This window comes from Hordeum vulgare, chromosome 4H, assembly GCF_904849725.1.
Source record: "Hordeum vulgare subsp. vulgare chromosome 4H, MorexV3_pseudomolecules_assembly, whole genome shotgun sequence".
Taxonomy (NCBI): domain Eukaryota; kingdom Viridiplantae; phylum Streptophyta; class Magnoliopsida; order Poales; family Poaceae; genus Hordeum; species Hordeum vulgare.
This window is the reverse complement of record NC_058521.1, coordinates 175,388,664-175,532,842: the sequence shown is the minus strand read 5'-3', so window position 1 is coordinate 175,532,842 and position 144,179 is coordinate 175,388,664.

Here is a 144,179-nt window from a genome sequence, read left to right as displayed (position 1 = left end):
GCTAAGTTCTCTCCTAAATGACATAATATGGCTTACGTAGCTGCAAGATGACCTATTCCCCCGAACTTAGGTATTAAATGGCCTATAATTAACCTAGCTAGATCCAAAATGGCTTTTTATGCATAGTTTGCTCCGGAATGACCTATTTTACCCAAGTTAGCTCCGAAACGATCTATAGTTAGCTAGGGTTCCACCCAAATGACATAATTAGCTTAGTTAGCTCCTAAATGGTCTATTTAATAAAACATGACCTATACTTAGCTAATTATCCTCGAAATGACATAATTAGCTCCAAAAAGGCATTCTTAGCCAATTTAGCCCGAAGAGGGGACAAGAGGAGAAGAAAGAGGAAAAATGAAAGGAAGGAAGAAGAAGAAGAAGAGAAGAAGATGAAGGAGAAGGAGGAGGATAAGGAGAAGGAGAAGAAGGAGGAGAAGAAGGAGAAGGAGCTCCTCCTTCTCCTTCTTCTTCCTCCTTCATCCTCCTTATCCTTCTCCTTCTTCTTTTCTTCTTCTTCTCCTCTTCCTTCTCCTTCTCCTCCCCCTCCTCCTTCTTTTACTTCTTCTTCTCTTTATCTTCTTCTTCGTAGCTTAGACTCATCCAAGAAAGGCTAAATTGGATAATTATCCTACGAAAATGACATAATTACTTAGTTAGCTCCAAAATGACCTATTTATTAAAAAATGACCTATAGTTAGCTGAGTTCTCTCCTAAATGACATAATAAGGCTTACGTAGCTGCAAGATGACCTATTCCCCGTAACTTAGGTATTAAATGGCCTATAATTAGCCTAGCTAGATCCGAAATGGCTTAATAAGCATAGTTTGCTCCGGAATGACCTATTTTACCCAAGTTAGCTCCGAAACGACCTATAGTTAGCTAGGGTTCCACCTAAATGACATAATTAGCTTAGTTAGCTCCTAAATGGCCTATACTTAGCTAATTTCTCTCCAAAATAACCTATATACATTTCTTCATCTAGTATTATTCTTCTAACTTTCTTATTTGTCATTTTGCAGATTACATTCACTTCACGGGAAGCTTGGATTATATTGATGGAATGCTTGAAGATGATTTCTTGTACCATGGCTTGTATTTAAAGTTGTAGTATATGGATATATATGAAACTTTGTATGCCTTTGGATGAAACTGGGGTAATATATGGTTTGGTACGGATGCAACTTGCATAATATGTATGCACTATGGATGAGAGTTATTTGAATATGGTTATGAGTATGGAAAGAAATTTATTTATGTCAAATATATATATATATATATATTGTGATTATTGTTAAAAATGCTGGATATAATAAAAAATAAATTAAAAAGGGGCTGGTGCCCCCCTTTGCCGCCTGCCCCCACATGGCAAAGGTGGGATGGCACACGACAAAGAGGGGAGAGAGAGGGGGCTGGTTCCCCCCTTTGCCGTCTGCCACCACATGGAAAAGGGGGGAATCAGCCCCCTCTCTCTCCCCTCTTTGTCGGCTGCCCCCACATGGCAAAGGGGTGATGGCAGACGGCAAAGAGGGGAGAGAGAGGGGGCTGGTCCCCCCCTTTGCCGTCAGCCCCCACATCGCAAAGGGGGGGGGGTGGCAGACGGCAAAGAGAGGAGGCCTGCCGTTAACACTTAACGGGGTCGTTGCAGTCTGTGCCGTCCCATTCAATTTGCCATATGCCCCCTCATGGCAAAGATTCCTTGCCGTCCGTTTTGAAAAAGCAGATGGCAAAGAACCTCTTAACCGGATTTTTTTTAACGTCTACTTTGCCGTCTGCTAACCGACGGCAAAGCCTTTGCCGTCCGTGGTTCCCCCCTTTGCCGTCTGCCATGGCAGACGGCAAATTTTTGAATTTCAGTAGTGTCACTTGAGGAAAACACAAATGTTACTAATGAAAATGCAGGGCTGGAGGAATTGTATGTTACAGGCATATATAAAAGTCTCAAAGGACATCAAACCCTTTGTGATGTGCTCAAAAAGCAAATCTTGAACAGGAACCTGAGGAAAGAAGGAATTTCCTTTGAGAGGAAATTAAATGTTGATGGATCTTATTGGAAAACTAAGCAGTATCCCAAAACCTCATGGGTTGCTGCTACTGGGCCTCCTTTTGATCCATCCAATCTAACTGGCTTTTCATGTGAATTATCCTATTCCTCAGATGAGTCATTTGACTCCAACTATAAACTGTTCAAAAATCAATCTGGTGAAGTATTTGCTCGATATGTTGGAACTAACTGCACGAATGGCCCTCCTTTGAGGAAAATCTGGGTTCCCAAAAGTTGTCTTGAAAATCTTCAGGTGAATTTCCTCATGACACCACCAATGAAGAATCTGAAGCCCAGATCAAATTCCTCAAGAGGACAAAAGTCTTCAAGAGGATCAAAATCCTCAACTGGTCAAAATTATGCTCGTTCTCGTGCTAATACTTCTAACATGCAGGGAAACTACAAGGAATATGAATATGAGTGTTACTCTTCAAATCATTATGTTCATAAATCCTCAGACTAGTTCTCTGCATATTCATATGAGTACTTTAACCCCCCTACTGTTAAGAGAAGTGCATTAGCTTCAATGCCACCTTTCTCATGTGGTGCCCGCAGGATGATGAATGCTTTACCACCCCTTCAGATGTGGGTGGTGAAGAAATCGAACTAATCACTTCTGCAGGTCAGGTCTCGAGATGAAAATCATCATCTGAAGAATTTGCTGGAGACCTGAGGAAATGCTTGATAGGACGCAAGCTAATATTGATGAAATAGAAATATTTCACACGTCCTTATAATTCTGTTGTGATGAAATTCTTATTTGATGAAATTGAAATCATATTCTTCAAAACTGAAGCATATGAGATGGTAAGCTGTACTAATTCATATGCAGGATGACAAACCCAAGAATACTGAGTGGGTTCTTCATACTGGATGCACACATCACATGACTGGTGATAAAAGCTTGCTGATGAATATGAAACTAACTCCATCACCTCTGAAGCAAATCACATATGCTGACAAAGGTAAAAGCAAGGTATTGGGACTTGTTGAATCCCTTGGTTTTAACCTCATGTCAGTCTCGATGCTTTGTGATCTTGATATGATTTTTATCTTTGGTAGATATAGATGTGTTGTCATCATGGAATCTGACAGATCCAAAGTCTTCGAAGGTGTAAGAAGAGGGGATTTGTACATTGTTGATTTCTCTACAGGTCCTCAACCAGCCACTTTCTTACTAGCAAAAACCTCAGAAGGATGGCTGTGGCACCGAAGACTAGGTCATGCAGGCATGAGGAATTTGCACACTCTCGTGAAGAAGAAGCATGTCATCGGCACCGAATCAGTCAAATTCCTCAAGGATCATCTCTGCGGTGCATGTAAATGTGGGAAAATGACCAGATCCAAGCATCCCTCAAAGACTATCTTGACCACTACTCATCCCTTCGAATTGCTTCATATGGATCTATTGGGACCTACTCACTATGCCACACTAACCAATGCAGCATCTTTATATGGCTTCGTCATAGTTGATGATTATTCCAGATATACATGGGTGCATATCATCGTATATAAAACTGAAGTGCAGGAATCTTCAAACGATTTTCTTCAAGGGCCTAGACGAACTTCGCCATCAAGATCAAACATATCAGGAGTGATAATGGAACAGAGTTCAAAAACACTGGTCTTGATGATTATCTTGATGAACTTGGTATTACTCACGAATTATCTGCTCCTTATACTCCTCAGCAGAACGGTGTCGTCGAAAGGAAGAACGGGACTCTAGTTGAGATGGCAAGAACTATGCTTGAAGAATATCAGACTCGTCGTTGCTTTTGGCCTGAAGCAATCAACACTGCATGCCATATCATCAACAGGTTATATCTTCACAAATTCCTCAAGAAAACCTCATATGAACTCCTCACTGATAAGAAACCCAATGTAAGTTATTTCAAAGTCTTCGGTGCAAAATGTTGGATTAGAGATCCTCACCATAGCTCAAAATTTGCACCTAAGGCACATGAGGGTTTTATGCTCGGTTATGGAAACGACTCGCACACCTACAGAGTCTTCAGCAACTATCACAAAAAAGTTGTTGAAACTGTAGATGTGCGGTTCGATGAAACTAATGGCTCACAAAGAGAGCAATTGCCTTCTGATCCAGATAAGTTGTCTCCTGAGGAAGCAACAAAGCTCAAACCTACTGAAGACATTGTTCCCACTGAGGAAATTGATGAAGAAACCATCCCCATCACTGATGAAAATCAAGAAGGTGCTCTTGAGGAAATTGCTCCAGAACCACTTCCTCAGCCCAGACGAAATCCTCAACCAGCTCATCCGAGGATTGCAAATGAAGTAGAACTTAACAAAATCCTCAATGACATCAACGCGCCAGGTCCTCTCACTCGCTCAAAAGCTTCACACTTAGTTAACTTTTGTGGGCATTTTTCCTTTGTATCTATCACAGAACCCTCAAAAGTTTCTGAGGCTTTCTTGGAACCGGAGTGGATCCAAGCTATGCAAGACGAACTTCTTCAATTCTAGTTGAATGACGTACGGGAGTTAGTCAAACGACCAGATCCTCGCAAGCACAATATTATCGGAACCAAGTGGATTTTCCGAAACAAGCAAGATGAGGATGGTCAAGTGGTGATGAATAAGGCACGACTTGTAGCCCAAGGCTACACCCAGGTTGAAGGAATAGATTTCAATGAAACTTTTGCACCTGTTGCTAGACTTGAAGCTATTCGAATACTACTTGCTTATGCTAATCATCATAACATCATATTATATCAAATGGATGTGAAAAGTGCATTCCTCAATGGTAAGCTTGAGGAAGAAGTATATGTTGCTCAGCCCCCAGGTTTTGAGGATCCAAAGAATCCAAACAAAGTCTTCAGACTCAAAAAGGCGCTCTATGGTCTCAAGCAAGCCCCTCGGGCATGGTATGATACATTGAAGGAATTCCTCATGAAGAAAGGCTTCAAACCTGGTTCACTCGATCCAACTCTTTTCACTAAATCCTATGATAATGAGCTATTTGTGTGCCACATATATGTCGATGACATTATATTTGGCTGTACTGACAAACGATACAGTGATGAATTTGCTTACATCATGAGTGAAGAATATTAGATGTCTATGATGGGGGAGCTGAAATTCTTATTAGGTCTTCAAATTCGTCAACAACACAATGGAATCTTCATATCACAGGAGAAATACCTCAAGGATGTTTTGAGGAAATTCGACATGCATGAATGCAAAGGTGCCAAGACTCCAATGCCTACCAACGGCCACCTTGGCACTGATGAAAATGGTAAAGAATTCAATCAGCAGGTATGTCGCTCTATGATTGGTTCTTTATTGTATCTATGCGCATCTAGGCCAGATATAGTGCTTAGTGTTTGCATGTGTGCACGTTTTCAAGCAAAACCGAAGGAATCACACCGTAAGGCTGTGAAGCATATTCTTCGATACTTAGCTCACACACCAACACTAGGATTATGGTATCCCAAGGGCTCAAATCTTCATCTGGTAGGGTATTCTGATTCTGACTATGCTGGTGACTGTATGGATCGCAAGTCAACATCTCGCACATGCCATTTCCTCAGAAGATCACTAGTTTGCTGGTCCTCAAAGAAGCAGAACTGCGTATCATTCTCCACTGCCGAAGCTGAGTACATTGCTGCTGGTTCATGCTGTGCTCAATTACTATGGATGAAGCAAACCCTCAAGGACTACGGCATCAACATGAAGAATGTGCCTCTCTAATGCGACAATGAGAGTGCAATCAAGATTGCATACAACCCAGTACAACACTCGAAGACTAAGCACATCCAGATTCGTCATCATTTTCTTCGGGACCATGTCCTCAAGGGCAATATCCTCATCGACCATGTGAAGACTGATGATCAACTGGTAGATATCTTCACTAAGCCCTTGGATGAGAAAAGGCTTTGCAAGTTGCGGTGTGAGCTAGATTTCTTAGAATCTTCAAATGTTTTGTAAAAACATGCACCACACCCTAACACTTATGCAAAATTGATGACTTAGATGTGCAACACATGATGAATCGATTTTCTTCAACTGATGAAGAATATCACTCTGAATGTGAAGAAATCAACGAAGAAATTGATTCTCAGGGACCTAATTGTACGCGGCGTCTGTAATCGACATTCTTATATGGTGAGTCACGCCACCGCCCAACGTGAAATTCCTCAAGTTGATTTTCTTCAAAGTTCCATTTCCTCAAAATTTGTTTTTCTTCAAAACAGTTGTTCTTCATTGTGATGATTTATCACAAAATCCTCAAGTTAGTCAAATATTCAAAAACACTTGATGACTTTCGTTTACGTAGATAGACTGTGATTTCAAGTCCTCAACAACATTCACTTATAGCTATTTATTCAAGTTGATATTTCATCTAAGTGAATGTGATTGGACCCTACTTTCCCTCTATGCTATTCTCATCCAGTCTATTCAATTCTTCATATGCGTTCTACTTGAAACTTTGTTCAAAATCCTCACTGCATCCTTGTCAGTTGATTATTTCATAACAAAATCCTCAAATATTCAAAAATGTTTCTTTAATGCACAGTAACTGAACCCCACTTCCCTCGTTTGGATAACCACGATCTCCACGATCTCCACCACTTTGCTCGGGAGCTACACGTGTCCTACGGAGACGTAGAGGCCGGGGCTATTTGGTCCGATTTCTTCGCGCCGACAGTAACTCCATGGCTATAAATATGTCCTTATCCCCCTCGGCAAACACTTCTTCGCTCCATCGCTCTCCTGCTACAGCAAAAGCCCCGAACCCTAGCGCCACCGCTGGAAGTCTCGTCGCCGGCGAAGAAGAGCTTCACTGCCTCAACTTTTCCGTCGCCGAAACCACGCCGGAGTCGGACCATCTTCATCCGCCGCCACTGTAGACGTCCTCTGCTGCCGGGTTAGGGCGCATTGGACATGCACCGAAGAGCTTCTCCCTGCAACTCTTCTCTGTTCCTTGTCCGTGCCATCTAGGGTAAATGAAAACCCTATTTTTACAGCAAGTCAGATCTACTATTTTACATCTGAGATGTGAAATCTGTTTTCTTCAAGAATCCATATGCATTTGAATCCTCAAACACTGCCTATCACCACACTATTGATGAACTTCACTAAGCATCTAAGATTTTCACGACATTCCTCAATTGTGCGAATTTTCGGATCTGTACAACTATGGAACCCAAGAACAGTATGCTTAGGCAAATTCCTCAACCACTGGTTAAATTCCTCAACTGTCAAACTTTTTCATTTTCTTCAAATCTGAGAACGCATATGACCTCTCCAAATTCCTCGCAACTATACTCTGTTCACAGGTACACACATGTCAGCTGATGAATCTCTCGGTTCTCATCACATTAACTCATTTGCAGTGTTTCTCGAAGAAAATCTTCATGTCTCATCAGAATCTTCAAGAGTTCAATCTCATCAGCAAAATCCTCAGCTGAAGAAAATGGAGGATGACAGAAAGCAGAAAGGAGGCCAGAAACTTGAGCAGAATACAGCTTTGGACATCCCTAAGGATATATACTTGGACTACTGCACACCTGATGAAAATGAAACAATGGCCAAGAGAAAGATTCGGCTTCAGAATATAGAACGCGGATGGGCTAAGGAGTGGAAGGAATATAGATTTGTCACTCCCAAGTATGTGAAGAGATTCGCTCTGAAGCCTCCTCGCAAATGGGCTCCACTTGAGGATCATCAAGTAGCACATCCCTCAAGCCTCAAGACCCTTGATGACTATCCCTCAAGAAGCAGGCAGATGCTGCTGTGAGGAAATTCAATGAATCATCTGTTGCTGCTTCAACTGCAGCTACTTCCTCTACTGCTGAGACCTCTGGTTCAGCAATTCCTCAGCAAAAGTCTGTGCCATCAAAACAAAGGCTTCAAAGCCTCAAGAGAAACCAGCTCTGGCATCAACTACAAAACCATCAGCGCCAAAATACTCAGCGCCACCACAGGTTTCAAAACCAGAACAGAAGCAGGTCATGAAGCCACGGCCCGCTACCTCCAGCTCCTCACTCCCAACTGCAAGCAGCTCGGAGACAAAGTCTTCACCACCCCTATGAAGACTAAGGTGTCTGCTGGAAGAGGAACAAGACCAATCCCTAGCAAAATCATCACGGTCTCTTCTGCATTAGAGGGTAGTGATGAATATGATGATGAAACCTTGCAAGCTATGATCGGAAACAAGCAGGAGAGGGTAGCTCAAGCTTCTGGTAGCGCCATTCCTCTAGCCATGGACCCCAAAGTCCTCCTAGCCTACATAAATATCTGGTATGAGGACCCCAACAGTCCGCTTGATGATTTGAAACTTCCCCCTGGCATGAGCCACATGGTGTCCACATTCATCAACGATGCCAAGTGGAAGGAGAAGCAAGCCAAACAGGCCAAGGTTACTAAGCTCAAGAAGGATAAATTCCTCAGGCAGAATCTCCTCAACCTGATGCCTGATGCACTAGTGTCAACACAGGCTGAGTTGAAGACTTTGACAGATAAGTACTCCAAGCTATCTAATCGTCAAAGTCTCAAAAGAAATTTCATCAAACTTGCGACTGAAGTTGTTGACAACTACAACAAGAAGGCTGCCCCTCCTGTACCAACTCCTCAGCCTCTGATTGAAGAACCAGCTGATGAAACTCCTCAGGCTGATGAAACTCCTCAAGCTGAGGAAATACCTCAAGAAAGCCGTGTGGATGTACCGGCAATTGAAGAAATCACCACAGAAAATCCAGCTGATGAATCTGCTACAGTTGGTGAGACTGCCCCTGATCCAACTGCTGCTTCAAAGCCAGCTGATGACTCTGTTCCAGCTGGTTCCTCAAAGCCAGCTGATGAATCTGCTGAGAAAACACCTTCACCAAAAGCTTCAAAGGTGAAGAAGATGACTCCGTCTGCATCAGACGTGAAGAAGACAAGGGCTGCTGAGAAGGAAGCCAAAAAGAGAAAGGCCTCCTCAGCAGAAGAAAACACTGAGGCCAAGCGCCTCAAAGCGCTTGAAGAAAATGCTCCACTGGACCCTGTGCCCCTCAACGTCGCTCCATCTTATGAAATGGTCACCTTTGAAGACCAGGAGAAAGGGCCAGATGAGGAAATCAAGGATGCTGCATCTGAGGAACACACTGACGAAGAAATTCACATTGACGACAGTCCTCAGCCCTCCATTCCTCAGGTAGAAACCGCACAAGGATCAGCTGCACCAGCTGATGATTCTGGCTCTATCACCAAGCAAATTGAGGAAGAGGAAAGTGAAAATCCTCAAGCTGATGAAATTCAGAGTCCTGAGGAAAATCCTCAAGTTGAGGATCAAAGCTGACCCAACTCCTGCTCCTGAGCAAGATCTTCACACTGAGGCTCAGAATGAACCTATTCCTCCTCCGGAGCAGAACCCTCAACAGGATGCTCCAGTTGATGACATTCCTCACCCTGAGGCCCAGCCAGATCCTGTTCCTCAACCTGAAGCACAACACAAGCATGCTCCTCCGCCTGACGCCCAAGCTAATGAAATTCCTCACCCTAAGGACAATGCTGAGGAAAATGCACCAGACCAAGACAATGCTTTCGTCGTGCTCAACCCAGAGACTGTAATTGTTGTCTCTCCTCCTGTTCCACAAAAAAATCTTCATCCAATGCAGCGTCAGCCATTCTTAAAGCCACCACAGCTTCAAAAGGAGAACTTCTTTGAAGAACGCATGTACTTCATTGGAGAAAATCCCTATGACAAGCCTCAAATCAGACATCTGAAGTTTTGGACGCGGACACAGCTGAATTACTATGCCTCTGTGCTGTGTGGAAGAAATAAGATATCCCAGCAGAGGCATATTCCTCATGTTGAACTTGAAGCAATACCCTGCCTGGCTCCAGTCCTCAACGTCCTTCATTAAGCTGGACTGCTACCAATGTGCTCAGATATCTCTGATTGGAACAGTGAGCTCATTCTTCAATTTTATGCCACTCTTCACATATCTGGTGATCCTGAAGATATTAACACCTAGGTGTTTGACTGGATGACGCAAAACACTCACTACAAGGATCCTGCTACTGAGCTACTGCGTGAATTGTCAGTATCAATTCCCTCAGAGGAGGCCGTGAAGCTTTATGGTGAGCGTGAGCTGCCCAACGGGATGATGGAAGTCCTCATGAAGCCTTTGGCTAAAGGGCAACCACCGAGAAAAACCTTCCCCGTCCACGAGCTCAAATATGCACCAAGGTCTGTTTACAGAATCCTGTGCAGTGTTCTTGCGCCGATAAAAGGCCATGATGATGAAGAAGATGTCGTAGGCATCATGAAGAATATCCTCTTCCATAGCATCCATGGTATTCCTATCAACATACATGATTTCTTCTTGAGGACTTTGGCCCACAATGCCATGTGTCCCTTTGACCACAAGATATATGCCCCATGGATCATGAGATTCATGAGGACAAGGACATGCATCAACTTCCATGCTGATTTCAACAACCATGGTGGTTATCTGCCTCCTATCAGGGTCAACAAGAAGACTTCCGAGCCAGTTGAAGGGAAAGGCAATTCAGTTATTGATGAAGGCCATAGGCCCCTTCATGGCCAGTTCAGAGAGCCGGAAGCATATTCTTCATGGGATGATACTGAGACTCACCTTCCAAGCCCTGTTGCTCCTCGTGTGATGAATACCAGAGATCTCCTCCTCAGTCTTCATCAGAAGGTGGATCGGAATCACAAGTGGGTCAAACGCCAGTTCGGCGCCATTGTGAAAACCCTCACTGAAATGCAGAATTCGGTGAAGCTTAACCATCACTATCTTCATGAGGTTTTTGATCGCACCTGGGCTACACTTGCTCATCTGAAGACTCGAACAGAACTTGAAGAATTGGAGTTCGAGCAAGACTTTGACTGGTCGTGGCCACCCAAGAAGAAGTTTAGGCCAATTCCAGTTCCAGACCTTGAAGACAGTTCCTTTTCTTCATTCCGCACTGCTGAGTCTGATGAAGAACAACTCGACACTGCCACCGGTCCAAGGAAGAAGACTACCCCCAAGAGACCTCATGCATCTTCATCAACCGCCAAGAAGTGAAGTGTTCACGGGCGTTAGTCCTCAGTTTGTCCCTTTTTGTCACTTGATGACAAAGGGGGAGAAACTTGAGATTTAGTCTTCAAGCGGGATATTTTGGGGCTTATGAAGTATATTTAAGTTACAAACTCTTGGCTCTTGTGAAGTGTTTATGTAATGAGTTGTAACTTAAGCCCAATGGTACTCTGACGCTTTTGAACGTTTTTCTTCGCATGCTTATCCCTCAAGTTTTTAAATCACGCATGATGGAATTCGTCAGATACCATTTGTCATCATGAATCTTCAATTTCTTCATACTATATGTTATATGTATGCATGATTTACAAGACTCAGGGGAGATCTCCATGATATAAATCATCAATGTGCATTTGCTGTGAAAAGAAAAATCCTCAAGATATGCACATCTTCAGGGGGAGTCTCTCTGAATCTTGATTTCAAATTCCTCAAATGAGTATTTACACTTCATAATTTTATCCCTGTTGAAGACTTAACCTAATTGTCATCAACCACCAAAAAGGGGGAGATTGTAAGTGCATCTAGTGCCCCTTAGTGATTTCGGTGGTTTGAAGACTTATAGGTTAAGTATCTAATGTGTTTATGAGTGTACGCAGGATCTATAAGTCACTGAGGAGTTTGAAATATTTCATGAATATCGACCCCTAAAAATGTATTTCTTCGGTTGAAGAAATTGGTTTGAAGCTAAAGAATTGAATCACAAAGAATCTGCGATGAAATTGATATTCCTCATGACGATATTGAATTCGAGAAATTCGGTGTGTCCTGAAGAAAATCACTCTGAAGACTTTGACGCATGAAGATTTACTCCTTCTGTTTTGTTTTCTTCACACTTGAGTAATAGGAACACCGTACTGTTAAAGGGGGTCGAAGTTACACTTTGGAATGAATTTCCTCATGATGCTCAACCCAAGCCTAATCCTACCAAAAGCCTCAAGTGAGGAATACGAGTGACATGAGGACTCTCACAATTGAGGGTTCCGACCGTTTCGATAGCCATGCCACATCATTGGTCTTATCCACACCAACGGTCATATTATTTAAGGGCATTAGTGTCAAATCATGTCGGGATGCTCCCAGGCTATAAATAGATGCCCCCACAACCATTAGCTGGTAGGTTGCTCCGTTAGAAACCGACACTTGTCATAAGAGCAACCCAATTCCTCAAGAGTCTTCGAGAGTAATTCATCAGTGAGGAAATAACACAAACACCAAACCACGAACCTAGAACCAAGTGATTGATCATCACTGAAGAAGTTGTTCCTGTGTGGGACTAAAGCCTGTTACCTTTGAGGACTGTGCATCCTCCAGACGGTTAGGCGTCATGGTTTAGAGCAATCCAGTAGTCAATTGTGGATCGCCGGGTGACCAAGTCTGTGAGGGTTTGGAAGTCTGCCCTGAAGACTTACCACGAGTGTTGGGCGAGGACTGTGTGTTCTTAGCCCAAGGAGAATATGGTAGGTACTGTGTGTCCCGGGACTGTGTGTCTTTTCGTTTCAATACCAAGCCGCTCCAAACCAGATGTAGAACTATCACAACAGTTGGAACTGGGTCATCAACTACTGTCTTCGGTGTGAAACATGTTCTAATTCCTCAACTCTTTACATTCCTCAGATTATGTGTTGATGATTTTCACTGTCACTGTTTGAAGAATTTTTTGAAGACTTTCTCTGAAATTCCTCAACCCCAAGTTCCTCACGCAAGTTAATCCTCATCTATTTTCTGCGTGCCTGCTCACTGTGCAATCTGTTTTCACATGCCTCACACTGAAAAAACTGCTGGTGTGAAACTTTGCACTCCTGATCATTTACTGTTTCCGCTGTAAGTTAGTCATCAGTGAGGAATTTCCTCAGTGATGAAATTCTAAAAATCTCCTATTCACCCCCTCTAGTCGATATAACGCACTTTCAACCAGCAAAAGAAGAAATTCTTCTCTGATTTGAGACACTACTTTTGGGATGATCCTCACCTTTATAAGGAAGGAGTAGATGGTGTTATTAGATGTTGTGTGCCTGAACATGAACAGGGACAGATCCTGCAGAAGTGTCATTCCGAAGCCTACGGAGGACACCATGCTGGAGATAGAACTGCTCATAAGGTATTACAATCAGGTTTCTATTAGCCCACTCTCTTCAAGGATACCCGTAAGTTTGTCTTGTCTTGTGACGAATGCCAAAGAATAGGGAACATCAGTAAGCGTCAGGAAATGCCTATGAACTACTCACTTGTCATTGAACCATTTGATGTCTGGGGCTTTGATTATATGGGACCCTTCCCGAGTTCCAATGGGTATACTCACATCTTAGTTGCTGCGGATTACGTCACTAAGTGGGTAGAAGCTATCCCCACTAAAAATGTTGATCATCACACCTCTATTAAGATGCTTAAAGAAGTCATTTTCCCAAGATTTGGAGTCCCTAGATATCTGATGACTGATGGCGGTTCACATTTCATTCATGGTGTTTTCCGCAAGATGCTTGCTAAGAATGATGTCAACCATAGAGTTGCATCCCCTTATCATCCTCAGTCTAGTGGTCAAGTGGAGTTGAGTAATAGGGAGATCAAATTGATCTTACAAAAGACTGTCAATAGATCTCGGAAGAATTGGTCTAGCAAACTTGACGATGCACTATGGGCTTATAGGACGGCTTATAAGAATCCCATGGGCATGTCGCCGTATAAAATGGTTTACGATAAGGCCTGTCATTTACCTCTTGAGTTGGAACACAAAGCTTATTGGGCAATCAAAGAGCTCAACTTCAATTTCAAACTTGCCGGTGAGAAGCTGTTGTTTGATATCAACTCATTAGATGAATGGAGGGCCGAGGCATATGAGAATGCCAAGTTGTTCAAGGAAAAGTTTAAGAGATGGCACGATAAAAGAATACAAAAACGAGAGTTCAATGTAGGAGACAATGTCCTCCTATACAATTCTCGCTTAAGATTCTTCGCAGGCAAGCTCCTCTCTAAATGGGAAGGTCCTTACGTTGTCCAGGAAGTATATCGTTCTAGTGCCATCAAAATCAATAACACGGAAGGTAATTTTCCTAGAGTGGTAAATGGGCAAAGAATCAAGCATTATATCTCTGGTACTCCCATAAATGTTGAGACCAATATCATCAATATCATAACTCCAGAGGAGTACATAAGGGATGTTTATCAGCCTGTTTCTGACCCTGAAAACTAAGAAGTATGTGTTTCGGTAAGTAATTGGACTCCGAAACTTTTCCAATAGGAAATTTTCTCCGTTTTGGAATTTTTGGAAAATTAGAAAAATAAAAAGCAGTCCGGAGAGCGCACGAGGCGGCCACAAGCTTGGTAGCCGCCACCTACCCCCCTGGCGGCGGCTAAAGGGCTTGTGGACACCTCGTGTGCCTCCCGGACTCCGTTTTCTTGCGGAGCACTCCTTCTGGTCCAAAAAAATTATTGGATATACGCCCGAGGGTTTTGATCTCCGTATCGCGCAGTTTTCCTCTGTTTTCGTTTCGAGCCTGTTTCTGTCGCTGATCTAGATCGTCATGAGTTCCCCAAAAGCTCCTAAGGACAAGATCTTCGAGAAGGTCATCAATCCCTACCTCACGGAAGTGCTGAAACACCCTCAATCTATCAAGATGAGTGAGGGGATGTTGCACATCCTTTATGTTGAGGGGCCTAAGAAGACCGGAAGCGTGGAGACGAGGCTCGAAGCAATGGAGCATCATGTCTTCAAGTGCCAAGGGATGCTGGAGCGTGGACTCAACGCCAACCACAATATGATCACGGAGTTCACCAGCAATCACAAGATGGATGCCATTGACATTGGGAAGCACCTCTCCAGGCTCTATGACAGGGTTGATCAACTTTAGGGCCAGATCTATGACCTGCAAAACCAAAACTGTGAGTATGAGTATAGATTTGAATGAATACGGTTGGCTGCAGATTTGAGGATTCCGGCGACTCGTTCATCCTGCCATGATGGAGCACCTATGCCCTGGAATACGGAGGATCAGACTACTTCAACAACACCACCACCATCACCACCAAAGGAAGACAACTAAGCATTGGTATGGGCAATCCCCTTGGCTTTTGCCAAGCTTGGGGGAGTTTCCCTGGTATCGTATCGCCTTTATATCTTTTTCTTTAACCTTTGTTTTAGTTCTTTCCTTTTCAGTTTTTATTTCTTCTCTTAGTGGAATAAGTCTTTAGTGTTCAGTTTGAATCTTTTTCTTTGTGTCTCCCCCGATGTATTCGAGCTCGCGAGCTATACAATAAAGAGTATCTTAGTCAAGGGCTTTGTTTTGTGTCGTGGTTAAAAGTATTAAAAGAACGATAGCATGAAAGATCATGAGATGATCTCATGGAAAGTGACAGCTTCACATATGACAAGTATGATGATTGAAACTTGTTGAGAATAGACCAACATAGACCCCAGTCATTGTTGCAATTAATAAGAAGTAATAAGGAAAGAGAGGTTCACATATAAATTTATCATCTTAGACACTTTCTATAACTGTGAGCACTCACCAAACTATTACATGCTTAGAAGTAGATGTTGGACAAGGTAGACAACATAATGAATTGTGTTTGCTTGGTTCCAAACAGTGTTATATGTCTAAAGATCCCTTAGCATGTGACGATTGCTTCCACCTCATATTAGCCAAAACTCACGCACCAAGTAGATACTACTTGTGCATCCATAAACCCTCAACCTAGTTTTGCCATGAGTGTCCACCATACCTACCTATGGATTTAATAAGATCCCTCAACTAAGTTGTCATCGGTGCAAACAATAAAAATTGCTCTCTATTATGTATGATCTATTAGTGTGTGGAAAATAAGCTTTGTACGAACCTGTGATGAGGAAGACATAAAAGCGGTAGACTGCATAGTAAAGTTCTTTATCACAGGGGGCAATATAAAGTGACGTTCCTCCGCACTAAGAGGTCACGCATCCTAACCTCAAAAGCGCATGACAACCTCTGCTTCCCTCTGCGAAGGGCCTATCTTGTACCTTTACTTTTTGCCCTTGAAAGAGTCATGGTGATCTTCACCAATTCCTTATTTTGCCTTTGTCTTGGCTACCGTCACAAGCTAGGGAAAGATCTATATTCATATATCAACTTGGAGATGAGTACTTATGCTTTATTATTGTTGACTTTGCCCTTGAGGTAAATGGTTGGGAGGCAAAACTAGAAGCCCCTATCTTTCTCTGTGTTCGGCTGAAACTTTGATACCATGAGTACCACGTGAGTTGTAACAATTGTGGAAAACAAAAGAGATGATTGAGTATGTGGGTTTGCTTTACAAGCTCTTATTTGACTCTTTCTGATGTTATGATAAATTGCAACTGCTTCAATGACTATGGACTTTTGTTGGCTACTTCTCGGCAAGGTTTTTGCTTCATACTTTGCTTTGTCAAGGAATTGTTACTTTCCCATAAGAATCTTTATGATGTATTGCTGTTCTATGTGTGATCATGATGCCCTCATGTTTGTATTATGTTTTATCGACACCTTCATCCCTAAACATGCGGACATGTTTATGGATCTTGGTTTTCGCTTGAGGACAAGCGAGGTCTAAGCTTGGGGGAGTTGATACGTCCATTTTGCATCATGCTTTCATGTTGATATTTATAGCTTTATGGACTGTTATATTACTTTGTGGTACCATACTTATGCCTTTTCTCTCTTATTTTGCAAGTTTTATTTGAAGAGGGAGAGTACCGACAGCTGGAATTCTGGATTGGAAAAGGAGCAATTCTGAGTCCTCTATTCTGCGCAACTCCAAATGCCCTGAAAATCAACGTGGAATTTTTTGGGATTATATAAAAAATACTGGGCGAAAGAAGTACCAGAGGGGAGCTACCAGGGCCCCACAAGCCTGGTAGCCGCCGCCCCCTGGTGGCGGCAATAGGGCTTGTGGGCACCCTGGCGGCCCACTAGCCCCCCTCTTTTTCTATATGAAGGGTTTCGTCAAGGAAAGAATCAGGGTGGAGCTTTTTCGTGGATTCTCCGCCGCCACGAGGCGGAACATGAGCAGAACCAATCTAGAGCTCCGGCAGGACGATTCTGCAGGGGAAACTTCCGTCTCAGAGGGGCAAATCGTCCCCATCGTCATCACCAACACTCCTCTCATCGAAGGGGAGTCATCTCCATCAACATCTTCATCAGCACCATCTCCTCTCCAAACCCTAGTTCATCTCTTGTAACCAATCTCCGTCTCGCGACTCCCATTGCTACTTGTAAGGTTGCTAGTAGTGTTGATTACTCTTTGTAGTTGATGCTAGTTGGATTACTTGGTGGAAGAGTTTATGTTCAGATCCTTGATGCTACTCATTACACCTCTGATCATGATTATGATTATGCTCTGTGAGTAGTTACTTTTGTTCTTGAGGACATGGGATAAGTCATGCTGATAATAGTCATGTGAATTTGGTATTCGTTCGGTATTTTGATATGTTGTATGTTGTCTTTTCCTCTAGTGGTGTTATGTGAACGTCGACTGCATAACACTTCACCATCTTTGGGCCTAGAGGAAGGCATTGGGGAATAGTAAGTAGATGATGGGTTGCTAGAGTGATAGAAGCTTAAACTCCAGTCTATGCGTTGCTTCGTAAGGGGATGATTTGGATCCACTAGTTTAGTGCTATGGTTAGATGTTGTCTTAATTCTTCTTTCGTAGTTGCGGTGCTTGCGAGGGGGGTTAATCATAAGTGGGATGCTTGTTCAAGTAAGGACAGTACCCAAGCGCCGGTCCACCCACATATCAAACTATCAAAGTAACGAACGCGAATCATATGAACATGATGAAACTAGCATGACAGAAATTCCCGTGTGTCCTCAGGATCGCTTTTCCTCCTATAAGACTTTGTTCAGGCTTGTCCCTTGCTACAAAAGGGATTGGGCCACTTTGCTGCACTGTTGCTACTACTTGTTACTTGTTACTTTTCACTTGCTACATTTCACCTCACTACACCATCACTTGTTACCGCCACTTTCAGTGCTTGCAGTTATTACCTTGCTGAAAACCGTTTATCAGAGCCTTCTACTCCTTGTTGGGTTCAACACTCTTACTTATTGAAAGGACTATGATTGATCCCCTATACTTGTGGGTCATCATGCACCACTGCGGTCCCTCGAGGCAGGGCGCAACGTTGGTCGCTGTGCTTCGCCACGGCCTCCTAACACATGCGTGAGCGCACCGTTGCGCGAGCACAGGCCAGGGAGACGGAGGCCCCAAGGTTGGAGACCTCAGGCAGACGCGTCACTCCGGGACAGTGCGCTGCTATCGAGGGTGTGCCTGGGGGCTCCGACCAGGCCTCCGACGCATACTCCGGCTGATGCACCTCCACGGAGAGGTGCATAGTCGTCGAGAATCTGCCCATAGGCCCTGGAACCCAATCACGCATTCCAGCTGAACACTTCCCCCTGGAAGCATCACATCGTTGCTAAAGGAGTGCTCAGGGGCACCATCAGCATGGCCAGGCAAAATAGGAACATGAGTTATGCTCCGGCGTCCCCCTTCTATCCGACAGGCAAGAACTGTCGACAGATACCTTGCCGGACGGGAAGTTGCCAGGGAGGAATAATCTCCTGCTTGCCGGGGACCTGAGGCCTCGGCAAAGGAGCCAAGTGCCGCGGAGAAAAGTGTCTTGGCATGATAGATAAGTGATAAATATTTCAGATGATATTTCAGAGTAGATAGGTTGTTCCCTTTCTGGAAGATCCCAAACCTTGTTTGAGAAACCTGCGCGTAGATGGAACCTTGTCAGGATCAGTGTGCCTTAGTTCTGTTTCGAACTAGTTCAACGACTTGAACGGCCATAAAGCGCCTACACACTATTTCAAACTTGTTCAACAGTCTAAGTGGCTACATAGCACCTTATTTCGCCTCTAGCCGCGCTCGACGATTTAACGGTTGCACTGAGTGCGGAAAGGAGCCTTGCTTGTAACGACCCCTCAAGCGAACTGCTAAGGATCCGTTCCTCAAAGCACTAGCGACTGGACCATTCACGCCGACAAGCTTTCGGAAGATGCAAGAGGCATATCATACAAGGAGAAAGAAGAAAGGCAAGGGAAACAACATTTCATTCTTTTGTTTGAAATGAAATCACACATATTGCATGAATGATTTTTGCTACTCTAACCTATTGTACTGTCTTTTGGCGAGGGACGTATTCGCCGGACAGAAGCTTAAGAAGACAAAAAGGCAAGGCCCCCGGCATGGCCAGTGCTAGCCCATCCTGGACAGCATTGCGCAGTGGAGAACGGGGCCTAAAGGGACGGCGGGAATAGAAACCAGGCGATCCCATGGGGTGTGTGACGGGGGGATAACCCCGGGGTAGGCTCATCAAGCCTACTCCTTTACATTCAAGATTAAAGGGAAACCACAACTTTCTCTATATGGCCAGATCCCCATGGCCCGCTAGGAAGCCCCTGCCGGCTAGGGGCGAGACGGTTGCCTCCTTCTGGCCGTTTGGGAAGGGTCTGTCGGCTAGAGGCGAGATGGTCGTTCCTAGGCCGACTAGCGAGGCCGCTAGCCAGCCAGAGAGCTCAAGTCACATAAGATCTTAAGCCATGACGAGACTCTACGATTAATGGTTAATACGCGTCAGCACATGTACAAGGTTGGAGCGCACGATAGGTACAGTGTCAGCGGCCATGCCGCTGACCTACTCCGCCTCCGATCCGTCAACCCCGCACAGTACCAGCTCGTCAACACCCACTCCATTACCAAGCTTGGTGTGGCAACAGTGGAGACGGCCGTACTGGCAAGCCATTACGAATCTCGCAAGATGACACTAGACATAGTACACGTGTCCATCATCGGCCTTACGCGAGAGCTTCATTGGCTGGCCGAAGGGTCCCATAGCCAGATGGGACCTTGCAGCTAGCAGGCCCCTCCATCAAGAAGACAAGACCACTATGGACCCCTGGCCAGCTGGCGAGGCTGCCACGCGGGTCCCTCCTTTGTAATTTTATCCTTATTGTAGGTTGGTGGATTCATCTATAAAACCCCCGATCCCCCTCCATGCAGAGGGCCAGTCAATTGCTCACACACACACCCATACAAGAGAGGCAGACGTGAGTCGGCAGCTCCTTCTTCCTCCTCCGTCAAACAGCTCAAGGAGCACAATGTAACCTCTTTGGTGCATTATACATTCCGGCAGGACTAGGGGTGTTATCTCTACAGAGAGCCCTGAACCTGGGTACATCATGCGTCCTCCGCTTGTACCAACCCCGTTATCGGAGTCCGCCGGTGTCCTCTCGGTTCCCACCACTCATGTTTAGCCTACCCATGGCTGATGTCGTGAGTAAACACCAACATTTGGCGCCCACCGTGGGGCCGTCTGCGGCACCGTCCGGAGTTACGCTTTGGGCGGGGCCCTTCGCCAACACCACCGGATGCCTCGCGTCCGGATTGATCAGCATGCCCGTGGAGCCTGCCCATGCGGAGGTTTCTGCGATGTTGTTTGATGTTCCAGTCCGTTTCACGGACTCTGATGAGGAGTCTGACGACGAGTCGCTCCCCAGCGTCGTCATCGCTGCTGTTGCGAACCTCCGCGTCCTGTTCAATGACCTGCGCCTCCATGATGAGCCTCGCTACCTCGGCGAGGGCATTGACATCGACGCGCTATGCGCCAGCTTCAGCAGGCTCTCCCTCGAGGAGGTGCCTCCACATGATGTGTACCCTAGCGAGGTGCTCGTCTTTGATGGTCCACCATCATCTGCACGGTGTCTTGCCCTGCACCACATCGCTGTCGTCTCCAACCTCATGGAGGTGATTGTCATTGGTGCCAGCACCAGCAAGCCTCAAGGCAAGGTGTCAGCGGAGGCAGCTGACGACGCTGCGGGTTCTGCTGACACGCTTCACGCTGCCCTTGCCGTCTTGAAGACGCCTAGCGCCACTTCTACAAACCCAACTGATGCTCAGGCCTCGCTCGTGGAGGCCCGCAGGCAGATCCTAGAGGAGGGCATTGTCATCGCCACAGCCAAGCGCCAGATGGAGGCTGCACAGCGCGAGTATAACTCTTCTTATGGCCTCACTCCGGTTGCTGATGGTCCTAGTCGATGCAGTGAGGTCCGCGGCCGCGGCCGTGTCATCACCGATATCCTAGGTGGCAAGCAGCCCATTTACGATACCCTCGTGGCCAACTTGCGGGGCGCTCAGACGGCTATGGCAGAAAAGCCTAGTTTGGACGGCGAGGAGCGTGTCCTTCAAGAGAAGCGGGTCAAGGATCTCCTTGACGCCGCTAATGAGCAGCAATCTCTTATTGACGCTGGTCATGCTCAGTCGGTGTCTATGGGAGCCGACCCTGGAGCACACAGTAATCCCAGCGGTCGTCATCATGCCAAGGGTTCGTCCTCGCATCGCACTTCTGGACAGAAGGGCGATGGCAGTAAAGACCTGTGTTCCCTGCACCAAAGCGAGCCGGATTCAGGCCGACATCATAGGGATGCTGGCGACGAGGGGGATTCGTTGCGTGACGTTCCTCCTCTGAGGCGACGGGAGGGGGCCAACGCCACAAGCTCCCAGGACACCCTTCCGATCTCAGCACGGTTCGACCCTCGCGTCCCTCACAGCGACAACGATGCTCGCAGACGCCTCAACCTTCTGACGCATTCGGCCCTCCTCGAGGAGGATTGGCCCATTTGTCCGGCATGCTTTGGCCCCCGGATCCGACGGGAGCCGTTCCCCAGAGGTTTCACTCTCCATCGGGAGACCCCCAAGTACAACGGCACGGCTAAGCCCGAAGACTGGCTGGTCGACTACACCACCGCATTCGGCATCGCTCGGGGCAACAAGCGCGTAGAAGTCCGCTACGGGCCACTCTTGCTAGCCGGCTCGGCCAGGACATGGCTCAATAGCCTTCCAGTGACAGCGTCAACTCTTGGGTTGACTTCGAGGAGGCGTTCGTCCGCAAATTCACTGGCACATATAAACGCCCTGGTCGGCCTGGCGAGCTGGCCATGTGCGTCCAGAGGCCTGACGAACCCCTTCGGGACTACGTCACACGCTGGACGGAGCTGCGCAACTCCTGCGAAGGAGTGCATGAGGTACAAGCCATTCAATATTTAATTGACGGCTGCCGAGACCGCACCCTACACAAGCACAAGCTCATGTGCTCCGAGCCCACCTCTCTAGCGGTGCTCATGGCCAAGGCGGACAAGTATTCCACGACCGACTCCGCTATGCAGGTCAAGGTCACCACCTCGGACAAAATTGTCCCCACGTCGTCTACTCCCAAGTCGGCTGGCGACAACCGAGGCGGCCAGAACAACAAGCGCAAGGCGGATCAACTTGATTCACGTTTTACAAGCAAGCAAGTGGCTAGCGTGGAGGAAGATGCGCCGGCTACCCAAGCCGGCTCTCAACGGTAGCGGACCGGCAAGAACAACTCGCAGCCCAAGCTCACATTCGAGAAAATGCTCGACGCACCATGCAAGATGCACACTGGGGCGAAGTCGGCCACTCATACCCTCCGGCAGTGTAGCTTTGCACAGTGACTGTCGCGAGGAGAGGGTCTGCCGGCTCCCCCGGCAGCAGCTACAACGCCTCGTGCTCCGGCTCGAGGGCTGGCTCCGGCTCCACCATCGCCGCCTCACAACGACAGTTGTCTCCACGACCAGTACCCCCACCAAGACGGGGCTTACACCGTCTTCACGAGTGAGGGCGACGACAAGCACAACCAGCAACAACGCAGGCATGACGTGAATACCGCGATCCCCCCAGTTCCCCAATTCATGAAGTGGTCTGAAAAGCCAATTACGTGGAGCCATGCTGATCATCCTGGGGTGATGCCAAACCCTCGCTCATACGCACTTGTCCTCGACCCCACCTTCGCCTCCAAGAGGCTCACCTGCCGGTTCTCCCGGGTGTTGGTCGACGGTGGCAGCAGCATAAACATCCTCTACCGCAACACCTCTCTCAAGCTTGGGATGAAGGAGAAGGACCTCCAGCCGACCAGCACTGTCTTCCACGGCATCGTGCCGGGACAGTCCTGTTCGCCGATTGGCAAAATCCAGCTGGACATCCTCATTGGAGACAAAGCGTACTTCTGCCGAGAATCAATCTGGTTCGAGGTGGTGGATCTCAATAGCCCATACCATGCGTTGCTGGGCAGGCCGACTCTGGCCAAGCTCACGGCTATCCCCCACTATGCCTACCTCAATATGAAGTTGCCGGGTCCAAAGGGCATCATCACCATCGCTCGCGACTACATTAAGTCGCTCGAGTGTGCACATGACAGCAGCCGTCTGGCCAATGCCCTAGTGATTGCTGAGGAGAAAAGGAAGATCGACTGGCTTGTGGCTCAGGCTACCGAGCAACCGGCGATCCCTAATCCACCATCCCAGTCGGCCAGCGAAGGCTCATTCAAGCCAGCTAAAGAAACCAAGCAGGTGCCACTCGACCCTACGAACCCCAAGAATTGCGTCACCATCGGTGCTAATCTCAGCACCAAATAGGAAGGCGAGTTTGTCGACTTCCTCCGTGAGAATCGGGACACCTTTGCATGGTCTCCAAAAGACATGCCAGGAGTTCCTAGGAAGTACGCCGAGCACAAGCTTCATGTGCGGACGGATGCCAAACCGGTGAAACAACCCTTGCACCGCTTCGCCGAGGGGAAGCGACGCATGATTGGAGAAAAAATCGCCCGGTTGCTCGCAGCAGGCTTCATAATGGAGATTTTCCACCCGGACTGGTTGGCCAATCCAGTCCTGGTGCTGAAGCAGAACAACACGTGGCGAATTTGTGTCAACTACACGAGCTTGAATAAGGCGTGCCCGAAAGACCCTTTCGTTTTTCCCCGGATAGATCAAGTGATCGACTCCACGGCCGGTTGCAAATTGTTGTCCTTTTGGACGCCTATTCGGGCTACCATCAAATCCAGTTGGATCCGGCTGACCGGCTGAAGACCTCCTTCATCACACCCTTCGGGGCCTACTGCTACACCACTATGACATTCGGTGTGAAGAACGCTGGTGCCACGTTTCAGTGCTGCATGCAATAATGCCTTCTACCGCAGATCGGCAAGAACATCCACATCTATGTGGATGATATTATCAGCAAGACCAAGCAGCATTTTATTCTCCTTGAAGACTTGCGAGAGACATTCGCCAATCTACGTGAATACAAGATCCGGCTCAACCCGGAGAAATGCGTCTTTGGAGTTCCAGGCGGCAAGCTCTTAGGTTTCTTCATGTCCGCTCGTGGCATTGAAGCTAACCCTAAGAAAATCAGAACCATCGAGCGGATGGTGAAGCCAGCTCGAATCCTCGACGTCCACAAGTTCGCCGGCTGTCTGGCGTCCCTTAGCCGGTTCGTCAGCCGGCAGGGCGAGAAGGCGCTTCCACTCTATCAATTGATGAAGAAGACGACCAAGTTCGAGTGGAACGACCAGGTGTACAAAGCCTTTCACGACCTCAAGCGCGTCATCTCAAGCCTGCCAATCTAGGCCGCGCCAGCTGAAAGGGAGCCCATCCTCATCTACAACACGGCAACCACTCGCGTGGTCAGTGTGGTTCTCCTAATGAAGCCCAACAAGGAGGGCAAGGTACTATTAGTGCAACGCCCTATCTACTAGCACAGCGAGGTCTTGTCCGCCTCCAAGAAAAACTACCCCCACTATCAAAAGATGTGTTATGGCGTTTACCTTGCCGCAAAGAAGTTGAAGCAATACTTCTAGGAGCATGCCATCACTATGGTGAGCACTGCTTCGCTTTCAGAAATCATCGGCAACCGTGATGCCACGTGCCTGATTGCCAAGTGATCCATCTCCATGGCTGACCACGACATCCGCTATGATCCACACCTCGCTATCAAATACCAGGTGGTAGTTGACTTCCTCGTTGATTGGGCATAAACCCAATTTATGCCACCACCTCCAGACTCCACTCATTGGCGGATGCACTTCGACGGCTTGAGGATGCGAACTGGTCTGGGAGCTGGCATCATCTTGACGTCTAGGAAACGATACCAACTCATGTATGCTCTCCAGATACACTTCGTCGCCTCCAACAACGTCGCCGAGTACGAAGCCCTCGCTCACGGCCTCTAGCTTTCCAGAGAAATTGGCATCTGGCAGATCCTTTGCTTCGGCGAATCAGACCTTGTGGTGCAGCAAGTCTCTGGCGAATGGGGCGCCACGGACGCCAACATGGCAAGCTACCACTTCCTCATTCAGTAGCTCAGTGGTCCTTTCGAGGGCTGCGAGTTCCATCATGTCTGCATGGCGGACAACGAGGCGGCCGAAACCTTGGCCAAAATCGGCTCCACAAGGCACGCAATCCCAGCCAACGTCTCCCTCGAGCAACTACACAATCCATTCATCAAGCCGTCTCCGGATTCGGCGTCGATCTTTGTGCTAGCAGATCCTTCAGTACCAACAACGCCGGCTACGCCAGTTCCGCCGGCTACAACTACTGTGCCGGCTACACTCGCTCTGCCGACTCCAACTGCTGCGACGGCTACAACTGCTTCGCTCGCTACAACAAGAACTTTGGTCATGCCAAGCCTCGAATCTTGTCGGCTCGACACCTAGTGAGTGGCCGTCATGGAGGTAGACGGCGTGCCGGCTGCCACAATGGGACCAGAAATAGAAGGTCTCGACCCTGCGACTACAGCAACAAGCGTGGCGGCTCCAGAAGCTCCTGATACTCAAGTCGAGGTAGAGTTGGCTCCTGTGTCGGCTCATTCATGGGCTCAACCCATCTTGGCCTTCCTTCTTCGCGGCGAGCTTCCCCAAGATGAGGCGGAGGCAAGGCAGATCCAGCGTTGATCAGCAGCATACACCATCATCAATCGGGAGCTGGTTCGGCGTAGTGTGACTAGCGTGTCCCAACGCCGCGTCGAGTCAGAAAAGGGACATGAAATCCTCAGAGATACACATCAGGGTGAGTGTGGGTCCCATGCCGCCTCTATAACCCTAGTGGACAAGGCGTTCTGCCATGGATTTTACTGGCCCACGGCCCTCGAGGAGGCTCTGGACATGGTCAATAAGTGTGAAGGCTGCCAATGTTTCAGCATGCAGAGCCACATGCCGGCTTCAGCCCTCAAAACCATCCCTTTATCATGGTCGTTTGCTGTCTGGGGGTTGGATATGGTGGGGCCACTCAAGACTGCTCAAGGCGGCATAACGCGTCTCCTGGTTGCTGTTGATAAATTTACCAAGTGGATTGAGGACAGGCCCATCAAGAAACTTGACGGCCCCACGGCCGTCAGGTTCATCAAGGACATTGTTGTCCGCTACGGCGTCCCCCATAGCATCATCGCCGACAACGGCACCAATTTTCCCAAGGGTGCTTTAGCGCTCTTCTGCTCTAATGAGGGCATCCGGCTCGACTTGGCGTTGGTGGCGCACCCGCAATACAACGGCCAGGTGGAAAGGGCAAACGGCCTCATCCTGGCCGACAACAAACCAAGACTGGTGGCGCTACTAGCAGGTCAGCCGGCTGCTGGATCAAAGAGCTGCCGGCAATGTTGTGGAGCCTCCGCACCACACCGAACTTCTCAACCGGCTTCACACCATTCTTTCTGGCATACAGGTCCGAGGCAATCGTCCCCACATATGTTGAGTTCGACTCTCCTCGTGTCACCCTCTACACAGAGACGGAAGCGAAGGAGGCAAGAGAAGACGGTGTCAATCTGCTTGAAGAGGCACGGGATCTGGCCTTGAGCCAGATGGCCATATATCAACAAAAGCTGAGATACTACCACAACAAGAACATCAGGCCTCTCTCTTTCAGAGAGGGAGACTTGGTGCTCAGAAGAATCCAGCGAACAGCCGGCAAGCACAAGCTCTCTTCCCCATGGGAGGGATATTTCATCATCAGTAGGGTGTTGCATAACAATGCATACTATCTGATAGACGCCCATAAGCCAAGGAAGCGCAAGAGAGATGCCTACGGCTAGGAAACATGTATGTATGTATCTTCTTCCCTTTTTGGGATTTTTAATGAATGCAATTGGTGCTTCAAGCCGGTGCTTGAGGTACACCTCTTTCAGATTTATGGCAAGAGTTATTCACTCATTTGTGAGTCCCCTGGTCCAGCTCAATGGGCTCGGGGGCTCACTAGCCGGCCCGAATGGTTTCCTTAGTTGTAGATGAGAGTATAGTGTATGCCAGGTCGAACCCTTGCCGTCTCGCACCAGCTATAGTCTGGCTCCCGGCTGTCCGGCTAACGAGATGGTGGCAGGGAAGGCAGGCTGCATGAAAAGTACAACTACAAAGAAGGTTGCCAGCTCGGGTCGGTTTGACCACTTTCGATCCTATTTTCTAGCCGACCTGTGTTGTCTCTCTTTTGAGTCTAAGAGTCTCAATGGCTTTGAAAAATCTAGGTCTAATGTTTTCAAAGGTAGAAACCCCGTCCCAGTCACAGACCGACTCCCGGCTGTCGGGTTGGCGGGGCGGATGCTAGAGAGAACAACGGAGTTGGATGAAAAGGAGTCAAAAGGGAATCGAAAGATAAAAGCGCGAGTCACCAAGTAGAGTGCTTACGAATACAATGCAGAATAAGATAGCATACATCACATTCGAAAGCATTCAGAGGCCCACGGCCTAAGTTCATTACAATAAAACACCCCCGAGTGGGTGAAACTGTTGGACTGACAACAAAATGCAGAGAAAACGAAAAGGGCAAGCTAGTGGGTGGCGGATCCGTCTGCGGCCCTGACAATAGCTCCTGAAGTGGTGGCTTCACCATCGCTGGCTACGCCTGAGGTGGATGCGCCTTCTCCGCCTCGAGCATCTCCGGCATCATCCTTCACGGTCGAGTCCGCGTAGGCCGTGCTGCTAGTGTCGGCGGCTTCCTCCTCATAGGCCGCCTCGGTAGAACTGCCTTCGGTGTTGTAACGCTGCAGATGGAACAAGTCCTCATGGACAACGTTGCCGTCTGCATCACGCTCCAAGCAGAATTCGTCCTAGGCGGCAAAGGAGGCGATGCTGCTGGCTCTCACCTGCAACTGGTCCTCTAGGGCCACCAGCTCCCCCTCTGAGCCGGCGCATTATGTTGCGAGCTTGCCCAAGTCCAGGTTACGATACCAGGACTTCGTTAGGCGGAGTTCCATGTATGCACCAGCACGCGCAGCTGATGCGCGCGAGAAGTCGAGGCGGGAGCTGCCGGCCTCAAGCCAGCGGGATAGCCGGCTCAGGGATGCCAGCTCCACTACATCAGGCCACAACGCCTTCACCATCTCTAGTCCTGCATCGTGGAGCAGCTCCAGGGAGCGCGCCAGTTCATGCAGGCGGGCCTTGGCGCCTGTGGCAATCTCCTCCTCGGACCAACCGGCATCGGCGTCTACTACTTCGCCGGCGGCGCGTCGCTCTTCACGGCTGGTCTCCACAAGCGCTTCTGCTGCCTCCCGTGTCCCAAGGAAGAACCCTGTGGAATGGGGGGTGGTATGAGGAGGAATGAGGGAAGATGCCAAAAGAAAGGAAGATCAAATCAAGACGAAGGAGACTTATGGTTGAAGTGGATATCGGTCTCACGGGCCTCCTCGAGGGCCTCACGTTCTGGTGTCATGTTGTCTTCAGCCACGCGGGTGAGCTCGCCTTGGAGGGCCTGGGCCGCCTCCGTCTCCTTCACCAGCTGCCTTGCCCATGGGTTAAGGTGGCCTCCTTCTCCTTCAGGGCGGCGTCCTTACGCTCCGCGTCTTCGAGATGGACCGTCTTCAGACGCTCCGTGTCGGCAGTGTGGGAGGAGTCATTTTCCTGAAGGGCAGGGTGCAGTTGTTCCAGCTCTGCCTGGTGGGCCGCCTCATGGTCCTTCTTCTCCGTGTGGAGAAGATCCAGCTGCGGTTGGAGCTACTTGTCCGCCTCGTGCAAGGCGTCTCGCTCCGAGACGGCCGCGTCCTGTCGGCTCTGATGGTCGCCGGTTCGGCCTTTGGCCGCCTGGATGTGGGCCAGCATGCGTTATATACATGCACTTGGGCATCATGAAGTTCCTACGAGCAATAAAAACAAGGCAAAGAATAAGATTCGGTCCGGCTAACTCTCAGCCGACCCGATTCTCGGGGGCTACACCCAGTGGGTGCGCTACCGCGCCCCTACTAAAAAAGCAACTACAAGCATAGCACAATGAGATTCGGCCCGATCAATTCTTGGTCGGCCCGATTCTCGTGACCTACACCAAGTGGGTGCGTGATAGTCTCAGATGTATCTATAATTTTTGATGGTTTCATGTTGTTATCTTGTCAACTTTGGATGTTTTATATACCTTTTATATCTTTTTTGGGACTAACTTATAAATTCAGTGCCAAGTGCGAGTTCCTGTTTTTTCTATGTTTTTGACTCTTTTCAGATCTGATTTTGGAACGGAGTCCAAACGGAATAAAATCCCCGAAATAATTTTTTCCAGAACATAAGAAGATCGGGGGACTTGAGGGCCAAGGCAGAAGGCCACAGGGGGCCCACAAGCTTTGTAGCTGCGTCCTGGACCCCTGGAGCTCCCCTGTCCTAGCTCTTTGGCCTATATATTCCCTAAAATCCTAGAAAAAATAAGGGCATCCATGAAATCACTTTTCCGCCGCCGCAAGCTTCCGTTTCCGTGAGATCTCATCTGGAAACCCTTCGCGGTGCCCTGCCGGAGGGGACTTTGGAGCTAGAGGGCTTCTACATCAACATCGTTGCCTCTCCAATGACTCGTGAGTAGTCTACTTCAGACCTACGGCTCCGTAGTTAGTAGCTAAATGGCTTCTTCTCTCTCTTGGATCTTCAATACAAAGTTCTCCATGATCTTCATGGAGATCTATCGATGTAATCCTCTTTGGCGGTGTGTTTGTCGAGATCCGATGAATTTTGGATTTGTGATGAGATTATCTATGAATTATATTTGAGTCTTTGCTGATTTGTTATATGCATGATTTGATATCCTTGTAAGTCTCTCCAAGTCTTGGGTTTTGTTTGGCCAACTAGATCTATGATTCTTGCAATGGGATAAGTGCTTGGTTTTGGGTTCATACCGTGCAGTGACCTTTCCCAGTGACAGAAGGGGCAGCAAGGCACACATCGTGTTGTTTCCATCAAGGGTAACAAGATGGGCTTTCATCATAGATTTGAGATTGTCCATCTACATCATGTCATCTTGCTTAAGGCGTTACTCTGTTCTTATTAACTCAATTCACTAGATGCATGCTGGATAGCGGTCGACGTGTGGAGTAATAGTAGTAGATGCAGAAAGTATCGATCTACTTGTTTTGGACGTGATGCCTATATGTATGATCATTGCCATAGATAACGTCATGACTTTGTGCGGTTCTATCAATTGCTCGACAGTAATTCGTTCACCCACCGTCTACTTGCTTTCATGAGAGAAGCCAGTAGTGAACACTACGGCCCCTGGGTCTACTCACAATTATCATCTCCGCTTTTACTTTTACTTTGCTTTGTTTACTTTTTGCTTTCAGTTCTCATTTTGCAAACAATCGATAAGGGATTGACGACCCCTTCATAGCGTTGGGTGCAAGCTCTTTGTGTTTGTGCAGGTACTTGTGACTTGACGTGATCCTCCTACTGGATTGATACCTTGGTTCTCAAACTGAGGGAAATACTTATCGCCGCTGTGCTATGTCACCCTTTCCTCGTCAAGGGAACACCAACGCAAGGCTCCAGGGCCGGGGGGAATCCTTTGCATATTTGCCAAGGAAATCCCTATAGGCGTAGCCAGCAGCAGAAGGATTTCTAGCACCGTTGTCGGGGAGAGATCAAGTCAAGATCTATCCAAGTAAGTATCACAAACTCATCTCTTGCATTTACCTTTTTTGCCAGTTGCCTCTCGGTTTCCTCTACCCCACTTCACATTTGCCGTTTTCATTTGCCTTTCTCCTTTGCCATTTTCATTTGCCTTTTGTCGTTCTCTTTTGCCCGTTTCACTCGCTTACTTCCTTCTCGTTTGTGTGTGGGATAGTCCATTAATGGCTAGACCCACCACTCCAAATGATACTCCTGAGAACGAAGTTCTCAATTTCAAGAAGAATGAGGAAGAAAATTTAAAGGACGCTTTGTACAGGATTTGCAATGCTCAAAGTAGATCTACTCGTAAGCAATCCACTACCGTTCTTCTTCGCAGTTTTTATTATGGAATCTCTCCATGGAATAGGTATATTCTTGATACCATCGTAGGTGGGAATTTTTTGGGGAGCCATACTGTTGACTCCTTTGGAGCTATCATGAATTTGGTAGGCTCACCCCCGCTCATGGTTAATGGAACTACCTTGACCTTGGAACACGTGATGCAAAGGCTTGACGCCATTGAAAACAAAATTGCCACAATTGAACTTACTGAGGATTTGGATAGAAAGATCCACAATCAAATTACTCAGTACGGATCCAAAGTGGGAATGGTTTTGAAAATTTTAAGGGAGAAGGAACCTATAGTTAATGATTCCTCTAAAATTGGCAAACTAGAAGATGTCATAACCAACTTGGGGTCCGCTTTTGCCGCTGTGCAAAATACTCCAAATCTTACTCTCAAAAAGACCGTCAAGTCTGTTTTTGTTCCTAAAGCTAGTGGTGAGCCATCCAATAAAGATGAAGATCTTAAGATGATAAATGATCACACTACTTATGGTTTGAGCACCAAAGATGACTATACGTGATTCCATCACCTTATGCCTAGCTAAGGGCGTTAAACAATAGCACCTGTTGGGAGGCAACCCAACGAATCTATCCTTTTTCTTTCTGTTTTATGTTTTCCACCCTTTCATAATTCTATTATGATTTTGTTTTTTGTGTTTCTTTTTGCTTTTGTGCCAAGTGAACCCGTTATGATTAGTCTTGGGGATGATTGTTTGATCATGCTGGAAAACACAGAAACTTTCTGTTTATGAAAAGAATTTTCATGTTTTTTCTGTGAGAGCTTTTGAGTTGATTCTTTTTGCTGCTGATTGCTACGCAAATTCTTCAGACGGTAATAATTGTTCATAATTGTTGAAGTAACATAAGTATACGAAGTATACAGATTGCTACAGACTGGTTAGATGTTAACAGATTCTGTTTTTGTTGAGTTGGTTGCTTATTTTGATGAAACTATGGATAGTATCGGGGGTATTAGCCATGGAAGATTGAAAATACAGTAACCAAACGTCAACATAAGTAGAACTTAAGTTTGCTACAGTACCTAAGGAAGTGGTGATTTGCTTTCTTATACTAATGATATCACGAGTTTCTGTTTAAGTTTCGTGTTGTGAAGTTTTCAAGTTTTGGGTCAAATTCTTATGGACAAAGAGATAAAGAGTGGCAAGAACTCAAGCTTGGGGATGCCCAAGGCACCCCAAGTTGATTCAAGGATACTGAAAAAGCCTAAGCTTGGGGATGCCCCGGGAAGGAATCCCCTCTTTCATCTTCAATCCATCGGTAACGTTACTTGGGGCTATATTTTTAGTCACCACATGTTATGTGTTCTGCTTGGAGCGTCTTGTATCATAGGAGTCTTTTATGTTTGTTGTGTCACAACATTCTTTGCTGCACACCTAGAGAGAGAGACATGCACTCACCATGAGTTTGTCGAGCTTCACTTATATCCTTTGGTTAGGCAATTCAGCTCACATGTGTTTCACTTATATATTTTGAGCTAGTTCATTTTGCTCTGTGTGTTTCACTTCTATCTTTTGGAGCACGGAAGTCCATGGCGTGGTAGTTGATATATGCTAGGAAAGTAGTCTCAAAATGGGTAGTTATCCAAAGGGATATGAAAACTTCCACCTTCATGTGCATTGAGTAGTTAGAGAAGTTTGATTCATCTCAATTAGTTTTGAGTTGTGGTTGTGGTAATATTGAAGTTATACTAGTAAGGTATTGTGGATCTAGAAATACTTGTGTTGTAGTTAGTGATTCCCGTAGCATGCACGTATGGTGAACCGCTATGTGATGAAGTCTGAGCATGATTACTTTATTGATTGTCATCCTTTGTGTAGCGGTCGGGATCGCGCAATGGTTTATACCTACCAACCCTTCCCCTAGGAGTATGCGTTGAATGCTTTGTTTCGATTACTACTAAAACTTTTGCAACAAGTATATGAGTTCTTCATAACTAATGTTGAGTCCATGGTTTAGATGCACTTTCACCTTCCACCATCACTATCTTCTTTAGTGTTGTGCAACTTTCGCCGGTGCATAAACCCACCATATAGCCTCCCTCAAAACAGCCACCATACCTACCTACTATGGCATTTTCAAAGACATTCCGAGATATATTGCCATGCAACTACCACCATGACATGTGCCACAGCTTCTACATTGCCATTGCATGATCATAAGATAGCTAGCATGATGTTTCCATTGATGTCTATGCCATGCTAGATCATTGTCATGGTACACTACCGAAGGCATTTCATATAGAGTCATCATTGCTCTAAGTTTTGAGTTGTAAGTGTGATGATCATCATTGATGGAGCATTGTCCCATGTGAGGAAATAAAAGTGGCCAACGAAGCCCATTTACAAAAAGAGGCCAAAGATGCCCACAAAAAAAGGCCAAAGAGCCCACCAAAAAAATGAGAGAAAAAGAGAGAAGGGACAATGCTACTATCTTTCCACACTTGTGCTTATTAAGCACCATGATCTTCATGATTGAGAGTCTCTCGTTTTGTCACCACCATATAGCTAGTGGGAACTTTTCATTATATAACTTGGCTTGTATATTCCAATGATGGGTTTCCTCAAAATTGCCTTAGGTCTTCGTGAGCAAGCAAGTTGAATGCACACCCACTAGTTTTCTTTAAGAGCTTTCACATAATTTTAGCTCTAGTGCATCATTTGTATGGCAATCCCTAGTCATTCACATTGATATCTATTGATGAGCATCTCCATAGCTCATTGATATGCCTAGTCAATGTGACCATCTTCTCCTTGTTTGCCTTGCAACCTCCACCACACTCCATTCCACTTATAGTGCTAAAACCATGGCTCACGCTCATGTATTGCGTGAGAGTTGAAAAAGTTTGAGAAAGTAAAGGTGTGAAAATAATTACTTGGCCAATACCGAGGTTGTGCATGATTTAAATTCGTTGTGCAAGGATGATAGAGCATAGCCAGACTATATGATTTTGTAGGGATAACTTTCTTTTTGCCTTGTTATTTCGAAAGTTCATGATTACCTTGCCAGTTTGCTTGAAGTATTATTGTCTCCACGTAAATAGAAAACTATTGTTTTGAATCTTACGGATCTGAACATTCATGTTACATAAGAGGAGTTACAAAGGACATCTATGCTAGGTAGCATGAAAGCATCAAAAATTCCTTCTTTATCACTTCTCTTCTCGAGGACGAGCATGAGTTAAGCTTGGGGATGCTTGATACGTCTCCAACATATCTATAATTTTTGATGGTTTCATGCTGTTATCTTGTCAAACTTTGGATGTTTTATATGCCTTTTATATCTTATTTGGGACTAACTTATTAATTCAGTGCCAAGTGCCAGTTCCTGTTTTTTCTATGTTTTTGACTCTTTTTCAGATCTGATTTTGGAACGGAGTCCAAACGGAATAAAATTCCCGAAATGAATTTTTCCAGAACAGAAGAAGATCGGGGGACTTGAGGGCCAAGGCAGGAGGCCCACAGGGGGCCCACAAGCCCTGTAGCCGCGGCCAAGGGGCGTAGCTACCAAGCTTGTGGCCCCCCTGGAGCTCCCCTGCCCTAGCTCTTTGGCCTATATATTCCCTAAAATCCCAGAAAAAATAAGGGCGTCCACGAAACCACTTTCCGCCACCGCAAGCTTCCGTTTCCGCGAGATCTCATCTGGAGACCCTTCCCGGGGCCGTGCCGGAGGGGACTTTGGAGCTGGAGGGCTTCTACATCAACATCATTGCCTCTCCAATGACTCGTCCACTTCAGACCTACGGGTCCGTAGTTAGTAGCTAGATGGCTTCTTCTCTCTCTTGGATCTTCAATACAAAGTTCTCCATGATCTTCATGGAGATCTATCCGATGTAATCCTGTTTGGCGGTGTGTTTGTTGAGATCCGATGAATTGTGGATTTGTAATCAGATTATCTATGAATTATATTTGAGTCTTTGCTGATTTCTTATATGCATGATTTGATATCCTTGTAAGTCTCTCCGAGTCTTGGGTTTTGTTTGGCCAACTAGATCTATGATTCTTGCAATGGGAGAAGTGCTTGGTTTTGGGTTCATACCGTGCGGTGACCTTTCCGAGTGACAGAAGGGGCAGCAAGGCACGCATCGTGTTGTTTCCATCAAGGGTAACAAGATGGGCTTTCATCATAGATTTGAGATTGTCCATCTACATCATGTCATCTTGCTTAAGGCGTTACTGTGTTCTTATGAACTCAATACACTAGATGCATGCTGGATAGCGGTCGACGTGTGGAGTAATAGTAGTAGATGCAGAAAGTATCGGTCTACTTGTTTTGGACGTGATGCCTATATGTATGATCATTGCCATAGATAACGTCATGACTTTGCGCGGTTCTATCAATTGCTCGACAGTAATTCGTTCACCCACCGTCTACTTGCTTTCATGAGAGAAGCCACTAGTGAACACTACGGCCCCCGGGTCTACTCACAATTATCATCTCCGCTTTTACTTTTACTTTGCTTTCTTTACTTTTTTACTTTGAGTTCTCACTTTGCAAACAATCCACAAGGGATTGACAACCCCTTCATAGCGTTGGGTGCAAGCTCTTTGTGTTTGTGCAGGTACTTCTGACTTGACGCCATCCTCCTACTGGATTGATACCTTGGTTCTCAAACTTAGGGAAATACTTACCGCCGTTGTGCTACATCACCCTTTCCCCTTCAAGGGAACACCAACGCAAGGCTCCAAGGCTGCAGGGGAATTCTTTTCATATTTGCGAAGGAAATCCCTATAGACGTAGCCAGCAGCAATGCGCTCCCCCACTGGCACAAGAACAAAGAAGAAAAACCAAATCGAAGCAAAGAAAAAGCAAAGGTTTGAAGACTTATGGAGGTTCGGTCTTCAAGGCGATCCATGTCGCATTTGGCCACCAGGGCTGCATGCGACACCTTCTCGCGGCTGCGAGAGAATAATGCCACCAGCGCCGGGATGCCGCTGAGCTCGATGCCTGGGGGCAGTGATGCGTGTTCGGCATTGTCCGCACGCCAGGTCTTCATGGGCTGGTTCCTGAAGATGGGGCCGGCTCCTCGAGCGGTCGGTACGCGATTGACCACGACAATGGTGTCGTCTCCGGGTCCTGGGCCCGCGGCCGGCTCCCTCGACGTTCCGAATGGCGCCGTCTCCGCAGCCGGAGGTGGATTTGCCGTCTCTGGCACCTCCATCGTCATCTCCGGCGCCTCTATGGTCACCTCCGGCGCGTCGTCTACGACAACTTTAGGCGCGTCGGGGATGATATCGAGATCCACCGGCGGGGAGGGTGTCGGCTCGGCGGACTTAGCTGTCTCGGCCTCCTTGGTGCGGTTCGGGTCCAACTCGCTAGCTGGGTTCTCCACGCGCGCTTGCGTGGCGGTGTCGTTCCTTGCCTTCGACTGCTTCTCTTTGGAGGGTTTCTCGGGTCGGCTGGGTTGAGGTTGGCCTTCGGCCACCTTTCTTGCTACTTTCTCCCAGCGGACGATGGACTCCTCGTCGAGCGCCTTCTTGGAAGCGTCAGCAGTTGCCTAGGCGGCTCGCTCGTTGGCGGAGGGAGTTTCCTATTCCACCTCTTCAGCATCCCTACCAAATACAAACCAATAAGGAATCGGTCTTCGCACAAGAATCCAAAAAAGGGTAATGAAGATCTATTACCCAACCACGACGGGCACTGGCCTTCTACTGGTGGCGGCTCGTTTCTTCTTAGCGCCGCCGCCTCGGCCTCCGGCTGGAGGTCCGTTGTGGCGTGCTTGCGAGCCAGCTTGGCAGTGGCGACCCCCTTGTCCTTCTACCGTGCCGCCTTGTCATGCGCCGTCGTCTCGCCAGCGATTCGGCGAGCTCGCGTCAGGGGAGGGATGGAGACTTCTTCCAGATCCTCTCGGTCCTCCCCAAAGGGTGCACTGTACAGAGAAGGAGGCATCTCGTCATGATCCGTCCATTCAAGAAGGGAGGGCTTAAGGTGCTCACCAGGCAGTTCGGACCCCTCCGACTCCATCGCCTCTTCCATATCTGCAGAGGCAGGGGCCCTCGGCTCTATCACCCCTTCATCCTCTATCTTCGAGGGGTCTGACGCCTCCATGTTGGCGGCCGTCGGCTGAAGCTTCTGCAGGCGCTTGAATAGCTGGAGGGTGGAGTCGACATCCGGCTCAGCAGCGTACAATACATTCAAAATAAGAAAAGGGGATTTGGGGATGCACTTACCACCGGAGCCGGATGGTCTCGATCGTAGGGGGCCATTCCCCATTCACAGTCTCCGCCTTCATCCATGTTGGCGGAGGAGATCAGGTTCATGTTTCGGGCCACCGCGCTAGTTCGAAAGGTCTTGATGGAGGACCGGCAGGGGTCGAGTTGGACACCCATCTGGCAAATCAGATGCGGCTGTCGCCGCAGAGGTAGGACCCGGCATGACACCATGGTGGTGAGCAGGTCACGGCCCAGAAGGCCCTGAATCTTCATGTTGTCGAGGTGAGCACATATTTTCTCCACCTCGACGATCGGCTTCGGAAGTGTCGCCTTCTAGTTTAACTTCACCGTCGGAGGAGTAATGGCGAAGGGGGGCAAATTGATGCTGTCGTGGGAGGGGTCGACGTTCTTCACGTAGAAGAAACCCTTGTGCCACATCTCGATGGAGTGTTGCAGCGGCATCTGAGGGAAGCCGGACGTCGTCCGGTGATGCACCAGGGCAGCACCGCACGGGGTCATCGGCTTGGGGCTTGTAAGCTTTGCCGCCATGGCCTTGTCCATCATCACGGACTGCTGCATGAAGAAGAACACCTTTCGCCAGATGTCCAAGGGGGCTCGATCCCTAGGAATCCTTCGCACAGGGCAACAAAGGCGGCTAGCTGGAGGATGGCGTTGGGCGCCAAGTGATGCGGCTGGAAGCCGAAGAAGATGAGGAAGCGGGCAAAGAAATCACCCGCCGGAAGGCCGAAGCCACGGTAGAAGTGTTCTATGAACACCACCACCTCGCCCTTCTCCGGGGTCGGGGCCGGTTCGGCGCCGGGTACCCGCGTCGCCACGAGGGTTGCTGGAGACAGCATGCGGCGGTCGCGGAGCACGTAGATATTGCTGTCGTAGATGTCACTGCCCACCCAAGCGCCTCGGTATTTCCCCTTCTTGGGGGGCACTGCTGGACATGGTGGGTGGGGGCGGAGGCTAAGATGATCCTGGTGGCGGCCGGTGGCAATGGCTCGTGCAACAGCGAAGGCAAGGTTGCGCTCTTCTTTCTCTAGCTCAGGGAAGGAAGGGACGTTGGTGCGGGGCGAGAAGGGGGCGAATGGCCTCCTCTATGCTCCTGCACCCTATTTAAACCCCCATGATAGATCGTGGGGTGGGGATCCGGTGCGCATAACACCCACCTCCTTCGATTATTACGGGCGCATTTACGCCTCACGGAGCCCAACTATGGCGGAGCAATCCACGGAGGATCCGCTCGCGCGAGGGCGGAGGATGCATCGTGGCAGAACCTAGGGTGCACGTCCAGTCCCGTCACCTGTTCAAGTAATCATCAAGTCAGGCCGGGGCCTGGCACGTGGCGCGACAGCGCATCTTGCGGCAAAATCGAGGCATTCCTCGGAAGCCAGCCAGCTTCCGACCCGGCGCGTCCTGCTGTAGGCAGCATAAGAAGATCGTCAGCAAAAAACTCAAGCCGGCGAGGCCTTCCGCTCTGAGGCGGCGGACCTCCCCTGCTTCGTGGACAACTGACGGGGGGCTAACCCCGGGGTAGGCTCATCGAGCCTACTACTTTACGTTCATGATTAAAGGGAAACCACAACTGTCTCTATATGGCCAAATCCCCCTGGCCGGCTAGGAAGCCCCTGCTGGCTAGGGCGAGACGGACAACTCCTCTTGGCCGTCTAGGAATCACTTGCCGGCTAGGGGCGAGACGGCTACCTCCTTCTGGCCATCTGGGAAGCGTCTATCGGCTAGAGGCGAGACAACCATTCTTAGGCCGGCTAGCGAGGCCTCTAGCCGGCCAGGGAGATCGAGTCACATCAGATCGTAAGACATGACGAGACTCTACGATTAATGGTGAATACGCGTCAGGACGGGTACAAGGTTGGAGCGCACGGCAGGTACAGTGTCGGCGGCCATGCCGCTAACCTACTCCGGCTCCGATCTGTCAACACCGCACAGTACCAGCCCGTCAACACCCACTCCATTACCAAGCTTGGCATGGCAACAGTGGAGACGGCCGTACTGGCAACCCATCACGAATCTTGAAAGACGATGCTAGACGCACTACACGTGTCGTGCGTCAGCCTTACGCACGAGCTTCATTGGCTGGACGGCGGGTCGCAAAGCCAGACGGGACATTGCAGCCGGCGGGACCCTCCATCGACAAGACAAAACCACTTTGGACCCCCTTCCCAGCTGGCGAGGCAGCCAGGTGGGTCCCTCCTTTGTACTTTTATACTTATTGTAGGTCGGTGGGTTCGTCTATAAACCCCCCCCCCCCGATCCCCCTTCATGCAGAGGGTCGGTCAATTCCTCACACGCACACCCATATAGGAGAGGAAGACGCGAGTCGGGAGCTCGTTCTTCCTCCTCTGTCGAACAGCTCAAGGAGCACACTGTAACCTCTTTGGTGCATTATACATTCCAGCAGGACTAGGGGTGTTATCTCTACGGAGAGCCCTCGACCTGGGTACATAGTGCGTCCCTCGCTTGTACCAACCCCATTCCCGGAGTCCGCCAGTGTCCTCTCGGTTCCCACCACTCATATTTAGCCTACCCATGGCTGATGTCGTGAGTAAACACCGACAGTGCAGCATCGTCGGTTCTTCCGGCTTGCCAGTCCGGGCTCGGAGGAGGAGGCTGCCGAGTGACGATGATGGTTCGACCGACGGTTAGTCCGAGGATAGATGCTCTCTCCCAGGCTCAGCCTACGAAGGATCTGAACGGTACTCGCCTTCTCTACCATCTGATCCGTCCTCGTTGCTCTCGCGCGAGGAAGGGCTGTCAGTCCCGCTCAAGCTTTCTTCGCAGCAGCCAGGGCGCGCACCCGAGCTCCCGTATATCTTGACGGAGAGCAGGTTGTCCACCATCATCTAGAAGCGAAGAACGTGCCCATACCAATTGTTATGGGCACGTGTGAAGCTCTTTCACCCGCTGCCGAGGAACAGGAGCCGAGGCCCTGGCTGCTCCATGGTCACCGGGACCGCGCCGTTGCCACAGCCGTGCACCTGAAGCCACAACATCAGGGTCTTATCTTCGCTCATCAGCTTGGCGAAGGTGGTGGGGAGTTGAAACGGGTCCTTATGCTGCCTTGCAGTCTGACAAGAAACTCCAACGGAGCCTTTTCGACGTGAGTCCCCGCTGGGACAAGCCGAGGAGAATATAGACGTGCTGGAGTAGCACTCCGCTTCCCCCGACCACGGCCTCCGCTACGACCGCGGCTCCTAGTCCCCCTGCCACCACGGGCGCTCGTGCCGCCCTCCGCGGCTGCACCCCCTGAAGTTGTGCCATGATCCGAGTGGGATCCCCTTGCCGCCATGGTGGTCGATGGTGGCCTGCCTTGTCCCCTAACCATGGTTAGGGGCGAGCGCCAGCTGGAACTGAAGAAAATTCTACTGATGCAAGCTGAGGGTGGTGGATGTTTGATAAGTTGGTGGATGAGAAAAACACCCTCGCAGACTCCCTAATTTATAGGGCGAGGCGCGGGGGGCTAGCTCCCCTCGCTCCAGAAATCGCCGCCCCTCTCGCCCAATCACCCGTGATCACGGGCGAACAGAGAACCGCCCTGCTGCACCAATGCATGTGAGGGCGGGCCCTGCCATGACCGCGGCCTTTATAGCCACGAATGCCACTTGCCTGACTATTACTGCGCATGCTTCACGCATGGCAGTAACCCGTCGGGAGGTGGGGAGGCTACTGTGCGCGCACTTCTCCACCTCGCGCGTTGGATGCGTGACGTGGGGAAGGGCCATCTACAACGGCTCCGAAGCTGCAGAGTCCCATGCTAAGGAAACCCGTGCACTTCTTTTGGCCTGGCCCAGCAATGCCTTGCGCGCGTACGTGGCCTAGGCGTGGGGGCTCCTGTCGGTGCACTCGAGACTGGGGTCCCTCGTGCCCCAGACTTGTGCACGGGCGACGGCAACGCCCCCGACAACAGTGTTCCGAGAACAGCAGCAAAAGGTCAGTCCAAGACCCACCAAGGACAAGCCCTTCCCCCTCTTCAGGGGCGTGTAGTACAAAGGCTCCAGACGCAAGGCCCAGATAAGCCTTCCTCTCCCGGCATATTCCCATGGCCCCGGCAAGCCCGCCTCGCCGGGAAGACTACCCAGAGAATAGAAAGACCCCGACAGGTCTCCCTTGACGGGAAGGCCCGCGCGGACTGACGAAGCCCCCAACAAGCCCTCCTTGTCGGGAAGGTATTCGAGCCCCCGACAAGCCTTCCTTGCCGGGAGGATGACCAACTCATCCGACAGGGACTCCAGGCCAGCAAGCCCGTGTTCGCTCGCCAGGTGTCCCCTCCAGTTTCTACCACAATCCAACCGCTCCAGCGCATCCCTTGTGTGCCAGTGCAAGGCCGAGGTGTCGTCTCACCTGGGTACGTGTCGCAACCATCTTGTGGCAGGTCAGGGCCCCGACCAGGCATTTACTGCCCCTGACACCACCAAAGAAGTAGAGCGGTGAACACTGTTCACTGTACACCCCGTGAGCACACTGTTGGTGATCCCTTTGCCTACAAAAGGAGGCCCAAAGCTCATTCTTAGGGGTTGGACCTTTTGGTGATCAGAGACTCCCTAATCACCTACTAAGTTACTGTAGCAAGACCACACCACAGTGATCACACAATACAAACCTAAGCAGGAGTAGGGTTTTACGCGCCAAGCGGCCCGAACCTGGGTAAAAAGACCTTGCCGGTGTTGATCACTAGTTCCGCTCTCGACGTCGTACCTATTTCTCCCCGCTAAACGATCAAGGGAATCCTCGAGTTTCGCATAGGTGTCGGTTTCCCCAACACAAGTCATCCGACTTAGCTCAAGTATCATCTTTCTCATATCATCAGTTTTTTCACACGCACACTTGGCTTATGAAAAATAATCTAGACGTAGTTTAAATAGCACCACCCAATTGTCCTTTACCGTGGACACAGCTATTCGAATAGTTTTACACTCTACAGAGGTTGTGCATACCCATGAGACTCAGGAAGCTTCCATGTCATCCACGACTCGCGGTGTATCAAATACCCGAGGTAAGCACCCAAAGAATGCGTTTCCCCCGATGACACTAAACAAGGAGTCCACTCGATTGGTACCGAGCCCTCATGATGTACATCATACGAGCCTCGCTCTAGATCGTACCATCCATGAGGGGACCAATGGTGTGCTGATACGTCCCAAATGTATCTATAATTTCTGCCTGTTCCATGATCTTTTGGGTGACATTGTTATATGTTTTGCTACACTTTTATATCATTCCAAACATATTTGGACTAACCTACTAACTCGGTGCACCTAGTGCCAGTTTCTGTTTGATGATGTCTATTTTGCAGGGGCTTTTACCCAATTTTCCGAAGCACGAAAAATTCTAGAAAAAATATATAAAAAATCAGCGAAATAGAAGCTTACGGATCATCGAAGATGGGCCAGAGGGGGGCCAGGGGCCTCCCAGGCGTCCTGCTGGCGCGGCCAGGCCCTAGGCCGCGCCAGCTGGTCGCCTGGGTGGGTCCCACCTCATCCGGTGCCCTCCTTTGGCCTATATTTAGAGTCCCGAGAGGAAACCCTTAAAAACTTCTGGAATCGCAAATTTGTCGACGGTTCCGCCGCCGCAGCGCTTCCGAGATCGGGAGCGTCAGGAGACCTCTTCCCGGCACCCTGCCGGAGGGAGGATTGACCTCCGGGAGCTTCTCCACCGCCATGGACACTTCCCAGACGTGCCGTGAGTAATCCTCCTTGGACCATGAGTCCGTGAACAGTAGCTATGTGATGTCTTCTTTCCAATCTTGTGCTTTAATTGTTGGTCCTTGTGAGCGTCCCTACATGATCAAGGCATCTATGTAATTCTCATGCTTTTGCTATGCTCGGTTTGTTGGGATCCGATGGATTATGAGATTATGTTCAGATTGTTATGAGTTATATATTTTACTATCTTTTTATATTATGTTCCTTAGTGATTCATGCATGTTCTCCGTTGCTATTTATTGCTTTGGCCGAGTAGTAGATTATAACTCCAAGAGGGAGCGTTATGCATGATTGTGGGTTCATGCCCCTTGATGTCTATCTTGAGTGACAGAAACATGAGACTAGGGGATGTGCTTGTTGCCACTAGGATGAAAACAACGGTGCTTGTGACCATGGTTGCAAGGATTGTTTACCTTACGCATAGTTCGTTAATGCAGTTGTCCGTTACTTTGAGTTCACACTTTGGGTGGGGCTCGCAACTTAATACCAGCGAGATGTCCTGATATATATCTCAAGGTGGATGCTTAGTAAGTAGACGTTGATGAATAAGCAGTCTACTTGTCTTGGCGTACTTCCCATTACTATTGAACCTCTAACTATCAAGTAGCATAATTAGCATTGCGGTGCGATCATAATTCTGTCAATTGCCCAAGTGTGATTTGTTTACCCCAAGCATAGTTGTTTATCGTCTTTCGGGAGAGAGAAATCACTGGTGAACATCATGTGACTCCGATCCATATCACCATCATTTTTTACACCTCGATCTTTTACCGCTTTCATTTACATATACATTGCAATCACTATTACCTTCCCGCTTGTGTTTGGATCTTTTCCAAACTACAAGGCCGGAGAGATTGACAACCTCTCTGTACTCGTTAGGAGCAAAGTATTTTGTTGTGTGTGTAGGTCCACGTCTTGTGCTAGCGCCAGGGTGGAAGACACCTACTTGTTGAGCCTAGGAGTCCTCCTGGTTCGATAAACCTTATAGTCTCCATGTAAGGGAAATCTGTTGCTGACTACATCTCCACCTTCCACTTGGGGTAACCAACGAGGGGCGAGAAGTATATCCACCAACTTGTCATCAAGCAAATTTCTGGTGCCAATGCCGGGGAGTCCAGTCTTCAAGATAGGGGCGTAACACACTATCCTTTACTTTCGCTTTTTAGTCTTGTTAGTTTGCTTTTTAGTCTTTGCTTTAGAGTCCTATACCAAAAACCACAAAAAAATTAGTTGCTTTGTTCTTGCTTGTTGCCGCTGCTATGGGTTCCACTGAGAACACCATGTTGGGTGACTCCACTAGTCACAACAACAATGGTTATACCTTCTCCTCTATTACTCAAGTTACACTAAGGGTCTTTTTACAAGTAAACCCTGTGATTGTACTATTCATTATGGAGAATTATGCCCTTTGCATGGTTGCGTCGGGAAGCGACAAGATCTTTGGTTTGAACTTGCTCCTAAACGTCCCCAAACTTGGGAAGACGTCCAAACTCTTATAATAGAGAGCAAATAAAACTTAGAGGATGACACTACAGTTTTACTTAATAGCAACATTATTGATTTCGACAATTGTAGTCTTTCCGAAGTTATCACATTTTTGCAAAGAATGGCTAAATACCCCCACACTAGTACACTCAATATTGCATTCACTGAGCATATTACCAATGCTCTTATAAAAGCTAGCGAGAAGAAGCTCAAGGTAGAGACTTCTATTCCTAGAAAACTAGAAGATGGTTGGGATCCTATGGTCAAAATTAAATTGAATAATATCTGTTTCTTTGCATTGTGTGATGTTGGAGCTAGTGCTTTCATTATGCCCAAAAGAATGTATGATATGCTTGATTGGAAGCCTTATGATCCATGTTCTTTTGGTGTTCGTCTTGTTGATTTTTCCATAAAGAAACCTTCAGGGAGAATTAATGATGTGCTTATTATTGTCAATGATAATTATGTGCCCGTTGATTTTCTTATTATGGACATTGAATGTGACCATTCATGTCCAATTATTTTGGGACGTCCTTTTCTCCGCACCATTGGTGCTAACATTGACATGAAAGAGGGAATTATTAAATTCCAATTTCCTCTTAAAAAGGGAATGGAACACTTCCCTAGAAACAAGATTAAGTTACCTTACGAGTCCGTTACTCGGGCAAGTTATTCTTATGGAGTTGATAATACTTGTTATTTTTGCATTATGCCTAGCTCAAAGGCATAAACAAAAGCGCTTGTTGGGAGGAAACCCAATTTGTTTTTACTTTCTGTTTTAGTGGTCTTGATGCTTGTTACTACTGTAGCAACATCATTGTATCTTTATTTTTAAAGCTTTGTGCCAAGTTATAGCCTCCGACTGCAAGAAATTTAAAAAATTGTGATGTGCTTTCCAGAAACAGATTCTGTCCGCTTGACGGAAAAATTCGCCAAAAATCACCAGATCATCTTTTTGATCTGAATATTTTTTAAAGCATGCTATATATAATTTCCTTTCTGGCTTCTGTTTTGAGTTTTTTTATTTGAGTTGCATAAGTGCCCCGAATAAATTATTTACTACCTCGTGTTATTTTTTTCACATATTCTGCTATGTTTTGCGTTTCCATTGTTTTGCAAATCCTAAGCTTACTTTTTATTTGCAAAATCCTTTTGGCATTCAAAAGAAGCGGTAGCTTTTCATGAAAATCTTTATTTTCAGTAGGTAATGAATTATTTTATTAAGGGAACTAACCACTCTAATCAGCTTATGATGAGTTTCGTATGAAGGGAGTTTTAAAGTATGCGATGGGAGATGATGAAATAACATACATGAGTGTAAAGTGCTCAAGATTGGGGATTCCCCAATGATACCCAAGAACTATTCAAAGGAGAATCAAGCATCTAAGCTTGGGGAAGCCCCCATGCATCCCCTTCTCTATCAACAATCATCAGTTCGTCCATCTCCATGCTATATTTTTATCACTTCATATGATATGTGCTATGCTTGGAGCATCTCGCTCTTTACTTTCTAGTTTGTTTTATTTTTTCTTGTTGTTCATAACAAGTCAGAACCTAGCCTACCTTGTTTCGGAGAGACACATGCTCCATTCCACTCTAGAACACAACATAGGTTTTCATGCTTATCCTTTTTGTGTGTTCTTCATCTTTTCGTAGCTACTATCGTGCTGAGCTCTTAGTTTTCATGCTTATATTTTTAAGAGCTATTATTTAGGTTGCTTCTGGAACTCTCTTGAGTATCATGCTTATCTTGTTTAGAGAGTTGGCTTGTTGCACTGAGTTGTTCGTCTTGCATGAGTAGGTAATTGAGGTGGCTATTTAAGTATAGTAGTAACTTGCAATAGTTTTGAGGTATTGATTTCAGTAACGTTTGGACTATTGGTGCCAAGAGCTTGAGCCTATTACTGATAGGTGTCGTATTTTGGAAAATCCGTGTGTTTTTCAAAAACTAAAATTAGTTGAGAACTCTAGCTATTAAATTGACCGCTAACCTTTGGAGGGGTTGGAATATATAGAGTACCCTCATGTTACCATGAGTCGAGGATGCGCAAGGATAACCAAACCCCCAAACACTCCTCCTCGGGGTACTTGTCTCTTTGTGAATTTCCTAACTAGATAGAGAGTTACCGATAATAAGTGTATGAGTTCTTCGGACTAATGTGAGTATTCGATTGTTGGCACTTCCACCATCCATATTCTGCTAGCCTATTCCGTATCGTGCATTGCCCTTTCTCACATTGAGAGTTGGTGCAAACTCCGCCGGTGCATCCAAACCCGTGACATGATACGGCCTGCATATGTAAGCCTCATCATATCTTTCATCAAAATAGCCACCATACCTACCTACTAAGGCATTTCCATAGCCTTTCTGAGATACATTGCCATGCAACATCCACCATCTCATGACTTGATCTTCATGTCATACATGCTTTTTCTTGATCTTAAAGCCGCATGCTAGTTTGGCTTTGCCCTTATTACTGCTACATGACGCGCTACTATCATTGCATATCCTGCTACACTGGTAGAGGCATACATTTGCATACATCATGATAGTTTTCACTTGTCTTTATGTTGAGTACTGATACGTCTCCAACGTATCTATAATTTTTGATGGTTTCATGCTGTTATCTTGTGAAACTTTGGATGTTTTATATGCCTTTTATATCTTTTTTGGGACTAACCTATTAATTCAGTTCCAAGTGCCAGTTTCTGTTCTTTCCGTGTTTTTGACCCTTTTTCAGGTGGAGTCCAAACGAAATAATTCTTTCGCGGTGATTTTTTATGGAAAATATCAAAAATACCGGAAGAAAAAGATACCGGAGAGGAGTCCCGAGGAAGCCACAAGCCCTGTCGGCGCCCCCCCCGGGACGCTCCAACCAAGCTTGTGGGCCCCTCAGGGGCCCACTTGACGCAACTTCACCGCCATCTGGTCCTATAAATCCAGAAACCTCCAGAAAGAAACCTAGATCCGGAGTTCCGCCGCCGCAAGCCTCTGTAGCCACCAAAAACCATTCTTGAGCCTGTTCCGGCACCCTGTCGGAGGGGGAATCCATCTCCGGTGGCCATCTTCATCACCCCGGCGATCTCCATGACTAGGAGGGAGTAGTTCACCCTCGGGGCTGAGGGTATATAGAAGTAGCTATGTGTTTGATCTCTCTCTCTCTCGTGTTCTTGAGATGTCTTGATCTCGATGTACAGTAGGCTTTGCTACTATAGTTGGATCTTATGATTTTCTTCCCCCTCTCCCTTCTTGTAATGAATTGAGTTTCCCCTTTGGAGTTATCTTATCGGATTGAGTCTTTGGGAACACTTAATGTATGTCTTGCACGTGTCTATCTGCTGTGATCAACTTGCGGGTTCGTGACATTGGGAACCTATGCATATGGGTTGCCACACGTGGATTCATGTGAGTACTTGATGTATGTTTTGGTGATCAACTTGCGGGTTCGTGACATTGGGAACCTATGCACAGGGGTTGGCACATGTTTTGACTCTCTGGTAGAAACATTGGGGCACTCTTTGAAGTTCTATGTGTTGGTTGAATAGATGATTCTGAGATTGTGTGATGCATATCGTATAATCATACCCACGGATACTTCAGGTGACAATGGAGTATCTAGGTGACATTAGGGTCTTGGTTGATAAGTATCTTAAGGTGTTATTCTAGTACGAACTCTATGAAATATTGAACAGAAAGAATAGCTTCGTGCTATTTTACTACGGACTCTTGAATTGATCGATCACAAAGAATAACTTTGTGGTGGTTTCGTACCCGACAATAATCTATTTGTTTGTTCTCCGCTATTAGTGACTTTGGAGTGACTCTTTGTTGCATGTTGAGGGCTAGTTATATGATCCAATTATGTTATTATTGTTGAGAGAACTTCACTAGCGAAAGTATAAACCCTAGGCGTTGTTTCCACGCATTGCAATACCGTTCGTGCTCACTTTTGTTACTAGTTACCTTGCTGTTTTTGTAATTTCAGATTATGAAAACCTATATCTACCATCCATATTACACTTGTATCACCATATCTTCGCCGAACTAGTGCATCTATAAAACTACAATTGTATTGGGTGTGTTGGGGACACAAGAGACTCTTTGTTATTTGGTTGCAGGGTTGCTTGAGAGAGACCATCTTCATCCTACGCCTCCCGCGAATTGATAAACCTTAGGACTCCCACTTGATGGAAAATTGCTACTGTCCTACAACCCTCTGCACTTGGAGGCCCAACAACGTCTACAAGGAGAAGGTTGCGTAGTAGACATCAAGCACTTCTTATAAAGTGTGACGATTTTTCTTTTTATTCTTGTAAAACATAGAGTGTTGCCCTTAAGTAAGGAAAGGATCCCAAAGTGGACAAAACAAAAGATACCAAAGAGGAAAAATGAGAGATAAAAAGAAAGAGCCATAGAGGCCACAAAAAATAAAAAAAAGTGAAAAATAAAAAAAAATAAAAAAAGAGAGAAGGGATTAACACTACCATTCCTTTTGAAAGATCCACACTCGTATCCCATTACTATATTTGTACTATATAGAGATTATCATTCATGCATAACTATGTGGGGACCCTTACACTATAGAACTTGGTTTGCATATTCCAATGATGAGCCTCCTCAAATGTCTTCATGAGCAAACAAGTTGGATGCACCCCCACTAGTTCCATTGGAGAGCTTACCTTAGCTCATATGTGCATCCGTTACATGGCAATCCGTACTCCTCACATCATATCTATTATTTGGCTACCTCTCGCCTATGATTGTCCTCATTTATGTGAGCCTTTAACACCTGTTTGTCTTCCTTCCCCATCATTATTCTATTCGCCGTTCTAAGTGCCAACATATCTTGCTTACGCTCATCCATTGCATGAGTGCTCAAAATCGAAAGGGAGAAGATCATTTTTATTTGTGCCTGACTAGTGTTCTGGGGATGAGTCAAAGTAAGATTCTAACGGAGACTAAATGTAAAATTTTAGTAGATTGAGTTCTCAATTAAAAAAAATCTTATGATCTCAACCCATCTCCCACTTCTTGCACGAAACACCATTTGGAGACATTCGAGTCACGGACAGCGTGAGCTCTTGCACCTTTATGTTCTTACTTGGCTAAACTCAATACTAGATATAGACTCTTGCTTGACTTTAATTGCATATCTTACTTGCTTTACTTTGAAGTTCTTACATGTGTGTTAGCATGTCACGAGAGAAATTATTGTGTTATCATTTATCTACTCGAGGACTGTCACACCCTGTTTTTGCTATCACTTGTGTGTATTCTGAAATTCTGAGCTTGTTAAAACTTTTTCAAAACTAATGTTGTGAGTGCCATGATTGACATTGGATTCTTGTATGCTTGATCATGTGAGGATTTAAAACCCTAAAGTCTTTGGTATTATACTAATTTCCATAAGATCCTTGCTTATTGCTGACCAAAGTAAAACCACCTTGAGTTGCACTACATGTCCTTGATAGCAAGCAGTGCTTCTACTCATATTTGGTAATCTGATTTTTACCTATCTTTACATTTCAAAACCACAAAAATAATTATTTTTTGTGATTATTTTCCTAATTAAATAACCTGTCCATTTCTAAGGTCAGAATTGGTATTCCAACTTGGAAAAATACTTTTCTTCTTTGGAAAAATCTGATTAAATTTAGAGATGATCAGAAGGACATATATTTTCCATACATATGATTTAAAACCCCATTTTGTATAATATTTATTGATTAAAACTATAAAAGATATTCCGTCTGTTTTGCTATTTTTGAAATATTTCCAAAGGAAATATTATCAATAAATTCCGAGAAAATTCCAGTGATATCCCTAAGCCTTGTTTGGTGTCCACATAAACTTTCGCATTGATCAAAGGTGAATAAGGACCCCAAATAACCCAAAAACCATGTCTGTCCAGAATCAAGTTAGAGCAACTCTACATAGCAAAGTTTATCCAATGATGCTAAAATTTTGAGCAGTGCCTAATACCTCAAATGAGGGTTCCACACCAAAAATGGAATTTGTGGGACTTAGTTTGCCCACACTCCCTTTGGAAGGAACAGATCTGGTCATATAGGAGAGTTTTCAAGTTTACAAAGCTAAACTTGTCCTTTGGAGCTCAAAATGGGTGAAACTCCATGGCTTACCACCAAACCCAAACTTGTTAAGTTGCAGCACCAGTGGTGGGGTGCAACCCCCTAAACCAACTATCGAACACCTTCTAACAGATAGGAAAAAAGCCACCTTAGCCACTGCTAAACCAAACGCCTTTGCTTCAAACTCATAGATTAGGTGGCCAGCACCTATGCCTAACCCCAATAAACTGGCCCCTCACTGGTTCAAAGTGGAAAGGCCAAAAACCCCAATTTAGATCTCAGTTCATGACTGACAACACTAGTATTTCTTGCCTCCCTTGACCAGCCGAAGCTCCCACAAGAACCAAACGGCTAGCCACACCCCTAGCCGGTGCCAGGACATGCTAGACACGTCCAAAGTGCCTCAGAGGGCACCAACGTGCCGTGGCATGCCAAAACTGTGATCTGGGCGCGCTACAGGGAGTCACCGAGGTGGGGGCGACGCCCTTGGCCAGTTCCAGCCTCCCCCGAGATGTCCAACCTCTTCCCTGACAACCATTCTGCGTCGAGCAAGCCTCAAGGCCCCTCCTCTCCCGCGCTAGAGCTTGCGCGACGCGTGCCCGCGCGCACCAGAACCGTCCAAGGTTGCGCGGCCACGAATGCTCGACTCCCCTCTCTCTGCACCCCCATGCGCGCCACAGTGAGTCACCAGTGCTCCTGAATCTGCTCACCGTCGCGGGCCTATAAATAGCCCTCCCCCTTGCTCCAGCACCCCTCAAATAGCTTCACCACGATCAATAGTACCTCCCTAGCCACCCCAGCAATCAAGCAGAGCCCCGGTGCTCGAGATCGACCGAGGCCCCTCCGCCTCGGAGCTCTGGTCGATCTCCGGCTACACGACGGCTCCTGCGCCCCTCGACCCACCAAACTAACCCTCTCGATCCTAGGAAGCTTTCCCCCAACTCGCCCGAGCTTTTCCGTGTTCGTTGGGGCATGAGCGCGTCGGCAACCTCATCGGCATTGTCCTCCTCTCTGGCCAGAGGTAGGAGACGACCCCGACAAGTGTGCCCGACCTGTCGGTGGCCCAGCGTCCTCCCCCGCGTTGACCTCGGCCGCTGACCGCAGGGCCCCACGCGTCAGGTTCAAACCTGACGGCGCGCGTGCCTGGGCAGGCTATCGACTGGCCATGGGCCAGCCCAGCTCTGGGCCGAGCCAGGGCGGGAGTTAGCCTGTTTTTCTTTTAATTTTATACCCCGGTTTCTAAGATTTTTATAAAAACATTTCACCAGTGTAAAAATATAATTCCTCCACTATTATTCATCTAAAAATGTGTAGTATTTAATGATATGCATAGATGAATTTTTCCAACAACTATTCTATTTTATATTAATAAAAAGGACTAAATTGAAATAGTTTTGCTTCTGTTTGGTTGATTTAAAAAATATTCCTTCTAGGAAAATTAAGGAAAATATTTTTTAAATGATACCTTAGACTTATCAGTAATAGAGAACATTTTTAAAGTAACTTTGTGGACTGTTTCTGTGTGAGCTCTTTCTTATTTACTGTTTTATCGAAGATAGAAAATCCGTGTGACGAGGGAATCGGAGCGGAAGACCTCGAAGACCCTGGATACTTAGCTGACCAAGGCAAGCAGCCCTTTGACCATGACTGAGTGTATGTTACATTGCATGTTAAAATAGCAAGTATTCTCGTTGCATATGATCATAAGTGCCGGTAATCATTTGATATGATTTTACCGAAGGCTCCCCCGGAGCACATGCATTGAGCTTGACCCTACCCTTGAGGGTCATGCTAATATCATGTTGACAAGTAAAGATAGAAGTAGTATTATCTTGAGGATGTTGGTGACATAAAGCAAGAGTTTATGAAAACCCCGTCGGGTGCCACTAATGCCCGAGGGTGATGATGAGTTAGGTGGTCACTTTTGCTGAAGTGATGCACCCGGTATTTGTGTGAGTATGGTTTCGGAAATGGGAATAGATTTATGATGTGTCGTCCGTCCCAACCTTACCAGTACGACCATGTTACCCCTTATGGGACGGGGCTATGTTAATTACTCTGGTCGGTACTAGCAAAGAGCTACATTACTAGTGGCGGGAGTGATGTGTGGTCACTCTCGTGATGGGGTCGTGCCGGGTAGGACGACTATGCTATTTTTATGAGTTCTAGTCACACCGTTGGTCCCCGCATGGTTGGTACTGTCCAGAGTTGGTGCTCATAAGACGTACAACATGTGGGCTGGGTACCAATCGAGTGGACCTCTTTGTCTAGTATCGTCAGGGGAAAGGCATTGATCGGGTACTTACCTCGGGTATGTGATATACCGCGAGTCGTGGATGACACGAAAGTTTCCCGGATCTCATGGGTCCAGCGTACTACCTCTGTAGAGTGTAAACTATTCGAATAGCCGTGTCAACGATTAAGGACAGTTGGGTAAACCTGCTTAAACTACGTCCAGTTATTTCCGCATAAACCAAGTGTGTGTGTGTGTGTGTGTGTGTGTTTGTGTGGTGTTGAGAAAGATGTTGCTATACTAGCAATTATATGACCAAGTTCGGTGACTTGGCATATAGGGTGAACCCGGATGGTTCAGCCCTCGACAGATACATAGATATATGTAACCTGTTCTTCAAGAGTAATTCGTTAACTTGATGCATATTAATGATCATTCCACCCAGATGAGTTACACTATAGATGCATGATATTGTTATCCTTCACTTGCATTGATTATATCATGGGTTGTTTGCGAGTACATTCAAAGTACTCATTGGCTTGCCACTGGTTATGTTATTGACCAGACATGGAAGAACCGGAGTTTGGAGATGAGTACGTCTTCGGAGACACCGCTGCGAACTAGGACGCTTCCGAGTCAGAATGCCTGTCGGTGTAGGCTTGATGGCATGGACACCCGCTTAGCCCTTTGTTTTCCGCTATTAGTGTATTCGTGTGATTTGGCCTTAGGCCCTGTCTTGTGAACTTGACCCTTCGGTCACGTGTTGTAATAATCGGTACTTGTATGTAAGACTCTTTATTCGGTATCTGTCTTCGATGAGCATTGATCTCTAGGATCACTGAACACGGCGATTCTCCACTAGTAAGTCGGGGTACCCACAGAGCTGGTATCAGAGCCATCCTGACTATAGGAAGCCTTAGGTAGCATGGCCGATAGCCGAAACGATTAGTGCACATACGATTGACCCGAGAACCGCACCCACTAAATATTTCTAATCCTCTCCTCTACACCTTGTAGATGGCCGCCGTACCTGAAATGCTTCTAGAAACAGGCTTTCCTCTGCTTTTGAGCGATAGCCTCGAGAAGTGTCAAGTACATCGCACGCCCATCTTCCTCTACCACGAACACTGGGTCAACGCTGAGAGCAAGGAGTATCACGAGGACGTGATAGTGAAGGCTAACGACTCCCCAACTAGCTGGTTCTTTGAAGGGCCACAAATGGAGGATCTGATGTTGGCCGTTACTCTTGAGAGTCGCTGTTTAACCGCAGAAGAGTACATCGTACTCTTCGCTACCTCGCTAACCAAGAGACATTGAGATGGTCCGCTTCCTTCCCCTACTCCCTCAAGGAAGGGAAGCACTAATGAAGATGAAGATAGAGAGGAAGATGAAGACGAAGATCCCACAGAGCCAGCTTATGAGACCGCGCACTCGATCGCTTAGCAGCGTAGGATGTACCGAACGTAGGAGTTCTTGTATCAGGATTTTATGACCTCGAATGTTGTGTGAACTTGTTGGATGCAAGTCGTATTCTGCCTTAAGCAGCTTGTGAGCGACTACATCACTTGTTTTAAATTCAACGAAGTAGTTCTTTTCAAAACCATTGTTATAAAAATCTTGCACACTAGCACAACACCAGACCCCCTCTTTACTAGAACGTCATCCCTTTTGAGTGCAACCAGTTCGGAAAAATTGACCTGTCTACTCCCCTGAAAGGATGGTGAATGAAACTCGCAACAGCACCTTCGGCAACCCCAGCTCTGCCTCTTCAGGACAGCAGTAGGGAACCGGAGGGGAAGCTCAAGCTGGAGATCACCACGCGCAGCAAGACGATGTTCCACCACTGCCACCTCCCCCTGAAAGCTTGACCATGGCTCAGTTCCTTCAAGCTCTTCGAGAGGAGTGTCAAGCCAACAATGCCACTATCCGACAGCTAGCTCAAACTTTGGTGAACCACCCGCCGCAGAACGGGAATGGCAATGGTCGCTCAACTCTCTCTAAGATTATGCGGACTACGCCACCCATATTCACTGAGACGATTGAACCCTTGGATGTCGATGACTGGATCCGCACTATTGAAGACCTACTCGCGCTGGTCAAGTGCACTGATGACAATGAGAAAGTCCTATGTGCAACCCACTGTCTCGGAGGCACAACCAGAGCCTGGTGGGATGGATTTTAGATCATGCGAGTCGGGCAAGTCATCACTTGGGCCGTGTTCAAGGATGGATTATGTGCCGCTCACATTCCTCCGGCAATGATGACCATTAAGAAGTGAGAATTCCGAGCCTTAAAGCAAGGCAGTGGATCTATCAAGGAGTATTTGCAGACGTTCAACCTCCTATCAAGATATGCACCTGAAGACGTTAGCACTGAGGCTACCAAAGTGGAACGCTTCATGGAAGGACTGCAGCAGTCACTCCAGTATCAGCTGGTTGTTTGTGAATGTCGGACCTTCAATGACCTGGTTAATAAGGCTCTTATGTTGGAAGACAAGCGTCGTGCAATGGACGACACCCGTAAGCGCAAGCTAATGGGTAGTGGAGGACCGATTAGCTCGAAACCACGACCATGGCAGTCAGCCCCGGCAAGACCCAACTATCAGCAGCAATAGTACAAGCATCCAACATTTTGCTAGAATTACCAACCTCAGCAGCAAGTCAACGCCAAGCCAGCAAGCACTCCGTCGAACAATGGTGGGGTAAAGACCAACCTTCCAGCACAAGTTACCTCTTTCGGGTGTGGACAACCAGGGCACTATTCCAGGCAGTGCCCTAACAAGAAACTCGATGCTCCGCGCCCTAATGCGCCAAATCCAGGCCAAGGAGCACCAGGCTGGAACCAAGCTCCCCGCAATCAGCAGTATCACGGCAAGGGGCGGATTAATCATATTTCCGCAGAAGAGGCACAGGAAGACCCGGACTGCATTCTGGGTACGTTCCTCGTCAACTCTACCCCAGCAACAATATTGTTTGATTGTGGCGCTTCGCATTCCTTTGTTACGCAAAAGTTTGCGGAAAAGTGTGGTCTAGAACCTACTTTGCTTCGTGGGCATATGGCAATTCAAACCCCGGGAGAAGTTTTGAGGACCAACCTAGGGTGTAGGAAGGTCGGGATAGTTATCAATGGGACGAGCTTCTCAGCGGATCTCATTGTGCTTAAGTCGCAAGGCCTAGAAGTAATTCTCGGTATGGACTGGTTGGCCAAGCATCAGAGTATCTTGGACTATGCTAACAGGGCCGTTACCATGACAAGTGACCAAGGGGTCAAAGTCAAGTATGTCTTTGAGCCAGTACCCACTCAAGTGCCACGAGTTAACACCCTATCAGAGGAAGGACTCGACCGAGTGTCAATAGTCTGTGAATACCCGGACGTCTTTCCTGATGAGCTACCAGGGATGCCTCCTTACCGAGACATGGAGTTCATCATCGAACTCATGCCCGGATCAAGGCCTATCTATAAGAAGCCTTACAGGATGGGATCTGAAGAGCTAGCGGAGTTGAAGAAGAAACTTGATGAGCAACTCGGGAAAGGGTTTATTGTCCAAGTGTGTCACCTTGGGGATCACCTGTTCTCTTCGTGTCCAAGAAGGATGGGACAATCCGACTTTGCGTCGATTACCGTTCTCTCAATGAGGTCACGATCAAGAACAAGTATCCACTCCCCAAGATCGAAGACTTGTTCGACCAGCTAAATGGAGCCAATGTATTCTCCAAAATCGACCTCCGATCTGGATATTACCAACTAAAGATTCGACCCAAAGACATTCTGAAGACGGCATTTGTGACCCGGTACGGTCTGTACGAATGCACTGTCATGTCCTTTGGAATGACGAATGCCCCAGCTTACTTCATGTACCTCATGAATAAGGTCTTCATGGAATACCCGGACAAGTTTGTCGTCGTATTCATTGACGACATATTAATCTTTTCCAAGTCTGAAGAAGAGCATGAGAAACACTTGAGGTTAGTATTGGAAAAGCTTTGAGAGCACCAACTGTAAGCCAAGTTCAGCAAATGCCTGTTTTGGCTGAACGAAGTTGGATTCCTAGGTCATACCATGACAGCAAGTGGATTGGCAGTTGATCCCTCTAAAATTACCATGGTAACCAACTGGGAGTCGCCAATCGACGTGAAGGAAGTCAGGAGCTTCCTCGGACTCGCAGGATATTACCGCAAGTTCATAGAAGGATTCTCCCGCATCGCGCGACCTATGACTCAGCTCTTGAAGAAAGGCAAGAAGTTCGAATGGACACCGGAATGTGAGACAAGCTTCCAAGAGTTGAAGAAGAGGCTAACCACCGCCCCGGTATTGGCCACTCCAGATATCAGCAAGGAGTTTGTGATATATTGCGATGCCTCAAGGACCGGCCTAGGTGGGGTTCTAATGCAGGATGGCAGAGTCGTGGCATACTTGTCCCGACAACTGTGCCAGCATGAGGAAAATTATGCCAGCCATGATCTCGAATTGACAGTAGTAGTGCATGCCCTGAAGACATGACGACATTACCTTCTGGGGAAGCGATGTGAAATATACACCGACCACAAGAGTCCGGAGTATATCTTCACCCAAAGGGAATTGAATATGAGGGAACGGAGATAGTTGGAGTTAATCAAGGACTACAACCTCAACATTCAATATCACCCCGGTAAGGCTAACGTGGTGGCCGATGCCTTGAGTCGGAAGACCAGCCCCTTAAACGTCATGCTTAAGGGAAGGCAACCCGCCTTTAATGAAGAATTGGAGAACTTCGGGTTGGAACTAGTGGAATCTGGATTCCTAGATAACCTCGAAGTCAAACCAACGCTGGAAGAAGACATCAAGGGAGACCAGAAGGGTCAGAGGAGTATTGAAGGTATCAAAAAGAACATTCAAGAAGGCAAGGCCCCAGGATTCTTGGAGGATGATCAAGGAGTGGTGTGGTTTGGGAAACGTTTATGCGTACCCAACAAGGCTGAACTCAAGGATTTAATCCTACGGGAAGGAGGTGATACACCCTACTCCATTCACCCCGGTGGTACCAAGATGGATCAAGATTTCCGAGGAAAATTTTGGTGGCACGACATGAAGAGGGAGATTGCGACATATGTGGCCAAGTGCGTTGTGTGCCAGCAAGTTAAGGCTGAGCATCAGCGACCCGTAGGGCTGTTACAACCTCTCAAGGTGCCGGAATGGAAGTGGGACAAGGTAGGGATGGATTTCATTACCGGCTTACCAAGGTCTAGCAAGGGCCATAACTCAATATGGTGCGTTGTCGACCATTTGACCAAAGTGGCCCATTTCATCCCTGTCAACACCACGTATGACGGGAACAAGTTGGGTAGTCTCTATATCGAGCGCATAGTAAGCCTTCATGGAGTTCCCGAGGAGATTGTATATGACCGAGGCACGCAGTTCACCTCAAGGTTTTGGAGGAAACTTCAAGAGGCCCTCGGTACCAAGCTATCTATTAACACCGCCTTCCACCCGCAGACGTGAGGACAAACGGAAAGGGTGAATCAGATACTCGAAGATATGCTCCGCGCATGCGTCTTAGCGCACGGAGCCAATTGGGAAGACTGTCTGCCGTTCGCTGAGTTTTGATACAACAACAGCTACCAGTCCAGTCTCCAGATGGCCCCGTTCGAAGTGTTGTACGGACGGAAATGCCGCACCCCGCTCAACTGGTCAAAAACCGGAGACGGGCTGATTTTCGGACCAGAAGTTTTGCATGGGGCACAAGAGAAGGTGCAACTAGTCCAAGAAAATCTGAAAGCAGCCAAGTCGCGAAAAAAGAGTTATGCGGACTCTCGCCGCAGGGATGTGGAGTTCAATCTCAGAGACCTAGTGTACCTCCATGTCACACCTCTCAAGGGAACCAAGCGTTTCCACATTAAGGGGAAACTTGCTCCAAGGTTCATTGGGCCATTTAAGATCACGGCAAGGCGTGGAGAGGTTGCTTATCAGTTGGAGTTACCTCTGGAACTTTCGTGTGTGCACAACGTCTTCCATGTGTCACAACTTCGGAAGTGTCTCCAAGTGCCAAGTCATTCTGATCCTTACAAGGACATTGACCACGAGGCCATTGACCTTCCGTCTGATCTCACCTACCGCGAGAGGCCAATCTGCATTCTGGATGAAGCAGAGCGATGCACCAGAAGCCGCACCATTAAGTATTTCAAGGTTCAATGGAGCAACCACACCGAAGCCGAAGCTACATGGGAGCGTGAAGACTATCTCCAATCTGAGTTTCCAGACCTTTTTAGCACCTAGCTTAGGAATCTCGGGGACGAGATTCTTGTAAGGGGGATAGGTCTATCACACCCTGTTTTTGCTATCACTTGTCTGTATTGTGAAATTCTCAGCTTGTTAAAACTTTTTCAAAACTAATGTTGTGAGTGCCATGATTGACATTGTATGCTTGTATGCTTGATCATGTGAGGATTAAAACCCTAAAGTCTTTGGTATTATACTGATTTCCATAAGATCCTTGCTTATTGCTGACCAAAGTAAAACCACCTTGAGTTGCACTACATGTCCTTGATAGCAAGGAGTGCTTCTACTCATATTTGGTAATCTGATTTTTACCTATCTTTACATTTCAAAACCACAAAAATAATTATTTTTGTGATTATTCTCCTAATTAAATAACCTGTCCATTTCTAAGGTCAGAATTGGTATTCCAACTTGGAAAAATACTTTTCTGCTTTGGAAAAATCTGATTAAATTTGGAGATGATCACAAGGACATAGGATTTTAAACCCCATTTTATATTATATTTATTGATTAAAACTATAAAAGATATTCTTTCTGTTTGGGTATTTTTGAAATATTTCCAAAGTAAATATTCTCAATAAATTCCTAGAAAATTCCAGTGATATCCCTAAGCCTTGTTTGGTGTCCACATAAAGTTTCACCGTTATCAAAGGTGAATAAGGACCCCAAATAACCCAAAAACCTTGTCTGTCCACAATCAAGTTAGAGAAACTCTATGTAGCAAAGTTTATCCAATGATGCTAAAATTTTGCAGGAGTGCCTAATACCTCAAATGAGGGTTCCACACCAAAAATGGGATTTCTGGGACTTAGTTTGCCCACACTCCCTTTGGAAGGAACAGATCTGGTCATATTGGAGTGTTTTCAAGTTTACAAAGCTAAACTTGTCCTTTGGAGCTCAAAATTGGTGAAACTCCATGGTTTACCACCAAACCCAAACCTGTTAAGTTGTAGCACCAGTGGTGGGGTGCAACCCCCTAAACCCACTGTCGAACACCTTCTGACAGATAGGAAAAAGCCACCTTAGCCACTGCTAACCAAACCCCTTTGCTTCAAACTCATAGATTAGGTGGCCAGCACCTATGCCTAACCCCAGTCAACTGGGCCCTCACTGGTTCAAAGTGGAAAGGCCAAAAACCCCAATTTAGATCTCAGTTCATGACTGACAGCACCAGTATTTCATGCCTCCCTTGACCAGCCAAAGCTCCCACAAGAACCAAACGGCTAGCCACACCCCCAGCTAGTGCCAGGACATGCTAGACACGTCCAAAGTTCCTTAGAGCGCACTAGCATGCCATGGCTTGCCAAAACCACGCTCTGGGCACACTACAGGGAGTCACCGAGGTGGGGGCGACGCCCTCGACTAGTTCCAGCCTCCCCTGAGATGTCCAACCTCTTCCCTGACAACCCTTCTGTGTCGAGCAAGCCTCAGGGCCCCTCTTCTCCCGCGCTAGAGCTCGCGCGATGCGTGCCCGCACGCACCAGAACCGGCCAAGGTTCCGCGGCCACGAATGCTCGACTCCCCCCTCTCTCTCTGCTGTAGATGGTTCGGGCGGTCCAAAACCACGTCCTGAGACCGTGGTTTCAACCCCAGCCTCTCTCTGCACCCCCATACGCGCCACGGTGAGTCACCAGCTCTCCCGAATCCGCTCACCGTCGCAGGCCTACAAATATCCCTCCCCCTCACTCCAGCACCCCTCAGATAGCTTCACCACGATCACTAGTACCTTCCTAGCCACCCCAGCAAACCAGCAGAGCCACGGTGCTTGAGATCGACCGAAGCCCCTCCGCCTCGGATCTCCGGTCGATCTCCGGCTACACGATGGCTCCTGCGCCCCTTGACCCACCAAACTAACCCTCTCGATCCCAGGAAACTTTCCCCCAACTCGCCCGAGCTTTTCCGTGTCTCTAGCCACCCCCTCGACCACCTCCCGAAATTCCTCCGCCACGGCTGCCTCGTCGCCTGCGAACCCCTACCTCCCTGTCGTTCTTTCGACAACCAGCAGGTAGGCGACAGTAAGGCAAACCCATTCCCGTGTTCGTTGGGGCATGAGCGCGTCGGCAACCACGTCGGCTTTCTCCTCCTCCTCTCTGGCCAGAGGTAGGACACGACCCCGACAGGTGTGCCCCACCTGTCGGTGGCCAGCCTCATCCCCCGCGCTGACCTCGGCCGCCGACTGCAGGGCCCCGCGCTTCAGGTACAAACCTGACAGCACGTGCGCCTGGGCAGGCTATCGGCTGGCCACGGGCCAGCCCAGCTCTGGGCCGAGCCAGACCGGGAGTTAGCATGTTTTTCTTTTAATTTTAAACCCTGTTTTCTAAGATTTTTATAAAAACATTTAACAAGTGTAAAAATATAATTCCTCCACTGTTATTCATCTAAAAATGTGTAGTATTTAATGATATGCTTAGATGAAATTTTCCAACAACTATTCTATTTTATATTATTAAAAAGGAGTAAATTGAAATAGTTTTGCTTCTGTTTGGTTGATTTCAAACATATTCCTTCAAGGAAATCTAAGGACAATATTTTTTTAATGCTACCTTAGATTTATTAGTAATAGAGAACATTTTTAAAATAACTTTGTGGACTGTTTCTGTGTGAGATATTTCTTATTTACTGTTTTATCGATGATAGAAAATCCGTGTGACGAGGGAATCGGAGCGGAAGACCTCGAAGACCCCGGATATTTAGCTGACCAAGGCAAACAGTCCTTTGACCATGACTGAGCATATGTTACATTGCATGTTAAAATAGCAAGTATTCCCGTTGCATATGATCATAAGTGCCGGTAATCATTTGATATGATTTTATCGAAGGCTCCCCCGGAGCACATGCATTGAGCTTGACCCTACCCTTGAGGGTCATGCTAATACCATGTTGACAAGTAAGGATAGAAGTAGTATTATCTTGAGCATGTTGGCGACTTGAAGAAAGAGTTTATGAAAACCCCGTCGGGTGCCACTAATGCCCGAGGGTGGTGATGAGTTAGGTGGTCACTTTTGGTGAAGTGATGCACCCGGTATTTGTGTGAGTATGGCTTCAGAAATGGGAATAGATTTATGATGTGTCGACCATCCCAACTTTACCAGTACAACCACGTTACCCCTTATGGGATGAGTCTATGTTAATTACTCTGGTCGGTACTAGCAAAGAGCCACATTACTAGTGGCGGGAGTGATGTGTGGTCACTCTCGTGATGGGGTCGTGCCGGGTAGGACGACTATGCTATTTTTATGAGTTCTAGTCACACCGTTGGTCCCCGCATGGTTGGTACTGTCCAGAGTTGGTGCTCATAAGACGTACAACATGTGGGCTGGGTACCAATCGAGTGGACCTCTTTGTCTAGTATCGTCAGGGGAAAGGCATTGATCGGGTACTTACCTCGGGTATTTGATATACCGCGAGTCGTGGATGACACGAAAGTTTCCCGGATCTCATGGGTCCAGCGTACTACCTCAGTACGTCTTCGGAGACACCCCTGCGAACTAGGACGCTTCCGAGTCAGAATGCCTGTCGGTGTAGGCTTGATGGCATGGGCACTCGCTTAGCCCTTTGTTTTCCGCTATTAGTGTATTCGTGTGATTTGGCCTTAGGCCCTGTCTTGTGAACTTGACCCTTCGGTCACGTGTTGTAATAATCGATACTTGGATGTAAGACTCTTTATTCGGTATCTGTGTTCGGTGAGCATTGATCTCTGGGATCACTGAGCACGACGATTCTCGACTAGTTAGTCGGGGTCCCCACAAGGACGAGCAGAAATTAAGCTTGGGGATGTTGATACGTCCCAAACGTATCTATAATTTCTGCTTGTTCCATGATCTTTTGGGTGACATTGTTATATGTTTGGCTACACTTTTATATCATTTTACACATATTTGGACTAACCTACTAACTCAGTGTACCCAGTGCCAGTTTCTGTCTGCTGATGTCTATTTTGCAGGGGCTTTTACCCAATTTCTGAAGCCCGAAATATTCGAGAATAATATATAAAAAATCAGTGAAACAGAAGCTTCCGGATCACCAAAGATGGTCTAGAGGGGGGCCACGGGCCTCCCAGGTGGCCAACTAGCGCGGCCAGGCCCTAGGCCGCGCTAGGAGGTCGCCTGGGTGGGTCCCACCTACTTCGATGCCCTCCTTTGGCCTATATTTAGCATCCTGAGAGGAAACCCTTACATAACTTCTGGAATCACGAATTTCTCCATCATTCTGCCGCTACATTACTTCCGAGATCGGGAGCTTCAGGAGATCTCTGCCCGGTACCCTATCAGAGAAAGGATTCACGTCCGGGAGCTTCTCCACTGCCATGGACGATTCCGGGACATGCTATGAGTAGTCCTCCTTGGACCATGAGTCCATGACCAGTAGCTATGAGATGTCTTCTCTCCAATCTAGTGCTTCGATGGTTAGTCCTTGTGAGCTGCCCTACATGATCAAGGCATCTATGTAATTCTCTTGCTTTTGCTATGCTCGGTTTGTTGGGATCCGATGGATTATGAGATTATGTTCAGATTGTTATGAGTTATAGATTTGATTATCCTTTTATATTATGTTCCTTAGTGATCCATGCATGTTCTCTGTTGCTATTTATTGCTTTGGCCGAGTAGTAGATTGTATCTCCAAGAGGGAGCATTATGCATGATTGTGGGTTCATGTCCCTCGATGTCTAGCTTGAGTGACAGAAACATGAGACCAGGTGATGTGCTTGTTGCCACTAGGGTGGAAACAACGGTGCTTGTGACTACGGTTGCAAGGATTGTTTACCTTCCGCATAGTTCGTCAATGCAGTTGTCCGTTGCTTTGAGTTTACACTTTGGGTGGGGCTCGCAACTTAATACCGGCGAGATGTTCCGGATAGATATCTTAAGTTGGATGCTTAGTAATTAGATGCTGATGAATAAATAATCTACTTGTCTTGGCGTACTGCCCATTAATATTGAACCTCTAACTATCAAGTAGCATAATTAGCATTGCGGTGCGATCATAATTCTATCAATTGCCCAACTGTGATTTTTTACCCAAGCATAGTTGTTTATTGTCTTTTGGGAGAGATACATCACTAGTGAACATCATGTGACTCCGGTCCATATCACCATCATTGTTTACACCTCCATCATTTACCGCTTTCATTTACTTTTCCGTTGCAATCACTATTACCTTCCCGCTTGTGTTTTGATCTTTTGCAAACTACAAGGCCAGAGAGATTGACAACCTCCATGTACTCATTGGGAGCAAAGTTATTTGTTGTTTGTGCAGGTCCACGTCTTCTGCTCGCGCCAGGGTGGAAGACACCTACTCATTGAGCCTAAGAGTCCCCGTGGTTCGATAAACCTTACAGTCTCCATGTAAGGGAAATCTGCTGCTGACTACATCTTCACCTTCCACTTGGGGTAACCAACGAGATGCAAGAAGTATATCCATCAACTCGTCATCATGTGCCCGGTGCGTGTGAAAACAGCACATGGTCGCCCTACCTGGCAAGAACTCGTCATGAGAGTGACCACGCCACTCTCACCACTAGTAATGCAGTCTCTCTGCTAGCATCGACCAAAGTAATCTACAAATCCACGTATCATAAGGGGTATGGTCGTCGCACATGTAAGGTTGGGACGGTCGAAAAATCTTAAATCTAATCCCATTTCCGAAACCACACACACAAAAAAATTCTCGGCATACCACTTCTTTCCCATGTGGTCACCCATCTCAACACCATGTCTGTCGGGCATCAGTGGCACCCGATGGTGTTTTCGAAAGTCCTTTGAAATCATTCCTTTCATTGTCACCATGCATATTCCCATCCCTTTTGCGTATCAACTACTAGTAACCTAACTGCTTCCCACCCGCACAACCCTCATAGGTGCTAGGATCAAGACCAGGTGCAAGTATCAACGATGACTTTCTCGGAGACAGCCCACCAAGGTGGTCACCGCCTTGACCATGGTGGAATATAGTGCTATATGGCATGCAAAATAAATGGTTTCTTAGACATGGTCAAAGGGCTGCTTGCCTGGTTCCGCAAAGTCTTGAAGGTATTCTCACGCTTCTCGTCCAACTCCGAGCACTTCGTTTACTTTGTTATCTATTGTCAGAATAACCACAACAAGCCACACAACAAGCAAAAAAACAAAATGTTCTATAAATAAGCCACACAAGAAACATCTCATGTTCTATAAATCTTTACCCAACTGGGATGAAGCTACACACAGGGCGCAACATAGCGCCTACGGTGCATAGGGACGACCGAGCTTGCCCTGGCCAATAGGGGAGCGGGCGATATCGTAAGAGCCTTTGTGGAATACGCCTTCCGCTCCGGGAGACGACCACGAGGGGAACCCGAATCCACTTACACCACGTGGGTTCGGCTGGATGCATCAGCAGTGACTGAAAGGTGAGGTCCCTAGCCCACAAGTCATGTTCTTCTTCCCCCGCGCGGCCATCTCGCGTGGCAGGATCAGAGGAGGCGAGGTTGATGCGCCGGCGCCCCATCCCGGCAGCTTAGACCTCCTCCAGCGGCACTCGGGCCACCGGTGCGCTCGAGAGGGTGGGGGAATGACGCACCCGCCTGGGTGGTTCTTGACCACGGGGGAGGCCTTGGTCAGCCATCTCGTCGACCGAGGCGGAGGTGGCCGACGGTGATGCTAGGCACCGTGCCCAGGCCACATAGGATGTGAGCTAGGGAGCAGAGGGAGCTCAACAGCGGCCAGGAGGTATCATAGGGTGTGTCAGGGGCGAGGGTGTGCTCGAGGGTTCCAGAATTCAAGCATGGTAACGACGACATCTGTCGGCCATCAGAGGAGATGGAGGGTGCGGGACGAGCAATTGAAGGGTCTGTGGCGCTCGGTGGTTAAGCAGGTATGGTCCAGCGGGGCTCAGAGGAGGGGCGGGGCACAAGGAAGCTCGGGTTCGAGTGAAGGCCGCGGTGGTATCACCGACTGCACGAGTAGGACGAGGGCGCAGGAGCAGGTGTCCATGGGCTCTGTGGGAAAGAGGGGGAGCGAAGGGAGGCAGCGTGGCTTAGGGGGAAGTCTCTTTATAGCCTTGTCGAGCCATACCATGGGCAGAGTCCACGGGCGATGCTCAAGGTGCCCTAACAGGGGAGAGGGGAGGGCCGGGGAGGAGAGGTTCGACATGGGGATGAGCAGAGGTGATCGAGGCGACCTCGAGGGACATAATCCATCCGCTCAAGGCTGCCTGATGGCTTAGATGGGACCCGCTACAGTGCAGGTTGGCACTGTAGCATGCTCCTAAGAACACCAACTGCATGCCAGGGCATGACATTAGCGTGCAGGGCATGACCACTTGCGTCTAAGGGCGGCTAAAGCTGGCCATCAGACTTAGGAGGGAGTAAACAATGCACACAAGGTCATGGGGTGCTCTGGAGGTGCCTTACGTGAGAAGAAAAGTGGAGAGAGGGGTAGTTTCTTGCTGTACAGACAAGGAATCCTGGGTTTTCACCCTCCAATAATTGTGCCACGCCCATGCAAAGCTTGCTGGAGGTAAAGGGGGACTATGAGGGTAAGTGGTAAAAATTGGAGGCCAAGGAGAAGTCATTTGGGGGCTCTATTATTGGACTTTGGATTCCACCAGAAGGTGCTTGATCACTAGTTGGGCTATCTTTGGTTCTCCATTGGTTTTCAAAATTAAGAGGATCAAATGGTGGTGATAAATAATCTTGGACACCAAATTTGCGATTTGTTGGAGAAAGTTTCCAATGTAGAGTTGAAAAACCTTAGAAATGAAAAAAATGGATTTCTAAAGATAAACCCATGCAAATTAATTCACACTAATGCACCACTTGGTGTGGTGACATTATTTGAGTATTAGAGCATGCCGAAAAAGTTTGGAACCAATTGGAGAAACTTCACAATGTAAAATTTCCCAATTCTATAAATCAGTAGAAGGGGTTTTGAGGGGTTCGGGGCAAGTTCCTCTGTTCTCCTTGATGCACCACCTTGTGTGGATGCATTATTAGAGCATTAGAACATGTCCACAAAATTTGAGCCCAATTGGAGACACTTGGAAATGTAGAGTTGCTCAAATTTGGATCTGGACAGATAAGGTTTTTGGATATTTAGGTGAATCAAATCAGCTTGGATTGAGTTGGAAGTTGGCAAGATCATGACATCTATCATTTGTGACTTTCTAGAGTTTTCATGTAGTTTAGTAAGAATATTTCTTGTAGAAATATTTCAAAAGCTTGAAATAGGAAGAAGGGGTTTTGAAGGGTTTTGCCCAATATTTTAAACATTACCATGTATTGAAACTCTTATATATGGAATATATATGTCCACTGAGTTTCCCTAAATTTTCCAAAATATTTTGAAAGCAAGAAAAATAATGTTTCTTCATAAAATACCATTTCTGGCCTAAAAAGGTATTTCAATAAAATAGGAAAGTAACTTATAAATATTGATTTCGTGGCTTTGGGGAGTCTTTTTGATAATAGGATCCAAATAAAAGACTTAGGACAAAACAACTTCCTTAATTTGAGGACTTGTAGTACAAATCCAAACTGAGGGTTTTTTAGAAGCTTAAATTAAATAAAGGCCTATTAGGTTACCAGAATATTTGGTAAAAATAGTTTTACATCCTATACACATGGTATGGCCATTCGACAAAGGTTTTGGACAGGGAGATGAGTCTAGAGAGTAGGCGGGAGTTTTGGTGATTTAAACACTAGCAAGCAAACAAGCAGTCAATAATCACATCCAGCATCACAAGCACTCAGAATTTTCTTAACTGGCGCTAATTTTTGAGCTATGGTAACTTAGCAAGGAAGACAAAACATAGTGTGTGACAATGTTGGGGGAGAATTCCTCATGAACTCAGATAAAGTGGAGCGGTCATTGCCGTTCCTACCTTGATGCTAGTTGTTCAAGAAGACTTGAGCCATCTACTGGATAGCAGTAATGTTGGCTTGGCTCTCCACCTTGAGAACTCGGAGACACTAGGCTATAGTCATGTTCTCCGATGGAGGTGGCGGCGGGGAAATGTCTCCTTGTGGATGCTCCTCGTGATCTCCAGCCTGAGGAGACCCACCTATCGCCGACTGCTAGCTAGAGTTGCTGGTGGTGGGGTTGTCAAAAGTGTTGGTGCGGGTATGAGTTACCATCCTGTTTGGAGCAGCCAAGTAAATCAAGTGGGGATAGGCGAGAGGGAAAGCATTAAAAGAAGAAACACGCCTAAGGTGGTTGGTATAGTGCTATTGTGGTAAAACAAAGGCCAAAAGACCAACATAGAACATTAAGATAAGATAGGCGATGTAGTCTCTTACATGTTTCCTAAGACAAAAGCATGACTTGCATCAAGGCACAAACAACAAAACAAACAACAAGCACACATGATTTAATATGAACCATTACAGGTACTTGACTTTGCATGAGGGGAACATGACCTATCCTACCCTAGGGGGTGATACGTCCATTTTGCATCATGTTTTAATGTTGATATTTATTGCTTCTTGGGCTATTATTTCAATTCACGGTACAATTCTTATGCCTTTCTCTCTTATTTTGCAAGGTTTACATGAAGAGGGAGAACGCCGGCAGCTGGAATTCTGGCCTGAAAGTGGAGCAAAGTTGAGATACCTATTCTGCACAACTCCAAACGCCGTAAAAATAAACGAGGATTTTTTTCCGGATTTATAAAAAATACTGGGCCGAAGAAGTGCCAGAGGGGCGCATGCAGGTTGCCACAAGCCTGCACGGCGCGACCCCCCCCCCCCAGGAGGCGCCATGAGGGCTTGTGGGCAGCCTGCTAGCCCACTTCCCCCCTCTTCTGCTATATGAAGGGTTTCGTCCAGGAAAAATATCAAGGAGGAGCTTTTTCGTGGATTCGCCACCGCCACGAGGCGGAACTTGTGCAGAACCAATCTAGAGCTCCGGCAGGACGATCCTGCCAGGGAAACTTCCCTCCCGGAGTGGGAAATCGCCGCCATCGTCATCACCAACACTCCTCTCATCGGAGGGGACAGGTCACCATCAACATCTTCATCAGCACCATCTCATATCCAAACCCTAGTTCATCACTTGTAACCAATCTCCGTCTCGCGACTCCGATTGGTACTTGTAATGTTGCTAGTAGTGTTTATTACTCTTTGTAGTTGATGCTAGTTGGATTACTTGGTGGAAGAGTTTATGTTCAGATCCTTGATGCTACTCATTACCTCTTTGGTCATGAATATTATTATTCTTTGTGAGTAGTTACTTTTTTTCCTAAGGACATAAGATAAGTCGTGCTAATAGTAGTCATGTGAATTTGGTATTCGTTCGGTAATTTGATATGTTGTATGTTGTTTTTCCTCTAGTGGTGTTATGTGAACGTCGACTACATAACACTTCACCATTAGTTGGTCCTAGAGGAAGGCATTGGGAAGTAGTAAGTAGATGATGGGTTGCTAGAGTGACAGAAGCTTAAACCCTAGTTTACACGTTACTTCGTAAGGGGCTGATTTGGATCCACTAGTTTAATGCTATGGTTAGACTTTGTCTTAATTCTTCTTTCGTAGTTGCGGATGCTTGCGAGAGGGGTTAATGATAAGTGGGATGCTTGTCCAAGTAAGGGAAGTACCCAAGCGCCGGTCCACCCACATATCAAACTGTCAAAGTAACGAACGCGAATCATATGAACATGATGAAAACTAGCATGACAAAAATTCCCGTGTGTCCTCGGGAGCTTTTTTCCTCCTATAAGACTTTGTCCAGGCTAGTCCCTTGCTACAAAAGGGATTGGGCCACTTTGCGGCACCGTAGCTACTTTTGTTACTTGTTGCTTGCTACGAATCATCTCACCACACAATCACTTGTTACCGACAATTTCAGTGCCTGCAGATTTTACCTTGCTCAAAACCACTTGTCAGATCCTTCTGCTCCTCGTTGGGTTCGACACTTTTACTTATTGAAAGGACTTCGATTGATCCCCTATACTTGTGGGTCATCAAGACTCTTTTCTGGCACCGTTGCCGGAGAGTGAAGCGCCTTTGGTAAGTGGAACTTGGTAAGGAAACATTCATATAGTGTGCTCAAATTTATTGTCACTTGTCACTATGGATACTAATGCTTTGAGGGGCTTGTTCGGGGTATCTTCACCTCGAACGGAAGCACAAAGAGTTTCTCCTCAACCTGCTGCACCTAATGAAAATATTTGCTTTGAATTTTCTTCGGGTATGCTTGAGAAACTGCTGGCTAATCCTTTTACAGGAGATGGAACATCACATCCAGACTTGCATCTAATCTATGTAGATGAAGTTTGTGGTTTATTTAAGCTTGCAGGTTTGCCCGAGGATGAGGTCAAGAAGAAGGTCTTTCCTTTATCTTTGAAGGATAAGGCGTTGACATGGTATAGGCTATTTGATGATACTGGATCATGGGACTACAATCAATTGAAATTGGAATTTCATCAAAAGTTTTATCCTATGCATTTAGTACATTGTGATCGGAATTATATATATAATTTTTGGCCTCGTGACAGATAAAGCATTGCTCAAGCTTAGGGGAGGCTTAAATCAATGCTATATTCATGCCCCAATCATGAGCTCTCGAGAGAAATTATCATTCAGAACTTCTATGCTCGGCTTTCTCATGATGATCGCACCATGCTTGTGACTTCTTGTACCAGTTCTTTTATGAAGAGAGATATTGACTTCAAATGGAATTTATTTGAGAGAATTAAACGCAACTCTGAAGATTGGGAGGTTGAAGAAGGTAAGGAGTCAGGTATGAATTTCACGTTTGATTGCGTTAAATCCTTTGTTGAGACAAATACTTTTTGTGACTTTAGCACTAAGTATGGACTTGACTCTGAGATAGTAGCTTCATTGTGTGAATCCTTTGCTGCCCATACTGATCTCCCCAAAGGGAAGTGGTTTACATATCATCCTCCTTTAGAAGTCAATGTAGTTAAATCCACTCCAGTTAAAGAGAAAGTCATTGCCTATAATGATCATGTGGTTCCCAGTGCTTACATTGAGAAACCACCTTTCCCTATTAGGTTAAAGGATCATTCTAAAGCTTCAACTGTTATACGTAGAGGCTATATTAGAACACCTACACCCCCTGAGCAAATTAGAGTTTATCCTAGCATTGCTATTATCAAAGATCTTCTGTCCGACGATGTTGAGGGACATAATATTCACTTCTGTGAAGATGCTGCTAGTATTGCTAGACCTCACGTTAGAGACAAACATAGGCCTGTTGTTGGCAGGCCTGTGGTTTCTGTTAAGATAGCAGATCATTGTTATCATGGTTTATGTGACGTGGGTGCTAGTGTTAGTGCAATACCTCAATCCTTATACGATGAAATCAAAGATGAGATTGCACCTGTTGAGATAGAGACTGTTGATGTCACTATTCAGCTTGCCAATAGAGATACTATCTGCCCTGTGGGAATTGTTAGGGATGTTGAAGTTTTGTGTGGTAAAACGAAGTATCTTGCTCATTTCCTCGTTCTTGCTACTGCACAAGATAGCTTTTGTCCCATCGTATTTGGCAGACCTTTTCTCAATACCGTCAATGCTCATATTGACTTTGAGAATCAAACTCTCACTGTTGGCGTTGAAGGTGTGTCACATGAGTTCAATTTCTCCAAGTTTGGTAGACAACCTCATGAAAAGGAGTTGCCTAGTAAGGATGAAACTATTGCCTTAGCGTCTATTGTCGTGCCTCCTACTGATCCATTAGAGCAATACTTGCTTGAGCATGAAAATGATATGCATATGGATGAAAGGGATGCAATAGATAGAGTTGTCTTAGAACAATATCCTATACTTAAGAATAACTTGCCTGTTGAACTGCTTGGGGATCCACCTCCACCAAAGGGTGATCCTATGTTCGAGCTTAAACAGTTGCCAGATACTCTTAAGTATGCTTATCTTGATGAGAAAGAGATATATCCTGTCATTATTAGTGCTAGCCTCTCGGAGCATGAAGAAAAGAAGTTACTAAAAACTCTGAGGAAGCACCGTGCTCCTATTGGATATACTCTTGATGATCTTAAGGGCATTAGTCCCACTCTCTGTTAGCACAAGATTAAAACCGATCCTGATTTGAAACCAGTTGCTGATCATCAAAGGAGATTGAATCCTAAGATGAAAGAAGTAGTAAGAAAATAAATACTAAAGCTCCTGGAAGCAGGTATTATCCATCCAGTTGTTCATAGCGATTGGGTGAGTCCGGTGCATTGCGTCCCTAAGAAGGGAGGCATTACCGTTGTCCCCATTGATAAGGATGAATTGATCCCACAGAGGATTATTAATGGCTATAGGATGGTGATCGATTTTAGGAAATTGAATAAGGACACTAGGAAAGATCATTACCCTCTGCCTTTTATCGACCAAATGCTAGAAAGACTGTCTAAACACACACACTTTTGCTTTCTAGATAGTTATTCTGGTTTCTCCCAAATACTAGTTGCACACTCTGATCAGGAGAAAACCACTTTCACCTGCCCTTTCGGTACCTTTGCTTATAGACGTATGCCTTTTGGCTTATGTAATGCACCTGCCACCTTTCAAAGATGTATGATGGCTATATTTTCTGACTTTTGTGAAAAGATTGTTGAGGTTTTCATGGATGACTTCTCCGTTTACGGGTCTTCCTTTGATGATTGCCTCAGCAACCTTGATCGAGTCTTACGGAGATGTAAATACACCGATCTTGTCTTGAGTTGGGAGAAGTGTCACTTTATGGTTAATGAAGGCATCGTCTTAGGACATAAAATTTCTGAAAGAGGTATTGAAGTTGATAAGGCTAAGGTTGATGCAATCGAGAAAATGCCATACCCCACAGATATCAAAGGTATAAGAAGTTTCCTTGGTCATGTTGGTTTCTATAGAAGGTTCATTAAAGACTTCTCTAAGATTTCTAGGCCTCTTACCAATCTCTTGCAAAAGGATATTCCTTTTGTCTTTGATGATGATTGTGAGGAAGCCTTCGAAATACTTAAGAAGGCTTTGATAATTGCACCTATTGTTCAACCACCTGATTGGAACTTGCCTTTTGAGATCATGTGTGATGCTAGTGATTATGTTGTTGGTACTGTTCTAGGGAAAAGAGTTGACAAGAAGTTGAATGTTATTCACTACGCTAGTAAAACTCTAGACAGTGCCCAGAGAAACTATGCTACTACGGAGAAGGAATTTTTAGCAGTCCTGTTTGCATGTGAAAAGTTCAGGTCTTACATAGTTGATTCCAAAGTCACTATTCACACTGATCATGCTGCTATTAAGTCCCTCATGGAGAATAAGGACGCTCAACCTAGACTTATCAGATGGGTTCTCTTGCTACAGGAATTTGATTTGCACGTTGTTGATAGAAAGGGTGCTGATAACCCAGTAGCAGATAACTTGTCTAGGTTGGAGAACGTTCTTGATGACCCACAACTTATTGATGATCGCTTTCCCGATGAGAAATTGAATGTCAACAATGCTTCACATAGTGCCCCGTGGTATGCTGATTATGCAAACTATATCGTTGCCAAATATATACCACCTAGTTTCACGTACCAGCAAAAGAAGAAATTCTTCTTTGACTGGAGACACTACTTTTGGGATGATCCTCACCTTTATAAGGAAGGAGTGGACGGTGTTATTAGACGTTGTGTACCTGAACATGAACAGGGACAGATCCCACAGAAGTGCCACTCCGAGGCCTACGGAGGATACCATGCGGGAGATAGAACTGCACACACAAGGTATTGCAATCAGGTTTCTATTGGCCCACTCTCTTCAAGGATGACCGTAAGTTTTTCTTGTCTTGCGACGAATGTCAAAGAATAGGTAATATTAGCAAACATCAGGAAATGCCTATGAACTATTCACTTGTCATTAAACCATTTGATGTCTGGGGCTTTGATTATATGGGACCTTTTCCCAAATCCAATGGGTATACTCATATCCTAGTTGCTGTTGATTACGTCACTAAGTGGGTAGAAGCTATCCCCACTATTAGTGCTGATCACAACACTTCTATCAGGATGCTTAAAGAAGTTATTTTCCCTAGATTTGGAGTCCCTAGATATCTAATGACCGACGGTGGTTCACATTTCATTCACGGTGCTTTCCGTAAAGCGCTTGCTAAGTACGATGTCAACCATAGAATTGCGTCCCCCTATCACCCTCAGTCCAGTGGTCAAGTAGAGCTAAGCAACAGAGAGATTAAACTAATTCTGCAAAAGACTGTCAACAGGTCTAGAAAGAATTGGTCTAAGAAGCTCGATGATGCACTGTGGGCTTATAGAACTGCCTATAAGAATCCCATGGGCATGTCTCCGTCCAAAATGGTGTACGATAAAGCATGTCATTTACCTCTTGAGCTAGAGCATAAAGCTTATTGGGCAATCAAAGAGCTCAACTTTGATTTCAAACTTGCTAGTGAGAAAAGGTTATTTGACATTAGCTCGCTTGATGAGTGGAGAACTCAGGCATATGAGAATGCCAAGTTGTTCAAAGAGAAGGTTAAGAGGTGGCATGATAAGAGAATACAAAAGCGTGAGTTCAATGTAGGCGATTATGTCTTGCTATATAACTCTCGTTTAAGATTCTTTGCAGGCAAGCTTCTCTCTAAATGGGAAGGTCCCTATGTTGTTGAGGAAGTATATCGTTCCGGTGCTATCAAGATCTACAACACGGAAGGTAATTGTCCGAGAGTTGTAAATGGGCAGAGAATCAAGCATTATATCTCAAGTACTCCCATAAATGTTGAAAGCAATATTATCAATACCATAACTCCGGAAGAATACCTAAGGGATATTTATCAGCCTGTTTCAGACTCCGAAAACGAAGAGGTATGTGATTCTGTAAGAAAACACAGTCCAAAACTTTTCTAGTAGGAAATTTTCTCCGCTTTGGAATATTTGAAAAAATAAAAAAATTGGAAGTAGTCCGAAAAGTGTGTGAGGAGGCGACAAGCCTGCACGGCGCGGGCCCACCCCCTGGCCGCGCCGTGAGGGCTTGTGGCCACCTCGTGCGCCTCCCGGACTCCGTTTTCGTGCAGGTCTGACCCCTGCATCACGCAGATTTCTTCTATTTTTTGTTTCGAGCCTGTTTTCTGCCGCATATTTAGAGCAAGATGTCGTCTCAGGAATCTGTGAGGGAGAACAATCTCCCTCAAGTCTATGGAGAAGTACATGCTGATCTGAAAAGGATGGAGGTCATGGAGGCTAAGGAAGGGCTACATAAAGAAACCAAGGGCAAGGTTAAGGAGAAGAATCAGGCATGGGAAGAAGTGCAATCTGTGATTAACAAGGAAGAAGTTGAAGAAGTGGATTTCCTCCAACTCTACCTCCACCTACTGTCTCCATTCTTGATTGAACTCTTGAGGTTTTGTGACACAACTCGTGCTCGCAATACTTGTCTCACTCGTGAAGTTGATTTGCTGGAAAAACATATCGCAGATCTCCAAGGTATAAATCAAAGATTAATGGCCCTCTTGCAGTCAAAGATTGCAACAACTCCACCACCATCACCTCCAAAGGAAGACAACTGAGCATTGGTATGGGCAATCCCCTTGGCTTGTGCCAAACTTGGGGGAGTTGCCCCGGTATCGTATCACCATCACATCTTTTGCCTTTACCTTTGTTTTAGTTTCCCTTTTCAGTTTTCTCTTTCTCTAGTAGATTTAAAAGTCTTAGTGTTTTAGTCTTGAGTTTTGCTTTGTGTCACCCCCGATGTATTCGCTCTCGTGAGACATATAATAAAGAGTGTCTTAGTTGAAGGGCTCTGCCTCTTGCCATGATCAAAAGAGTGAGAATAGAACAAAAGCATGAAAGATCATGTAATGATCTTATGGGAAGTGATGTCTTCACATATAAAAAGAATGAGGATTGAAACTTGTTGAGGGTAGGCAAACGTAGACCTTGGTCATTGTTGCAATTAATAGGAAGTGATAAAGAAGGAGAGGTTCACATATAAATATATCATCTCTGACACCATCTATGATTGTGAACACTCACTAAACTATTGCATGCCTAGAAGTAGATGTTGGACAAGGAAGACAACATCATGAATTGTGTTTGCTTGGTTCCGAACAATCTTATATGATTAGAGACCCCTTAGCATGTGACGATTGCTTCCACCTCATATTAGCCAAAACTCCGGCACCAAGTAGAGATACTACTTGTGCATCCATAAACCATCAACCCAGTTTTGCCATGAGTGTCCACCATACCTACCTATGGATTGAATAAGATCCCTCAAGTAAGTTGTCATCGGTGCAAGCAATAAAAATTGCTATCTAATATGTATGATCTATTAGTGTGTGGAAAATAAGCTTTGTACAAACCTGTGATGAGGAAGACATAAAAGTGACAGACTGCATAATAAAGTTCTTTATCAGAGGAGGCAATATAAAGTGACGTTCCTACGCACTAAGAGGACACGCATCCAAACCTCATAAGCGCATGACAACCTCTGCTTCCCCCTGCGAAGGTCCTATCTTGTACCTTTACTTTTTGCCCTTGAAAGAGTCATGGTGATCTTCACCAATTCCTTATCTCGCCTTTGTCTTGGCTAACGTCATATGCTTGGGAAAGATCTATATTCATATGTCAACTTGGAAGTAAGTATTCATGAATTATTATTGTTGACATTACCCTTGAGGTAAGCAGTTGGGAGGCAAAACTGTAAGCCCCTATCTTTCTCTGTGTCCAGCTGAAACTTTGATCTCATGAGTACCACGTGAGTTGTAGCAATTATAGAGAACGAAAGAATGATTGAGTATGTGGATTTGCTTTACAAGCTATTATTTGACTCTTTCTGATGTTGTGATAAATTGCAATTGCTTCAAAGACTAAAGGCTATCGGTTGTTACTTCTTGGTAAGGTACTTGATCCATGCTTTACTTTGTGAAGGAATTATCACTTTAGCATGAGAGATTATATGTTGGTATTGTTGTTCTGATCATGATCATGATGCATACATGTTCGTATCTTTTTTTGTCGACACATGTGTCCCTAAACATGTGGACATATTTATTGAGCTAGGCTTTCTCTTGAGGACAAGCGAGGTCTAAGATTGGGGGAGTTGATACATCCATTTTGCATCATGTTTTCATGTTGATATTTATCGCTTCTTGGCCTATTATTTCACTTCACGGTACAATTCTTATGCCTTTTCTCTCTTATTTTGCAAGGTTTACATGAAGAGGGAGAATGCCGACAGCTGGAATTCTTTTCTGAAAGTGGAGCAAAGTTGAGATACCTATTCTGCGCAACTCCAAACGCCATAAAAATCAATGAGGATTTTTTCCGGATTTATAAAAAATACTGGGCCAAAGAAGGGCCAGAGGAGCGAGTGCAGGTGGCCACTAGCCTGCACAGCGCGCCCACCCCCCCAGGCCGCGCCATGAGGGCTTGTGGGAAGCCTGCTGGCCCACTAGCCCCCCTCTTCTGCTATATGAAGGGTTTCATCCAGGAAAAAGTGAAGGAGGAGCTTTTTCGTGGATTCGCGGCCGCCACGAGGCGGAACTTGAGCAGAACCAATCTAGAGCTCCGGCAGGACGATCCTGCCGGGGAAACTTCCCTCCCGGAGGGGGAAATCGTCGCCATCGTCATCACCAATACTCCTCTCATCGGAGGGGACTCGTCACCATCAACATCTTCATCAGCACCATCTCATCTCCAAACCCTAGTTCATCACTTGTAACCAATCTCGGTCTCGCGACTCCGATTTGTACTTGTAAGGTTGCTAGTAGTGTTGATTACTCTTTGTAGTTGATGCTAGTTGGATTACTTGGTGGAAGAGTTTATGTTCAGATCCTTGATGCTACTCATTAACTCTCTGGTCATGAATATGATTATGCTTTGTAAGTAGTTACTTTTGTTCCTGAGGACATGGGATAAGTCGTGCTAATAGTAGTCATGCGAATTTGGTATTCGTTCGGTAATTTGATATGTTGTATGTTGTTTTTCCTCTAGTGGTGTTATGTGAACGTCGACTACATAAAACTTCACCATTAGTTGGGCCTAAAGGAAGGCATTGGGAAGTAGTAAGTAGATGATGGGTTGCTAGAGTGACAGAAGCTTAAACCCTAGTTTATGTGTTACTTCGTAAGGGGCTGATTTGGATCCACTAGTTTAATGTTATGGTTAGACTTTGTCTTAATTCTTATTTCATAGTTGCGGATGCTTGCGAGAGGGGTTAATCATAAGTGGGATGCTTGTCCAAGTAAGGGCAGTACCCAAGCGCCGGTCCACCCACATATCAAACTATCAAAGTAACGAACGCGAATCATATGAACATGATGAAAACTAGCATGACCGAAATTCCCGTGTGTCCCGGGGAGCGTTTTTTCCTCCTATAAGACTTTATCCAGGCTTGTCCCTTGCTACAAAAGGGATTGGGCCACTTGGCTGCACCGTTTCTACTTTTGTTACTTGTTGCTTGCTACGAATCATCTCACCACAGAATAACTTATTACCGACAATTTCAGTGCATGCAGATTTTACCTTGCTGAAAACCACTTGTCAGATCCTTCTGCTCCTCGTTGGGTTCGACACTCCTACTTATCGAAAGGACTACGATTGATCCCCTATACTTGTGGGTCATCAGGGGGTTCTTAGACTCAAGTGGTGGAGTGTGCGGTCTCGTATTTACACTCTTCTGGGTCTTCCTCTTGGTCCTCTCCTGTATGGGCCTCGTCTACGTCGAGAGGGCCGCAGAATGAGGAGGTCCATTCCCGTGACGCTTCACCCAAGGGTCATCATAGAGAGCACGAAACTCCTTCGCACTCGTGCGACGTCATTGAGATGCTCCCGGAGTGGGTGCACCTCTAGCTGGGGTACTCCTCGACTGTAAGCGGTAGCTGGTCATCCCTCGGGGGCTCCATACTTCTTGATCCTGTCTTGCTTGGCCTTGGCTAGTCTAAGTATCTCACGAGTGTGGTGAAGTTCCTTGTGTAGCTTCACATACTCCTTAATCAGGTTGTGAGCCAAACTGTCAGCAGAGAGGCTAAAGTAGGTCTAGAATCTGAGTGGTGTTCCATCCTTCTTGGATGGGATCAACATCCAACCCTCACCAATATCATCCTTCCTGAAAGGAAAGTGGCGAGTAGCTGGCTCATCAGCCATCTCTCGGATGATGTCTCGCAGGTGGATGAGTGCTTTCCATGCAACCGTCTATAATGCAATCACCAAGGTCTCAATTTGTGGCCCTTCGAAGAACCAAGTCGTCGGGGAATTGTTTTCCTTCACAACCACATCAACGTCATATTCATTCATGGTGGCATTAACACGGTGCTCGTGGTAGAGGAAAACGAGGGATCGTCCAATCTGGCACTTGTCCAGGCTCTCCGTCGGATGATAGGAGGTCTTCGGGTACGATGACCATATACAAAGGTTTGAAAGGGGAGGGGTGTCCATAAGTTTTTGAAGTGGAGTAGAAGAGGTAAGAAGTGCAGAACTCCTAAGTATAGGTTCTAGGTATAGTTTTTGCAAGGGGATTGATCCTGACTAACGTCCATGCTAACTAAAGCTTCCTACGGTCAGGATGGCTCTGATACTATCTCTATGGGGACCCCGACTCATCGGTCGTGATCACCTAATGCACGTGTACAGTGATACCAGAGTTCAATGCTCACTAAACACACAGAAGATGAATAACAAGAGTCTTACATCCAAACATAATGTTCGATACAAATAAAGAACATTAAGGTCAAGTCTTACATAGATAGGGTCGTGACGGCCAAATACCCAACACAACTAGCAATGAAAATCATGAACGAAACGGTGAACCCATGCCATCTGCCTAAACCCTACAGGCATTCTAACTAGTTAACATCCTAGTACGCATGTTCGTCTCCAACGAACTCTTCATCAAACTCCCGCTCTTGTATGCCTAGCCAATTAAATAACCAGATGCAAGCGAGTGAATACTTCGAATGTACTCACAAGCAACCCATGTTGTGGAACAAGGTAATAAAAATGCATGATATAACACTAAGTAGGTAAGTTGTAGAAAGATGATTTTAAGTGTAATGGCATGATCAATATATCTCATAAAGGCATGCATCATGAAGTTGTAGTTATCCATATGAACAAGTTACAGATAGCAATGTAAAAAGTGGTTGTAGACCTCAGGTTCAATTATCATGTTAAGTAATCCGACTTAACTTGGCTATCATTTTACTCACACCCACGCACACAAAGTTTGTAATCAATGGACGTAGCCCAAGAGCAGTCATCCAACTGTCCTTGACCGTGGACATGGCTATTCGAATAGTTTTACAATCTGCATAGGTAGTACACTTTAATCACTAGACTCGGGAAAATTTCATGTGAACCCACGACTCGCGGTACTTTTCATATCCAATGTAAGTAACCGAAACAATGCCTTTCCCATGAAGATACTAACAAAGAGTCCACTCGTTGGTGACATCCCTCATGATGTACATCGCAATTACCCTGCACGAGGACATGCAATGGTGTGCCTGGTGTCTGTAAAAACATCCCATGGTTGTCCTTTCATGGCACGAACTCGTCTCGCGAGTAAACATGTCACTACCATCACTAGTAATGTGGGATCTCTCCTAGTACCAACCATAGTAATCAAAAAAGCCCCATCACATAAGGTGTATCATCGTCGTACATGTAGGGTTGGAGTAATGGTCGCAACTTAAATCAATTTATTTTCGAAAACAACACACTCACTTTCCTCGATACACCACTTCTTTCTCAAGTGGCTACCTAGTTCAAAACCACCCCCCCTGAGCATTAGTCGAAACCGACGGGGTTTTCGAGAAGTCTTCAAAAACATCGTTGTTTCCAAGACCATGCATAAACCCATCCCATTTGCGTAGCAACTACAAGCATCCTAACTACTTACCACATGCATAACCGTAATAAGATGGTAGGGTCATGCTTAGTGCAAGTATCAATGAAGAATATAACGGCGGTAACCCACCACGGTGGTCACCGAATCATCATGATTCCAGCAACAAAATAAATTTTTATATGCAATGCGTAAAATGGTCTCAAGTCATGGTCAAGGTGCTGCTTGCGTGGCTAAACAAAGTCTCTGGGGTCTTCAAAGTCTTCTGGTCTAACTCCTTCATCAACAACGCAATCTATCATCGCAATTGTAACGGGGATAATAAGAACACAAAAAACAAAGAAGATAATGTCCTCCTACAAATGTCAAATCATTTTTATAAAATTCTAGGGTGAATATAGGTTTTGCAAAAATTATTGGGTTTGGTTTTGAAATGCAAAAAGAAACACAAAGTATTTTAACAAATGGTTAAAAAAATTCAAACAATGTTTTTAAATAAAAGATTGTATAAAACTTTGTGTAAAAAATGCACAAGTGGCACCATTAAATCGGTTGGGTTTTTAGACAATCTTAGGAATTTGAACTACTAGTCAACAACCCGTGCTTATGCACGGGCTAGCATTATATGTGGTTTTACTTGGTAAAAAGTGATGAAAACATTTATTGTACTTTCATTTTTGGGACATGACATATGTAACAAAAAATTCAGATGTACTTACAATTTTTATATCATGTAAGGTTTTCCTCGTACATAACAAACATGAATAAATACTCCTTTAATAGTTCATAATTAGGTGATTAAATGCTAGAAAATAACTTCAAGCTCTGTTTTTTTCTTGTAGTTATGTTGTGTTCACTAATATCCTAGATGATTTTTGCAATATGTTGCCATGATAAAATACACCAACTTGCATATTTGTATGATAATTCTGATAAGAAGTCGCTTAAATTAAGTGATCGAGAAACATATATGTGAGCCAGTATACTAACATTTTACGGGAACTTCTTTTCCATACATCATTTGAAACACTAACATATTTTGTATGAAGATTGTATTGCGTAAGTCCATGTCTGATCAAGTAATGATATGAAATCCACAATTCTTGAAGTACAATAAATTTAACATGAAATATATGGTTTAGCATGTAGACTTTGTAGTCCCTTCTCCCCTTTTCGTAGGTAGTGATGACCCCTAAATCTTATAGATGTTCCTAAAGTACATGAAAGCAGTTAGTTAGAGATGTGACAAAAATTGCAATATACATATATATATGAGGATTATACGTATTAGTTACGACTGGGAGGTAGAACAACAGTTGTTATAGATATGTAAATAATTTACGGAGTCTTACTATCCGATGGAATTCAAGCACCTCACTTCTCCGTAATTTGCTATGGATACATATCAATCAGACTCGTCTTGACGAGCCCCTTCCCAGTGTGCGTGAGATCCAATCCAAGTCCCCCTCCCCACGTGAGCCACTTGAGCCGCCGTCGCAGCTGGTGTCTCCTTGGACACGGCGCTCCCTTCCAGCGACCGTCTCCTCTCTGCTACACCGCCGGCCCCCTCTCCGCCCTCTCTCCCGCTTCGCCGCTGCCAGAGGGGACGCCGGCGAAACCGCGCGCGCCCCGGGGATGGCGGCGGCGGTGCCCCTCGGGCTCTGTCGGCGGGATCTCTGGCTCTGGCGGGATCTCGGGATCTGGCTCTGGCAGCGGGATCTCGGGCTCTGCCGGCGTTGGCCCTCGGGCTTTGGAGCTGCGGGATCTGGCGAGATCTCTCGCCCACCGGGTCTGCCATGGCAGATGCGGGGCACGCGACCAGTAGGGAGCGGCGGCCGGGCACATCTGCGGTGGCAGAGATCGTTGGTTGGGCGCGATTGCGGCGGCCACGGTTTTGGTGGTGACGGCTCCGGTCAGGGGGCGGTGCGCCTGGTTATGGTCAGCCGTCGGTGGCTGCTATGGCGGCCGGCGGCGCCAGATCTGGCCGCTATCATCCGGCCCTCATCTGTGGGCCTCTCTCATGCGGACTTGGCGGTGCCGGCGTTTGCCGGAGCCCTACATGCGAGTGAAGCCGACGACGACGCTCAAGGGCGCCGTTTTTCTTTTTGGAGACGTCGGTATATATCTGCTCCTCTGCTCCCCCTCCTTGCCTCTCGGGTGAAAACTCTAACTCCGGTGGGCGGCGGCGGCGTCCTTGACGTCGTGACCTTCCTGAAGGCGTCGCCTTGAGGGTTGAGTGGTGGTGGGCACTGTGTGGGTCCTGAACGGTTGCTGGTGGTCTTCCAGATTGCTTCGGGGGAAACCCTAGGATCTGGTCTTCCAGATCGGATGATGGCGGTACTGCGGTGCGTTTCTCTGTTGGGAGCATCGTTTGTGGAGCAGCGCTGGCGGACTGAGGCAGGAGGTGGAGCGGCTTCGTCTTGCACGGAATTTCGGCGGAGCTGTCAAGTCATGCCTGGCCGACAGGTGCTATGCTGAGTCATGCCTCGTTGGCAGGTGCTATGCACGGCAGATCTCCCGGAGTCTTCACAGCTGGACGGATGAGCGCAGGGCGGTGGCGCCGTTGGGCGCAGTGGTGGCGTCGACGGATGATTGGACTGGCAAGGATGATGTGGATCTCTTTCCTGAAGATGGGTCAGTGGTTCGAGGATGATGGCGGCTGGTAAAACGTGTGCATGAAGTGTGCGTTTTAGGTGTGCTGCACCGGCTGTTGTGCCCGATACGTTATGTGGATGGATTGGAAACAACACCGGTCTTAGATATGTGGAGTGAGAGCACTCCATATTATCAAGTTTGTAGGTGTGAGTGATGGCTTTGGGTGGATTGATGTATACTCTTGTTAATACCTTTGTGAAATAATTAATAAGATGGCTGCATGCATCGATTCATGCAGAGGCCGGGGGTTTGACCTCCTTCTCAAAAAAAACATATCAGTCATGTTGCATATAAACCTGCACTTTCTAGTGTTTCTTCATGATCTTGATAAAAAAGGATAAAATTTTGATTAACTATGGAAGCTTCGAATTAAATTGAAGTATTTAATAGCCTACGTACTATTGTGTAACCTAGTTTGCCGAGTTAGATACATGAAAAGGTTGTGATGGTTGGAAAGAATTTGTAGTTAGTTATCCTGTATAACTTTTCTAGTTGAACAGAAGGTTCTAAAAAAATGTACAAAGGAAAATGTGCCGACCAACTACATAGTAACTACAAACTTTATGGTGCAGTTTCTCTGTATTAGTCGAGCTTAGTCTATCACCGGCAATGCAAAAGATTGGACATCTCCTTGGAAGTCCTGCTACATCATGAACTTGCCAAAGATCAAATAGAACCAAGGCAATGCTACATGAGAAACCACAGACAGACTGTTACCCAAAAAAATCCAGAAAAAGCTACAAATTTATTCTCTATCTTAATATATTATCAAAATTGGCGCCAATTTTAAATCAACAACCACTTACTTTTGTAACACAATTAGGGGATGCCAAGAGTATGCTGGTCACATTGTCGTATATTATTGCTTCGTGAGTGCATGTTAATAATTGCATGAACAAAACAATTGACCTAGTTGGTGTATAAGCATGTTCTTCCTAAAATATAAATGCATCACAATCAAAGAATCCGACCATTCAAGTGCCAATCCGTTAATTATTTCCACCAAGTGTCACCCAAATGCCCAAAGTTAAGTTTTGGAGGGCTGGAGTTAGGTTGGAGCTACATGCACCATGGTAACACCATGTCATAAGCGCAAGAAGCCATGAACTCCTTCCATCAATAATCGAGAAGACTGCTTGAATCAAAAAACATGAAATGGACAAAAATAAATCCTACTGTCAAACAACGCCGACGAAAACCTTTTCATGACACTATATTATTTAGTTTATGGAACACGATCTTAAAAAAGCCAGAAACATGAAACTCATACTATGCTTATTTGAACAGGTATCTGGGCTGAAGATAAATTTTCACAAAAGTGAACTATTCTGTTTTGGGAATGCAAAAGCAGAACAACTCGCTTATAACCAACTTTTCGGGTGTGAGAGTGGAAATCTTCCTTTTACATACTTAGGAATCCCATCCATCACCGAAAGTTGACCATTAAGGAGTGGAAATGTATCGAGGATCGTTTTGAAAAAAAATTGAGCTGCTGGAAGGGCAAGCTATTATCTTACGGAGGACGTCTGGTTCTTGTTAATTCGGTGTTAACAAGTATGCCAATGTTTCTTCTATCCTTTTTTGAAGTACCAGTTGGGGTGCGGAAAAGGTTAGATTTTTATCGATCTCGATTTTTTTGACAGAGTGATGAGGTCAAGACCAAATATAGGCTGACTAGATGGGACATTATTTATAGACCGAAGGATCAGGGAGGTCTGGGGATTGAAAATCTGGAGGTTAAAAACAGATGTATGCTTAGCAAGTGGCTTTTCAGACTATTTGTGGAATCAGACGGAACGTGGATACAAATTTTGAAGAACAAGTATCTACAACAAAAGACCTTAGCTCAGGTCACCACGAGACCGAGTGATTCACCTTTTTGGAGAGGTCTCATGAGAACAAAGTATGCTTTCTTTAACAGAACTAGATTTATCATAGGTAATGATGAATTAACTAGATTCTGGGAGGATATTTGGATAGGTGATGAGCCCTTGGCACTTCAATATCCGCAGCTTTACAATATAGCCCAACGCAGACAGACGTCCGTTGCGGCGGTGTTACGTCAGATTCCTCTAAATATTCAGTTCCGAAGAGCCTTGATTGGTAATAGATGGATTTCATGGCTGCATTTGGTCAGAAGGTTGATGGATATTACCCTTTCTGACTGCCCTGATTGTATTCGTTGGAGGTTGACTACCAATGATATATTCTCAGTTAAATCAATGTATGAACACATTATTGATTCTTCACCTATTCCAAAATCCATGCATATATGGAAGGTTAAAGTTCCCCTTAAGATAAAAATCTTCATGTGGTTTGTTCACAAAGGAGTGGTCTTAACTAAGGATAACTTGGCCAAGCGAAATTGGAAAGGAAATAGAAGATGCAGCTTTTGTCAGACCGATGAAACTATTAAGCACCTCTTTCTGGATTGTCCTATGGCTAAACTTCTATGGCGCTCGATTCATATTGCTTTCAACATTGCTCCTCCTACCAGTATTAACATGTTATTTGGGACGTGGCTGGAAGGGGTTAATGTTTCTTATGCTAATCTTATTCGAGTTGGAACCTGTGCTCTTATGTGGGCTATATGGAACTACAGGAATGATGTAGTTTTTAACAGACATTGTTATATTAACTTTTTGCAGGTCATCTTCAGGGCTACCGCCTCGATCCGCACGTGGTTATTACTCACTCCTGTGGGAACCAGGGAGCCTTTGGTTACTGGGTGTGCCCGATGGGAGATGGTAGCTCAGGGTATCTTCAACCGATATGGATGGCGGCATACTAATAGGATAGGTGGATAGTCATCTAGACCTATTGTTATCTTTAGCTTCGGCGTTATGCTCGCCTTGTAACCTATTTTCTTTTTGCTTTACTGGGACTGCTTTGTAATTCTTTTGAACTGGGTTCTTGCTTAATAAATGGCTGCATGTATCTCTCGATGCAAAGGCCGGGGCGATGCCTCCATTTCAAAAAAATTATTTAGCGCTTTATAAGCGCACTGGAAAATCATTTGCTGGAGCTTAGATGTATCAGGAGACTCTTTTATAGACGACATATAGTATTCTAGAACATGTTATATTGAAGGTTTAGTTCCTTCTGCTACTATTATAACAATCACTAAGATAGTAAATTTCGAAATTGAGATTACTTGCCTCATTAGTTAGGGCATGTGTCCATGTCCGGAGGGCCCTCCCCTGTTGCCCCTACTTGGCGGCTTCAGCAGCGATAACCTCAAATTGACTCCCATCGACATGCCTCCTCATCTCTACATTAACAGATGTGTAAATGATTTATGCGGTTATGCGAAGATTAATCTACATATCTAAAGTGAATAAGAATGGATGTAACACTGTCTAACTCGAATAGCAAAATAATTGAAGGAACCAATTAGCTTTGAGGAACGTACATTTTGGTGTATGCATGTTCTCTCCAACTATGAATTATATTTAAATAAGCACACTAGATGTCAATCTAGCTAAGAACATCAATCCGGAACTGAACAATTCTGATTTTCCAAAAATTAGTTCTAGTAAGTATCTACTAATTCCATCTGTTCTTTGTTAAGTACCATCCAAATAACATTGCATGGAATTAAGCAAAGTGCATCGAAGATGACCAAATCTCAGATGGAGCACCACGTACGGCCGTCCCACATCTAGTCTGCAGCATGCATGCTGGCCAGTAGGCGGGTGTCCGGATCTAGGTACATGTCGTACGTAGCCCATTAAGCTTTAACAACATGTAAAGGCATAGGAGGGGGCTTGCAATTAGCGATGAAGAGTTCTACTGTACTAAAAGATTTAACAGATATATATATATATATCATATTATAAAAAGCTATGCCTTTCCATATGTATACTCAATAATAAAAGGATAAAAGCTGGAGAAGCTAACCTCAATCAATCAATATAATGCGACTTGCATTATCAAGCCTCCATGTGTCTATCTCTATGCATGCAAATTTTTGCAGGTCCACATCTGTTCTCTTTGAAACTGAAGGAACTACCAAACAACTGATCCTTGCAAATAACATACCTCAGCAAAACAGATCGGATTTGAAACGTAAGAGGCCCATCGCTCAACCTACCTATGTTAACTCAGACTAATATTGGCGAGCCAATTTAAGGCTGGCTTACCACCATCCCATGGTTGTGTAGACATTGGGTGGTGTGGCAATATTCACCACTTTTTCCGTCGATGTGCTAGATAAGTAGAAGTCACATAGATGTAGACATGGTGGGCACACGGCTCTGTCTTGCAGCTGCGACTGGAGCCGTTCAGCTAAACATCAAACTCATACATTTCCGCGAGATTGTGGAGGACCTTAGAATTCTAGAGGGTTTTGTTTTTTCTGTTGTACTAGCAAAAAGGCCCGTGCGTTGCAACGGAAGAAAAAAATACCACACGTTTTTAATCTTTTTATAATCATTTTAATTTATTAAAATAATAAGCTAACTAACTAATGTAGTCAGTCTTATCCTATTTTGTTGAGAAATCAATCCGTCTACTGTTAATTTCACCATGATGAGAAATTGAGCGGGACAAGCAAAACAAAACAAAAAAGCGACGTGAAATGATCAATGGACTGTTATCTTATTTCACTCATGGGTAGAGAACGTGCGATCAGATGATAAACTGAAGTGGTGTTCCATTCTCTGTCTGTACATCAATACAATCTTACATTCAATACATTCATTCATCAGCAAACAAATCCACACAAAACAAAATTTCTTGCTGGTGCTTGGCACACGGTTGGAGGCATGGGGAGGGGATCTCACCAGATGATGAGTTCCTGCCGGAGGAGGGGATACGATGAGCGGAGCAAGGGTTAGGCGCCTCTATCTGGCCATAAGGAGTCACCGTTGCCGCGTCATAACCTCGGAGTTCCCCGTGTGAGCCATGGAGGCCCGCCTTCACCTGCAAGTACTTCGCTCTGCCGCGCCTTATCCGTGCGCCGCCGCCGTTCTGCATCGAGCAGACGCATCATCCCCTGTCACTGTAGCTGTCGCGTTGATTTGATCCAGAAGCTGTGCTCGAGTGCCGAAACGGGGGCAGCAAGCGGGCAGAGGTACGGCCGCGGAGGCGGGTGGGTTGAGATCGACAACAGTGGCGGTTGAGGTCGGCCGCGGCGGCGAGTGGTGTGGCAGCGGTCTGGGCACAGGCCAGGTTGGACCAGGGTCGACGCGATGCGCTCGAGCGCCGCAACGGGGCAGTGAGCGGGGAGAGGTACGGCCGCGGAGGCGGGTGGGTTGAGATCGGCAGCGGAGGCGGGTGGGGTCAGCCGTGGCGGCGAGTGGTGTGGCGGCGGCCTGGGCACAGGCCAGGGTGGCCCAGGATCGACGGGAGGACGCGATGCGTACGGGTATAATTTTTGCAACGAATCGGTTTTTCCTTCTATGTTGCAGATAAATGATGCAGCGCGGGTTGAATAACAAAAATTACAGGGTTTTTTTTTATAAATATGCCGTGGTGGGTTTTTCGACGAAAGCAATAGCTGCTTTATTATTAGGTACAGATAGGGATTACAGGAAGAGAAGTAGGGAGGAGGATATGAATTTTTTAGGACTCTTTTTGGACGTAATGGATGGATGTATTCTTTTTTTTTTTTTGCATACCACTAATGTTGAATGTATCATATGCCTTTTTTGTGGGACGGGACCATATGCATTACGCAATTGTTTCCTGCTATACTGAACGTAATTTATGGTGTATGGAAGCTTCAAAACTGCAAGTAATTAGCTGGATCGTTTGGATTTCTTTCTCTCTTTTCCATTGGACATATTATAGAAGCAGGTTTTCCTTTCTTTTGACGGGAGGCTGTCCAATTTCTATTCAGAGTGAACAGATGAGAACTTTAAAGTTGCGAGTAATCAGCCAGGTCGTGTTGGTAATTCCCTTTGTTACGTGGAATATTTCTTATGGACGGAGGCTTTCATTTTTTTTTTTTGCCTTGAGGTTATACTTTTTTGTAGAACTTTAAAGTTGCGGGTAATCAGCCAGGTCGTGTTGGTAATTCCCTTTGTTACGTGGAATATTTTTTATGGACGGAGGATTTACTTTTATTTCGACGTGAGGCTGTTCTTTTTTTAATTTTAAGTGAACAGATGGATCTTTTATTTGTTTTGTATACCACTAACGTTAGACGTGTTATATGCTTTTTTTTTTGTGGGACGGGGGCCAACTGCGTTACGCAAATTTTTGTTTTATCCGTAATGTAAATTTTATAATCCAACGATGTAATTAATTTTGATGATATCGATTAAGGAGAGTTTTTGAAAGGTGCCTCCAAATAGTAAACAAGAGATTGTATTTGGATAAATATTTAAATATAGGGAATTTTTGCAATATTCTGATAATGATAAAAGGAAAAGGAACATTGTTCCTTTGGACCTCAAAAGCCGCAGCCTAGCCGGCCTAGAGTGGATCAACCCAGCACGAGGCGTCCGTGCGGCTGTTTCAAACCTGACCGGTAGGGCTGTTTGGTCAGTGGAAGAGAGAGGACGGGAGACAAGAGAAAGGATGACAAAGTAGGGACTGCTTATCATCTTCTCTCTCGCAAGAGAGGAGGTCGAGGGCTCACCATGGGCACCTCCAGCGATGGATCAATGTGGCGATGTCATGGCTGGATTAAGGTGTCCCCGCCCGTCGGTTGGTGTTGGAGAGGTGTCACAGCTCAAATTTACTTTGCTTGTTAAGCATTCATGCATGCCTATTTAGTTTCTTTTGAATTTGAAATGGGGAAATGATCAAGCCTCACGAACCAAAAATTTGTGAAATAAGCAATATAAAAATTGTTTCAAAATGATCCACGAAAATGTCCCTGGTTTTTCAATAAATTATTGGCATGATATAAAAATGTCAACCAATATATTTGGATCACACAAACATTTTATTTTGAACTTTTGATTTAATCAAACAATTATTTGCAATGGAATTATGTTTGCTATATATAAAATATAGTTTCATAAATTCTAAAACTATTATGTGGCATTGGACATTTATATTTATGCCACATAAAAATATTATCAGAATTTTATAAAATGATTTGAATTTATTTTCAAATCCAAACAAATGTCAGAAAAAGAAATAAAAGAAACAAAAAAAAGAACATAAGCTTACCTGGGCCTCCGTGGAGCAGAAGCCAGCGCAGCCCAAAGGGGCATGCTCGCCTTCTACCTCTGCCAGCAGGCAAAGGCGAAGCCGAGCACGGCCAGCGCCACGCGAGCTCCTGCTTTGCGCTGGCAGCCTCCCCTCGCCTCCACCGCGCCAGCAAGACCCCTCTCTCCCATATCTCCTACTCCTCTCTCCATTTCCCCTGTTTTCACTCCTCCTTCACGCCGCCATTGCCGAGCTCAGGCTCGAGGTCACCGTCGCCCCTCCGACCACCGCATCGTCTCCTCGAGCAGCCTGTAGTCTCCGCCACCACGAGCAGCTCCCCCACGTCGAAGGAATCGAGCCGCAGCCCCCTGAAGCGCCGCCGCCATCATCGTTTTCAACCTCCGGTCGCCGGAGCTCGTCGTCGCAATTCGCCGGCTAGAGAGCCTCCCCGAGCTCGCCGTTGGCCCCAACCTCCTCGTGGTGAGCCACCGGTTCCATTCCCCCTCTCCCCATGGCATGTACCTCGCCGTAGCCGTCGCCCCATTGCTGACCGAGCGCCGCCGCCGCTGGATCTCACCGCCGGCAATGCTTCGGTCCACCCCAACTCCTAAGATGTTTATTTTCGGACTCGCGGGCGAGGGGTCGATCCATTCCGCCCCTCCGCACGTCTGTTGGTCCCCGAAGCCGCGATTTTGGCGAGCCTCCGTCGACCTGATGGTCGCCGGCGTCGACCTCGCCGGCCTTAGCCACTGCCATGTGGGCATGGCCGGTTAGGGATTAGCTTAGGCACTAATTAGCCCCCCCACACACACTGTGAGTGGGCCCCAACGCCTCCAAATTAGGAATTAAAGTTAAATTAAACTTAGATAAGTAGATGTGACACTGACGTGTGGACCCCACACGTCAGGGTTGACTTTGACAAGGTCACTTGACCTGCTGACGCAGGGATGACATCAGCCTGACGCAGTAATTCAATTCTTAGTTTTAAATAATTCCAGAATATTATCCAAACTTAGAAAATTCATAGAGATTAAATTATAACTCAGATGAAAAAAAATTATATATGAAAAATTATCAGAAAAATGCAAGGAATGCGATGGTACTATTTTCATGCATGTTTTAACAAGTGAAACCTGCTGAATAGGACAATTACACAATAGGCATATAAATGCTTATGTTTCGAGTTTGGAAATGATCTATATTGATCAAATAAACCCCAATTAACTTGTGATCACTTGAATCAGATAAAGCCAACATCACATGCTCATGCATCATTGTGAAGCATCATGTTAACTTATTCTCTATTGATCTTGTTGTTAGACCTTGCGAGATGTAATTATCACCGACATCGAAGAACAACTTAGTTCTTCTGATCAACATGCAAGCAAACCCCCTTGAGAATTACAATACAATCCCACTCTCTCGCTCTTGCTCTCATTTTAATGCATTGGGATTATATCAGGATGATCAAAAAGGGTGCTTGCCTTGTGGCTTAGCAGTAGGATTAAATCCGTCAGTCAGATATTCAGACGTATCCAAAAGGGCAGAGCCTATCGAAACAATAACGACAATCAATAACATTCATATGCAACAATATGATGCATGATCATCGCATGAAAAGAAATGTAGCATGAGCTAGTGTGGCTATCAAACCTTTGGGTTGATGCTCATTTGAATTCATATTCAAATACTATTTAAAATAGAACATTTATTAAATTCCTTTAATTGATTTGACCTGGTGTTGTTTCATTACTTTGTTTGCCATGCATGATAATAGCACCATTGTGTTCATTGGATTTTTCTGATCAATTTGCATATATTATTTGTCTAATTTGGAGTTATATTTAATTTTCTATGAATTATCAAAGTTTTGCACTTATTATGGAATTATTATAAAACAGAAAAAGTATAATTGCATCAGCATGACATCAGCAGGTCAATCTGGCCGTTGAAAGTCAAACCTGACAAGGGAGACCCACTCGTTAGTGACTCTGGCCAGATTTTAATTAAACGTTAAGTTAATTAGTTAGTTAACAGGGGATGGCCCACATGTCAGTGTCTGTTTAGTAATTAACATTTTCTTTAATTCCTTTTTAGTTAGTTTTATTTAACCAGGGGATGTCCCCACCTGTCATAGGCTTTGGGGAGTCAACCCACCGGCGCTGGGGGTCAGACCCGCCGGCGTTGAGCCGCCGGTGGCTCCGGGGAGAGCGGAGGGCATCGGAAATGCACCTCCGGTGACCAAATGAGCGGCGGATGGCACTAGAGGCACGACCACTCATCTGCGCGTCCATTTTTGCAAGTCACATGGGGTGAAACGACCGGAGATGACGAGGCGACGAGCTTGGCGGCGGCCGAAGCTCGGGCCTCGTCGGGATCACTGCTACGGGGTTTAACACGCGCGGGGCTGGGCTCCTACGGCACCTACTCGTCGAGCTGAAGCTGATGGTAGCCTCAGATCGACCAACCGATCACCGGAACATCACGGTTGACGAGCTCCCACGGCGGATCTCGTCGGGCTCCGGTGGAATCGGGCGCTAGGGCATGGTATCGAAGGGGAAAATGAGGGGAAAAGATACCTGAGCTCACAAGGGATGCAGAGGCGTCCGGGGTAGGCTCGGGGATGGCCTGGAGAAGGAGAACGACGGCAGCGATCAACGGCGGCCCGAGGAAGAAGACGACGGCGATCTAACGTCTTAGGGGCTCTCGGTGTCGTACGGCTTGCTGGGGAGCTTCAGTAGGTCGCGGTGATTCTTCCACGCGGCTCTGAGAGAGAAAGGGTGGCTGGAGCGGCTTGTCGGCACCGAGCTCAAGCTTCGGCCATGGCGGACAGAGAGGGGGAAGGGGAGAGAGCCCGAATGAGGAGGAGGAGAGGATGTGAATGGGGTGCGGGGGAGCATATCTAGCTCGCCAACACATCACCGAGGCCAGGCAGGCACCCAGTTGCGTGCCATCGCCAGAGAGAGCGGCGGTCAGCTCCCGCTACTCGTTGGCAAAGAGGAAGACAACAGGGGAGGAGATGGGCTGGGCGAGGTGAGCGCTACATAGGACTTTTCCATTTCCTTCCTTTTCTGATTTCTGTTTTAAACTTTCTGACTTTTGTTTGATTTTATTTTTGGCTCGAAACTATTTCTAAAATAGTGAAAATAATGTTGGGGTGTTATTTGGAATATTTCCAAACCCACATAAAAGAGTTTGTTTAAATTTCCAAGATAGGAAATTTATTTCAGCTTGACCTCTTGCCATGTTAACAACATTTTAAAATTGTTGTGTATCTAAATGGGAGTGAACAAAATAATCCGAATATGGAGTTTTGTCAATATGCAACTCGTTTCATATTATGCTTAACTTAATGTGTAGTGTTTGAGGTCGTGTATTGACATGCCATGCCTTGGATAATTTAAATGGACATGCATCATAACGTGCATGTGTTGTGGTGAATATGGTGTGTCGATCCTTGTTTCCGGTTTGCTTCGTCTCGGTAGTGTTCTGCAAGCGTGTCGGAATGTGAGGATCCGTTTGACTGTGTTGGTTCGTCTTCTTCACGGATTTGTTCTTCTTCCAAGCGGGATCTCAGGCAAGATGATCATTTCCCTAGATACCATTACTATCATTGCCATGTTAGTTGTTTCGTTTCTATCGCTATGTCCCGATGCCTACCACCTGTTTAATAAGACTCATAACATTGCCATGAAACCTTCAACCTTTATTCAACCTAGCAAACCTCTTATTGGCTATGTTACTATTTTCTTAACCATTGGATTACGTTGCTAGTTGAAGGTGTAATTGCTTCCATGTGATAACATGGGTTCCATGTTGTATCACCATACTAATGCTATTTAAATTGATGCACATATATACTTGGTAAAAGGTGGAAGGCTCGGCTTAGTTTCAGCTACCGGTGTTATATTCCATAATTGAGCGCTCCTAACACGATCGGGGTTGTTATGGGGACCCCCTTGATAATTCGTCTTAGATTAAAACTGGTCTCGCAAGGTCCAACTTTGCTACTACATTTTCCTAATAACTAATAAATAGCGTAGGGACCCGCCGGCACCCGCGGATAATTAATCAACCCTCGGGTCAGTGCTCCTTATGAGTGTTGGTCCAAACTAGAGTCGTGTGCGGAGCCAACTCGGGGCAACTTGGGAGATCTCTATCAGGCCACTATACGCTGCGCTCATCCAATTGTTCACTGAGAACGAGATACACGGCTCCTATCGGGATTGTCGGCATGTCGGGTGGTTTTGCTGGACTTGTTTTACCTTTTATGAGATATCTTCTGCATCGGGATTCCACTGATGCTTTCGGCTATCTCAGAGTTGAGGTTTTCCACTAAGAAATCCGAGGAGATAACGAGTTTTGTGATTGAGGTTTTCTATGCGGCTTGTGGTAATTTGTGATGGACTAGTTGGAGCACCCCTACAGGGTTAAATCTTTCGGAAAGTTGTGCCCGCGGTTATGTGGCAACTTGGAAACTTTGTTTAACATCCGGTTCTAAATAACTTGATGTAAGCTTAATTAAAATGTGCTAACTAAGTGTGTAATCGTGACTGTCTCTTTCGTGAGCTCCTTCTCCGATCGAGGAGACGGTGGGGTTATGTCTGACATAAGTAGGTGCTCAGGATCATTCATTTGATCATCAGTAGTTCACGTCCGCCATGCTTAGATCACTCCCCCTCTTTACTCTTGTACTCGTAAGTTAGTCACCACAAATAAATGCTTAGTCGCTTGATGCAGCCTCACCACTTAACCATACCTCACCCATTAAGCTTTGCTAGTCTTGATACCTTTGTAAATGAGATTATTGAGGCCCTGTGGCTCACAGATTACTACAACACCAGTTGCATGTACAGGTAAAGCGATACTCTGACGTGACCGCGATAATTGTTCTATTTGGAGTTTTCTTCTTCTTCTTCTTCATCGATCTAGGATGGGTTCCAGGCCGACAACCTGGGATAGCAAGGATGGAAGTCGTTATTTTATCGTTTGTTTTTCGTCCATAGTCGGAACCTGCTCTTCTTCATGATGATTGATAATGTTGTTGTACTGGTGTGAACTTGTTGTAGCTTGTGGCGAGTGTAAGCCAATTCCATATACTCATCTTTTTAGTACATGTACTTGTAATGATATCCATTCTTGCAAAATGACGAGATGCGCTTCTATCCCTATCGAGGCCCTCGCGCCAAAATAATGATAGGATTCATATTGGGCGTTACAATGCTCCTCGGTTCTTTCGTACTGTTCTTCATCTTCGCCCGCTATTCTTGAAAACTGGTTCAACAAATCTTCCCATCTTCTATCTTGAGGGTCACCGAAGTTGTTGGGGAACATTGCGTGGGAAACAAAAAGATTCCTACGCACACGGAATACCTATCCATGGTGATGATCATCTACGAGAGGGGAGAGTGAGTCTACATACCCTTATATATCGCTAAGAGGGAGCGTATATAACGCAGTTGATGTAGTGGAGCATGTTTGCGATGTAAATCGCAGCCCGTCCTGCAATCTCATCACGGTCCGTCGTGCGATCCCATCAGGATCCATCCCAATCTAGTGCCGAACGGATGGCACCTCCGCGTTCAACACACGTACAACTTGATGATAATCACCGCCTTCTTAATCCAGCAAGAGGGGCGGAGAGGTAGATGCGTTCTCTAGCACGACGACATGGTGGTGGTGGTGGACTAATCCAACAGGGCTTCGCCAAGATTTGTGGAACTAATCTAGAGGAGAAAATGATTTAGAGAGAGAGAGGGCAGTCGTGGCTTATTAAGATTAGCGCTAGGATCAAATCCTCTAGTATATATAGGACGGAGGGAGGGGAGGAGGTAGCCACAAAAACCCCTAAGGGTTGGCCGAAGGGGGAGAGGAGCTAGAGTAGTCCACCTCCAATCCTACTCCTAGTGGGAATCCATCTTGTCTCCTCCTTCCCTTTTTCCCTTTTCCCCCTTCTTTTGTTCCTTGGCCGAAATAGCCTTATTGTGCTGGCCGCACCAGCCCACTAAGGGCTGGTGCACCACCTTTAGGCCTATTAGGTTCTCTCTCGGGTGGGTGGCCCCTTCCAGGAAAAATCCCGAAACCATTCGTCACTCCCGGTACTTTACCGGTAATGCCGGAAAACTTTCCGGAAGAAAAATGCAACTTTCCTACATATCAATCTTTACCAAACACACAGAACTCAATAATACCGAAACATCACCGAACCTTAAGTGTGCAGACCCTGCGGGTTCGAGAACTATATAGACATGATCTGAGACACTCTCCGGTCAAGAGCCAATAGCGGGACCTAGATGCCCGTATTGGCTCCTACATATTCTATGAAGATCTTTATCGGTTGAACCTCTATGTCAAGAACTTAGTTAATCCCGTATGATGTTCCCTTTGGCCTTTGGTATGTTACTTGCCCGAGATTCGATAGTCGGTATCTCTATACCTAGTTCAACCTCGTTACTAGCAAGTCCCTTTACCCGTTCCATAATACAAGATCGCGTAACTAACTCCTTAGTCACATTGCTTGCGAGGCTTATTATGATGGTGTATTACCGAGTGGGCCCCGAGATACCTCTCCGTCATATGGACTGACAAATCCTAGTCTTGATTAATGCCAACCCAACAGACACCTTCGGATATACCTGTAGAGCACCTTTATAGTCACCCAGTTACGTTGCGACGTTTGATACACACAAGCTATTCCCCCGGTGTCCGGGAGTTGCATGATCTCATGGTCATAGGAACACATACATTGACATGCAGGAAATAGTAGCAATAAACTGACACGATCATATGCTACGTTCGTAGTTTGGGTCTTGTCCATCACATCATTCTCCTAATGATGTGATCCCGTTATCAAGTGACAACACTTGTCTATGGCCAGGAAATCTTGACCATCTTTTATCAACGAGCTAGTCTACTACAGGCTTACTAGGGACAGTGTGTTGTCTATGTATCCACACATGTATTTGAGTTTCCAATCAATACAATTCTAGCATGGATAATAAACGGTTATCATGAACAAGGAAATATAATAGTAATTAATTTATTATTGCCTCTAGGACATATTTCCAACAGTCTCCGACTTGCACTAGAGTCAATAATCTAGTTCACATCATTATGTGATTGCAATGAATCTAACACCCATATAGTTCTGCGGTTTGATCATGTCTTGCTTGTGAGAGAGGTTTTTAGTCAACGGGTCTGAACCTTTCAGATCCATGTGTGCTTTATAAATCTCTATGTCATCCTATAGATGCTGCTACCACGCACCATTTGGAACTATTCCAAATGAATGCTCCACTATACGAATTCAGTTTACTACTCAGAGTTATCCAGATTATTGTCAAAGCTTGCATCGACGTACCCCTTTACGACAAACCCTTTTATCACCTCCATAATCGAGAAAAAAATCCTTAGTACACTGGTTACTAAGGATAACTTTTGACCGCTGTCTAGTAATCCATTCATGGATCACTTTTGTACCCCTTGACAGATTCATGGTAAGTCACACATCACGTGCGGTACACAACATAGCACAATATAGAGCATACGGATAATGCACAGGGTCGACCTTCGTCCTTTCTCTTTCTTCTGCCATGGTCGGGTTTTCAGTCTTACTTAATACTCATACCTTATAACACAGTCAAAAACTCTTTATTTGACTGATCTATTTTGAAATCATTCAAAATCTTGTCACAGTATGTATTCATTTGATAGTTCTATTAAGTGTTTTGGTCTATCTTTATAGATCTTGATGCTCAATGTTCAAGTATCTCAATCCAGGTTTTCCTTTGAAAAACTCCTTTCAAACAACCCTTTATGCTTTCTAGAAAATCTACATTATTTCCGATCAACAATATGTCAACCATATATACTTATTAGAAATTCTCTAGTTCTCCCACTCACTTCTTTGGAAATACAAGTTTCTCATAAACCTTGTATAAACCCAAAAGCGTTGATCTTCAAAGCATATATTCCAACTCCGAGATGCTCGCTGGAGCTTGCATACTTGTTAGCATCCTTAGGATCGACGAAACCTTCTGGTTGTATCACATACAACCTTTCCTCAAGGAAACCGTTGAGGAGACAATGTTTTGACATCCAATCTTCAAGATTTCATAAATAATGCAGCAACTGCTAACATAATTCTAATAGACTTTTAGCATTGCTGCGAGTGAGAAAGTCTCATGATAGTCAACTCTTTGAACTTGTAGGGAACATCTTTGCGACAAGTCGAGCTTTCCTAATGGTGACATTTCACCATCATCGTCTGTCTTCCATTTAAAGATCCATCTGTACTTAACAGCCTTACGTCCATCAAGTAGTTCTTCCAAAGTCCACACTTTTTTTTTCATACATGGATCCTCTCTCCGATTTCATGGCTTCCACCCATTTGTCACAGTCCGTGCCCACCATCGCTTCTCCATAGCTCGTAGGTTCATTGTTTTCCAACGACATGACCTCCAACACACGATTACCATACCACTCCTGAGCAGTATGTGACCTTGTCGACCTACGAGGTTTGTAGTAACTTGATCTGAAGCTTCATGATCACTATCATCAGCTTCCACTCCAATATGTGTAGGCGCTACAGGAACAACTTCATGTGCCCTGCTACACACTTGTTGAAGTGACGGGTCAATAACCTCATCAAGTTTCAACCATACTCCCACTCAATTCTTTCGAGAGAAACTTTTTCTCGAGAAAGGACCCATTTCTGGAAACAAAAACTTTGCTTTTCGGATATGAGATAGGAGGTATTCCCAACTGTTTTGGGTATCTATGAAGATGCATTTATCCGCTTTGGGTTCAAGCTTATCAGGCTGAAACTTTTTCACATAAGCGTCGCAGCCCCAAACTTTTAAGAAACGACGGCTTAGGTTTCTCCAAACCATGGTTCATAAGGTGTCATCTCAATGGAATTACGTGGTGTCCTATTTAAAGTGAATGCGGTTGTCTATAATGCCTAACCCAAAAAAGATAGTGGTAATTCGGTAAGAGAAATCATAGTATGCACCATATCCAATAGGACGCGGCTACAACATTCAGACACACCATCACACCATGATGTTCCAGTTGGCATTCGTTGTGAAACAATTTCCACATTGTCTTAAATGTGTAACAAACTTGCAACTCAGATATTCATCTCTACGATCATATCGTGGACATTTAATCCTCTTGTCATGAAGATCTTCAACTCCACTTTGAAATTGCTTGAACCTTTCAATAATTCAGACTTGTGTTTCATCAAGTAAATATACCAGTATCTACTCAACTCATTTGTGAAGTAAGAACATAACGATATACACTGCGTGCCTCAGCACTCATTAATGGACTGCGCACATCAAAATGTATTACTTCCAGCAAGTTACTTTCTTTTTCCATTTCACTGAAAACGATGTCTTCAGTCATCTTGCCCAAGTGGCATGATTTACATGTCTAAAGTGATTCAAAATCAAGGGAGTCCAAACCATCCATCTGCATGGAGTTTCTTCATGCGTTTTACACCAATAGGCATGGTTCGCATGTCTCAAACGATTCAAAAATGAGTGAGCCCAAAGATCCATCAGTATGGAGCTTCTTCATTCATTTTACACCAATATGACTCAAGCGGCAGTGTCACAAGTAAATGGTACTATCATTACTACTTTGTATCTTTTGGCATCAATATCATGAACATGTGTATCACTATGATCAACATTCAATAAACCATCGAAGGTATTTATTCAAGAAAATAGAATAACCATTATTCTCTTTAGATGAATGATTGTATTGCAATAAACACGGTCTAATCATGTTCATGTTCAACGCAAACACCAAACAACATTTAGGTTCAACACTAATCTCGAAAGTAGCGGGAGCGTGCGATGGTGATCACATCAACCTTGGAAATACTTCCAACACACATCGTCACCTCACCTTTAGCTAGTCTCCGTTTATTCCGTAGCTTTCATTTCGAGTTACTAACACTTAGCAACTGAACCGGTATCTAATACCTCGGTTGTGCTAGGAGTATTAGTAAAGTACACATAAATATCATGTATATCCAATATACTATTGTCGACTTTGTCAGCCTTCTCATCTACCAAGTAACCAGGGTAATTTTGCTTCAGTGATTGTTCCCCTCATAATAGAAGCACTTAGTCATGGTTTAGGGTTTAACCTTGGGTTTCCTCACTAGAGCAGCAACTGGTTTGCCTTTCATGAAGTGCCCTTCTTACCCTTGCCCTTCTCTAAACTAGTGGTTTCACTAACCATCAACAATTGATGCTCCTACTTGATTTCTACTTCCGCGGTGTCAAACATCGTGAATAACTCAAGGATCATCATCTCTATCCTTGATATGTTATAGTTCATCACGAAGCTCTGTAGCTTGGTGGCAGTGACTTTAGAGAACTATGTGAATCAATATCTTATCTGGAAGATCAACTCCCACTCGATTTAAGCGATTGTAGTACTCAAACAATCTGAGCACATACTCAACGATTGAGATTTTCTCCCTTACTTCGTAGGCCAAGAGTATTGTCAGAGGTATCATACCTCTTAACGTGGGCACGAGCCTGAAATCCCAATTTCAGCTCTTGCAACATCTTATATGTTCAGTGATGTTCAAAACATCTTCGGCGCCTCAATTCCAATCCGTTAAGTATTACGCACTGAAGTATCCCGTAGTCATCAAAAATGTGTATGTCAGATGTTCATAACATCCACAGACTATGTTCGGGGTTCGGCACATCGAGGGATGCATTAAGGACATAAGACTTATACGCGGCAATGAGGACAAACCTTAGTTCACGAACTCAGTCTGCATAATTGCTAGTATCATCTTTCAACTAAAATTTCTCTAGGAACATATCAAAATAGTAGAGCTACAAGGCAAGCTACAACGTAATTTGCAAAGACCTTTTGACTATGTTCATGATAATGATTCAATTAATCATGTTACTTAAGAACTCCCACTCAAATTGATATCCCTCTAGTCATTTGAGTGTCACATGATCCAAATTCACTAACTCAAGTCCGATCAGCACCTGGGTTGAATTTAGCTTCAATGGTGAACATCTCCATGTTGATCATATCCACTATATGACTCATGCTCGACCATTCGGTCTCTTGTGTTCTGAGGCCATGTGTGTACATGCTAGGCTCGTCAAGTTAAACCCGAGTGTTCCGCGTGTGCAACTATTTTGCAGCCATTGTATGCGAACGTAGAGTCTATCACACCCGATCATCACGTGGTGTCTCAAAATGATGAATTGTCGCAACAGTGCACAGTCGGGGAGAACACAATTTTATCTTGAAATTTTAGTGAGGGATCACCTTATAATGGTATCGTCGTCATAAGCAAAATAAGGTGCATAAAAGGATTAACATCACCTGCAAATCATAAGTGACATGATATGGCCATGAACTTGCGCTTCTTGATCTCCATCACCAAAGCATCGGCATGATCTCCATAGTCACCGCTGCCACACCATGATGTCCATCACTATGTTGTCATCGAGGTTGTCAGGCTAACTATGTTGTTACTACTAAAGCTACTACTAGTGATAAAGTAAAACATCACCAAGCCCAAAATAATTAAAGACAACCCTATGGTTCCTGCCGGTTGTCGTAGCATCGACGTGAAAGTCGATATTTAACTAGTACAACATGATGATCTCATAGATCCAATATATCATATCATGTCTTTGGCCATATCACATCACAGGCATACCGTGCAAAAACGAGTTAGACGTCCTCTAATTTTTTGTTGCAAATTTTACGTGGCTGCTATGGGTATCTAGTATGATCGCATCTTACTTACGCAAACCACAGCGGTGATATGCTAGTTGATATTTAACTTTCTCCAAGGACCGCCTCGATCAAATCCGATTCAACTAAAGTTGAAGAAATAGACACCCTCCAGTCATCTTTATGCAACAAGTTGCATGTTAGTCGATGAAACTAGTCTCTCTTAAGCGTACGAGAAATGTTGGTCCGGGCCGCTTCAATCCAACAATACCGGTTCAGCCGAAGTGGAGAGGAGGTGGAGGAGTCCGCCTCCAATCCTACTCCTAGTAGGATTCGACCTTGTCTCCTCCTTCCCTTTTTCCCTTTTCCCCCTTCTTTTGCTCCTTGGCCGAAATAGCCCTATTGGGCTGGCCGCACCAGGCCACTAAGGGCTGGCGCACCAACTTTAGGCCTATTAGGTTCTCTCCCGGGTGGGTGGCCCCTCCCGGTAAAACCCGGGAACCCATTTGTCACTCCCGGTATTTTACTGGTAATGCCCAAAAACTTTCCGGAAGCCAAATGCAACTTTCCTAAGTATCAATCTTTACCTATGGACCATTCCGGAGCTCTTTGTAACGTCTGGGATCTCATCCGGGACTTCGAACAACTTTCAGTTACCAAACACACATAACTCAATAATACTGAAACGTCACCGAACCTTAAGTGTGTAGACCCTGCGGGTTCGAGAACTATGTAGACATGATCTGAGACACTCTCCGGTCTATAGCCAATAGGGGGACCTGGATGCCCATATTGACTCCTACATATTATATGAAGATCTTTATCGGTTGAACCTCTATGTCAAGGATTCAGTTAATCTCGTATGTTGTTCCCTTTGTCCTTCGGTATGTTACTTGCCCGAGATTCGATAGTCGGTATCTCTATACCTAGTTCAATCTAGTTACTGGCAAGTCTCTTTACTCATTCTGTAATACAGGATCTCATGACTAACTCCTTAGTCACATTGCTTGCAAGGCTTATTATGATGTTGTATTACCGACTGGGCCCCGACATACCTCTCTGTCATACAGAGTGACAAATCCCAGTCTCGATTAACGTCAACCCAACATACACCTTTGGATATACCTGTAGAGAACCTTTATAGTCACCCAGTTACATTGCGACGTTTGATACACACAAGGTATTCCAATAGTGTCCAGGAGTTGCATGATCTCATGGTCATGGGAATAGATACATTGACATGTAGAAAATAGTAGCAATAAACTGACATGATCATATGCTACGTTCATAGTTTGGGTCTTTTCCATCACATCATTCTCCTAATGATGTGGTCCTGTTATCAAGTGACAACACTTGTCTATGGACAGGAAACCTTGACCATCTTTAATCAACGAGCTAGTCAACTAGAGGCTTACTAGGGACAGTGTGTTGTCTAAGTATCCACGCATGTATTTGACTTTCCAATCAATACAATTCTAGCATGGATAATAAACGTTTATCATGAACAAGGAAATATAATAATATCCAATTTATTATTGCCTCTAGGGCATATTCCCAACAGAAGTTTACCCGAAGAGTTCACATGTATGGAATCTAATGAGCCCCTTCAACTTTTCGGCCTTTATCAATGCCATGTAAATTTTTACACCAGACCTCGGGTTTGAAGTGTTTCCCGTGCAGTGGTGTCCTCTTATGTTCGAGCTCCAATGCCAAACTAAATCTGAGGTGTATTTTTGCAGCCAATTCCAATGCTAGTCGGCATCCGAGGTATAATCTTGTGTCCGAGCTCCAACGCCAAACTGTATCCAAGGCATCCGAGGCATCACAAATTACCTCTACCTCTGAAAATTTTAAGGAGTTCATCTGACCTTAATGCCGGCAATGACCTCTATAGAGCCAGCCACTTACATCCAAGCTTGATGCGAGACTGCTTCCGAGGTGGCGCTCTACCTCGGTCTCGGGCTGTTTTTTGCGGAATTTATGTACGATCACCCCAATTTATTTACTACTAAGATGTATAGCGGGTAGACTTCAAGGTGTGTGTCAGTCTAAAATCTGAGATGTACCTTAAGGAAAAATAGATAACCGCTGATATCAGTAGCCCCTTAGAGTTTGGTCGATTTGTAAAATCAGCTTGAGGATCAAGATCTTGCTCCTGGATATGCATTAGGGATGGAAACGCGGTACAAGATGATGGTGGCTCAACATTCATACTCAAGCCGGGCCCTGACTTATGAAGCAGAAGGAACAAGGTATTTACAGCGCGAGCAGGGTGCGGCCCAAGACACGAAGAGGGCGACTCACGGCCCATGCGGGAGAAGGGTCGTCAGGAGTTTCCTTGCCTAAGGGGCAAGGCGAGTTAGAGACATACCAGGTCATGAATCGTAATGTGACCCAGACTCTTGTAAACCTAGAGCCTCGACCTGTATATAAAGGCGAGTCTCTAGGGCTGGTAGATTTAAGTTAACATCAATCGAGAGCTAGGTCACGTGAATCCCACCCTTGTAATTAATTTCCACATCAATATACACATAGCAGGACGTAGGCTTTTACTTCATTCTGAGGGGCCGAACCTGGGTAAATCGTCTCTGGCTCCCTGTTAACCCATTTGAGTCGCCATATGGTTGCCATGCCCCCATCTTGAAGTCCTCTCAGGAGGACATGTGCCGTGACAAAACCAAGACAGTTAGCACCCACCGTGGGGCTTGCGCATGATGGAATTTAGTTCTCAAAGGGAGCCCTTCCAGGGTTTGGGAGCTACGCGGTTGGCCTCATGACCAAGAGTCGCTGCGGAAGGTACTACATCGACAATTCAAACCGGGGTCCCGAGGCCGGTTCAATCGAATCAGGATACTGTGTCCCCTTCGGCAAGATCCACGTCTTCATCGCCAAGATCGGAACGTCGGTTCCCAAGCCGGACATCTGCACCGACATCATCGAGCCGGCTCGGCTCGCCCTACCCGTCAAGTCTTGGATTGGACGACGTCGTGTCTTCGTCGGCTTCACACAGGGGGGCAGCCTCCCGGATGAGCCAGAAGCTAGTGGAGATAAGCCTGTCAATTTTGACGGTGAGTCATTGATTGGAGATACTGACTCGATCTGCCCTCTCTACGAGGGAAGGCTGGGCGGTTACCCTGAGGCGGCAATTTCCGAAGGGCAACAGGAACCGTCATGTCAAGTCACCATATATATGGCGGGGGCCACAGCGGCTCAGAACCAGCCAAACCCGGCAACCGCCAATGGGGCTAGCAGATTTGGGAAGACGCCGGCCCAGGCCATGATAGATCTGATGGTTGAGATGTCAAAACTCATGGCAGTAGCCGTGACGGCTGATAACCAAGAGGAAGTTAATGCTGAATTGGCCATACTTCGGGAAGAGATGGCTCACATACAGTGCGATATCGATGCGGAGAAGACCCGGATGGCGGATCAGCAGGCTCAGATCGATGAAGAGGTGGAGCGCCTGAAGTTGGAGGCGTGGCAACTTGAGCGCCAGCGAGTCGCGTACGACGCAGTTCATCAAAGGAGGCATCATAGTCGTGTCCCGGCCAACCTTAACCCTACGCATCTGTTCAGCAACCTGCATACACCCGACGCGTACCATAACCCGCCTCGCTAGAGAAATCCGTAGGTTGAGATTGTCCAGCACCCAATGGAGCCCCCTTTGAACCCGTAGACGGCTCAACACTTCCAAACACCTCAAGGTCACTTCTCCAAACCAGTGGATAACATGCTGGCTACGACCGCCACTTGGAGTCTCTCCCTATTCGTGGGAACATCGCGCTAGAGGTGGAGGCAAGGAATGCCATTGAGATGTTAAAGACACCAGTGGTCCAGCAGGCGCGGTTTTCATATAGTCGTGATCGTTTGCACTCCACGCCACATGCAAGCCATCCAAAGAGTCGCCCGGATGATCCCCCGACAAATTCCAGTGACGACCATCGATACCAACATCAAATCTATCCACCCAAGTCGCCGACATCAAATGCTCAGGCGCTTATCAACACTGCACAAGCCGCCCGGCAGGCAGAAGCACAGGCGACGGTGACACTGGCGGGTCAGGGAGTTCCGCCATATGCTCAGCTAGCCCCTGGGTACAGTGGGCATGGAGAAAGGAACATAGGCGTCCCCAATTTATCTTTTGCTTTGCACAATGAGCGCATGCCTAGAGAGTTCAAGAGCCCTCATAAGGTACCCAACTATACACCCGACCTTGAGCCAGGGGCATGGGTTCAGAGCTATGAGCTGGCCATGGACATGCTTGATGCTAGTGATGCGGTTTGTGCCAAGTATTTCACAATGATGTTAGAAGGGCCGGCTCACACGTGGTTGAAAAATTTACCACCCAACTCCATCAACACTTGGGCGGAACTCAAGGAGTGCTTCATCAAAAAAATTGAGGGGACCTACAAATGTGCGATGACCATTGTAGATCTACAACATTGTGTTCAACAGGTAGATGAATCGACTCATCATTGGATGAGGATGGTCGCGGAGATCATCCACTCTTCGAATGACATTACGGTGGCTCAGGCCGTGCTGATCTTGGAGGAGAATTGTCATTTTCATCCCCTGGTGTTGAAGCTTGGCCGCCTCAAGAGAAAGGTGCAAGATATGGGCGAGTTGATGGACACCCTCACCAGGTATGTCGAGTGAGACGGCATGAAGGATGTCGGCTATGATGATGAGAAGGCTAGTGATGTTAAAAGGGGAGATTGAGCTAAGGGTTACTTCCAAACTCACTGACGCAACGATAACCATGGAGGTCAACGAAAAAGAAGGCAGCAAGATGGCATGTCTGACCTTGTTGCTAACGCCAATGCTGGGCCCCGGAACCAGCGTTGAAACATTGGTCAGGGCGGCTTTCAAGACCTGGGCTTTAGCGGAAGGAAGTCGCGCAATTATGAAGAGCTGCTCAAGGGAACTTGCCGTACGCATAGTAACCCAGGTGCCCTGTCTACTCACTCTTGGGAAAACTGTTTTGTAATGCAGGAATTCCATCTCGAGGCGTCCCGGGATCATCATGGAGGTAACAAGGGTGCCCAGCAGAGTCAATTTGGCACGGGCTGGTCACGAGGAGGCTCGTTCAGTGACTTTCCTGACCCTGGTCCTTAGGGGCGGGGCGTAACAATGGTGGACAGTCATCTGGCCAAGGTAGTCAGCAGTATCATGATCAGGGCAGTTTCCAGCAGCCAAACAATGAGAGCGGTTTCCAAACAAGCAGTTGAATGGTGTGCAATACCATGTCTTCACCACTGGTACATGTAAGAGGGATAAGAAGATAAAATAGAGGGCCATCAATATGGTTGAGCCGGCGGTTCCCAGATACTTAAACTGGACTAAACAACCTGTAATATGGAGTAGAGCTCGTCACCCGCTTCAGATTGATAACCCTGACGACTTAGCGTTGGTGGTGGCGCCTCAGGTTGGGTGATACACGATTTCTAAGTCCTCGTGGATGGAGGTAGCAGTATCAACATCCTGTACTATGACACCTTCGGACGGATGAAGTTTGATGAGAAGAACTTGATGCCTTGAACCACGGTTTTTCACAGCATTATTCTAGGCAAGTCGGCATATCCTGTTGGGCGCATCAAGTTGAATGTGGATTTTGGGGATGAATCCAATTACAGGAGTGAGTCATTGATGTTTGAGGTGGTCAAAATTAAAAGTCCTTATCATGCTTTGTTCGGGCGGTCGTCTTATGCTCGCTTCATGGCCCGGCCTTGTTATTTGTTCCTTAAGCTTAAAATGCCTGGTCTCAAGGGCACCATCACAGTCAATGGGGATCGAAAGATAGCTTAGGAGTGTGAAGAAGGAGACGCCACCTATGCTGAGTCGGCGTGTGCTGTTGAAGAGTTGAAGTTTCACAAGGCCAATGTGTACCCAGCTGACATGAGCCCGCTCAAAAAGACAATGGTTGATTCTGAGCCGCCCCTTAAGTCCAAGCCCGCAGATGATTCCAAACAAATTGATTTCGTCCGTGGCTACTCTTCCAGGCAGTTTACTATTGGGACCGTCTTGGATCCCAAATAGGAAAGCGCGCTCGTCGAATTCATCTGTGAGAATCGGGACATCTTCGCATGGAAACCTTCTGACATGCCAAGAGTACCGAGAGAATTCACTGAGCACCATCTCAATGTAGATCCCAAGATGAAGTCGGTTCATCAGTACCTTCGTCGTTTTAATGAGGAGAGGCGTAAAGTAATTGGAGAAGAAGTGGCCCGGCTCTTGGCCGCCGGATTTATCGTCGAGGTTTTTCATCCTCAGTGGTTGGCTAACCCGGTCTTAGTTCTCAGGAAGAACGACACTTTTCGCATGTGCATTGACTATACAAACCTCAACAAAGCTTGTCCGAAGTACCCTTTCGCCCTTCCCCGTATCGATCAAATCATTGATTCTGTGGCGCGTTGTGAGTGTTTGTGCTATCTGGATGTGTACTCTGGTTACCACCAGATCAAGATTGCCAAGGAGGACCAGGAGAAGACGGCCTTTATCACCCCTTTTGGTGATTTTTGTTATGTCTCAATGCGTTTTGGACTCAACAGCGCGGGGGCGACTTATCAGCGTTGCATTCAGAATTGTTTGCACAGCCAGATTAGACGTAACGTCCATGCTTATGTCGATGACATCGTGGTGAAGTCACAGAAGAAGGAGACACTCCTAGGCGATCTCAAGGAGACATTTGACAACCTCCCGGTGTATCAGATGAAGCTTAACCCGACCAAGTGCATGTTTGGGATTCCTCCGGGAAAATTACTGAGATTCCTGGGGTCTGAGCATGGCATAGAGGCTAATCCGTACAAGATCAAGGCCATAACTTTGCTCGGAAAGCCAGCTAACATTAATCAGGTCCAGCGTATGGTGGGTCGTATTGTGGCATTGAGTTGTTTCATAAGTCGCCTCGGTGAGAAGGCCATCCCTCTTTATCAATTGCTCAGAAAAAAGGATCACTTCGTCTGGACCGATGCGACTAATGAGGCTTTTGAGGCCCTTTAGAAGAAACTTGCTGAGTCGCCCGTGTTGGCAGCCCCGGCTGATAAAGAGCCAATGCTCTTGTACATCGCTGCTAATTCTAAAGCGGTGAGTGTAACGGTGGTTGTTGAATGCAAGGAAGAAGGCAAGGAATATCATGTTTAGCGGCCAGTGTATTTTGTCAGTGAAGTGTTGCCTTGTCCAAACAGTGATACCCACATTGGCAGAAGCTACTCTTTAGGATTTTCATGGCAAGCCGGAAGTTGAAGCACTACTTCTTGGAGCACCCAATCACTGTGGTCAGTTCTGCGCCAATTGGGGACATTATACATAACCGAGAAGCCACTGGGAGGATTGCTAAATGGGAAATAGAGCTTGGTCCTCATGATGTGAAGTATATGCCTCGCACAGCCATCAAGTCGCAAGCTTTGGTGGACTTTATCAATCATTGGACCGAGTTGCAGATTCCGGAAGATAGGCCTGATAACACATATTGGACTATTCATTTTGATGGCTCTAGGCAGTTGGAACGCTTAGGAGCTGGAGTGGTGCTATTGTCCTCAAGAGGCGACAAGTTTTTCTATGTTCTGCGGCTCATGTTTCCTTGCACCAACAATGCGGCTGAGTATGAGGCATTGCTCCATGGGCTCAAGATAGCTAAGGAGATGAACCTAAACCGGGTCAGGTGCTTAGACGACTTAGATTTGGTGGCTCGGCAAGTATCACGAACATGGGATTCCAAAGATCCATTGATGGCGGCTTATAGGCGTGCGGTAACCGAGGTGGCGGGATATTTCCACGGCTACTAGGTTGATCATATTGATCGTCGACAAACGAGGCGGTTGATGCTCTATCCCGACTTGGATCACAATGTAAGCCTGTTCCCCCAATGTGTTCTTGGATATCTTACATAACCCTTCTATGAAGTTGCTTTCTAGAGAAGACATAGCGGTTCCTGACCTGGAGTCACAGTTGGTGGCGTCTCTCTGGGCAATCCCTGACTGGACGGTACCTTACATGTCCTATCTAGCTCGAGGCGAGTTGCCAGCTGATGAAGTTTTTTCTAGACAAATCGTGCGGCGGTGCAATTACATGGTTATACATAAAGGCGAGCTACACAAGCGAAGTACTTGTGGGGTTTTCCAGTGTTGTGTTTTGCCGGAAGAAGGGCGAGATATTCTAATTGAGATACATGCGGGCGACTGTGGACATCATGCCGGGTCACGATCTTTGGTGTCAAAAGCTTTTCGCCATGGTTTCTACTAGTTGACGGCTCATGCTGATGCAGAGGATATAGTGCGCCGAAGTGATGGATGCCAGAAGTTTGGACGTCAAGTACATGTGCCGGCTCAGGAGTTGCGCATGATCCCAATTACATGGTCTTTTGCAGTCTGGGGGCTTTATATAGTTGGCCCATTTAAAATGTCTTCCAAAAAAAGACCCATCTGTTGTGGCGGTTGATAAATTTACCAAGTGGGTTGAAGTAGTGCCGGTCAGCAATTGTGAGGCAGAGACGGCAGTCAAGTTCCTCAAGAAGATGATTTTCCATTTTGGTTATCCCCACAACATCATTACTGATAATGGTACTAATTTGTCTAAGGGGACAATTTAGGAGTTTTGTCAATAAGAGCACATCCAGCTTGATGTATCCGCATTGGCTCATCCACAGTCGAATGGTCAAGCTGAGCGTGCTAACCACGAAATCTTGCATGGAATCATGCCACGGCTCATGGTTCCCTTGCAGCGCACTCCTATTTGTTGGGTTGAAGAGCTTCCTTCCGTGCTTTCGACCATCAGAACAACAGCAAACAGATCTACCAGTTACACACCTTTTTTCCTCGTCTATGGAGTTGAGGTGGTTCTGCCAAGTGATATAACGCATGACTCTCCCAGAGTCAACGTGTACGTAGAAGCCGATAATGAGCAAGCACGCCAGGATTCTTAGGATGCTCTGGGGAAGGAGCGTGATTTATCCGCAACACGATCGTCTATCTACCAACAAGACATGCGTTGTTACCACAATCGACAGGTTAAGAGTGGGGTCTTCCAAGAGGGCGACTTAGTGCTTCGATACATTCAAGATCATACTAGCATGCACAAGCTCTCGCCTCCATGGGAAGGGCCTTTCATCGTCAGCAAAAACCTTCGCAACGGCTCTTATTACTTGATTGATCTTCACCCTGACCAGCCAACCTCGGAGGAAGAAACATCCAGCCCATGGAACATTGCTCATATGTGGCCTTACTACACTTAGAGCCATCGGCTTCTTTTCCATGTATATAGTTCAGTATTTTTGTACTCTTTATATCACATCAATAAAGCCGGCGCCCAGGAAATTTGGGGTCTTTGCCGTTTCAGCCCATATGTTGAGCATGAGTCTTTATTGATTAAATAAGCCGCCCAAGAGGATGAGTTGCCACCAAGGAGGCCATTCAAACATGGACGCTATTAGTATCAAAGAGAGCAAGTCACCCTACTGCGATCTTTCAAACATAGATACTAGTAAGCCAAAGAGGATCAAGTGCCATGATGCACGGTTCAAACATAGGCGCCAATGTATGGTCATGAACGATAAAAGTCGGCTTACTTGAGGGCTACTAGTTCCCAAGTTGTTTAGCAGTAATAGCATTGTTTTCTGCTATCCTATATCTGTTTTTCCTTGACCATAGGTCACTTGAGGGCTTCTGGCTCATTGAGTCCCGCCTTAATACCTTCTTGGCTGGTGAAAAAATAACGCATTACAATGGTTATATTGGACTGTATGTTTTGCGACTCGCCCATAATATGGACCCTGAACTTCCGAATGCCGAATCAATCTATCCTTGGACCCTGAACTTCCAAAGTTGCCGAATCAATCTATCCTTGGACCCTGAACTTCCAAAGTTAAAACATTAAGGTGCTTGCGAGAGCCAGCATATGGAAAATAGACAAACCATGGGTTCACTCAACCTTCTTCACTGAAGCTTGACTTGAGCCTGATCCGCCAGTCTAAAACATAAAGGTTTTTGCAAAAACCTCTTTGGGTACGACTAGAGCCTTGCAAGCCCGTCTACCCGCCGTGACTCACTGAGCCGGCTTATTTTCCACCTTATTTGGTGTTATACATTCAGGCAAAGACCCAATAGTTGTGTTGGCTCATCCAAATTGGGTGATTTTAAAGGTTTTTTTCCTTTCAAGGATGGGAAGACAACACACTTCTTAACCAGCGATAGCTCAAACAGGCGACTTATATTACAAGGTAACACTAGGAAATTTTGGCATCCCTACTCATGCAATATATAACACTTTAACTATACTCAAAAGAAAATTACATGGCTCATGAAGGCCAAAAGTTTTTTCTATATTAACCCGGTGGTAAGTTTCCTCCGGGTTGAGTCTTTTCCTTCAGGTTGCATCTTTGAGGGTCGCCTCGTCTAAGCCGCCTCCGGGTCACCCTGTGCCGAGTTTTCGGGGTCTTGGATCTCAAACTTGTCCACATCCCATGTGCAATTGATTAAAGCATGAAATTCAGCTTCCTCTGTTAAGATGGTTGATGGGTCAGCATCAGAGGCAAAAAGATGCTTATGACACTGAGGAGTTAAATCCATTGGTGCCAAACTGGGTGGTGCCACACGTTTATGATTATGATCATAGGCCGGTTGATACTTGGACACGTCCAGACTCTCAGCAAGCCGGCTTGCTGCAGGATGAACATCCTTTATGCACTGGGCATAGTCTTCCTGCATAAAGTCTGATCCATCATCCTTATATTCAGGAAACCCGTCGGCTATTTCGTCCAGCTTGAGTTCAGGAGCATAGGCTAAAGACGGGCTCATAGATGTGATCAGGCCTTTCTGTGCGGATGATTTCTTTATTTCCTCTATATGCTGGCGTATGGTTGAGAGCCACCTCAGCATGTCCCTGATGTATTTCACCGGGACTTTTTCACCCCATATAGCCTTGATGGTGAGTAACCCGCTAGCATAGAGTTGTTCTGTCAGGGTATATAGCGCCTTTAGCTTCAACACACAGTCCTCTTGAAGGTTGGCGGGTCGAGGGCCTGCAAGGAGCAAATGAAACATAAGTCGCCTGGCACCTTGTGTCCCTTACAATGATTATAATAGGCACTATCTCAAAGACTTACCAAAGACAACACTGGTCATATTGCAGATGTGTCGCCAAAGACCAATCAATTCTTCTGTGACTTGTTTCAGCTGACCCTCGGTGTTTTCAACATGTTTCACCAGGGCGGCTTTCTCAGCTTCAGTCGACTCTTTGCATAGTAGGTGCTCAGCCTTGGCTTTTTCAAGTTCTACCAAAGTGGCTCGAAGTTGTTCTTCCGCCGAACCCCTGGCGTCTTGTTGATGTCCCAAACTTTTTTTCATCCCACTCAAAGATGATTCAGCTTGACTTATAGTTTCCTACATGATCAAGCAGGATGGATAAGTTACCTTGTTGCTACCTGGTCGGGTTGATCATTTGACATCAAGTCTCAAGCAGATTTCAAGCAATACACTTGACACTTGGGGTCTAATGCACTTGCTTTTTCAAAGTTGTCAAACATGACCCGGCTCATCTTCAAGAAGATGATCCGGCCCTTAGGGCTATAGGTTGAAGTTTTCAAGATTATTAATCAAAACCAGGCTCATCTTCACAAAGGTAACCCGACGCTTGGGGGCTACAAGTTGAAGTTTTTAAGATTATAAAACAAAACTCGACTCATCTTCAAGAAGATAACCAGGCCCATGGGGTCTACAGGTTGAAGTTTTCAAGATTAATTACACAAGACCCAGCTCATCTTAAAGAAGATGACACGACCCTTGGGGGCTACAAAGGGATATATGGGGTAATTTATTACACAACACCATACCTCGTATCTTTTCTTCATGATGTTTACCAGGCCTGCTTACAGGTCCCGGCTCATGGAGAGGCGGTTTAGATATCCTGCGTGTAGCTTTGCAAAGTTTAGCTTCGCGAGATTTGGAAGCTCAAGAGTATCTTTCCCTTTGTCTATTTTGGTTGAGATATCCTTGGCAGTATGCTTAGCCAACTCATCACGGTCGGGCGTCGTATGACCTGTCCCAGTAATGAGGACATCATCTTCTTCAAGCATGGTGTCTTTTGATGTCTTCACGGGGCTTGAGGGGTTGAGATTTTCTTTCTGACTCAGATCCATGGTCACATCATTAGTTTTTGGTGGGTCGGCTTGAATGCCAAGGATATTATCCATGGCAGTGCTTTCTGGAGGTTCAGTATAAGTTCCAGGTGGTTCAACCAGAGTATCATGGATAGAGGCATCTGTTCTTCTACTTCAGGTGTTTCAGTGTTTGGAGTTGACCCGCCGGTTTTCCATTTCTTCGCTTGAGCTATAAAAAATGAAAGGTTAAGGTAGGTATAATGACATGAGAAGTATTGACGCAAGTGCTGGTAAAGTCTGCAGTAACGTACCGTGGGAGACGAACAAGGGGTGGCAATTTTGAGGATGCTGAATCACTAGATGAAGGAGCAGACACCTATTAAAGTGGAAGAATCTTATGAGCTTAAGTGAACTGACAAACAAAGTATATTTGATAAAGAACGAGAAGGAACCTCAGTGCGGCGTTTACGGCCTGTCGGGAAAAAACCAACACCAATGGGAAACTCGAGGAGTCCCTTGATCGTTTGGCGCGGAAAGGGAGCTATGGCATCGAGAGCGGAACTAACAATCAATGCCGACAAGATCCTTTTACCCAGGTTTGGACCACTTGGCATGTAAAACTCTACTCTTGTTTAGTTTGTATTGTGGGCTTACTGTTGGCTTGTTTTGCTCCAGTAACTTAGTAGGTGATTAGGGAGTCTCTGATCCCCAAAAGGTCCAACCTCTAAGAATGAGCTTTGGGCCTCCTTTTATTGGAAAAGGGGCCACCAACAGTGTGCTCACACGATGTACAGTGAACAGTGTTCACCGCTCTACTGCTTCGGTGGTGTCAGGTGCACTAAATGCCTTGTCTGGCCCCTGACCTGCCGCAAGATGTTTGTGACACGTAGCCAGGTGAATCGACACCTGGGCCTTGCGGTGGCACACAAGGGATGTGCTGGAGCGGTCGGCTTGTGGTAGAAACTCGTGGGGACACCTGGCGGGTGAATAGGGGCTTGGTGGCGTGGAGTCTCCATCGGGTGACTCGGTCACCTTCTCGGAAAGGAAGGCTTGTCGGGGGCTTGAATACTTTCTCGGCAAGGAGGGCTTGCTGCAGGCCTCGCCAGTCTGTGCGGGTCTTCCCGGCAATGGAAACTTGGCAGGGTCTTGCTGTTCTTCGAGTCGTCTTCCTGGCGAAGCGTGCCTGCCTGGGCCTTGGGAATCTTCCCGGCAAGGAGGGCTTGTCAGGGCCTTGCGTCTGGAGCCTTTGTATCCCACGCCCCTGGAAAAAAGGGGGAGGCCGTGGTCTTGAACTGCCTTGGGTCGCTTTCCTGCTGCTCTTCCCGGCACACTACTGTCGGGGGCGTTGCCGATGCCCGTGCACAAGTCTGGGGCACAAGGGACCCCGTCTCTAGTGCACCGACAGGAGCCCCTCGGCCTGGGCCACGCACGCGCGTGGCGCGTTGCTGGGCTAGGCCCAAAGTAGTGCATGGGCTTCCTTAGCAGGGAACTCTGTACTCTTGGAGCCGTTGTAGGCGGCCCTTCCCCACGTCACGCATCAAACGCGCAAGGTAGAGAAGTGCACGCACAGTAGCCTCCCTACCTCCCGACGCGTTACTGCCACGCATGAAGCATGCACAGTAAAGGTTGCACAAGTGGCGTTCGTGGCCATAATGGCCGCAGTTGTGGTAGGAACCGCCCCCGCATGCATTGGTGCAGCAGGGCGGTTCCCTGTTCGCCCGTGATCATGGGTGATTGGGTGAAAATGGGCGGCGATTTCTGGAGTGAGGGAGGCTAGCCCTCGTGCCTTGCCCTATAAATAGGGGAGTTTGCGAGGGGGTTTTGCTCATCCATCAGCTCATGGAACATCACCATCCCTAGCTTGCATCTGCAGAATCTTTCCTGACTCCAGGTGGCACTCACCCCTAACCATGGCTAGGGCACGAGGGAGGCCACCATCGGCCGCCAGGGCGGCAAGGGGATCCCACTCGGATCATGCCACAGCTTTAGGGGGTGCAGCTGAGGAGGGCGGCACAAGCGTCCCTGATGGCGGAGGGGCGAGAAGCCACGGTGGCCGCGGAGGCCGTGGCCGAGGGAGGCAGAGCGCTACTCCAGCACCTCCGTCTTCTCCCGTGCTTGGCGGGCACTCGGAAGGGACGACGCTGGAGTTCATCAAGGAACTGCACGGCGTCCCGCGGGGCCATTTGCATCTCCCTCGGCCTTTTGTCAGGGCGATGGAGGCCGCTAAGCCTCATGTCTTGTGGTTGCGGGTGTACGGTTACTCTCACGGTGTTATGCAAGTGTACATGGAGTACCTGAAGCGCCGCTCCATGTTGCTCGGGAGGGGCTGGAAATCCTTCGCCCGCGCCCACGGCCTCGAGGATGGGCATACCTCCGCTTCAAGCTAGCAGAGGATAATTGCTATCTGTCAAGTTTTACGGACGCTCAGGTGTGCGTCTCGGCTGCTGCGAAGAGAGGTCGAGCGACGCCAAATGTCCCTCCTCGAGCGATAGCGATGAGGAGGTCAGCGGCGGCAGTGGCACTTTTGGCAGGTCAGGATCTCGGGGGTCCGGTCGGAGTACGACTCCCCGAGCTCCGACCGACTGTGGGCCCTGCCGCCGAGGCCCACTCATGCCTTTCCCCTCCCAGCGGGGTTACTCTGCCGGAGCCCGCATCGATGCCTCGTCTTTGAGGAGGTGCGATTGCGGGCTCTTGCTTCTTCATCCCCTTGGGTCACCCTATCTTCCGCCCCCGTTCTCCTTCGCGCGGTGCTGGTCCAGGAGAAACCATCCTGGGTTGCGCTGGTGGTCATCTTGCTTTTTGTCTTCTTGAACTTTTGTCCGGCGAATATGTCCTTCGCCAAAAGACAACACAATAGGTTAGAGTAGAAAAAATCATTCATGTAATATGTATGAGTCTGTTTGATACAAATGAATGAAATGTTATTTCCCTTGCGTCCGATCCTTCTCCTCGAATGATACGCCTTTTGCATTTTCTGGAAGCTTGCCGGTGCGACTGGTCCTGCCGCTAGTGCTTTGAGGAACGGATCCTTAGCAATTCGCTTGAGGGGTCCTTACCAGTAAGGCTCCTTGCCGCACTGAGTGCAACCATTAGAACGTTGAGAGCGGCTCGAGGCGAAATAAGGTGCTATGTAGCCACTTATACCGTTGAACCGGTTCGTAAAAGTGAGAAGGCACTCTGTGGTCGTTCAGGTCGTTGAACTAGTTCGAAACAGAACTTAGGCACACTGATCCTGACAAGGTTCCATCTACGTGTAGGTTTATCAAACAAGGTTTGGGATCTTCCAGAAAGGGAACAACCTATCTACTCTGAAATCTCATCTGGAATATCTATCACTTGTCTGTCGTGCCGCATCACTTCTCCTCGTGGACCTTGGGTCCTTTGTCGGGGCCTCAGATCTCCAGCAAGCAGGAGACTATACTCTTCCGGCAACCTGCCCTCCAGCAAGGTATTTGCCGACAGTTGCTCAACTGTCGTATAGAAGGGGGTGCCAGAGTATAACTCCTTTTCTTGTTTTGTCTCGTCATGCTGGCGGAGCCCCCAAGCACACCTTTGGCGAAGACGTGATGCTTCCGGGGGAAAGCGTTCGGCTGGAGTGTGCGCCTCGGTTCCGGGGCCCATAGGCGCATTCTCGACAGTTATGCACCTCTCCGTGGAGGTGCATCGACCGGAGTATGCACCGGAGGTCTCGCCGGAGCCCCCAGGCACACCCTCGATAGCAGCTCACTGTCCCGGAGCGGTGTGTCAGCCCGGTGCCTTCGGGCTCGAGGTCTCCTCCGCCTAGCTTGCGTTCGTGCAGCGGGGAGGTCAAGCAGGCGTGAGGAGGCCGTGGTGAAGTAGAGTGACCACTGTTGCGCCTTGCTTCGAGGGTCCACAGTGGTGGGCTCCACCTCCCAAGATCTTACGTGGAACTTGCTTGAATCCATGAAGAAATCTCTCTAACATCGACCCCCCTACCTGGCGCGCCAAAGATGTCGGGGAAAACCAACACTTATGGCGGGGACTCGTGGGGTCCCTTGGTAGTTTAGTCGGGCGAGGGAGGAGTGGCGTCGATAGCAGAACTAACGATCAACACCGGCGAGATCCTTTTACCCAGGTGCGGGCCTCTTGGCGCGTAAAACCCTACTCCTTCTTAGTTTTTATTGTGGGCTTAGTGTAGGGTGGTTTTGCTACAGTAACTTAGTAGGTGATTAGGGAGTCTCTGATCCCCAAAAGGTCCAACCTCTAAAAATGAGCTCTGGGATTCCTTTTATAGGCAAAGGGGTCACCAACAGTGTGCTCACAGGATGTACAGTGAACAGTGTTCACCGCTCTACTTCTTCGGTGGTGTCAGGGGCAGTAGATGCCTTGTTTGGACCCTGACCTGCCGCAAGATGGTTGCGACACGTACCCAGGTGAATCGACACCTGGGCCTTCTGCTGGCACACAAGGGATGTGTTGGAGCGGTCAGATTATGGTAGAAACTGGTGGCTACACCTGGCGAGCGAATAGGGGCTCGCTGACCTGGAGTCTCCATCAGGTGACTTGGTCACCTTCCCGGCAAGGAAGGATTGTCGGAGGCCTCGCCAGTCTGTGCGGGTCTTCCCGACAAAGGAAACTTGTCGGGGTCTTGCTGTTCTTTAGATCGTCTTCCCGGCGAAGCGTGCCTGCCGAGGCCTTGGTAATCTTCCCGGCAAGGAGGGCTTGCCGGGGCCTTGCGTTTGGAGCCTTTGTATCCCACGCCCCTGCAAAAAAGGGGCAGGGCATGGTCTTGAACTACCTTGGGTCACTTTCATGCTGCTCTTCCCGGCACACTGCTGTCGGGGGGCGTTACCGATGGCCGTGCACAAGTCTGGGGCACAAGGGACCCCAATCTCTAGTGCACCGACACGGTCGATTGTTTTCTCAGGCCGACCCGCCATAAGATCACCTGAGGAGCTGCGGGTGTGGCATTCTGGAGTATATAGAGCCTTCTTCAAAAACAATTAGGATCCAAATGAGCATCTGGATGTTTCATAGGGACTTTCCTACAAACCCGCCTTCGAGGTCTTTCCAAGGAAATATTTGAGTGAGAAGATATTGAAATTACCTCAGCATCTTCAGCATCACTTTCAACATCACCCCCTTAGAATAAGTTAAGTCATTAGAACAGCATGTGACACAACCAGGGGATAGTCTAGACATTTACCTCAGACAATTCCTAAATGTTTTGTGACTCGCCCACAACAGATGACTCGCATGCACCTATTTTGGTTTTCCTCTTCTTCTTTGCGACAAACTTGGCCCTTCTAAGAGGCGGTTCTACTGGTCTACCCAGAAGGGCACGTCTTTCTACAACAGGGTAAGCCAGTTTTACAAAGAATAAAGGAATACTAAATAAGGTGGGTGATGGTTAGATATATTTACCTCAGGAGCCGGATTCTGAATGCGGAATGGTTTCAAACCAACTTTTTAACATACCTCTTTGGGCTCACCACAAAATTTCTTCACAAGGCTATTAACTTCTTCTGAGTCAAGCATTACGTTGCTGAAGCGTTGAATAGTGTTCAAATCGCCATTATAATGACACAGCAACCCATCACGGTGGCTTAAGGGCATGATGCGCCATTCCACCCAGCACCAGATCAAGTCAATCCCGGTTAAGCCATTGGCTTTTAAGGCTCTCAGTTTTGCGCACACAAAGGTGTGTCCGGCTTTTTCTTCGGGGGTCAATGAGCCGAGGAGCTGGAAATCCATTGGAAGGCACTCTTCTTTGAAGCCCGGCAGGGGATTTGCTTGAACCGGTGCGGTATTCTTGCAGTAAAACCAAGTTCTCCCCCATCCCTTGGATTGTTGGGCAAGGTGACAGCAGGGAAACCATACTCGCGCCGCCTCTGGATGGTAACTTCGCCGAGTTCTAAGATAGGGCCATCAGGCCATTTATTCTAGCGGTTCAAGTAGTATAACTACCTAAATATGGGAACGATAGGTTCTATTCCTAGGTATGCTTCACAGAAGACTCGAAACTGGCATAAACTACTTATTGAATTGGAACCTAGATCTTGGGGTGAAGGATGTAAAAGCTGAGAGCACCCCGAAAGAACATTGAACTAGGAGGAGAGAAGCCTCGTTCTAAATGATCAGCAGAAACCACAACCTCTCCTTTGCAGGTTGAGGTCGCACTTCTCCAGCGGCGGCTGTCCATCCAATTACCTCCTTAGGAGACAAGGTCCCTACTAACATGCATCGTTGCAAGGCGGCATCACCAATTTCTGAGGGTAACCAGTCTTATTTTGATGGTCTCGACCTGACTGACAGGCTCAGAAAAGAGCAAGCTGCATAAGTATGGTTGGCGGGTTATTCTAGCAAGTGAAAATCGTTGGGGGAAACAGGGAGTTCAAGAAATAGGCAATAAAGAGGTTCATAATACTTGAATCGCCTGAATATAAGGCGGCTCACGAAGATGGCGAGTTACAAAATGTCTAACAGGCATGTGTGAGAGTGACACTGGTTTACGAAGGAGCTGTGATATCGGATTCTACTAAGTATTGGATAAACAGTTTTCTACCAAAACATATAGAAAGATGGATCTACCAATGGTCCGCAAAAAGAATTTAATGGATCCAGGTGGCAATAAAATATGGGGACGGCAACAGCTAATGACCATGAGGTTCCCGAAAAATATCCATGGAGTCTATGCGAGATTAGGATTCATATTCATCTCGCAACCTATCGTCGTGGAATGTTTTCATTAAGGGGTCAAATGGATCTGTGCTATCAATGGCAGCGGGACTAACCCTAAGAACTCTAGCGAACTATGGTGGGTGACTTAAGCAGATCTAATGCGAGAAACGAAGCCTTACGTGATGGCTCCGACGGAGGCGGAAGGAGATTGAGGATCAGATCACAAGACGCGCGGTGGCGAGGCCCTCGTATCGGAGTGCTCGTCGGTGGGAGGCGCAACGGCGGTGCGTGATACGTCCCAAACATATCTATAATTTATGTTTGTTCCATGATATTTTGGGTGACATTGTTATATGTTTTGCTACACTTTTATATATTTTTATACATATTTGCACTAACCTACTAACTCAGTGCACCCAGTACCAGTTTCTGTCACCTGTTTTTTGCAGGGACTTTTACCCAAATTTCCAGAGTCCCAAAAAACTTGAGAAAAGTATATAAAAATCAGCGTGATAGAAGCTTCGAGAGCACCAAAGGTGGGTCAGAGGGGAGCAAGGGCTTGCCCAGGAGGCCTCCATGCGCGGCCCGGCCCCTAGCCACGCCCACACGTCGCCTAGGTGGGCCCCACGCCCTCTGGTGCCCTCCTTCGGCCTATATTTACCTCTCCGGTAGGAAATGCTTCAATAATATATAGAATCGCAAATTTCTCCATCGTTCCGCCGTCGCAGCGCTTCCGAGATCGGGAGAGTCAGAAGACCTCTTCCCGACACCCTGCCGAAGGGAGGATTGACCTCCGGGAGCTTCTCCACCACCATGGACTCTTCCCGGACATGCCATGAGTAGTCCTCCTTGGACCATGAGTCTATGACCATGAGCTATGTGATGTCTTCTCTCCAATCTTGTGCTTCAATGTTTAGCCCTTGTTAGCTGCCCTACATGATCAAGGCATCTATGTAATTTTCCTGCTATTGCTATGCTTGGTTTGTTGGGATTCAATGGATTATGAGATTATCTTCATATTGTGATGAGTTATATATTTGGTTCTCCTTTTATATTATGTTCTTAAGTAATTCATGCATGTTCTCCATTGTTTTTTATTGCTTTGGCCGAGTAGTAGATTGTAACTCCAAGAGGGAGCCTTATGCATGATTGTGGGTTCATGCCCCCTGATGTCTAGCTTGAGTGACAGAAACATGAGACTAGGGGATGTGTTGTTGCCACCAGGGAGAAAACTTCGGTGCTTGTGACCGCGGTTGCAAGGATTGTTTACAATACGCAAAGTTCGTTAATGCAGTTCTCCGTTGCTTTGAGTTTACACTTTGGGTGGGGTTCGCAACTTAATACCAGCGAGATGTTCTGGATAGATATCTCAAGGTGGATGATTAGTAAGTAGATGGTGATGGATAAACAGTCTTATATCGTGTGACTCAGGTCCATAGTTGTTTATCATCTTTGGGGAGAGAGACATCACTAGTGAACATCATGTGACTGAGGTCCATATTACCACCATTGCTTACACCTCCACCATTTACTGCTTTCATTTACTTTTCTGTTGCAATCACTATCACTATAATTGTTTGTGTTTTGATCCTGTGCAAACTACAAGGCCGGAGAGATTGACAACCTCTTTGTACTCATTGGGAGGAAAGTTATTTGTTGTGTGTGCAGGTGCACGTCTTCTGCTAGCGCTAGAGCAGCGGACACCTACTTGTTGATCCTTGGAGTCCTCCTGGTTCGATAAACCTTACAGAACCGTGTAAGGGAAATCTGTTGTTGACTACATCTCTACCTTCCACGTGGGGTAACCAACGAGAGGCGAGAAGTATATCCATCAACTCATCATCAAGCAAATTTGAGGCATTGTTGCCAGGGACTCGAGTCTTCAAGATAGGGGAGTTGCACTGTATCTTTTACCTTTGCTTTTTAGTCTTGTTAGTTTGCTTTCTATTTTTTTCTTTATAATCTTATACCGAAAACTACAAAAAATTAGTTACTTTGCTTTGTTTAGTCAGTATGTCTAAGTCCTTTGCCCTTGGCGTTGCACCCGAAGGAGAGATTCTCACCTTCAAACAAAGCGTTGGAGAAAGTTTGGAAGATGCTTGGTATAGAATTAAAGATTCTCAACATAGAGCCACCAAGAAGCAATCCACCACTAATTTGCTTAGAAATTTTTATGTTGGTATTACTTCTTGGAAGCTCCCATTTGGGAGGCTCTTAACATTATGGAAAATCTTGTCAGAATCCCACCTATTGTTGACATAAAGGATGATATCATTTTAGCTCACATTATGAGTAAACTTGAGAAAATAGAGCTAGAGATGCCAAGCATGGGTAAAATAAATGAAGTAGATCGTAGGATTCAAGGGAACTTAAATAGACTTGATAGCTCCATGAACAAAATTTATAAAACTTTGGAGACCCTTAAATCCGATGATGTGGATCCTTCTAGGATTGATAGGATCAAGGATATTACTGAAACTTTAGGAACTACTCCATCCTCCATCAAGACTAAAAAGGTAGAAACCCCCGCAAGGAAGGGGCCTAAGTTCGTTCACGTACCCAAGGTTCCTCAACCCAAAACGAGTATACCTATTGCTAAGGGTGTTGAAACTCTTAAGACCTTGGAAGAGACACCTCTCTTAACTAGAATTAGAAATGAAATTCCAATTGATCTTACTACCTTTGCTTTTGTTCCTAGAAGTGTTGCCACTAGGCCTCTCTTTGAGAGTCCTCTTAAGATTAGTTGTACTATTGAAGAGCTTTTTGATGATCTTTGTGATGGTTCAATTGATAAAACTTGATCTTTTTTGCATCATGCCTAGCTCAAAGGCATAAAAGAAAGCGCTTGTTGGGAGGCAACTCAATTTGTTTTTACTTTCAGTTTTAGTGGTCTTGATGTTTGTTACTACTGTAGCAACATCATTGTATCTTTATTTTCAAGCTTTGTGCCAATTTTTAGCCTCCGATTGCAAGAAAGTTCAGAAGTTGTGACATGTTGTCCAGAAACAAAAAATTTCTCCTTGACGGATAAATTCGCCAAAAATCACGAGATCATCTTTTTGATCTGAATTGTTTTGACAGTATGCTCTATATAATTTTATTTCTGGCTTTGTTTTGAGTTTTTTTATTTGAGTTGCAGAATTGCCTCGAAAAAATTATTTACTACTTGTTGTTTTTTTCCCAGATTGTGCCACGTTTTGCGTTTTCATCGTTTTGCAAATCTTAAGCTTGCTTTTTCTTTGCAAAAACCTTTTTTAAATCATGAGAAACAGTAGCTCTTCATGAAAATATTTATTTCGAGTAGGGAATAAATTATTTTATTATGGGTACTAACCACTCTAATCAGCTTATGATGAAAGGGAGTTTTCAAGTATGTGAAGGAAGATGATAAAAGAAGATTTAGGAGTGTCAAGCGCTCAAGCTTGGGGATGCCCTAATGCACCCCCAAAAATATTCAAGGAGGCTCAAGCGTCTGATCTTGGGGATGCCCCCGTGCATCCCCTTCTCCATCAACAATCATCTTTTCGTCCTTCTCCATGCTATATTTTTATCACTTCATATGTTATGTGCTATACTTGGAGCGCCCCGCTCTTTAATTTTTAGTTTGTTTTAGTTTTGCTTGCTGTTCATAACAAGTCGGAACCTAGCCTTCCTTCTTTGGGAGAGAAACACGCTCCACTCTACCCTAGAACAAAACATAGGTTTTCATGCTTATCTTTTTGTGTGTTCATTATCTTTTCATAGCTACTGTCATGATTAGCTCTTAGTTTTCATGCTTTATCTTTTTAAGAGATTTTAATTAGGTTGCTTTTGGAACTCTCTTGATTTATCATGCTTATCTTGTTTGGAGAGTTGGCTTGCTGCACTGAGTTGTGTGTCTTGCATGAGTAGGTAACTGAGGTTGCTAGTTAAGTATAGTAGTAACTTGCAATAGTTTTGAGGTATTGATTTGACTAATGTTTGGACTATTGGTGCCAAGAGCTTGAGCCTATTAGTGATAGGTGTCGTATTTTGGGAAATCCGTGTGTTTTTCAAAAACTAAAAAAAAATAGTTGAGAACTCTAGCTACTAAATTGATCGCTAACTTCTAGAGGGGTTGGAATATATAGAGTACCCTCACGTTACCATGGGTCGAAGATGCGCAAGGATAACCAAACTCCCAAACAATCCTCCTCGGGGTACTTGTCTCTTTGTGAATTTCCTGACTAGATAGAAAGTTGCCGATAATAAGTGTATGAGTTCTTCGGACTAATGCGAGTATTTGATTGTTGGCGCTTCCACCATCCATATTTTACTAGCCTCTACGGTACCTTGCATTGCCCTTTCTCACCTTGAGAGTTGGTGCAAAATTCGACGGTGCATGCAAACCCTTGGCATGATAGGCTCTATCATCATAAGCCTCATTATATCTTTCCTGAAAAGAGCCACCAAACCTACCTATTAAGGCATTTCCATAGCCTTTCCGAGATACATTGCCATGCAACATCCACCATCTCATGACTTTACCTTCATGTCATACATGCTTTTGCTTGATCGAGGAGCCTCATGCTAGTTGGGCCTTCCCCTTATTATTGCTACATGACGCGCTTGTTTCATTGCATATCCTGCTACACTAGCAGAGCATTACATCTGCATACATCATGATAGTTTTCATTTGCTTTTATGTTGAGTACTTCTTATAAAGTGTGTAGATCTTCTTTTTACTCTTAAAAACATAGAGTGTTGCCCTTAAGAGAGGAAAAGATCCCAAAGAGGACAAATTAAAAGATCCCAAAGAGACAAATGAGAGATAAATAGAAAGAGCCAAAGAGGCCACAAAAAATAATAAAATAATAAAAATAAATAAAATAAATAAAAAGAGAGAAAGGGCAACACTACTATTCCTTTTGAAAGATCCACACTCGTACTCCACTGTTATATTTGTACTACCTAGAGATTATCATTCATGCATAACTATGTGGGGACCTTTACACCATAGAACTTGGCTTTTATATTCCAATGATGAGATATTCCAATGATGAGCCTCCTCAAATGAGATCTAGGTATTCATGAGCAAGCAAGTTGGATGCACCCCCAGTGGTTCCATTGGAGAGCTTACCTTAGCTCAGATGTGCATCCGTTGCATGGCAATCCCTACTCCGCACATCATATCTATCATTTGGCTTTCTCTCGCCTATGGTTGTCCTCATTGATGTGAGCCTTTCACACCTTTTTGTCTTCCTTCCCCATCATTATTCTCTTTGCCATTATAAGTACCAACATATCTTGCTTCCTCTCATCCATTGCTTGAGTGCTCAAAGTCAAAAGGGAGATGATCATTTTGACTTGTGCATGACTAGTGGTCTGCGGATGAGTCAAAATAAGATTCAGAAGGAGACCAAGTGTGAAGTTTTGGTAGATTGAGTTCTCAATTAAACTAAAAATATTTTCATACTCTCAATCCATCTCCCACTTCTTGCACGCAAACACCATTTGGAGACATTCGAGTCACGGACGGCGAGAGCTCTTGCAACTTTATGTTCTTAGTTTGCTAATTTCAATACTAAATATAGACTCTTGCTTGTTATTGTCTAGACTTGAATTGCATATCTTACTTGCTTTACTTTGAAGTTATTATATGTGTGTTAGCATGTCACCACAGAAATTATTTGTGTTATCATTTACCTACTCGAGGAAGAGCAGGAATTAAGCTTGGGGATGTTGATACGTCCCAAACGTATCTATAATTTATGTTTCTTCCATGATCTTTTGGGTGACATTGTTATATGTTTTGCTACACTTTTATATCTTTTTACACATATTTGGACTAACCTACTAACTCAGTGCACCCAACGCCAGTTTCTGTCTGCTGATGTCTTTTTCGCAGGGACTTTTACCCAAATTTCCAAAGTCCTAAAAATCCTAGGAAAAATATATAAAAAACAGCATAACAGAAGCCTTGAGAGGACCAAAGGTGGGCCAGAGGGGAGCTGGGGCTTGCCCAGACGGCCTGGCCCCTGGTCACGCCCACAGGTAGCCTGGGTGGGGCCCACGCCCTATGGTGCCCTCCATCGGCCTATATTTACCTCTCCGGTAGGAAACCCTTCAATAATATCCAGAATCGCGAATTTCTCCATTGTTCCGCCACCACAGCGCTAACGAGACCGGGAGCATCAGAAGACCTCTTCCCGGCACCCTGCCGGAGGGAGGATTGATCACCGGGAGCTTCTCCACCACCATGGATGCTTCCCGGACATGCCGTGAGTAGTCCTCCTTGGACCATGAGTCTATGACCAATAGCTATGTGATGTCTTCTCTCCGGTCTTGTGCTTCAATGTTTAGCCCTTGTGAGCTGCCCTACATGATCAGGGCATCTATGTAATTTTCCTGCTATTTCTATGCTTGATTTGTTGGGATCCAATGGATTATGAGATTATCTTCAGATTGTGATGTGTTATAAATTTGGTTCTCCTTTTATATTATGTTCTTAGGTAATTCATGCATGTTCTCCATTGCTTTTTATTGATTTGGCCGAGTAGTAGATTGTAACTCCAAGAGGGAGCGTTATGCATGATTGTGGGTTCATGCCGCGTGATGTCTAGCTGGAGTGACAGAAACATGATACTAGGGGTGTGCTGTTGCCACGAGCGAGAAAACAGCGGTGCTTGTGACTGTGGTGCAAGGATTGTTTACCTTACGCAAAGTTCGTTAATGCAGTTGTTCGTTGCTTTAAGTTTATACTTTGGGTGGGGCTCGCAACTTAATACTAGTGAGATGTTCTAGATAGATATCTCAAGGTGGATGATTAATAAGTAGATGCTGATGGATAAACGGTCTACTTGTCTTGGCGTACTGCCCATTACTTTTGAGCCTCTAACTTTCTTGTAGCATGATTAGCATTGTGGTGCGTTTATAATTCTGTCAATTGCCCAGCTGTAATTTGTTTACCCAACATAGTTGTTTATTGTGTTTTGGGAGAGAGACATCACTAGTGAACATCATGTGACTCAGGTCCATATTACCACCATTGCTTACACCTCCACCATTTACTGCTTTCATTTACTTTTCCGTTGCAATCACTATCACTATTCCTGCGTGTGTTTTGATCCTTTGCAAACTACAATGCCGTAGAGATTGACAACCTTTCTGTACTCGTTGGGAGCAAAGTTACTTGTTGTGTGTGCAGGTCCACGTCTTCTGCTAGCGCCAGAGTAGCGGACACCTACTTGTTGATCCTCGGAGTTCTCCAGGTTCGATAAACCTTACAGTCCTCGTGTAAGGGAAATCTGTTGCTAACTACATCTCCACCTTCCACTTGGGGTAACCAACAAGGGGTGAGAAGTATATCCATCAACTCGTCATTAGTGCGTCACAGATTGGAGCTCGTGGTAGGAGACGAAGAAGAGGAGCTAGGGTAAAAGTAAAAAGAGATGTCCATGTCGGTATTTAAAGGCTAAGAAGGAAATGGAAACGGCAGGAGCGGGAATCTAGGGGACGCTGTAAATCTCGGAATTGATGGCGCCTCGATTGTCGGGTTAAAGAGATGGACCAAAGAAGCCGTTGCAGTGATGTCATGAAGATTCCTAAAATTTCGGAATAGCTGACGTCATTAACAGATGGAGCAGAAAATCAGGGGGAGTTTATAGGCCAGTATTTTTTCCGTTGGGGACAAGTTGGGATTGTGTTTGAGCCGCCTAGAGTGTGAGAAAGGTTTATTGACGTGAACAAGTGATACGTCCCAAACGTATCTATAATTTCCGCTTCTTCCTTGATCTTTTGCGTGACATTGTTATATGTTTTGCTATACTTTTGTATCATTTTACACATATTTGGACTAACCTCCTAACTCAGTGCACCCAATGCCAGTTTATGTGTGCTGATGTCTATTTTGTTGGGGCTTGTACCCAATTTTCCGAAGCCCGAAAAATTCTAGAAAAAATATATAAAAAATTCGCGAAACGGAAGCTTTTGGATCACCTAATATGGGCTAGAGGGGCCAGGGGCCTCCGAGGCGGCCTGCTAGCACGGCCAGGCCCTAGGCCGCGCCAAGAGGTCGCCTCGGTGGGTCCCACCTCCTCTGGTGCCCTCCTTTGGCCTATATTTAATGTCCCGATAGGAAACCCTTACAGTCCTAGAATCACGAATTTCTCCATCGTTCCTCCGCCGCAGCGCATTCGGGATCGGGATCATTAGGAGACCTCTTCCCGGCACCCTACCGGAGGGAGGATTGACCTCCAGGAGCTTCTCCATCACCATGGACGCTTCCTCGACGTGCCGTGAGTAGTCCTCCTTGGACCGTGAGTAAATGACCAGTAGCTATATGACGTCTTCTCTCCAATCTTGTGCTTCAATGGTTAGTCCTTGTGAGCTGCCCTACATGATCAAGGCATCTATGTAATTCTCTTGCTATTGCTATGCTCGGTTTGTTGGGATCCGATGGATTATGAGATTATATTCAGATTGTTATGAGTTATATATTTGATTATCCTTTTATATTATGTTCCTTAGTGATTCATGCATGTTCTCCAATGCTATTTATTGCTTTGGCCGAGTATTAGATTGTAACTCCAAGAGGGAGTGTTATGCATGATTGTATTCATGCCCCTTGATGTATAGCATGAGTGACAGAAACATGAGACAATGGGATGTGCTTGTTGCCACCAGGGAGAAAACAACCGTGCTTTTCATCACGGTTGCAAGGATTACTTACCTTACGTATAGTTCATTAATGCAATTGTCAATTGCTTTAAGTTTACACTATGGGTGGGGCTCGCAACTTAATACTGGCGAGATGTTCTCGATAGATATCTCAAGTTGGATGATTAGTAAGTAGATGGTGATGAATAAACGGTCTACTTCTCTTGGCGTACTGCCCATTACTATTGAACCTCTAACTATCAAGTAGCATAATTAGCATTGCGGTGCGATCATAATTCTGTCAATTGCCCAACTGTGATTTGTTTACCCAAGCATAGTTGGTTATCGTCTTTTGAGAGAGAGATATCACTAGTGAACATCATGTGACTCTGGCCCATATCACCATCATTTTTTACACCTCCATCATTTACCGCTTTCATTTACTTTTCCGTTGCAATCACTATTACTTTCCCGCTTGTGTTTTGATCATTTGCAAACTACAAGGCCGGAGAGATTGACAACCTCTATGTACTTGTTGCGAGCAAAGTTATTTGTTGTGTGTACCGGTCCACGTCTTCAGCTAGCGCCAGGGTGGAAGACACCTACTTGTTGAGCCTAGGAGTCCTCCTGGTTTGATAAACCTTATAGTCTCCGTGTAAGGGAAATCTGCTGCTGATTACATCTCCACCTTCCACTTGGGGTAACCAACGAGGGGCGAGAAGTATATCCATCAACTCGTCATCAACAAGTTCAAGTCAATCTAGGGCCTAATCTTGGGGATGTTATCCTTCCATGAGACCCGCCCTGGGGGGGGCTGTTCAAGATGATGGTGGCTCAACATTCATACTCAAGGCGGGCCTTGTCTTATGAAGCAGAAGGCACAAGGTGTTTACAGCGCCAGCCGGCTGCGGCCAAAGACACGAAAAGGGCGACTCACGACCCATGCGGGAGAAGGGTCGTTAGGAGCTTCTTTGCCTAAGAGGAAAGGCGAGTAAGAGACATACGAGGTCACGAATCGTAACGTGGCCCGGACTCTTGTAAACATAGAGCCTCGACCTATATATAAAGGCGAGTCTCTAGGGCTAATAAATTGAAGTTAACATTGATCGAGAGCTAGGTCACGCGAATTGCTACTTCTCAAACAACAGCGCCAGAAATTGACACGTTGACGGAGACTTGCTTGCGTTGGTTTTTCCCTTGAAGAGGAAACAGTGATGCAGCACAGGAGGAGTAAGTATTTCCATCAGTTTGAGAACCAAGGTATCAATCAAGTAGGAGAATCTCGTCAAGTCCAGAGTACCTGCACAAACACAAAGAGCTTGCACGCAACGCTATAAAGGGGATGTCAATCCCTTCAAGATTGATTGCAAAGTGAGATCTGAAGGCGGAAAGTGCAACGAAGAAAAAGAGTAAGGCTGAAAATATGGTGTGGAGTAGACCCAGGAGCCATAGTGTTCACTAGAGGCTTCTGTCAAAATATCAAATATTACGGTGGGTCAACTAATCACTGTCGAGCAATTGATAGAACCGCGCAAAGTCATGACGATATCTAAGGCAATGGTCATACATATAGGCATCACGTCCGGGACAAGTAGACCAATACTTTCTTCATCTATTACTATTACTCCACACATCGACCGCTATCCAGCATGCATCTAGTGTATTGAGTTGATGATGAACAGAGTAACGCCTTAAGCAAGATGACATGATGTAGAGGGATAATCTCAAATCAATGATGAAAATCCCATCTTTTTACCCTTGATGGCAACAACACGATTCGTTCCTTGCTACCCCTTCTGTCACTGGGTGAGGTCATCGCACGGTATGAACCCAAAACCAAGCACTTCTCCCATTGCAAGAATCATAGATCTAGTTGTCAAAACCAAACCCACAACTCGAAGAGAATTACAAGGATATAAAATCATGCATGAGAGAGATAAGAAGAAACTCAAATAAGATTCATAGATAATCTGATCATAAATCCACAATTCATCGGATCACGACAAACACACCGCAAAAGAAGATTACATTGGATACATCTCCATGAAGATCATGGAGAACTTTCTATTGAAGATCCAAGAGAGAGAAGAAGCCATATAGCTACTAGCTATGGACCCGTAGGTCTATGGTGAACTACCCACGCATCATCGGAGATGTCATGGTGTTGATGAAGAAGCCCTCCGTATCCGAATTCCCCCTCCGGCAGGGGCACCAAAACATGCCCCAGATGGGAACTTGCGGAGATAGAAGCTTGCAGCGGCGGAAAAGTACTTTCGATGATCTCCTGATTTTTCTGGGATTTTAGGGAATTTATAGGCGAAAGACCTAGGGCAGAGGTGGCCCAGGGAGCCCACAAGCCTGGGAGGCGCGGGCCCCCCTTGCCGCGGCTAGGGGTCTTGTGGGGTCCCTGCAGGCATCCTGCCCTGATTCTCAGGCTTCCCGATCTTTTTCTGTTTCGGAAAAAATCTTTTTGGCAGTTTTGTTCCGTTTGGACTCCATTTGAAATCCTCCTCTGAAAGGGGTCAAAAACATGGAAAAAATAGGAACTGGCACTTGGCACTGAGTTAATAAGTTAGTCCAAAAAAATATATAAAAGGTATACAAAACATCCAAAGTTTTACAAGATAATAGCATGAAACCATCAAAAATTATAGATACGTTGGAGACGTATCAAGCATCCCCAAGCTTAACTCCTGCTCGTCCTCGAGTAGGGAAGTGATAAAGACTGAATTTTTGATGTGGAATTCTACCTAGCATAGTTGTCCTTTGCAACTTCTTTCATGTGACATGAATGTTCAGATCCGTAAGATTCAAAACAATAGTTTGCTATTGACGTGAAAACAATAATACTTCAAGCAAACTAGCAAGGTAATCATGAACTTTCAAAATAACAAGGCCAAGGAAAGTTATCCCTACAAAATCATATAGTCTGGCTATGCTCCATCATCGTCACACAACAAATGTAAATCATGCACAACCCCGGTATTGGCCAAGTAATTGTTTTCGCACTCTTACTTTCTCAAACTTTTTATAACTATCACGCAATACATGAGCGTGAGCCATGGATATAGCACTATAGGTGGAATACAGTGTGGTGGTGGTTGTGAGACAAAAAGGAGGAGATGGTCACAATGACTCGGCGTATGATACGTCTCCATCGTATCTACTTTTCCAAACTCTTTTTCCCTTGTTTTGGACTCTAATTTGCATGATTTGAATGGAACTAACCTGGACTGACGCTGTTTTCAGCAGAATTGCCTTGGTGTTATTTTTGTGCAGAAATCGAAGTTCTCCAAACGTCCTGAAAATTTAAGGGGAGCAGTTTTGGAAAATATGAAAAATATCTGCGCCAAGTTCCACCTGAGGGGGTGGGCCAGTGGGCCACAAGCCCTGGCTCCGCAACCACCCCCCTGGTCGCGGTAGGAAGGCTTGTGGGGCCCACACGGCTCTGCCGCCCCCAACCTCAGGTCTATAAGTTCACTTTCGTCCTAGAAAAAATAAAAAGAGAAGTTTTCGTTGCGTTTGCGATACGGAGGCGCCGCCACCACCTGTTCTTCATCTGGAGGGCAGATCTGGAGTGTGTCTTGGGCTCCGGAGAGGGGAAATCGTCGCCATTGTCATCATCAACCTTCTTCCCTCTCCAATTCCATGAAGCTCTTCTTCGTTCGTGAGTAATCTATTCGTAGGCTCGCTGGGCGGTGATGAGTAGGATGAGATCTATCATGTAATCACGTTAGTTTTGATGGGGATTGATCCCTAGTATCCACTATGTTTTGAGATTGATGTTGCTACTACTTTGCCATGCTTAATGCTTGTCACTAGGGCTCGAGTGCCATGATTTCAGATCTGAAATTATTATGTTGTCACCAATATATCTGTGTTTTAGATCTGATCTTGCAAGTTGTAGTTACCTACTATGTGTAATGATCCGGCAACCCCGGAGTGACAATAACCGGAACCACTCCTGGTGATGACCATAGTCTGAGGAGTTCATGTGTTTAGCAAGTGCTAATGCGTTGGTCCGGTTCTTTATTAAAAGGAGAACCTTAATATCCCGTAGTGTCCTTTTGGACCCCGCTGCCACGGGAGGGATGGACAATAGATGTCATGCAAGTTCTTTTTCCTAAGCATGTATGACGACACATGGAATGCATGCCTACATCACATTGACGAACGGGAGCTAGCCACATATCTCTCCGTGTTATAACGGTTACATGATGAATATCATCCAAACAAATCACCGACCCATTGCCTACGAGTTTGTCCTACTGTTGCTGTTACTTGTCTTGCTCTACTGTTGTTACTACTGTTGCTACTTGCTACTGCTGTCACTACTGCTGTTCCTTGCCACTGCCGTTACTCGTTACTTTGCTGTTCTACTTTTCTTGCAGATACTAATCTTTCAGGTGTGGTTGAATCTGACACATTTAGCTGCTAATACTTGAGAGTATCCTCTCACCTCCTATACGCGGTCAGCAAATTTGAGTCGAATACTCTACCCTCGAAAACTGTTGTGATCCCACGCGCTGGTGGGCCATCAATAATATTCTTCTAGTTTCGTTGCCGGGGAGTGCTAGCAGCATTCTTATGGTGCCGCTGCAGGGGAAGGTTTGTTGTTACAGAATCAATATCCGTCTAGCTATTGCCAGAGAGTGCGAGTCAGCATTTTTCTGGCGCCGTCGCTGGGGAGGTATTGCTATATTCTCTGAGTCACTTGGGATTTATATCTGCTGATCACTATGAAGAATCCGAAGATCCGAAGACCAAAGTCTTGCCCTCAACTACGAGGGGAGGTAAGGAATTGCCATCTAACTCTGCACTTGATTCACCTTCAGTAATGAGTAAGTTTGCGACATCACCTCCTGCTAGAAATCTTGATATGTCGCCTGTGCTTGATGATACTTATTGTCGTGGTTTTGTCACGATAGATGTCCTTGTGAAAGGACTTAGTACGGGAACCATCGCACCTTGGTGGCGACTCAAAGGGGTTAAACGGGAGGAACACGGCGGGTTACCCAGGTTCGGCCCCTCGAGAGGAGGTAATAGCCTACGTCCTGCTTTGTGTGTATTGATGTGGATTCGATTACAAGGGAGGCGTAACTCGCCTAACCTAGCACTCAATGATTTCTCACCTCCCCTCCTCCTTCCGACTCGCCTTTATATATAGGTCGAGGCTTTAGGGTTTACAAGAGTCCCTTCCTCCTTACAAATCGTGACCACCGCGGCCTCTAAGTCGCCGTCTTGCAAAACCCAAAGACCTTCCATAAATCATAACCGTCCCGCGGCCTTGAACCGCCCAGGCTGAGGCCCAAACAGCCCAAAGGATGAATCGCCCTACTAGTAACCCGGCCCATATTGGGCGGGTCACTTAATAAGCAATATCCCCAACATTAGGCCCCAAATTGACTTGAATTTTCATGCCAATGCTTCCGCTTTAGTTGAAGGTGATTCACTCCTTCGTTTTCCTCCATACGTCATAAATTTTAACTCGCCATCCGGTACCGAAAAAATCTTTGAGTCGCCAATCCATTTCCTGTCGGCATCTTCCTTATCCCTCGATCTTCGGGAAATTTAACATAATCCCAACGGATCTTTTAGTGCATCATTATCCCAAAATTTTCGGACGTCATCATGGCGAATATTTTATTCCCCAACGGTTCCCGCTCACGGCGCCTCGATTCCAGCGCCCGTCCTGATAAATAGGCGGAAGGGACAGGGCTGGCGCTGGCCACCTACCAGTCTCGTCAGTCCCCCCCAATTATCGCAGCAAAAGACCTCATCGCTTCCCGAGGGCTCCGCCGCCGGCCGCAACTTCCGCCCCCGTTCGAGGAGCTTCAGTGCCGCCCGCAAGCCGTCGCCGTCGTCAAGCTTCGCACCTCGGTCGATCCGTCCACCGTCATTGTCCATCGCATCATCACCGGCAACCTCGTTGCTCGCCCCGAGCTCCGCCGCCGCCGAAGGTCTCTTCGTTCATCGGGACCCCCGCGCTTCTCCAGCGATCTCTGTCACCGCCAGTCTTCTTTGATCGAGAGCATCAGGTTAGGCCCTCGTTCCCCCTCTTAGGAGTAGGTTTATTCATTGCTTGTATTTCCGCCATTGTCGTAGCTTTGAAGCTTTCCGCTCATAGTCATTCATTTCCCTCGAATCGATTAGTCCGAGCACCGCTAGGGTAGTCAGTGCCTTGAATAATTTTAACCATCCGCTGTACTTGCGAATTTCTGAATACAATGTCTTCTCCAAACGAGGGGCGTCACCTGATAATACATTGTTCATGCTCAGCCATATTCGTAGGTTTTCATATCTGTTCGGCAGATCCATTCCTCATCTACTGTTTGCAAAAAACTGTTTGTAACCTTCATCCCCCCCTTAGTGCTTCGGAACGAATAGATTTTACCATCCACAGTAATATAGCCTTTGGAAATAGCCCTGCTTCCATAAGTCGCCATATCAACCCAACCCGGCCTCTTAGTCTGGCGGGTTAACATGAACCGATCCCGATTCATATAGTAGATGTCCAAGACATGTAATACCATACTTCTACCTATTTGTAGCATGGGTGCCGTTTTCAAGAGCGATTGGCTTCCTACCAAAGTTGATGATGCTGTCTTAGCTAATTACGTGAAAGCGGGCTGTTTGGATCCTCAAGATGTCATTGGATGGCGCACCGGGTTGGGAGAAGATCTCCCTAACCCCAAAGAAGGGGAAATAGTAGTCTTTGTGGAACACTTGGAACGGGGTTTTAAGCCGCCCGGATCCAAATTTCTTAGGGACGCTTTGACCTTCACGAACGTCCGACTCCAGGATTTGGGACCCAATTCCATAAGCAACTTGAGCCAGTTCCAAGTCCTTTGCGAAGCTTATCTGCGGATTGAGCCTTCCGTTCCTCTATTCTGGCACTTTTTTCATCTGAATCGCCAGAGGGAATTCCACAACGGCCCCAGTTTGGAACTCGGCGGTGTCAACGTCCAGCGCCGTAGGGATAGTCCGTTTCCTTCACTCACCATGCCTAGCCATCCCAAGGGCTGGGGTGAATCTTGGTTTTATTGTCAAGAAACGTCCCCTGCTGGTGAGAATAAGCTTCTGGGCTACAGGCCAACCCGCCTTCCGGTTAACTTCAAGCTCCCCGACAAGCTCACCGAGGAAGAAGAGTCGGAGTCCATCCCAATACTGTCTGAACTGAGATCCCTGACGAACAATGGTCTTACCGGGGTTGACCTGATCCGCTGCTCGGTCGAATGGCGGAATTTTCCTCTGAGCCGCCGAGATGGTCTATGTGTGAATTTGACGGCACTCTGGATCATCCCCAATGCTACTTTCACACAGCATTAACAGAGAAAGACATTGTTGCCATCATCAAAAAGCTGACCGGCGAGCCCGCAGGAAAGTGCGGCCAAATCGGCCTTAAGCCCTTCTGCAAGATTAACCCGGCGCCCAAGGTAACCAAAGCTGACCCGCCCTTGGTTTTTATTCCTTCTGTTCTATTGCCATCATGACTTCATAACATATGCCTTTCCAGAAAGGCGATAAGTTCTGGTCCAGGAGACCTAAAAAGCAAGCCATGAAAACTGCTAAGCCGCCCTCTAAGAAAAACAAGGGCAAAGGTAAATCTGCTGCGGCCGAGCCATCTGAAGTCGACGAATCTCAAGTCGGCGACGCACTTTCAGAGGTACCAATCCGTCCTCTTTTCACTCGCCACCTATTACTTTTGACCTTTTATTTATATTTCTCACTCTTCTTGTAATAGAATGAAGATAACGAAAGCCAAGAAGACTCTGTTGAGGTAATTTCTGTTTCCTCCGATTCATCTCCTTCTCCACCTAAGCCGGCCCGGTGAATATGTGGGAAAGTCCCCTTCTCACATCCAAATGCCCATTTGGACCCAAATTTCTTACTAAAGAAAACACAGCACGCCTCAAACCGGAAGACACGAAGTCACTCTGGCGATCTGATATCTGGCTTACCAGCAACAAACAAAAGAAAACCAAGCGAGGTACCCTTTTTTTATGAGTAACCATTATTCGTGCTTCTTTGGATTACATCTGCAACCCGCCTATATTATTGATGTATAATTCTTGCAGAATTCTCCTCCCACTTCCGGCGACTCAGTGATGTCAACACTTCCACCGATGATTCGAGTTCCGGGGTAAGTCTTTTGCCTTTACTTTTGAGAATAACGATCTTTTCAATTCCTTAACACGCTTATCCCCTTTTGTTAGGGCACAAGCCAAAAAAAGGAAAACCAGTGGATCAATCCCTGATGCAACTTCCGAACTTCCAAGGAAATCAACTCCGACTCAAGACGATCCGGGTTACGCTGAGCCGGCAATTCAAGTGGATCTTCCTGAGTCGCCGAAAGAAACAGCGGATGCCCCTAAATCGCTGAACGTATTGACGACAGCGGATGACCCAGATGTTGTAGTCATTACTGGTTCTGGCTTTTCCAAGCCAGTGGCGACAGTTCTGTCCAAACACGTAGCATCCTCCTCTCAGGCAATTCCCGAGTCTGGGCTCTCCAAGGCAAAGCTTTCCGACTATGCAAATCTGGAGTTTAAAGAACTCTGTGCTAGCTTCGCAAGTCGCCTGGAGGCGAGCTATGAGATGGAGAAAAATCTGCTAAAGATGTTAAACAACAAACATGAGGTAAACTTTATACTTTATACTATTCCCAGTAACCCCCAAGGGCCGGGTCATCAGTAAAAAGATGAGCCGGGTCTTAAAAAATTTAGAAAAAGCTTCGCGACCAGTAACCCCCAAGGGCCGGGTCATCAATAAAAGATGAGCCGGGTCTTGATTTCTGTATAATTTTCCTTGAGAAATTATACATTAGCCCCCAAGTGTTAGGGGTATTGCTTTGCAATAATTCTGAGACTTGTCTTTATTTTAAACTTTCAATAGGAAAACCTTGCTCAGACCGAACTGGCGCTGGGCGATTTAAGGAAAAACTTGGCTGAACAACAAGACGCCCGAACTCTGTCGGAAGATAAGTATAAATTGCCTCTGGTTGAACCGGAAAAACTCAAAGCCGAGTTAGAAAAAACTCAAGCTGACCAAAACGCGGCTTTGAAGAGAGCAGAGAAAGCTGAAGCGAAGCTGGCGACTGTTCAACAGGAGTTATCCGGCTTAAAACGTCATATCTCTAACATGACGCAAGCCATCTTTGGTAAGTCTTACCTAAATCTCCAACCTTGTCCCCTCCTTTGGGCCAAATTTCGGATGTTAAGTTACTGGTTATCAAATTCCAGGTCCAAGAGTCGCCAACCTGCAAGAAGACTGTGTGTTGATGCTGAAGGCGATTTATACGCTGACAGAGCAACTGTACACAGGCAGTGTGTTGACCGTCAAAGCTGTAATGGGTGCAAAAGAGCCTATTACTTCCATCAAGAAAGTACTTGGATGTCTGTCCACGCTTCCTCCCCAGATTCGCGAGTTAACTCGGTCAGCCGCCCGGAAAGGCGTCCTGACGGCCCTGAGTCGCTGCTTAGCGTATGCCCCGGAGATTAATTTGGAAGAAGTAGCCGCTGGCTTCCCTCAGCTTAAAGACGATGGATCGGAGTTCGTTGAAGAAGATTACAAGAAAGTTGTCAAGGATTCTCGGTTGGCTGCAACTCGACTCGCCGCAAGTCTTGATTTAACGAAGTATCAGGCGGCTTATGACAGTAAGAATAAGAAAGTCAGCCTGCCAACCTTCGTGGTGACCAACCTAATTCCTCGGCGACTCAAGAATCCTTTCAACTGGGAAGAAGACTTGGCCTCAATTTTGACCGATGAAGACGACTTTGCTGCTTTGGCCAGATGCAATTGGGTCTTGGGCGATTTACAAATCGAAGTTGGTCAGAGCTCACGCCAGGACTTAGCGAAGTAGACTTTCCTGAATTTGGCCCGTGAGCCATGTAATAGCCAGTACTATTTTTTTGATGACATCTTCTGCAAGAAAAACCCTTATATCTCTTTTTGAGGCGATTTGAAATATTTGGTCCTCCTTTATAAGAATCTCCTACAATGCTTAATCCGCCAAGGATGAAACAAATCTTAGCACCCTCCTATTTTAAACTTTGAACACATCATCTGTGAAAACAAATGAACTACGAATAGTTTCAACATTAAATCATAATAAGAGTAATTTCGTCGGCTCATACGGTCGCGACAGGGGGAGGCGAGTCTTAAAGCTCGTGCACCCACCCTAAATGGAGGTTTCGTGGGCTCATACGGTCGCGATAGGGGGAGGTGAGTCAGAAAGCTCGTGCACCCACCCTAAATGCAGGTTTCGTCGGCTCATACGGTCGCGACAGGGGTGGCTTGTCTTAAAGCTCAAGCACCCACCCTAAATGCAGGTTTCGTCGGCTCATACGGTCGCGACTGGGGGAGGCGAGTAAGAAAGCTCGTGCGCCCACCCTAAATGCAGGTTTCGTCGGCTCATACGGTCGCGACAGGGGGGGGGCGAGTCTTAAAGCTCAAGGACCCACCCTAAATGCAGGTTTCGTCGGCTCATACGGTCGCGACAGGGGGAGGCGAGTCAGAAAGCTCGTGCACCCACCCTAAATGCATGTTTCGTCAGCTCATAAGGTCGCGAGAGGGGGAGGCGAGTCAGAAAGCTCGTGCACCCACCCTAAATGCATGTTTCGTCGGCTCATACGGGCGCGACAGGGGGAGGCGAGTCAGAAAGCTCGTGCACCCACCCTAAATGCATGTTTCATCGGCTCATAAGGTCACGACAGGGGGAGGCGAGTCAGAAAGCTCGTGCACCCACCCTAAATGCATGTTTCGTCGGCTCATAAGGTCGCGACAGGGGGAGGCGAGTCAGAAAGCTCGTGCACCCACCCTAAATGCAGGTTTCGTCGGCTCATACGGTCGCGACAGGGGGAGGCGAGTCAGAAAGCTCGTCCACCCACCCTAAATGCAGGTTTCGTCGGCTCATACGGTCGCGACAGGGGGAGGCGAGTCAGAAAGCTCGTGCACCCACCCTGAATGCATGTTCTGTCGGCTCATAAGGTCGCAACAGGATGACACAAATCGCATTCTTTTTAAAGAAGAAGCCCCCAAGTCGGAGAATATTTTATTACTTCATAATGAAACTAAAAAAACTTACAAAGCATGGAGTTTTAAGAGCTCAAGTGTAGTAAGGCCGCAAATGAGCAATATTCCAGGGGCGAGTTGACTCAGCCTGTGTAGTCGGTCAGTCAGGCGGAAGATCCATCAAATAGTAAGAGCCATTGCGGAGGTTCTTGCTGACGACGAAAGGCCCTTCCCAAGGGGGCGAGACCTTATGCATGCCTGCCGGATCCTGTATCAGACAAAGTACCAAGTCGCCCTCCTGAAAGGTCCGACTCTTAACCCGGCGACTATGATAACGCCGCAGATCTTGCTGATAGATAGCCGAATGAGCCGCCGCTAAGTCAGGCGCCTCTTCCAAGGCATCCAAGGAATCCTGACGCGCCAACTCATTATCTTGTTCCACATATGCGGCGACTCTAAGAGAATCATGTCTTATGTCAGTAGGAAGGACAGCTTCTGCTCCATAGACCAAAAAGAAAGGGGTGAACCCCGTGGATCGATTCGGGGTGGTCCGGATGCTCCACAATACCGAAGGTAGTTCCTCAACCCAACACCCTAAATGCAGGTTTCGTCGGCTCATACGGTCGCGACAGGGGGAGGCGAGTCAGAAAGCTTGTGCACCCACCCTAAATGCATTCAAGGCCTGAAGCGCCTCGTCTGCCTCCTCTGTCCATCAGAATCGGTCGGATTTTTTCAACAATTGATAAAGAGGAATCGCCTTTTCCCCGAGGCGGCTCACGAAACGACTTAGAGCCGCAATGCGACCCGCCAATCGCTGAACTTGATTAACATTCGTCGGCTTGCCGAGGGAAGTAACCGCTTCAATTTTGTCCGGGTTAGCCTCGATGCCGCGCTCTGATACCAAGAAACCCAGTAGTTTTCCCGCAGGTACGCCAAAAACGCACTTGGTAGGATTTAGCTTCATCTGATATACCCGTAAATTATCAAAGGTTTCCTTAAGGTCTTGCAGAAGTGTCTCCTCCCGGCGGGTCTTGATCACAATGTCGTCAACATAAGCATGGACGTTGCGGCCAATTTGGTTATGAAGACAATTCTCGATGCACGTTGATAAGTCGCCCCTGCGCTCTTGAGCCCGAACGGCATGGACACATAGCAAAAGGCCCCGAAGGGGGTTATGAAGGCCGTCTTCTCCTGATCTTCCACGGCCATTTTGATCTGATGATAACCTGAATAGGCGTCCAAAAAGCACAATCGTTCGCATCCTGCCACCGAGTCAATGATTTGGTCGATGCGGGGAAGAGCGAAAGGATCTTTGGGACAAGCTCTGTTGAGGTCCGTATAGTCAATACACATACGGAAAGTGCCATTCTTCTTGAGTACTAACACCGGGTTAGCTAGCCATTTGGGGTGAAAGACTTCCACGATGAACCCGGCGGCTAAAAGACGGGCGACTTCCTCTCCAATCGCCTTCCGTCGCTCCTCGTTAAACCTGCGAAGGTATTGTTGGATAGGTTTGCATTTTGGGTCAATATTAAGATGGTGCTCAGCGAATTCTCTCGGTACACCCGGCATGTCAGAGGGCTTCCATGCGAAGATGTCCCGATTCTCACGGATGAATTCGATAAGCGCGCTTTCCTATTTGGGATCCAGACCCGTCCCAATGGTGAATTGCTTGGATGAGTCGCCAGGAACGAAATCGATTGTCTTAGTATCATTCGTCGGTTTGAATTTCAGGGGCGACTCAGAATCTGTAGTCGGCTTCTTGAGTGGTGACATGTCTGCCGGGTCAACATTGGCCCGATCGTGTTTGAGCTCTTCCGCCGCACAGGCGACCTCCGCATAAGCCGCGTCCCCTTGCTCGCACTCCTTTGCGATTCTTCTATCTCCATCGATCGTGATGGGTCCTTTGGGACCTGGCATTTTTAGTTTGAGTTAGACGTAGCACGCGCGGGCCATGAAGCGGGCGTAAGCCGGTCGTCCGAACAGCGCGTGTTATGGGCTTTTCAGTTTGACCACCTCGAAGATTAGGGACTCCGACCTGTAATTCTGCGCAGTTCCAAACGCTACTGAGAGCCTGACCCGGCCTATGGGATAAGCCGACTTGCCCGGGACAATGCCATGGAAAACCGTGGTTGAAGGCATCAAGTCTTTTTCCGATAGATTCATCCTCCGAAAGGTGTCGAAGTATAGGATATTAATGCTGCTTCCACCATCCATTAATACCTTTGACAAGGTGTAACCCCTCACTTGGGGAGCCACGACTAATGCCAGGTCGCCCGGGTTATCTATTCTTGGCGGGTGATCCTCTCTACTCCACGTTATGGTCTGCTCGGACCAATGGCGATACCTGGGAATCACCGGCTCAGTTACGCTGTACGCCCGGTGATTTACCTTTTTATCACGCCTGCAAGCATTAGTGGTGAAAATGTGGTACTGCCCATTACTTAGCTGTTTGGGATTGTTGCGGAAGCCCCCGTTGTCATCCTGGTCCTGTGGAGCCCCCTGTGGGGGTGGCTGCTGGAAAACTCCCGGCGGGTTGTACCGCCGCTGGTAGTGCACCGGGTACTGGCCGCCGCCTGGTTGCGGGCCTCCCCGAGCCTCCTGTTCGGGAAAACCGCCGAAGGGGTTGTGCCTTTGGTTGGGCGCGGCGAGTTGGTCCTGGACACGGTTCGGATCTTCGCTTTGGCTCTTCTTGATTGCCTCGGCCCGAAATTCTCGCATCACGAAACGGTTCTCCCAAGAGTGGCCCGCCGGGCCGTCGGCCGTGGCGTGGTGCGGCCAAGGGCCTTTGAGTAGCTCTTCGTAATTACGCGGCCTTTTCCCACTGAAACCTCGATTCTTCTTTTTGCCGTCATTGGCATTGGTGTTGGCAACCAAATCCGAGGGCTCCTCCTGTGGCCTACGCTTGCCGTTGGTCCCCTGGTTGTGACGGTTGCGGCCTTGGAAACGGGTCTGGTTTTTGGTCGAATCGCCCTTCTTGGGCGAGTTACCCTTACCATCCTCGCCGGGATCCTTGGTATCATCGGCCTCGGCGTACCTAGTGAGGGTGTCCATCAGTTCGCCCATATCCTGAACTTTCCGTTTGAGTTGCCCCAATTTCTGGACCAGCGGTTCATAGTGGCAGTTGTGCTCGAGGATAAGCATAGCTTGCGCTGCCGTGATGCCATCTGATGAATGGATAATTTCCGCGACTCGCCGTGACCAATGGTGCGCCGACTCATCCGGGTGTTGTAAGTCGACGATCGTCATCGGCCGTTTACAGGTTCCCCGGAAATTTTTGATGAAACGCTCTTTTAGCTCGGCCCAGGACTGGATAGAATTGGGGGGTAAGTTTTTCAACCAAGTGCGCGCCGATCCCTCGAGCATCATGGTGAAGTATCTCACGCAAACCGCCTCGTTTACGTCGAGCATGTCCATGGCGATCTCATAGCCCTCGATCCATGATGTTGGTTCGAGATCTGG